Below are 129,848 nucleotides of genomic sequence, written 5' to 3' on the forward strand. Positions count from 1 at the left end.
AGGGGCAATTAGGGATGGGCAATAAATGCCGGCCTGGCCAGCGACGCCCACATCCTGTGAAATAATAAAAACAATTTTAAAACCAGCATACTTTAGTATAAGCACCAACAGAACATGGAAGACAATACACACACAATTGGAATGTCTGGAATGTGTCATTTGATCCACTCATTGAACATCAGAAATAGGAGCAGGAGTCTGCCATTCGGCCCCTCGAGCCTGCTCCGCCATTTAATACCATCATGGCTGATCCGATCATGGACTCAGCTCCACTTCCCCGCCCGCTCCCCATAACCCCTTATCCCCTTATCGGTTAAGAAACTGTCTATCTCTGTCTTAAATTTATTCAATGTCCCAGCCTCCACAGCTCTCTGGGGCAGAGAATTCCACAGATTTACAACCCTCTCAGAGAAGAAATTCCTCCTCATCTCAGTTTTAAATGGGCGGCCCCTTATTCTGAAACTATGTCCCCTAGTTCTAGTCTCCCCCATCAGTGGAAACATCCTCTCTGCATCCACCTTGTCGAGCCCCCCTCATAATCTTATACGTTTCGATAAGGTCACCTCTCATTCTTCTAAACTCCAATGAGTGGAGGCCCAACCTACTCAACCTTTCCTCATAAGTCAACCCCCTCATCCCCGGAATCAACCGAGTGAACCTTCTCTGAACTGTCTCCAATGCAAATATATCTTTCCTTAAATCTGGTGACCAAAATTGCACGCAGTACTCCAGGTGTGGTCTCACCAGTACCCTGTATAACTGTAGTGGGCAGGCTACAGAGTTGCGAGGCACAGCGTTAACACACTTTGGAGTTCAGAGAACACGGGCTCCAGACGCTCCCGTTTCACGCTGGTGTGCACAGACGTGGAAGCCCTCATTCCCGGTCAATATATACAGTGGCCAAGGCCTGCTGTTCTATGGGATGATGCCTTGTTCCAGGGAAATGTAGCAGTGTGGATCTTCTCCATCACCCTGCCAAATATGCCGAGTCGAAAGAGTGAATGCCAACTTATTCTGGAAACCATTTCGAATGCCCCTTCCATGGATCATCATCTTCCTCCCAGTTTGCTAAGCTCCCATCGCAGGAAAAGCACTGGACCTTATCCTTGATCCCTGTTGGAGGAGTTGGTAGGAATAAATCAGTCTGTGCTAGGTGTAGCATGTCACGATAGGTGCTCTGCTGGGCTGCACCTCTGCACCATCATCTCTGGAACTTCGAGCTTCAGCACTAAATCTCCACTGTGTGATCACTTGCACACATTCCACCTGGCCTGGGCCCTGGAGTGGGCGATACACTCGTCTCTGAGTCACAAGGTCGTGGGTCCAAGACCCACTCCAGGGACTTGCGTACAAAAAAATCCAGGCTGACATTCCCAGTGCAGTACTGAGGGAGTGCCGCACTGGCGGAGGGGCAGTGCTGAGGGAGTGCCGCACTGTCGGAGGGACAGTACTGAGGGAGCGCCGCACTGTCGGAGGGACAGTACTGAGGGAGTGTCAGAGGGGCAGTACTGAGGGAGAGTCGCACTGTTGGAGGGGCAGTACTGAGGGAGTGTCGGAGGGGCAGTACTGAGGGAGTATTGGAGGGGTAGTACTGAGGGAGCGTCGCACTGTCAGAGGGGCAGTACTGAGGAAGTACAGCACTGTCGGAGGGGCAGTACTGAGGGAGCGGTGCACTGTTGGAGGGGCAGTACTGAGGGAGTGCCGCACTGTCGGAGGGGCAGTGCTGAGGGAGCGCTGCACTGTCGGAGGGGCAGTACTGAGGGAGCGCCGCACTGTCGGAGGGGCAGTACTGAGGGAGTGCCGCACTGTCGGAGGGGCAGTACTGAGGCAGCGCCGCACTGTCGGAGGGGCAGTACTGAGGGAGTGCCGCACTGTCGGAGGGGCAGTACTGAGGGAGTGCCGCACTGTCGGAGGGACAGTACTGAGGGAATGCCGCACTGTCGGAGGGGCAGTACTGAGGGAGCGTTGCACTGTCGGAGGGGCAGTACTGAGGGAGCGCCGCACTGTCGGAGGGACAGTACTGAGGGAGTGCCGCACTGTCGGAGGTGCCGTCTTTCGGATGAGACAAACCGAGGTCCCGTCTGCTCTCTCAGGTGGATGTAAAAGATCCCATGGCACTATTTCGAAGAAGAGCAGGGGAATTATCCCCGATGTCCTGGAGCCTATATTTATCCCTCAATCAACATCATTAACAGATTATCCGCTCATTATCACATTGCTGTGTGTGGGAGCTTGCTGTGCGCAAGTTGGCTGCCGCATTTCCCACATTACAACAGTGACTACACTCCAAAAGTACTTCATTGGCTGTAAAGCGCTTTGAGACGTCCGGTGGCTGTGAAAGGCGCTATATAAATGCAAGTCTTTTCTTACTTTAGACTGTGTTGGGACAACCACAATATCATAACAACAACAACTTAGATTTATATAGTGCCTTTAACATAAGAAAACCTCTCAAGACAATTCCCAGGAGCGTTATCAAAAACATATAAGGACATGTTAGGGCAGATGACCAAAAGCTTGGTTTTAGGTTTAAGGAGCATCTTAAAGGAGGAGAGAGAGGTAGAGAGACGGAGAGGTTTCGGGAGGGAGTTCCAGAGCTTGGGGCCCAGGCAGCTGTGAAACACGCTGCCACAGGGAGGGGTTGAGGCGAATAGTATCGATGCATTTAAGGGGAGGCTGGACAAGTGTATGGGGGAGAAGGGAATAGAGGGTTATGCTGATAGATTTAGATGGGGAAAGACGGGAGGAGGCTTGAGTGGGGCATAAACACCGGCACGGACTTGTTGGGCCGAACGGCCTGTTTCTGGGCCGTATATCCCGTGTAACCTGATGCATTCATGGCGTCGGAAAAAAGGAGTGGTTTGGGTATGTTGACGTGTCAATGGGAATTTACTGGTAGAGTGTCCATTCTTCATAGGAACACAGAAATTCGAGACTGAGAAAGACAAAAGTCCATCTTGTCCCCTTTCCACCATCCTGGTAGTTGCAAGATTCAATGATAATGTAGTTGTTCACCAATCACGGCAATCAATTAGTCTACAACAGGCCCAGACAGCAGGTAAGGACGATCGTCAGTGGTGGAGAGCTCTGGGAACCACAGATCAAAGGGTTGTCTTATGAGGAAAGATTGAGCAGGATGGACCTGCACTCATTGGAGTTTAGAAGAATGAGAGGTGATATTATTGAAACATGTAAGATTCTGAGGGGGCTGGGCAGGGTCGATGCAGAGAGGATGTTTCCCCTCGTGGGGGAATCTAGAACTAGGGCGCATAGTCTCAGAATAAGAGGCCGTCCATTTAAAACTGAGATGAGGAGGAATTTCTTCTCTCAGAGGGTGGTGAATCTCTGGAATTCTCTGCCCCAGAGATCTGTGGAGGCTGGGACATTGAATGTATTTAAGGCGGAGATAGACAGATTTTTGAATGATAGGGCAGTCGAGGGTTATGGGGAGCGGGCGGGGAAGTGGAGCTGAGTCCATGATCGGATCAGCCCATGATCGTATTAGATGGCGGAGCAGGCTCGAGGGGCCAGGTGGCCTACTCCTGCTCCTATTTCTTATGTTTGTCCAAAGTCATCTGTCCCTCAAAACACGTCATGTCCCAAATTACTCAGACTGTATCCCAAAGTGTTATTTCCCGATCACCATTACCTGTAAAGAAGAATCCTGCTTGAACCAGCAGATTGGGCTCTATCTTCATGTAGAACGGCCATCCTTTAAAGGTCTCAAGTCTGGCTTGTGTCCCTTTCAGCTGCTGCGCTCGGTCAAGCGGTACGCTCTCGGTACCTGGACTCACACAGCATACTTTGGAAAGTTGCCGATGTCCAACATTCTCACAAAGCCACAGTCCGATCAAGCTTCCGATGTTCTGATCTGGCCGATTTTGTGATGCTGGTATTGCAGAAAACTCCACCGCAACAGAAGCACTGCACAATCATTGTCAACCCCATGTAATACAGACCTGCGCTCGCCATCTCCTCGGGGCTCCAGGAGGTAAAGAGATCGAACTTCTCAAAGGTCTTCAGTCTGTGCAGTTCACTCCTCATCTGAGGGTTGAAGACCCTCTTCCTTTGCCGGCAGATCACTTTGTTGTCTTTTTCGATCTGCTCTACGAATCAAGATATGTCAAAGTTGGTGGAGGACATAATCGCCTGCAACTCCTGGAGTCCATGTGACAATGGTGGGTAGCAGGCTCGGCTTCCTGTGTCTCGCCCGCTGGCTGAGACAACGCGTCAGACTGCTGTGTCGCCATGGTCTAGATATCAAAAAGAGCGGAGGTTAATCCATGATCTGAACACTGCGTGACACAGCCATGTGAGGAGATTGACCACAACGGTGCCAGGGATGAGGGACGGGAGTTAGGCAGAGAGACACAGAAACATAGAAACATAGAAAATAGGTGCAGGAGTAGGCCATTCGGCCCTTCGAGCCTGCACCGCCATTCAATAAGATCATGGCTGATCATTCCCTCAGTATCCCATTCCTGCTTTCTCTCCATACCCCTTGATCCCTTTAGCCGTAAGGGCCATATCTAACTCCCTCTTGAATATATCTAATGAACTGGCCTCAACAACTCTCTGTGGCAGGGAATTCCACAGGTTAACAACTCTCTGAGTGAAGAAGTTTCTCCTCATCTCGGTCCGAAATGGCCTGCCTCTTATCCTTAGACTGTGTCCCCTGGTTCTGGACTTCCCCAACATTGGGAACATTCTTCCTGCATCTAACCTGTCTAAACCCGTCAGAATTTTAAATGTTTCTATGAGATCCCCTCTCATCCTTCTAAACCCCAGTTGATCCAGTATCTCCTCATATGTCAGTCCTGCCATCCCGGGAATCAGTCTGGTGAACCTTCGCTGCACTCCCTCAATAGAGAATTGGTGTTGTTCTCCTTAAGAGGGTTCAGCTGAGATTTGATAGAGTTGTTCAAAGTCATGAAGCATTTTGATAGTGTCAACTGGGAGTAAACAAAGAAACCAAGTGCAGGAGTAGGCCATTCGGCCCCTCGAGCCTGCACCGCCATTCAATAAGATCATGGCTGGTCCTCGATCTCAACACCATATTCCCACTTTTTCCCCCAAAGCCCTTGATGTTGAGAAATCTATCTATCCTCGCTTAAATATATTCAGTGACTTGGCCTCAAGAAGAATAGTGATCCCGACATGATTTGAACACACAGCCTGTTGATCTGTTGTCAGACACACTACCACTGCACCACAAGGTCCACAGTGCACTGTGCCCATGTTTGTATACATGAAGGTTCCTGAAACACAGTTTCATTGACCCTGCATTGGTGCAATGAAAGGGTTTAAAATCCCTGGCCACTGCCAGCGTGGGTCAGACAGCATCAGAAGCAGTGTCCACCTGTCACTCACCCTCTCACGCCCGCTTTCATCTCCTGCTGCCCGCGGACTGCAGCAAATCCAGTTACACACCGTGTCACCGCACAATTCTCCGCTGTGATTGTAAGCTGACTATATTTAAAGCTATGGCAGAGGCTGCAAGCAGTGTTCCCGGGTAGTCTAGTGGTTAGGATTCAGAGCTCTCACTGCCGTGGCCTGGGTTCGATTCCCGGTCAGGGAAAGTGTTTTTACAGAGTAAGTTGACAAAAATAATTCAAGTCTGTGAGATGCTCAATCATTATTTCAATCATCATTAATCCACCCACAACATGTGTTGCTCACTGACGGAAATACAAATATGTTTGCCGAGCAACTATCCAATTTTAATAACTTTTTATAAAACTGTAGAATCAGCAGAAAAACAGGATATTCGGCCCATAGTACCGAATATATAGCCCATAGTGCGAGAGTAAGGAAGGCTTGCTACAATTGTACAGGGCTCTGGTGAGACCACACCTGGAGTACTGCGCACAGTCTGGTCTCCTTATCGAAGGAAGGATACACTTGCCTGGGAGGTGGTACAACGGAGGTTCACCAGATTGATTCCCGGGATAAGAGGGCTGTCCTATGGTGAGAGATTGTGTAGAATATGCCGATACTCTTTGGAGTTTAGAAGAATGAGAGATGATCTTATTGAAACGGACAATATTCTGAAGGGGATTGACAGGGTGGATGTTGAGAAGCCCGGCTAGCTCAGTCAGTAGAGCATGAGACTCTCAATCTCAAAGAGGCGGGAGTCCAGAGAGGCAGCGGCCTATAAAAGGCTCAGCAGTCCGGGGAGCGTCGAGAGAGGCGGGAGTCCAGAGAGGCAGCGGCCTATAAAAGGCTCAGCAGTCCGGGGAGCGTCGAGAGAGGCGGGAGTCCAGAGAGGCAGCGGCCTATAAAAGGCTCAGCAGTCCGGGGAGCGTCGAGAGAGGCGGGAGTCCAGAGAGGCAGCGGCCTATAAAAGGCTCAGCAGTCCGGGGAGCGTCGAGAGAGGCGGGAGTCCAGAGAGGCAGCGGCCTATAAAAGGCTCAGCAGTCCGGGGAGCGTCGAGAGAGGCGGGAGTCCAGAGAGGCGTAGCGGTGCAGCTCCAGCTGGGAGAGAAGGCAAAAAAGAAGTAGAAGGAAATCAAAAGGTGACGTCACAGCCAACGTGGTAAGTGATTGGCTGCTGATTGGTGAGTAGTTTTTCTTTTTCTTTATTAGTCAGTAACTTTTAACATTGTTGTCGGCAATTTAAGTGTATCTAAGGGTTAAGTCATGGCAGGACAGCTCGGTCACGTGATATGCTCCTCCTGTACCATGTGGGAACACGGGGACAACACCAGTGTCCCTGACGACTACATGTGCGGGAAGTGTGTCCACCTCCGGCTACTGACGGTCTGCGTTGCGGAGTTGGAGCTGAAGGTGGATTCACTCTGGAGCATCCACGATGCTGAGAATGACGTGAGTATCACGTGTAGCGAGTTGGTCTTACTGCAGGAGAAGGGTCCACAGCCAGCGAGGGAATGGAAGACCAGCAGGAAGAGTAGTGCAAGGAAGGTAGTGCAGGGGTCCCCTGTGGTCATCCCACTGCAAAACAGATACACCGCTTTGAGTACTGTTGAGGGGGATGACTCATCAGGGGAGGGCAGCAGCAGCCAAGTTCATGGCACCGTGGCTGGCTCTGTTGCACAGGAGGGCAGGAAAAAGAGTGGAAGAGCGATAGTGATAGGGGATTCAATTGTAAGGGGAATAGATAGGCGTTTCTGCGGCCGCAACCGAGACTCCAGGATGGTATGTTGCCTCCCTGGTGCAAGGGTCAAGGATGTCTCGGAGCGGGTGGAGGACATTCTAAAAAGGGAGGGAGAACAGCCAGTTGTCGTGGTGCACGTTGGTACCAATGACATAGGTAAAAAAAGGGATGAGTTCCTACGAAATGAATTTAAGGAGCTAGGAGCTAAATTAAAAAGTAGGACCTCAAAAGTAGTAATCTCGGGATTGCTACCAGTGCCACGTGCTAGTCAGAGTAGGAATCGCAGGATAGCTCAGATGAATACGTGGCTTGAGCAATGGTGCAGCAGGGAGGGATTCAAATTCCTGGGGCATTGGAACCGGTTCTGGGGGAGGTGGGACCAGTACAATCCGGACGGTCTGCACCTGGGCAGAATCGGAACCAATGTCCTCGGGGGAGTGTTTGCTAGTGCTGTTGGGGAGGAGTTAAACTAATATGGCAGGGGGATGGGAACCAATGCAGGGAGATAGAGGGAAACAAAAAGGAGGCAAAAACAAAAGACAGAAAGGAGATGAGGAAAAGTGGAGGGCAGAGAAACCCAAGGCAAAGAACAAAAAGGGCCATTGTACAGCAAAATTCTAAAAGGACAGAGGGTGTTAAAAAAACAAGCCTAAAGGCTTTGTGTCTTAATGCAAGGAGTATCCGCAATAAGGTGGATGAATTAACTGTGCAAATAGATGTTAACAAATATGATGTGATTGGGATTACGGAGACGTGGCTCCAGGATGAGCAGGGCTGGGAACTCAACATCCAGGGGTATTCAACATTCAGGAAGGATAGAATAAAAGGAAAAGGAGGTGGGGTAGCATTGCTGGTTAAGGAGGAGATTAAGGCAATAGTTAGGAAGGACATTAGCTTGGATGATGTGGAATCTATATGGGTAGAGCTGCAGAACACCAAAGGGCAAAAAACGTTAGTGGGAGTTGTGTACAGACCTCCAAACAGTAGTAGTGATGTTGGGGAGGGCATCAAACAGGAAATTAGGGGTGCGTGCAATAAAGGTGCAGCAGTTATAATGGGTGACTTTAATATGCACATAGATTGGGCTAACCAAACTGGAAGCAATACGGTGGAGGAGGATTTTCTGGAGTGCATAAGGGATGGTTTTTTAGACCAATATGTCGAGGAACCAACTAGGGGGGAGGCCATCTTAGACTGGGTGTTATGTAATGAGAAAGGATTAATTAGCAATCTCGTTGTGCGAGGCCCCTTGGGGAAGAGTGACCATAATATGGTGGAATTCTGCATTAGGATGGAGAATGAAACAGTTAATTCAGAGACCATGGTCCAGAACTTAAAGAAGGCTAACTTTGAAGGTATGAGGCGTGAATTGGCTGAGATGGATTGGCGAATGATACTTAAGGGGTTGACTGTGGATGGGCAATGGCAGACATTTAGAGACCGCATGGATGAACTACAACAATTGTACATTCCTGTCTGGCATAGAAATAAAAAAGGGAAGGTGGCTCAACCGTGGCTATCAAGGGAAATCAGGGATAGTATTAAAGCCAAGGAAGTGGCATACAAATTGGCCAGAAATAGCAGCGAACCTGGGGACTGGGAGAAATTTAGAACTCAGCAGAGGAGGACAAAGGGTTTGATTAGGGCAGGGAAAATGGAGTATGAGAAGAAGCTTGCAGGGAACATTAAGACGGATTGCAAAAGTTTCTATAGATATGTAAAGAGAAAAAGGTTAGTAAAGACAAATGTAGGTCCCCTGCAGTCAGGATCAGGGGAAGTCATAACGGGGAACAAAGAAATGGCGGACCAATTGAACAAGTACTTTGGTTCGGTATTCACGAAGGAGGACACGAACAACCTTCCGGTTATAAAAGGGGTCGGGGGGTCTAGTAAGGAGGAGGAACTGAGGGAAATCCTTATTAGCCGGGAAATTGTGTTGGGGAAATTGATGGGATTGAAGGCCGATAAATCCCCAGGGCCTGATGGACTGCATCCCAGAGTACTTAAGGAGGTGGCCTTGGGAATAGTGGATGCGTTGACAGTCATTTTCCAACATTCCATTGACTCTGGATCAGTTCCTATGGAGTGGAGGGTAGCCAATGTAACCCCACTTTTTAAAAAAGGAGGGAGAGAGAAAACAGGGAATTATAGACCGGTCAGCCTGACATCAGTAGTGGGTAAAATGATGGAATCAATTATTAAGGATGTCATAGCAGTGCATTTGGAAAGAGGTGACATGATAGGTCCAAGTCAGCATGGATTTGTGAAAGGGAAATCATGCTTGACAAATCTTCTGGAATTTTTTGAGGATGTTTCCAGTAGAGTGGATAAGGGAGAACCAGTTGATGTGGTATATTTGGACTTTCAGAAGGCGTTCGACAAGGTCCCACACAAGAGATTGATGTGCAAAGTTAGAGCACATGGGATTGGGGGTAGTGTACTGACATGGATTGAGAACTGGTTGTCAGACAGGAAGCAAAGAGTAGGAGTAAATGGGTACTTTTCAGAATGGCAGGCGGTGACTAGTGGGGTACCGCAAGGTTCTGTGCTGGGGCCCCAGCTGTTTACACTGTACATTAATGATTTAGATGAGGGGATTAAATGTAGTATCTCCAAATTTGCGGATGACACTAAGTTGGGTGGCAGTGTGAGCTGCGAGGAGGATGCTGTGAGGCTGCAGAGCGACTTGGATAGGTTAGGTGAGTGGGCAAATGCATGGCAGATGAAGTATAATGTGGATAAATGTGAGGTTATCCACTTTGGTGGTAAAAACAGAGAGACAGACTATTATCTGAATGGTGACAGATTAGGAAAAGGGGAGGTGCAAAGAGACCTGGGTGTCATGGTACATCAGTCATTGAAGGTTGGCATGCAGGTGCAGCAGGCGGTTAAGAAAGCAAATGGCATGTTGGCCTTCATAGCAAGGGGATTTGAGTACAGGGGCAGGGAGGTGTTGCTACAGTTGTACAGGGCCTTGGTGAGGCCACACCTGGAGTATTGTGTACAGTTTTGGTCTCCTAACCTGAGGAAGGACATTCTTGCTATTGAGGGAGTGCAGCGAAGGTTCACCAGACTGATTCCCGGGATGGCGGGACTGACCTATCAAGAAAGACTGGATCAACTGGGCTTGTATTCACTGGAGTTCAGAAGAATGAGAGGGGACCTCATAGAAACATATAAAATTCTGACGGGGTTAGACAGGTTAGATGCAGGAAGAATGTTCCCAATGTTGGGGAAGTCCAGAACCAGGGGTCACAGTCTAAGGATAAGGGGTAAGCCATTTAGGACCGAGATGCGGAGGAACTTCTTCACCCAGAGAGTGGTGAACCTGTGGAATTCTCTACCACAGAAAGTTGTTGAGGCCAATTCACTAAATATATTCAAAAAGGAGTTAGATGAGGTCCTTACTGCTAGGGGGATCAAGGGGTATGGCGAGAAAGCAGGAATGGGGTACTGAAGTTGAATGTTCAGCCATGAACTCATTGAATGGCGGTGCAGGCTAGAAGGGCCGAATGGCCTACTCCTGCACCTATTTTCTATGTTTCTATGTTTCTATCTCAGTTGAGAGCCTCACATTGGGTGATTTATTTTCATTAAATTTTTATGTTGCTTTCACGGGAAAACATCATTAATGAACCCATAATCTTCTTTTGCACAATGAAAGAAATGCAAACTGAGGGAGAGTTGATCATTTGATCATTTGTTCTGTATAAGAACACAAGAACCAGGAGCAGGAGTCAGCCATTTGGCCCTTCGAGCCTGCCTTCTTTTGCACTGAAACAAATTATAACCGTTTATTTAAATGAGCAGTGCGAGATATTTCGAGGGCACCTTTCAATGCTTCACAAAACCATTCCTTTCGCTACAGCCACCCGGGATTGATTCCTGGTTTGGGAAGTAACTTTGATATTACTGTTTGTAATTGAAGTGGGGTCATTTTATTAAGTTCGATGGATGTCCCAAAGCACTTCAGAGTGGTGTCCAAACAAATGAGTTTGTAATTAAAAACACTAAATGTCAGGAGTGGGATTTGAACCCACACCACCAGAAGAGACTGTGATCTGCACACAACACCTTAGACCACTCAGCCATCCTGACTATTGGATGTTCCAGTTACAAGTTATTACTCTGGAAAGTTTCAGACCGGGCACTTGTTCAGTGTTACTGGAAGGTCCAGTGACTGGGATATCCTCTCCCCCAGGGTTTTCCTGAGCCTGTGCTCGGTGTCCGGGGAGCTTTGGCCTGGGCCCGAGGTAGCTTGCATCCCAGGGATAGACAATAACCCTCTGAGCTCTGGAACTGGGAAGAGCGAATAACTAATGAGTTGATTCTGGGTCCGAAATGCGGTTTGGATAAGAACATAAGAAATAGGAGCAGGAGTCGGCCATTCGGCCCCTCGAGATCATGGCTGATCTGATCATGGACTCAGCTCCACTTCCCTGCCTGCTCCCAATAACCCTTCACTCCCTTATCGTTCAAATATCTGTCTATCTCCACCTTAAATACATTCAGTGACCCAGCCTCCACAGCTCTCTGGGGCAGAGAGATCCACAGATTCCTGATCCTCTGAGCGAAGATCTGCTGGTATTAACCGAGGGAGGGGCTGTGAGACCTTGCATTGTGTTGAGGTTTAATCACAGCAATATCTGCAGTCAGGAGCTGAAAAGGACGAAGAGCTGAAAAAACACAAGAAAAAAGCTCAGAAATGTCAGCAATTGTGGTAAACTCTTTAATGTGTTTCCTGCTCGTTTAGTGATGCGGTGCTCACAGAGGGAGCCCGGATTCAGAAAGTAACTCTTTCATTCAAAATCTTTAAAATAATGACATGCAATGAATTAAACTGTGTGTCGGGGGATGGGGGTGGGTGAAGATTATTTGTTTTATTCCCCATTCGTTAACCGACAGCGATGTTTTGTAGAATTGTTACTGAGGGACAGAGGAAACTTCAATAACTGAACTTTAATCATTTGCAAAACTTTAATCATTGAAGAAGTTTTCTCCCCTATCTGACTTTACACACTCTGTACTTTAGGAGACTGGTTTAAAATGTTCAGCGCCTATGCGACAAGGAATCTGGGACTGCTTTTGTTCAATTTATTTCACAGCAAAAATATTCTCAAAAATAATGTTTCTACCCGGGGACCTTTCACGTGTGAGGCAAACATGATAACCGCTACACTACGGAAACTGCTTAGCTCAGTGCCCAGAGAGAAGTGTTCAGCAACAAGCTGAAATACTCAATCCCTCTCTCTGCAAAAAGTTCCTTTCACAAACATTTCTCTGACCGGAACTGCACCAAACAACAATGTTCCTTTCAAAGTCATTAAACTCCCGAATTTCCGCGCCCCGTGAATCTCCTGAATCAGATGCCTTTAGTTTTGCCGACTCAATCCATGTCCCTTTGCAATGTTGTGCTTCCAGCCACACTATGAAATGTGCCACTAACTTATCGAATCATGGAATGGTTACAGCACGGAAGGCCATTCGGCCCTTCGAGCCCGTGCCGACTCTCAGCGAGTCCCACTCCCCCACCCTTTCCCCGGAGCCCTGCAATTGTTTTTCCTTCAGACACTTATCCAACTCCCGTCTGAAAGATAAGATTGAGTCTTCCTCCACCGTCCTTTCAAGCCGTGCATTCCAGATCCTAACCACTCGCTGTTAAATGGCCAGCTCCTGTTCCTATGTGTAAAGTCTGGGAAACACGAGATCAATTCCTGCCACACTCACAGCCTTCCGAAATATAGCACCGTCATTCTATTCTCGTAAAACCAGCTCCTGAAGTATCAGCCAGCTGTGTAGATTAAAGCTCTGGTTATATACCTAGCATCGTGTCAATAGCAGTGTTTCTGTAGTGTAGTGGTTATCACGTTCGCTTAACGCGCGAAAGGTCCCCGGTTCAAAACCGGGCGGAAACATTTTGAACATTGTTCAATTAAATATTAGAAAAAATGGAATAATTGATATTAATGGTTCAATATTAACAAAGTTGGTGTTTGTTTCTGCTGATGTTAATAACCCTTCAACTAGGCTGGAGTTTAATATGTTGATATTTCAAATAACAGTGTTGATATTTGATGTCCCCAAGATAAGAGAGACGAATTGATGTCCTGTTTCTGACTGCTCCATTTTTGATCGGGGCGGAGGAGCGGTGAGAGATCGGGGCCCAGGAGTGTTGTGATCGGGGCTCAGGAGAGGCGAGGGCCCAGGGACAGCACAGGCCAGCCCACACTGCGATCTATGGATAGTCGGCGCATGTGTACACACTAGGTCCATGCAGCAGAGCTTGGTCTACGGTCGTCTTGGGTAATCCTTGCCTCTGGACCAAGACCTCGCTCTGTCAAGCCCCGTGTGGTGGCTGGTGTGCAACGGTCACCCCACGTTAAAACAATCCACCCACAGTCATCTTCCACCCTTCAGGATGTAGTTCGGGACCTAGATTGTCAGGTCCCTCATCGAAACACCTGTGAACTCATCCCTTTTTGGTGTGGAAACAAGTCATCCTCGATCCGAGGGACTGCCTAATACTATACTATTAACAAAATGCAGTGTCTCACAGCCCTGTTACATTGGCTGGTTTCTCTGTACAGTTCTGTACACACTCAAACTCGACACAGTGTCTCTCACTCCCTCCCGTTTCCAGCCCTGACGGTGCAGAAAGCCCCTCTCAAAGCTGCACATTTCGGCTGCTTTCAGTTGAGTTGTGAGAGATTATTAAAGGATCCTGCAGCTCTGCCTCGCTTCACAACAGCAGATCAAAGCCACAAACAACCCATCGACTAATCGCTTGTCCCCAGCTCCAGAGTGAGTGAGGCCGGGACAAGCAGCAACATTCCGGGCCCACACTCTCCAATCAGCCGCTGCCGACGGAAAGTGGTGAATGCAGTCTCAATCATCGGGTTAATGCCCTTCCCTGGGATGTAAGGTACCCCGGCCCAGGCCAAAGCTCCCCATACACTGACCACAGTCTCAATCAGTGGGTGACTGCCCTTCCCTGGGATGTAGGGTACCACGGCCCGAGCCAAAGCTCCCCATACACTGACCACAGTCTCAATCAGTGGGTGACTGCCCTTCCCTGGGATGTAGGGTACCACGGCCTGGGGCAAAGCTCCCCATACACTGACCACAGTCTCAATCAGTGGGTGACTGCCCTTCCCTGGGATGTAGGGTACCACGGCCCGAGCCAAAGCTCCCCATACACTGACCACAGTCTCAATCAGTGGGTGACTGCCCTTCCCTGGGATCTAAGGTACCACGGCCCGGGGCAAATCTCCCCATACACCTCTGCAGGTAATTCCACAGGTTAACAACTCTCTGAGTGAAGAAGTTTCTCCTCATCTCCTTCCTAATTGGCCTACCCCTTATCCTAAGACTATGTCCCCTGGTTCTGGACTTCCCCAACATCGGGAACAATCTACCCACATCTAACCTGTCCAGTCCTGTCAGAATTTTATACGTTTCTATGAGATACCCTCTCATCCTTCTCAACTCCAATGTATAAAGGCCCAGTTGATCCAGTTTCTCCTCATATGTCAGACCAGCCATCCCGGGAATCAGTCTGGTGAACCTTCGCTGCACTCCCTCAACAGCAAGAATGTCCTTCCTCAGATTAGGAGACCAAAACTGAACACAATATTCCAGGTGAGGCCTCACCAAGGCCCTGTACAATTGCAGTAAGACCTCCCTGCTCCTATATTCAAATACCCGAGCTATGAAGGCCAACATACCATTTGCCTTCTTCACTGCCTGCTGCACCTGCATGGCCAACCTTCAATGACTGATGAACCATGACACCCAGGTCTCGTTGCACCTCCCCTTTTCCTAATCTGCCGCCATTCAGATAATATTCTGCCCCAGTGGTTTTGCCCCCAAAATGGATAACCTCACATTTATCTACATTATACTGCATCTGCCATGCATTTTCCCACTCACCTAACCTGTCCAAGTCACCCTGCAGCCTCTTAGCATCCTCCTCACAGCTCACACCGCCACCCAGTTTAGTGTCATCTGCAAACTTGGAGATCTTGCATTCAATTTCTTCAACCAAATCATTAATGTATATTGTAAATAGCTGGGGTCCCAGCACTGAGCCCTGCGGCACTCCACTAATCACTGCCTGCCATTCTGAAAAGGACGCGTTTATCCCGACTCTCTGTTTCCTGTCTGCCAAACAGTTTTCTATCCACTTCAGTACATTACCCCCAATACAATGTGCTTTGACTTTGCACACCAATCTCTTGTGTGGGACCTTGTCAAAAGCCTTTTGAAAGTCCAAATACACCACATCCACTGGTTGTCCCTTGTCCACTCTACTAGTTACATCCTCAAAAATTCCAGAAGATTTGTCAACCATGATTTCCCTTTCATAAATCCATGCTGACTTTCCAAATGCCCTGCTGTTTCATCCTTAATGATTGATTCCAACATTTTCCCCACTACTGATGTCAAGCTAACTGGTCTACAATTACCCGCTTTCTCTCTCCCTCCTTTTTAAAAAAGTGATGTTACATTAGCTACCCTCCAGTCCATAGGAACTGATCCCGAGTCGATAGAATGTTGGAAAATGACCACCAATGCATCCACTATTTCTCGGGCCACTTCCTTAAGTACTCTGGGATGCAGACTATCAGGCCCTGGGGATTTATCAGCCTTCAATCCCATCAATTTCCCTAACACAATTTCCCACCTAATAAGGATATCTTTCAGTTCCTCCTTCTCACTAGACCCTCGGTCCCCGAGTACATTCGGAAGGTTATTCGTGTCTTCCTTCGTGAAGACAGAACCGAAGTATTTGTTCTATTGGTCTGCCATTTCTTTGTTCCCCATTATAAATTCACCTGAATCCGACTACAAGGGACCTACGTTTGTCTTCACTAATCTTTTTCTCTTCACAAATTTACAGAAGCTTTTATGTTCCAAGCCAGCTTCCCCTCCTAATGAAACCTTTCGTCCTCCTCTGTTGAATTCTAAATTTCTCCCAGTCCTCAGGTTTGCTGCTTTTTCTGACCAATTTATCTGCCTCTTCCTTGGTTTTAACACTATCCTTAATTTCCCTTGTTAGCCACGTTCTCCGTTCTATTTTTACTCCAGACAGGGATGTACAATTGCTGAAGTTCACCCGTGTGATCTTTAAATGTTTACCATTGGTAATCCACTGTCAACTCTTTAATTATCCTTGGCCAGTCTATTCTAGCCAATTCACACCTCAGACCGTCAAAGTTCCCTTTCCTTAAGTTCAGGATCCTAGTTTCTGAATTAACTGTGTCACTCTCCATCTTAATGAAGAATTCTACCATATTATGTTACACTTCCCCAAGATTGCTAATTAGTCCCTTCTCATTACACATCACCCAGTCGAGGATGGCCAGCTCCCTTATTGGTTCCTCAACATATTGGTTGAGAAAACCATCCCAAACACACTCCAGGAAATCCTCCTCCACCACATTACTACCATGTGGTTAGCCCAATCAATATGTAGATTAAAGTCACCCATGATAACTGCTGTACCACCACTGCACACATCCCTTATTTCTTGTTTGATGCTGTCCCCAACCTTCCCACGACTAAACAGTGAAACAGACATTGCAGCAAGGGTTAGGTTATTGTGAAACAACAATTCGAGAAGAACAGTGACCCCGACATGATTTGAACAAGCAACCTTTTGATTTAGAATCAGACACACTACCGTTGAACCACGAGGTTTACACAGTAGTTAAGGGATGTTCGTCTATATGAAGGTTCTGCAATACAAGGGGCTTTAAAATTCCCGCCCATTAAAATACAGTGAGTGAAATGGGATATGGTTTAACAGTCACATGCAAAGTGTCATGTGTTGATGCTTGGGGTCACTAGACACCAGGGGGAGCCACTGTCGGAGGTCATCGGGCTGTACGCACGTGTGCGCGGGCCCTGGTATATAAGAGCGAGTACCATGTCATGTGGGCACTTTGGGAGTAAATAAAGTTGAACCAGGTTTAAAGCCGAGTGAGTTTACAGTAACAAGTCTGTCGAGTCATTCTATACATTACGCAAAACACAGGCCAAATGATTGAAGTATGTCGTGTCCCTGAGTTAGCATTTGTTTGATTGTGCAAAAGAAGGTGAGGGGTTAATGAATGATGGTTTGCCGTGAAAGCAAGAGAAAAGTTTTTGAACAAAGCATCCGGTGCCTGTCAGGTGAGCGCTGCTTGTGATACCTGGTGGGAATGGGCGGGGATTTGAAAGCCCCTTGTATTGCAGAACCTTCATATAGACGAACATCTCCAGCTCACTGTGTAGGCCGTGTGGTGCAACGGTAGTGTGTCTGACTTCAGATCAGAAGGTTGTGTGTTCAAATCATGTCGGGGTCACTGTTCTTCCAGAATTAATATTTCCTTTGCTGTTTGACAATAACCAGACCCTTGCCCCAAGGTCTATCTCACTGTTTCCCTGGTGTCAGGCAGAGATACACCTGCTGCACTCATTTATTTCATGTGACAGGACACAAAAGTTCAAAATCAACCTGCAGGTGGCCACACACAGCACTGAATAGTCAGGGTGGCTGAGCGGTCCAAGGTGCTGTGTTCAGGTCACTGTTTTCTCTGCACGTGTGTTCAGCCTCAATCCCCATTCTGACAATTATTATCATTAAGCGGAACGCATTTGTTTGACACCACGGCCAACTCCTTGAAAGTGGGATTCTGTTGCTCGCTTAACATTTCCGTCTGACCTGGTGCTGAAGTTTGTTAAAGAGAGTCAGTGCAGAAGATTCAACCTTTCACCTTCTTCCTGAGCACTGCCTTCTTACCTGAGGCCAGAAAGTCTCTAACAGTGCATTCCACATCGTAATACCTCGCTGAGTAAAAATACACCCCCACACCACACATCCCCCCCTGGATTTTCCTGTTAACCAATTATCTTATGTCTGTGTCCTCTGGTTCCTGACACTCCTGCCCGTGGAAACAGTTTCCCCATAATTCTGAAAACCTCGATTAAATCTCCCTTAGCTGTGATTACTGGGGTTCAATGTGGGGAAGGGTCAGTTCATCCACTTTGCCCCGAAGAATGATCGACCGGGGCATGGTCTAAAAACATTATGTTGGAGAATATGTTTTCTGTGAAATAGTCGGTCCTGTTAATTTTAACAAAACTTGCAGTGGACTCCTGGACTCATAAGCACTTCAAATTTTAAAGCATTCTCGTAAAATACAGTGTGTAAATGAGAATGTGATTACTGTTGATCACATGCAAAGAGAAAGTTAATGATTGAAGCCACCACTGTCCCCCAGTAACCATATTCTCTTTTCTTTCATTGTGTAAAAGAAAGTGATGGGTTAATTGATGGTGATGAAATGAATTCTTCTTTTTTGACATGAGCTCCATGTGGTCAATGTTATGGGGTTGTGAATTGAAAAAGCATGTTGTAAATATAAGCTCCCTGACCAAGACTGAAAGCTGTGTTGTGATGGTATAAGGAGTGGATTTAACGAATCACTTCAAGGCGATCTGAAAGTGGCGTTAATTTATGATCACGGTTCCAATTTGTTTCAGTGTGAAACAAATGGATTGAAAAGGCCAATAATGTCACCAACTATAACGATGCAGTGAGCCAGTAGTGCTGGGTTCCCTGATGGTCTAGTGGTTAGGATTTGGCCTCTCACCATTGCAGCCTGGGTTTGATGCCTGGTCAGGGAAATTGTACTTTTAATTCAAAACCTTATAAAAAAATAGTTCATCTATTTTACACATCTTTTGCATCTCCTGTGTAAAAAAACAGATGCATTGATTTAAACATCATTAATAATGGTGCAGATCCAGAGTGACCTAGACGTCACCATGTGCCTCGTGTAAGTCTGTACTGAAAAGGTCAGGATTTTACAGACAGAGGAAATGTTTCAGGCACACCCTCAAAGCCTCCCTGATAAAATGCAACATCCCCACCGGCACCTGGGAGTCCTTGTTCCTCGGGTTGAGTTGCCTGTGCTGCGTGATCCATGCTGGATCGATCATCCTCTGCCACGCGGTATGTCACAGCACGTTTGTACATTCACTGGAGGTACCCTATCATTGTGCAGTCTTTGCACACGTAGTGCTTGAATCGACATTGATGGGCCCGATGATTACCCCGCAGCACCAACACAGTGCTAATAGATTCACATTCACCCCCGATGGCGGACTCTGAGTCATCACAGGTCTTGCAGCCACAGACGTATAGACCCTGCCATATGCAGTTCGGCCTGCTAGCGACATCATTTTATGCACAGTACTTGCCGGTGAGCTTCGATGTTGAGAAGATATCTGTTTGGTGTTATCGCCCGTGGCCATGCATGCCTGGGCGATCGCGATGGCCCTGCTCAGGTCTAGGGTTTCGGCAGCCAGCAGCTTTCGAAGAATGACCTCGTGGCTGATGCCCAGCACGTAAATGTCCCACAGCATTTGCCCCAACGCAGCTCCAAAATCGCAAGGTCCCGCGAGGTGTCTCAGGTCGGTGACATAATCCGCCAGGTCCTGGTCCCGGAGCGATGGTGCGTGTAAAAACGATATCTGACCATGAGGATACTCTCCTTCGGCTTGAGGTAGTCCCAAAGCAGTGTGCACAACTCTGAATATTCTTTCTCCATTGGTTTTGTCGGTGTGAGCAGATACTTGATGAGGCTGTATATTTTAGGCCCACAGACGGTGAGGAGAACCGCCCTGTGCTTGGCCACATTAGTGTCTCCTTCCAGCTCGTTGGCCACAAAGTACTGGTCGAGCTGCTCGACGAAGGCTTCCCAATCATCACCCTCTACAGATCTCTCTAATATTCCAACAGCAGCCATGGTTGTGTGAAGGTTCGTATTCTGTTACTCGTCGCCAATTGTTGTGTATAGAAGAACTCCCCGAGGCTGAGTACTGTGAGCTAAACTTAGTGTGACCTTAGTCTTCCTTATTACAACTCCAGAGTGCCTGAACAACATGGCAGCCAACCTTTTATACTGGCCCTGCACGTGTGGGCAGGTGACCATTAGGACTCCAACAGTTGCGCCCTCTGGTGGCAAGTATTACATAGTTACATACATCACATAATTGTTATCATTAAGAAGTTATAATTCCAATGAATGCCTGAATCGTGCGAAAGGAGCCTGTTTGTAGGACAAGGCTACATATCAGGAAGGAGTGTCGTTAGATGACAAGGGAAGTGATACTCTGATTATAAGTTTGGAGAATAAAAAGAGTAAATGTTGGAAACACTGAGCAGGTCAGGCAGCATCTGTGGAGAGAGAAACAGAGTTAACGTTTCAGGTTAATGACCTTCCATCAGAAGTTGGGCAGTTGTGTTCGGTAATACTATTAAAAGTTTCAATGTCACGTAGCAGGGGTAAGGAAAGTTATAAAATGTGGCATTTGGAACAGATAGTTTAGAATCCGATTAATGTTTGATCAATTTGTACACCGAGCTGGGAACTGTAACGTGTTTGAGTTCTTCGGCTAACATTCGCAAGGTTTGGGTGTCAGTACTGTTGTTAAGTGTATGTTTAATTATTGTCGGGTTAATAACTCTGACATTTAATGTTGCGGACCCTATTACTGCACTGCGCGTGTTCCAGCTCTGTTTGGAGCACCGGTCCCTTCAATCCGTCGCTTACAGGGACAGTTGGATTCACCGTTTCTTTGTTTGGTGAAATTTCAAAGATTGAAAGCGGCGCACATCAACCTGGTCACCTACTCACTAACCGCTACACGCTGCTCCCGTGAGCTGGAAGCCCAGTTACTGTTTCAAGCTTGAACGCAGGTACAAGCAGAACTCATTCACAGAAAGTCCAAGTCCCTGAGGTACCTGATTCTTTGCACTGAACTCCTTCGCAAAGAGTTGTGGTTCGATTGGGGTGATTTGGGCACATCTTTCCCCACACGACAACACTTCAAACATAACTCAACGGCTGTAAAGCGCTTTGGGGCGTCATGAGTTCCTGAAAGGGGTTGTCGAAATGCAAGTCCTTCTTTGCAAAAGTTCGATGCAAATTCAAAATTCGTGGGTAAACTGAGGGCTCAACCGGGATTTGAACCCGTGACCTTTCACAACTTTCAAGCAACAACCCCAAAGCAAGAATCATACCCCCAGACCAACAAGCCAACTGCTTGACAAATGTGGAGATAAGGTGTAACAATTATTGAAGCATTTTTAGTCTGTTACTATTCTTGATCGGAGGAGCACATGAGACGGAATCAGTGACTTTGCTTTTTCGACCTGTCTTCTGAAGCACCGCACGGTCCCACTCCGATAGTCAATGAGCTGTTGGGACGTTAGTGTATCCAGGCTGTGGGTGGCCAACAGGCAATTGCATTTCTTACAATTTAATGTTGCTTTCATGGAAAATCATTAATTAACCCACAATCTTCTTTTGTACAATTAAAGAAATGCTAACTGAAGGAACTCCAGAATTGAATCATTTCTTCTGTGCTCTGCAAGTGAACTCTGAAACCATAAACCATTTTACACACTGTGCTTTCAGGGTCTGGGTCAAAATGTTCATTGCTGGTAACATCAACAGGAGACTGGGGAAACAGTAAGACTGACTTTACAGCAAGGGTCTGGTTATTGTGTAATACCAAAGAAAATAGCAATTCTGGAAGCATAACATCGAAACGAAATGTGACCTGACACCCAGAAAGAAGTGTTAAGGCAGAAGGTTAAATGCTGCATCCCTTTCTGCAAAAAATTTCTCTAATCTCCACCCACAATGATTCAACATTTTGTTCATTAGAGCCAATATCGTCTCTCACAGCTGCCCTGATATCATCCTTTATTAACCGAGCTATCCCACCTCCTTTCCCTTCTTGTCTATCTTTCCAAATCATCAGATACCCCTGTATGTTTAATTCCCAGTCTTGGCCACCCTGCAACCACATTTCTGTAATGGCCACCAAATCATACCCATTTGTAATGATTTGTGCCGTCAACTCATTTACTTTATTTTGAATGCTGCGTGCGTTTAGGTCGAGTGTTTTAATACTAGTTTTTAAACCATGATTTTTAGTTTTGACCCCTCCTGCAGCCCCTTTATATTCATACATATTGTCCCTTCCTATCACCTTGTGATTTACACTTACCCCAGTGCTACTCTGTTCTTTTGCGTCCTGCCTTTTGCATTCTTCCTTGGGGTCCTATTTATCTGCGCTCTCACCCACTCTAACTAGCTCAGAGCCCTCTGCTGCGTTCCGAATATTCCTCGCATTGAGGCACCGAGCTTTCAGGCTTGCCTTTTTATTACACTTTGATCCTTTAGAATTTTGCTGTACAGTGGCCCTTTTTGTTTTTTGCCTTGGGTTTCTCTGCCCTCCACTTTTACTCATCTCCTTTCTGTCTTTTGTTTCTGTCTCCATTTTGTTTCCCTCTGTCTCCCTGCATTGGTTCCCATCCCCCTGCCATATTAGTTTAACTCCTCTCCAACAGCACTAGCAAACACTCCCCCTAGGACATTGGTTCCGGACCTGCCCAGGTGCAGACCGTCCGGTTTGTACTGGTCCCACCTCCCCCAGAACCGGTTCCAATGCCCCAGGAATTTGAATCCCTCCCTGCTGCACCAATGCTGAAGCCACGTATTCATCTGAGCTATCCTGTGATTCCTACTCTGACTAGCACGTGGCACTGGTAGCAATCCCGAGATTACTACTTTTGAGGTCCTACATTTAAATTTAGCTCCGAGCTCCTTAAATTCATCTCGTTGGACCTCATCCCTTTTTTTACCTAAATCTTTGGTACCAATGTGCACCACGACAACTGGCTGTTCACCCTCCCTTTTCAGAATGTCCTGCACCCGCTCCGAGACATCCTTGACCCTTGCACCAGGGAGACAACATACCATCCTGGAGTCTCGGTTGCGGCCACAGAAACGCCTATCTATTCCCCTTACAATCTAATCCCCTATCACTATCGCTCTTTTTCCTGCCCTCCTGTGCAGCAGTGCCATGAACTTGGCTGCTGCTGCCCTCCCCTGATGAGTCATCCCCCTCAACAGTACTCAATGTGAGACCAACGTGATATCCGCTACACTGCAGCCCATCAAAGGGTGAGAAACCACTGAATATAAAGGATGAGCTGACAAATATCAGGGGCAGTGCAGTCTGGTCAATGTCAAACCCTCCTTTCTTATTCAGCAGTGGCATGATCGGGAGTCAGACGCCACAAAGTTTAATTAAAGACACAAATACAAGTAACACTTGCAAATCTTTTCAGTGTAAAATTCTTTCAGTTTATTTGAAATGCTACTGCGTTGAATCTGCAAATACGCACGCTGGGATTTTATCTTCACTACTGATTGTATTTTGTGTGCACGGTAGGAATAACGGGTGCTGTTAAATTTGATAAAAGTTGCCCCAGATTCGTGGTGTCATCGGCAATGAAGATTTTGAACCAGAAAGCTATAATACAGTGAGTAAAATGGGATATGGTTTTGGAGTTAAGATGCAAAGCACAGGCCAAATGATTGAAGTTTGTCGTGTCCCTGAGTTAGCATTTGTTTGATTGTGCAAAAGAAGGTGAGGGGTTAATGAATGATGGTTTCTCGTGAAAGCAAGAGAAAAGTTTTTGAACAAAGCATACGGTGCCTGTCAGGTGATCGCTGCTTGTGATACCTGGTGGGAATGGGCGGGGATTTGGAAGCCCCTTGTATTGCAGAACCTTCATATAGACGAACATCTCCAACTCACTGTGTAGAGCTCATGGTGTAACAGTAGTGTGTCTGACTCCAGATCAGAAGATTGTGTGTTCAAATCATGTTGAGGTTCCTGTTCTTCTGGATATTGTTCTTCCAGAATTAATATTTCCTTTGCTGTGTTGCAATAACCAGACCCTTGCTCCAAGGTCTGTCTCACTGTTTCCCTGCTGTCAGGCAGAGATTTTTTAAAAATTTAAATAAATACTTTATTCATATAAAAATTTGTACAGTACATTCAAAAGCAGTTCAGTCCATTTATCTGCGGCCAATAATCCCATACACTACATTTGGGTGCTGACGGCAGTTCCGTTTGATATATTCCCTTGCTTTCCAGTTCCAGTACAATTCGGTACAATATGGGATACCTTGTAGTACATTCAACAAATTACATCACACGTGTCACTACACAGTACACGGAATGGGTGACGGTACATTTACACTTTTTTCAACGTGCATCATGAAACAGACCTTACATTGTACACGGCACTACAGAGGTGTTTACAGATCATGGTGCTCCATGTACACAATGAAGAAGTTACAAGTACGGCCCGAGGGGAGTTTTATACTGATTCCTGCCCCTGGGTTTACCGTGTCAGAAGGGCTTTAAACTGTGGCCCTTCCCCACCCTGCCTTTGCGGCAACTGCACCAATTTTAAGTGGGTCTCTCACCACGTAATCCTGGATCTTGGATTGCGCCAGTCTGCAACACGCAGACGTGGACATCTCCTTGCTCTGGAAGACCAGCAAGTTTCGGCAAGACCAAAGAGCGTCTTTGACCGAGTTAATGGCCCTCCAGCAGCAGGTGATGTCTGTCTCGGTGTGTGTCCCTGGGAACAGCCTGGAGAGCACAGAGTCCCGTGTTACGGAGCTGCTCGATGTGAACCTCAACACAACCACTGCATCTCTTTCCAAACCAGGTTCCCTGATGGTCTAGTAGTTAGGATTTGGTCCTCTCACTGCCGTGGCCCGGGTTAGATTCCCGGTCAGTGAAATTGTACTTTTAATTCAAAACCTTATAAAAAAATAGTTCATCTATTTTACACATCTATATGCATCTCCTGTGTAAAAAAAAAAGAAGTATTGATTTAAACATCATTAATTAATTCATAACATTCTATTGTCATATGATATATTTTGCTCTGAGCATATGAGGAACTTTTCTCCCGATCCCATTGGGTTTAATTCTGGTAATCTGGTGCTGAAAGTGGAGATGTTTCCGCAGTGTAACGGTTAACACGTTGGCCTCACACGCAAATCATCGACACCATCAGAGGCAGTCCCTCGGGATCGAGGAGAACTTGCTTCCACTCCCAAAGTGAGTCCTTTGATGGCTGAACAGTCGGATACGAGAGCCACAGACCCTGTTACAGGTGGGACAGACATACGTCGAGGGAAGGGGTGGGTGGGACTGGTTTGCCGCGTGCTCCTTCCGCTGCCTGCGCTTGGCCTCTTCATGCTCCTTGCGTCGAGACTCAAAGAGCTCAACGCCCTCCCGGATGGACTTTCTCCACCTCGGGCGGTCTGTGGCCAGGGTCTCCCAGGTGTCAGTGGTGATGTCGCACTTTACCAGGGGGGCTTTGAGGGTGTCCTTGTAACGTTTCCTCTGTCCTCCTTTGGCTCGTTTACCATGAAGGAGCTCCGCATAAAGACGTAAACATAAACACGTAAGGATTAGGGGCCGGAGTAGGCCATTCGGCCCCTCGAGCCTGGTCCACCATTCAAGAAGACCCTGGAAGTTCTTCAACAGCAAGTTTAAACATCTGGGGCGGAGCCAACAGGCGCCTGGCTGCAATGAGCGATAAAAACCTGCATTGGACAGAAGCCTGGCTAGCTCAGTCGGTAGAGCATGAGACTCTTAATCTCAGGGTCGTGGGTTCGAGCCCCACGTTGGGCGATGACATTTCTTTTCATTGAATGTTGCTTTCATGGAAAACCTCTGACCGAAACGGCACAAAACAAAAATGTTCCTTTCAAAGTCATTAAACTCCCGAATTTCCGTGCCCCGCGATTCTCCTGAATCAGATGCCTCTAGTTTTGCCGACTCAATCCATGTACCTTTGCAATGTTGTGCTTCCAGCCACACTATGAAATGTGCCACTAACTTATCGAATCATGGAATGGTTACAGCACGGAAGGCCATTCGGCCCTTCGAGCCCGTGCCGACTCTCAGCGAGTCCCACTCCCCCGCCCTTTCCCCGGAGCCCTGCAATTGTTTTTCCTTCAGACACTTATCCAACTCCCGTCTGAAAGATAAGATTGGGTCTGTCTCCACCGCCCTTTCAAGCCGTGCATTCCAGATCCTAACCACTCGCTGCTAAATGGCCAGCTCCTGCTCCTATGTGTAAAGTCTGGGAAACACGAGATCAATTCCTGCCACACTCACAGCCTTCCGAAATATAGCACCGTCATTCTATTCTCGTCAAACCAGCTCCTGAAGTCTCAGCCAGCTGTGTGGGTTAAAGCTCTGGTTATATCCCTAAGATTACTTTAACCACAGTGTTTCTGTAGTGTAGCGGTTATCACGTTTGCCTCACACGCGAAAGGTCCCTGGTTCGAGCCCAGGCAGAAACATTATTTTGGAGACTATTTTTGCTGTGAAATAAATTGACCAAAAGTCGCCCCAGGTTCCTTGTCGCATGAGCACTGAACATTTTAAACCAGTCTCCTAAATACAGAGTGAGTAAAGTCAGAGAGGGGAGAAAACTTCATCAATGATTCAAAATCCTTCAATGATGAAAGTTCAGTTATTGAAGTTTCCTCTGTCCCTCAGTAACAATTCTACAAAACAACGCTGTAGGTTAATGAATGGGGAATAAAACAAATAATCTTCACCCACCCCCATCCCCCGACACACAGTTTAATTCGTTGCATGTCATTATTTTAAAGATTTTGAATGAAAGAGTTACTTTCTGAATCCGGGCTCCCTCTGTGAGCACCGCATCACTAAACGAGCAGGAAACACATTAAAGAGTTTACCACAATTGCTGACATTTCTGAGCTTTTTTCTTGTGTTTTTTCAGCTCTTCGTCCTTTTCAACTCCTGACTGCGGATATTGCTGTGATTAAACCTCAACATTATGCAAGGTCTCACTGTTTCCCCGGTGTCAGGCAGAGATACACCTGCTGCACTCATTTATTTCATGTGACAGGACACAAAAGTTCAAAATCAACCTGCAGGTGGCCACACACAGCACTGAATAGTCAGGGTGTGTTCAGGTCACTGTCTCCTCTGGAAATGTGGGTTTATGTCCCACTTCTGATATTATTTTTGAACCAAAAACTAATGTGCGATAAAATGGAACAAGAGCAGTCCGGGGTACATCGTCACATGATGCAAACGACCTCGGACCCGGACCAAAGCTCCCTGTACACCGAGCACAGGCTCAAGAAAACCCCGGGGGAGAGGATATCCCGGTCTCCCCCATCAGTGGAAACAACCTCTCTGCACCCACCTTGTCGAGCCCCCTCATAATCTGAAACGTTTCGATAAGATCACCTCTCTACGGAAACATCTCCACTTTCAGCACCAGATTACCAAAATTAAACCCTATGAGATCGGGATAAAAGTTCCTCACATTCTCAGGACAAAATATCTGATTGATGGTCTACAAAAGAATGAACAAACTTCAGCACCGGGTCAGACGGAAATGTTCAGCGAGCAGGTGGACTGCTGAATCCCACTTTTAAGGAGTTGGTGATGACAAAACAAATGGGTTCTGCCGAATGATTAAATGTAAGAAATGGGACATAAACCCACATCACCAGAGGAGACAGTGACCTGAACACAGCACCTTAGACCACTCGGCCATCCTGACTATTCAGTGCTGTGTGTGGCCATCTGCAGGTTGATTTTGAACTTTTGTGTCCTGTCATATGAAATAAATGAGTGCAGCAGGTGTATCTCTGCCTGACACCGGGGAAACAGTGAGACAGACCTTGGAGCAAGGGTCTGGTTATTGCCAAACAGCAAAGGAAATATTAATTCTGGAAGAAAAATATCCAAGAGAACAGTGACCCCGACGTGATTTGAACACACAACCTTCTGATCTGGAGTCAGACACACTACCGTTACACCATGAGCCCTACACAGTGAGCTGGAGATGTTCGTCAAAAGAAGGTTCTGCAATACAAGAGGCTTTCAAATCCCCGCCCATTCCCACCAGGTATCACAAGCAGCGCTCACCTGACAGGCACCGGAGGCTTTGTTCAAAAACGTTTCTCTTGCTTTCACGGGAAACCATCATTCATTAACCCCTCACCTTCTTTTGCACAATCAAACAAATGCTAACTCAGGGACACGACATACTTCAATCATTTGGCCTGTGCTTTGCATCTTAACTCCAAAACCATATCCCATTTTACTCACTGTATTTTAGCTTTCTGCTTCAAAATCTTCAGGGATCTGGGGCAACTTTTATCAAATTTAACAGCACCGGTTATTCCTACCGTGCACACAAAATACAATCAGTAGTGAAGATAAAATCCCACCGTGCGTATTTGCAGATTCAACGCAATAGGATTTCAAATAAACTGAAAAAATTTTACACTGAAAAGATTTGCAAGTGTTAGAAAGTGTTGCAAGTGTTACTTGTATTTGTGTCTTTAATTAAACTTTGTGGCGCCTGACTCCCGATCATGCCACTGCTGAATAAGAAAGGAGGGTTTGACGTTGACCAGACTGCACTGCCCCTGATATTTGTCAGCTCACCCTTTATATTCAGTGGTTTCTCACCCTTTGATGGGCTGCAGTGTAACGGATATCACGTTGGTCTCACACGCAAAAGGTCCCCGGTGGATCCGTTTTCTCTCACTCAAAGTTATCTATTTATTGGTGAAATAAAGAACAATTAAGGAATAAGGGAGCCCTTTTGCCAGGAGAATAAATAGCAAATAAAAACAGCAAATGCTGGAAATCTCAGCAGGTCAGACAGCATTTGCCGGGAGACGAAACTCACCTCCGATTGTTCATCCACAGCAAGTTTAAACATAATGTTTCTGCCCGGGATCGAACCAGGGACCTTTTGCGTGTAAAGTAAACGTGATAACCACTACACTACAGAAACCTCTGGTACAACAGGCCCAACAGAGGGGAGATGACCAGTGAGCTCCCTCTGTGCTGATCGGGAATGTGTTGGCTCACCTGAAACAACTTCTGTCCCACACTGAAAGTTCTCAATCCTTCTCCTCCGCTGCCCTTTACAGAAATGTCACGGATCACCCAGTCACCGTGTTCACTTCCACATCCTCACAGGGGGGCCACAGAGGCTCCTACCGTCTCCCCGCGATCAGTGAACTCACCCAGTTTACAAAATTAAACCCCGAACACGTGTCCGGCAAAGGGCAGGAGAAGCCAGATAGTCTGTAAGCTCGGTCTATCACAGAAAGTATTGGTGTTCATGGTGATTACAGCAATTATTAATCGTCTCACAGACCTCAATTATTTTTATGCGATGAATTGATCGAGGATTGAAACCAGGTTAGTGCGCCGGATCTTAACCCCTCGACCACCAGGGAACAGTTACGATACATGTCGATATATTTATATATATTTATATATGAACCTGAATATCAATGGCTACCTACCTAGACCTCATGGTGCCCACGGTCGTGTGTCTAACTTTGAGTGAGAGAAATTGTTCCACAGTGACACCCATTTCATCTTTTGTTCCCTTTTAAACACTAGAACCTGAGACAGGGGAATAAATAGAGAAACCAAAGCCCAGGGATATCGACAAGAGGAAGAGAGAAGGGGAAAGATACTGTCCCCACCCAGAACTGATGCAGAAATCCCTCTGCTGCGCTCGGGGTGACCACCCACAGCCTGGATACACTAACGTCCCAACAGCTCATTGACTGTCGGAGTGGGACCGTGCGGTGCTTCAGAAGACAGGTCGAAAAAGCAAAGTCACTGATTCCGTCCCATGTGCTCCTCCGATCAAGAATCCCACTGCAACCTATAAACCATTTACCCCCGGCGAGAGACAGCAGATAATGGCATCCCTGGGCAAATTACAGCCCCGGTGTGCGAATACCAAATTCTGGGCAGAGCTGGATACAGTTTGGGTGGGCCACCAACTATACTTTAGGTAATGCCCCGACTAATTGGAGTAAAATTACTACAAACAAACAACAAAAGGGGGAAGGAGCCTCCGAGTATTGGGAACGATTATTCCAGATATATCAAGAATGCTCTGGACAGGGAAACCCGGGCCGCGGTGACCGAGCATTTATCCAGGCATTGAAGGACGGACTATCCGCTACACACCAGACCATTATAAAAATGGGAGTAATTGTAACCCAGGGTTATGATGAACTGGTCGAGTGGGCTAGTGGCGTCCAGGGAGGGGGCGATGAAAAATCCCAAAGATAAAGCAAGAAAGGGTTTTTGCAGCAGGGACAGAGGGAGAACAGAGAAAGGGGACATGCCAGAACTGCGGGAAGGTGGGTCACTTTGCCAAAGAATGTAAGGGGAATCGCATGGAGAAACAATGCACATATTGCGGCAAAAAGGGACATTTAGACGCGACCTGCTATAGTAAAAATGGCTATCCTAATAAGGCAAGGACCCTGTCAGAAGAGGAATACCAGCAGTGGCAGGAGTACAAAGCCATCCTGTGATGCCCAGCGGCCCCTGTACAAAGTAAAAAGGAGGGAAGGATATATGTGTCTGCACTAGTAGGGGGCCGACAGTGTGAGATGCTAGTGGACACTGTAATGTCCTGTCCCCTCAGTACAGATTCACACGAGGCATGTCGTGAAGTCAAGGTCACTCTGGTCCTGCACCTTTATTTCACAGCTCTGGAATGCTGCACTTGCCTGAGACCTGTCCTTATATACCTGTCTCTTGCAAGTGCACCCCTGGTGGTAAGGTATGCTGGTGGTTACAGGTCATATCTTATTACAGTCATGTATAGCATGTTAGGATACAGTTATATGTAATAATGTAAGATACATGACATTGAACATCCTCCAGGACCAACAGGGGGAACTGTTGGACTGGATTTTCAGACATAGCAAAGCATGATGGGGTAAGCCACCACTAAATTAACTTTGTATCAAGAAGCCTATCTGCTGTCCCTGATATGAACTCTGCAGCAACAAGCGACTCATGGCCAGGTGCAGGCCACTGTTTCATCGAAAGCTTTGCAACAGAATAACTAACCACAAAAGAAGATACAGAGAAAGGGCCCCCAAACTCGCACCATGCTATCAGGTTTCACTAGGACTAAAAAGTTGTATGTAAATGAATTGCGTTGCCATATGGATCGATTGGTTGTATGTAAATGAATTTAAATGATTGTATTCCGCCCCCTGTAAACTGCTTATAACCCCGCGGCACAAGGCACTCGGGGAGATCGCGGGATCTCAACTCTTCTCCCAGAGCTCTGTTAGCAATAAAGTTGTCTCTCTTACCTGACCAGAGTCGATGTGAATTTATTTTCACTAACAGTGGATGCAAAGAGGTTGTTTCCACCGATGGGTGAGACTAGAACTGGAGGCATGATCTTAGAATAAGGGGTCGTCCATTTAAAACTGAAATGAGGAGGAATTTCTTCTCTCAGAGGGTTGTAAATCTGTGGAATTCACTGTCCCAGAGAGCTGTGGAGGCTGGGACATTGAATAAATTTAGGACAGAAATAGACAGTTTCTTAAACAATAAGGGGTTATGGGGAGCGGGCGGGGAAGTGGAACTGAGTCCATGATCGGATCAGCCATGAACGTATTAAATGTCGGAGCAGGCTCGAGGGGCCGAATGGCCGACTCCTGCTCCTATTTCTTATGTTCCGATGACACATACAATATTCGGAAGGGGATTGACAGGGTCAATGTTGAGAATCCTGGCTAGCTCAGTCAGTAGAACAGGAGACTCTCAATCTCACGGTTGTGGGTTTGAGCCCCATGTTGGGTGAGTTATTTTCCTTAAACTTTTATGTTGCTTTCATGGGAAAACATCATTAATGAGCCCATAATCTTATTTTGCCCAATGTAAGAAATGCAAACTGAGGGAGAGTTGATCATTTGATCATTTGTTCTGTGCTCTGTATAAGAACACAAGAACCAGGAGCAGGAGTCGGCCATTTGGCCCTTCGAGCCTGCCTTCTTTTGCACTGAAACAAATTATAACCGTGTTTTTAAATGAGCAGTGCGAGATATTTAGAGGGCACCTTTCAATGCTTCACAAAACCATCCCTTTCGCTACAGCCACCCGGGATCGATTCCCGGTTTGGGAAGTAACTTTGATATCACTGTTTGTAATTGAAGTGGGGTCATTTTATTCAGTTCGATGGATGTCCCAAAGCACTTCAGAGTGGTGTCCAAACAAATGAGTTTGTAATTAAAAACACTGAATATCAGGAGTGGGATTTGAACCCACACCTCCAGAGGAGACTGCGACCTAAACGCAGTCACCTTAGACCGCTCGGCCATCCTGACTGTTAGATACTCCAGTTACAAGTTATTACTCTGGAAAGTTTCAGACCGGGCACTTGTTCAGTGTTACTGGAAGGCCCAGTGACCGGGATATCTCTCCCCCGGGGATTTTAAAGCCCTTTCATTGCACCAATGCAGGGTCAATGAAACTGTGTTTCAGGAACCTTCATGTATACAAACATGGGCACTCTGCACTGTAGACCTTGTGGTACAATGGTAGTGTGTCTGACTCTAGATCAGAAAGCTGTGTGTTCAAATCATGTCGCGGTCACTGTTCTTCTTCCAGAATTGAGATTTGCTGTTTCACAATAACCAGACCCTTGCTCTCCAGTCTGTCTCACTCTTTCCCCAGTGACATGTTCATGTTACAATGAACATTCTGAATCAGACACCTCAAGTAAAGTATGGGCAATGGTTCAACAATTAACGTAAGTATGTAAGGAGCAGGATTCAGCCCCTCGAGCCTGCTCCACCATCCAATAATATTGTGGCTGTTCTGATCCTGCACCCCTCTTGAGTTTCTGCAGTGTCGAGTTCTCGCTATCTGTCCTAAGCTTCCCTTTTCCCTTTATCTTACCCTCTGTGTCCCTTGAGGAATTTTTATCCCCTATCTGACTTTACTCGCTCTGTGTTTTAGGAGACTGGTTTAAAATGTTAATTGCACATCATGGAATCAGAGAAATTTACAGCACGGAAGGAGGCCATTCGGCCCATCGTGTCCTCGCCGGCCGACAAGTGTTTAATTTTGGGCCTTTCTCCTCTCTCACTCTGTCCTTTTCCACACAATCAGTTTCCCAGACAAACTGAGAGAGTGTTGCTCCTGTTTACAGAACAGGAATCTGTAATGTTTGGCCCAAGGGCCCCTCCAACCCCCGAAAAGTATAAGATAATGAGGGGGCTTGACAAGGTGGGTGCAGAGAGGATGTTTCCACTGATGGGGGAGACTAGAACTAGGGCGCATAGTCTCACAATAAGAGGCCGTCCATTTAAAACTGAGATGAGGAGGAATTTCTTCTCTCAGAGGGTGGTGAATCTGTGGAATTCTCTGCCCCAGAGAGCTGTGGAGGCTGGGACATTGAATATATTTAAGGTGGAGATAGACAGATTTTTGAGCGATAAGGGAGTGAAGGGTTATGGGGAGCGGGCGGGGAAGTGGAGCTGAGTCCATGATCAGATCAGCCACGATCGTATTAAATGGCGGAGCAGGCTCAAGGGGCCGAATGGCCGACTCCTGCTCCTATTTCTGATGTTCTTAAAGCGCTTTGGGATGTGCTAAGCTGCTATATAAATGCAAGTTCTTTCTTTCTTTCGAGGTGCAAAGTGGGGTGACCACACTCACACTGACACTCCCACACACACACTCACTTCCACACATACACACCCACTCACTCTCACTCACACTGACACACTCACACTCAAACATACACACTCATACACACTCACTCACTCACTCTCACTCACACTGACACACACTCACTCACTCTCACACACTCACTCTCACTCACACTGACACACTCACACTCAAACACACTCATTCACACACACACTGACACTGACACTCCCACACACACACTCACTCCCACACATACACACCCACTCACTCTCACTCATACTGACACACTCACACTCAAACACACACACTCATTCACACACACACTCACACTGACACTCCCACACACACACTCACTCCCACACATACACACCCACTCACTCTCACTCACACTGACACACTCACACTCAAACACACACTCATTCACACTCACACACACACTCACTCTCACTCACACTGACACACACTCACTAACACTGACACACACACACACTCACTCACACTCACACTGACACACACTCACTCACTAACACTGACACACACACACATACTCACTCTCTCACACACACTCACTCCCACACATACACACCCACTCACTCTCACTCACACTGACACACTCACACTCAAACACACACACTCATTCACACACACACTCACACAGTCACTCACTCTCACACACTGACACACACACACATACTCTCTCACACATACACACTCTCACTCACGCACACTCACACACACTTGGCCATGTTACAATCGGGTTCAGAGGTCACAGTGCCAGCCACTGACTCTCTGCTGCTCCCTGCAGGGGAGCTGTGACAATTGGAGCTGAGGCCAAGGCGGGAAAGTGACTTCATCGCCCTGGCAACAGGCCCCGCCATTCCCCAGCCGCTCAGTCGGAGGTCGCCCACCGGCACAAACTAAAACACTGGCCGAGGAGGGGGACGGACCCTTGGGCCAAACATTACAGCTTCCTGTCCTGTAAACAGGAGCAACACCCTCTCAGTGTGTCTGAGAAACTGATTGTGTGGAAAAGGACAGAGTGAGAGAGGAGAAAGGCCCGACATTAAACACTTTAGCAGCTGAGTCACCTTCTGATCCCCCCCACAAACAATGGTTGCGCTCGGGTTAAAGCGCGGCCCCCGGCTCCCCGGCCCCGGGCGGGACTGAGTCTCGGACTTCGGGCTCTGGGGGAACGCGGCTTCTTGCTTCCACCTCCCTCGCCTCAAACCCCCGCAATGGGCCGTGGCCGCTCGGCACAGAGCGGCTCCTTCATTCATTAATGGCCGTGTGTCCAGCCCTGGGGACTGCGGCGGGGATCTGCTGCCGTCGGCCCGCAGCGTCATTGGGCAGGAGGCAAGAAAAGGCCAACACCATCTGGTCCCTGAGGGCGGCTGGAGCTTTCCGCAACTTTACACAAACTTTCCGCAACTTTACACAAACATTCCGCAACTTTACACAAACTTTCCATCTGGTCCCTGAGGGCGGCTGGAGCTTTCCGCAACTTTACACAAACTTTCCGCAAACTTTCCGCAACTTTACACAAACTTTCCGCAACTTTACACAAACTTTCCACAAACTTTCCGCAACTTGACACAAACTTTCCGCAACTTTCCACAAACTGTCCACAAACTTTCCGCAACTTTCCACAAACTTTCCGCAACTTTCCACAAACTTTACACAAGCTTTCCACAAACTTTACACAACTTTACACAACTTTCCGCAAACTTTCCGCAACTTTACACAAACTTTCCACAAACTTTCCGCAACTTGACACAAACTTTCCGCAACTTTCCACAAACTTTCCGCAACTTTCCACAAACTTTCCACAACTTTACACAAACTTTACACAAACTTTACACAACTTTCCACAAACTTTCCGCAACTTTACACAAACTTTCCACGACTTTCCGCAACTTTCCACAAACTTTCCGCAACTTTACACAAACTTTCCACAAACTTTCCGCAACTTGACACAAACTTTCCGAAACTTTCCACAAACTTTCCACAAACTTTCCACAAACTTTACACAAGCTTTCCACAAACTTTACACAACTTTACACAACTTTCTGCAAACTTTCCTCAAACTTTCCACAAACTTTCCGCAACTTTCCACAAACTTGCCGCAAACTTTCCGCAACTTTCCACAAACTTTCCACAACTTTCCACAAACTTTACACAACTTTCTACAAACTTTACACAACTTTACACAATTTTCCACAAACTTTACACAACTTTCCGCAACTGCACTTCATCCTTGACCAAAGTTCAATCCTTGGCCAAAGTTCAATCCTTGGCCAAAGTTCCATCATTGAGGGCGTTTTCGCCCCCATCTGACTTTACACACTCTGTGTTTGAGGAGATGGTTTTCAACGTTCATTGCATCATGTAACAATGTACCCCGGACTGCTCCTATTCCATTTTATCACACACAAGTTTTTGCTTCAAAGCTAATGTTCCCGCCCGGGTTCGAACCGGGGACCTTTTGTGTGTGAGGTGAACATAATAACCGCGACACGACAGAAACTGCTGCTGAGCTCGGTGTCCAGAGAGAAATGTTCAACAATAAGCTGAAATGTTCAATCCTCTTCTCTGCAAAAAGTTCCTTTCACAAACATTTCTCTGACCGGAACTGCACCAAACAACAATGTTCTCCTTTCAAAGTCATTAAACTCCCCAATTTCCGCATCTGCAATTTTAAGGACAAGGATTGAAGGCGCTTTGCGATCAGAAAATTGCCAGAACCCCTGTGGTTAATGACGGCTTTTGATGGTTGATTTCCGTACACACCTTGGAATTCAGGAGAACCGGTGTCGTGACGTGGTTTGAAGTTGGAGGTAAACCCGCGGGGCGGAGCCAACAGGCGCCTGGCAGCAATCAGCGACAGGAAGATGCAACTTAAGCAGGCCCGGCTATCAATGGCATTACCATCGCTGAATCCCCCACCATCAACATCCTGGGGGTCACCATTGACAAAGTAAATGAGGAGAAACCTGGCTAGCTCAGTCTGTAGAGCATGAGATTTTTAATTTTAAGGTCATGCGTTCGAGCCCCACCTTGCGTGAATTATTTTCCTTAAACTTTTATGTTGCTTTCACGGGAATTAACCCACACATTCAAAAAGGAGTTAGATATGTCCCTTATGGCTAAAAGGATCAAGGGGTATGGAGAGAAAGCAGGAAAGGGGTACTGAGGGAATGATCAGCCGTGATCATATTGAATGGCGGTGCAGGCTCGAAGGGCCGAATGGCCTGGTCCTGCACCTATTTTGAGGCTGTGCCCCCTAGTTCTAGTCTCCCCGACCAGTGGAAACAACCGCTCTGCCTCTATCTTGTCTATCCCTTTCATTATTTTAAATGTTTCTATAAGATCACCCCTCATCCTTCTGAACTCCAACGAGTAAAGACCCAGTCTACTCAATCTATCATCATAAGGTAACCCCCTCATCTCCGGAATCAGCCGAGTGAATCGTCTCAGTACCCCCTCCAAAGCTAGTATATCCTTCCTTAAGCAAGGTGACCAAAACTGCACGCAGTACTCCAGGTGCGGCCTCACCAATACCCTATACAGTTGCAGCAGGACCTCCCTGCTTTGTACTCCATCCCTCTCGCAATGAAGGCCAACATTCCATTCCACGAGATCTAGGTAGGTAGCCATTGATATTCAGGTTCATATATAAATATATATAAATATATCGACATGTATCGTAACTGTTCCCTGGTGGTCGAGGGGTTAAGACCCGGCGCACTAACCTGGTTTCAATCCTCGATCAATTCATCGCATAAAAATAATTGAGGTTTGTGAGACGATTAATAATTGCTGTAATCACCATGAATACCAATACTTTCTGCGATAGACCGAGCTTACAGACTATCTGGCTTCTCCTGCCCTTTGCCGGGCACGTGTTCGGGGTTTAATTTTGTAAACTGGGTGAGTTCGCTGATCGCGGGGAGACGGTAGGAGCCTCTGTGGCCCCACTGTGAGGATGTGGAAGTGAACACGGTGACTGGGTGATCCGTGACATTTCTGTAAAGGGCAGCGGAGGAGAAGGATTGAGAACATTCAGTGTGGGACAGAAGTTGTTTCAGGTGAGCCAACACATTCCCGATCAGCACAGAGAGAGCTCACTGGTCAGCTCCTCGCTGTTGGGGCTGTTGTACCAGAGGTTTCTGTAGTGCAGTGGTTATCACGTTTGCTTTGCACGCAAAAGATCCCGGGCAGAAACATTATGTTTAAACTTGCTGTGGATGAACAATCGGAGGCGAGTTTAGTCTGTGGCTCTCGTATCGGACTGTTCAGCCATCAAAGGACTCACTTTGGGAGTGGAAGCAAGTTCTCCTCGATCCCGAGGGACTGCCTCTGATGGTGTCGATGATTTGCGTGTGAGGCGAACGTGTTAACCGTTACACTGCGGAAACATCTCCACTTTCAGCACCAGATTACCAGAATTAAACCCAATGGGATCGGGAGAAAAGTTCCTCATATGCTCAGAGCAAAATATATCATATGACAATAGAATTTTATGAATTAGTTAATGATGTTTAAATCAATGCTTCTTTTTTTTTACACAGGAGATGCACATAGATGTGTAAAATAGATGAACTATTTTTTTTATAAGGTTTTGAATTAAAAGTACAATTTCCCTGACCGGGAATTAAACCCAGGCTATGGTGGTAAGAGCACCAAATCCTAACCACTAGACCATCAGGGAACCCAGCACTACTGGCTCACTGCATCGTTATAGTTGGTGACATTATTGGCCTTTTCAATCCATTTGTTTCACACTGAAACAAATTGGAACCGTGATCATAAATTAACGCCACTTTCAGATCGCCTTGAAGTGATTCGTTAAATCCACTCCTTATACCATCACAACACAGCTTTCAGTCTTGGTCAGATATCGTTTTCATAGAATGGTTTCGTGGCCATTGCCCAGTACAAAAAAGTCTCTGAGCATTTGCTCCAGGTAGCCATCAAACTCACATTGTCCTACAAGTCGCCTTAGCTCGGTGATGTAGCTCACCACTTCCTGATCTTCAGATCGCTGGCACGTGTAGAACCGATACCTCGCCATAGCATGCTCTCCCTCGGGTTAAGATGCTCCAGAACCAGTGTACACAGCTCCTCATATGACTTATCTGTGGGTTTCACCAGAGCCAGAGATTCTTCATGAGGCTGTAGGTCGGTGCCCCACAGACTGTGAGGAGGACCGCTCTCCTTTTTGCAGCGCTTCCTTCTCCATCCAGCTCGTTAGCTACAATGTACTGGTCTTGCCGTTCGACATAGGCTTCCCAGTCCTCACCCTCCGAGAACTTCTCCAGGATGCCCACAGTTTGTTGCATCTTTGTGTTGGATTCGTATACTCGTCGCCAGTTATTGTGTTCCTAACACAGATGATGCTGCATACAGGGAGGTTAAAGTAACAATGACCTCAGTCTTTCATAAGACACTCCAGAGTGAGGAACTGGCCTTAGGGGCCGGCTTAAATACACTGCTCCCAAGGGGTGCTGGGATCCCTTGGGACTTCAGGGGATGAGCGGAACATGGGAGTGCATGCTTTACAGATACACAACACATACGTTGCCTCAACTTTGATTTCTGCCAACATCCCTTGTGTTTAACCTTCGCCGCACCTCCGCCACGATCTCTCGCCATTCCTCCACCACAATCTCTCACCGTTCCTCCACCACGATCTCTCACCGTTCCTCCACCACAATCTCTCACCGTTCCTCCACCACAATCTCTCACCTTCCTCCACCACGATCTCTCACCATTCCTTCACCACGATCTCTCACCGTTCCTCCACCCCGATCACTCACCGTTCCTCCACCACGATCTCTCACCGTTCCTCCACCACGATCTCTCACCTTTCCTCCACCACGATCTCTCACCGTTCCTCCACCCCGATCTCTCACCGTTCCTCCACCCCGATCTCTCACCGTTCCTCCACCCCGATCTCTCACCGTTCCTCCACCCCGATCTCTCACCGTTCCTCCACCACGATCTCTCACCGTTCCTCCACCCCGATCTCTCACCGTTCCTCCACCACGATCTCTCACCGTTCCTCCACCCTGATCTCTCACCGTTCCTCCACCACGATCTCTCACCGTTCCTCCACCCCGATCTCTCACCGTTCCTCCACCACGATCTCTCACCGTTCCTCCACCACGATCTCTCACCGTTCCTCCACCACGATCTCTCACTGTTCCTCCACCACGATCTCTCACCGTTCCTCCACCCCGATCTCTCACCGTTCCTCCACCACGATCTCTCACCGTTCCTCCACCCCGATCTCTCACCGTTCCTCCACCACGATCTCTCACCGTTCCTCCACCACAATCTCTTACCGCTCCTCCGCCACGATGTCTCACCGTTCCTCCACCACGATCTCTCACCGCTCCTCCACCCCGATCTCTCACCGCTCCTCCACCACGATCTTTCACCGTTCCTCCACCACGATCTTTCACCATTCCTTCACCACGATCTCTCACCGCTCCTCCACCACGATCTCTCACCGTTCCTCCACCACGATCTCTCACCGCTCCTCCACCACGATCTCTCACCGCTCCTCGACCCCGATCTCTCACCGCTCCTCCACCACGATCTTTCACCGTTCCTCCACCACGATCTCTCACCGCTCCTCCACCATGATCTTTCACCGCTCCTCCACCACGACCTCTCACCGCTCCTCCACCACGATCTCTCGCCGCTCCTCCACCACGATCTTTCACCGCTCCTCCACCACGATCTCTCACCGTTCCTCCACCCCGATCTCTCACCGTTCCTCCACCACGATCTCTCACCGTTCCTCCACCACAATCTCTCACCGCTCCTCCGCCACGATGTCTCACCGCTCCTCCACCACGATCTTTCACCGTTCCTCCACCACGATCTCTCACCGCTCCTCCACCACGATCTTTCACCGCTCCTCCACCACGATCTCTCACTATTCCTCCACCACGACCTCTCACCGCTCCTCCACCACGATCTCTCGCCGCTCCTCCACCACGATCTTTCACCGCTCCTCCACCACGATCTCTCGCCGCTCCTCCGCCACGATCTCTCGCCGCTCCTCCACCACGATCTCTCGCCGCTCCTCCACCACGATCTCTCACTATTCCTCGGCCACGATCTCTCACCGTTCCTCCACCACGATCTCTCACCGTTCCTCCGCCACGATCTCTCACCGTTCCTCCGCCACGATCTCTCACCGTTCCTCCACCCCGATCTCTCACCGTTCCTCCACACTGACCTTCCCGCTCCTCCGCTGTACCTGGGCCCCGCCGATGTTCCTGCCCACGGACCAAACGGTGACCTGGGTTTTGATGATGTGCAGCAGAGCAGGTCTCCAGACGTCCTGGTTCACCCTTGCCACTGGACCAAGGCCTCGCTCTGTCAAGCCCGTGTGGTGGCTGGTGTACAACGGTCACCCCACGTTAAAACAATCCACCCACAGGCATCTTCCACCTTTGATTGGAGTTCAGGACTGGAACATCGGGTCCTTCATTGAAACACCTGTGAACCCATGTGGATGTCAGCCTTCCTCGTTCGAGGACCCGCCTATGATGATGATGTGTGGGACCTTACCAAATGCCTGCTGCAAACCATCAGATTAAATCGAGTAAGACCCGTCCCTTGATTCAGTTTTCACTGAATCTATATCTATATCTGAAAGGCTATATTGGCTTTGGAGGGAGCACTGTGTCGGTTTCCCAGAATGATACCTGGATTCCAAGGTTTAAATTAAGATATGAGATTACACCCACTGGAAATTAGAGGGTCGAGCAGTGATTTGATCAAAATTTTCAAGATAATAAGGGAACAGATAGAGTAGATAGAGAGAAATGATTCCCGCTGGTTGGGGAGTCCCAGACTAGGGGCCATAGTCTAAACATTAGAGCCAGACGTTTCAGTAGTGAAATTCGGAAACATTCCTACACACACAGGATGGGAGAGGTTTGGAACTTCCTTCTGCAAAGGGCAGTTGGTGCTGGGTCAGTTGTTCATTTAACATCGCATTTTGACCAAAGGTATTAAGGAATATGGGCCAAAGGCGGGTATATGGAGTTTGTTCACAGATCAGCCATGATCACATTGAATGGCGGAACCGGCTCGAGGGGCTGAATGGGCCTCCTCCTGTTCCTGTGTAACAGGCTCGAGGGGCTGAATGGCCTCCTCCTGTTCCTGTGTAACAGGCTCGAGGGGCTGAATGGGCCTCCTCCTGTTCCTGTGTAACAGACTCGAGGAGCTGAATGGGCCTCCTCCTGTTCCTGTGTAACAGACTCGAGGAGCTGAATGAGCCTCATCCTGTTCCTGTGTAACAGGCTCGAGGGGCGGAATGGGCCTCCTCCTGTTCCTGTGTAACAGGCTGAAGGGGCTGAATGGGCCTCCTCCTGTTCCTGTGTAACAGGCTCGAGGGGCTGAATGGGCCTCCTCATGTTCCTGTGTAACAGGCTCGAGGGGCTGAATGGCCACCTCCTGTACCTGTGTAACAGGCTCGAGGGGCTGAATGGGCCTCCTGTTCCTGTGTAACAGGCTCGAGGGGCTGAATGGGCCTCCTCCTGTACCTGTGTAACAGGCTCGAGGGGCTGAATGGGCCTCCTCCTGTACCTGTGTGTAAGGTCTGGGAAACAAAGGGAGGTGATATGAGAAAACATAAACTAAATGGTATTGTGTTAAAAGGGAAGCAGAAGGATTGAGTTATTTACAGAAATCTTTGAAGCTGGGTAGATAAGTTGCTAAGTTGTTTAAAAAGAATACAGGGTCCTTGGCTTTATATGTAGTGAAATAGAGGACACCAGCGAGGAAGTTATACCATACCTTTTCAACCCCGGTTTAGGCCTCAGTTGGAGAACTGTTTACAGTTCTGAGCACCACAATTTAGGAAGGATATCAAGGCATTGGAGAGAACGTAAGAAATATATAAGAAACATTTTCTGTTGTTGTTGAAGACACAAACACAGGCATTCATCGAGAATCAACCTGCAGGTGACCACACATAGATTAAAGAGAGCCAGAGAGACCGACAGAATCGGGAAACACCGGCAAATAGACAAGAGATATTGACAAGGACTGAAAACACTTTGCGATCAGAAAATTGCCGGAGCCCCTGTGGTTAATGACACGGCTTTTGATGATTGATCTCCGGACATGCCTTGAAATTCAGGAGAACCTGTTTCGATGTTTGAAGTTCGAGATAAACCCACGGGGCGATCCCAACAGGCGCCTGGCAGCAATCAGCAACAGGAAGATACAACTTAAGCAGGCCCGAGCTCAGTCGGTAGAGTATAAGACTCTTAATCTCAGGGTCGTGGGTTCGAGCCCCATGTTGGGTGAATTATTTTCCTTAAACTTTTATGTTGCTTTCACGGGAAAACATCATTAATGAACCATTAATCTTCTTTTGCACAATGAAAGAAATGCGAACTGAGGGAGAGTTGATCATTTGATCATTTGTGCTGTGCTCTGTATAAGAACACAAGAACCAGGAGCAGGAGTCGGCCATTTGGCCCTTCGAGCCTGCCTTCTTTTGCACTGAAACAAATTATAACCGTGTTTTTAAATGAGCAGTGCGAGATATTTAGAGGGCACCTTTCAATGCTTCACATTCCGAGGTCCGAGGTCGCTTGCATCATGTGACGATGTACCCCGGACTGCTCTTGTTCCATTTTATCGCACATTAGTTTTTGGTTCAAAAATAATATCAGAAGTGGGACATAAACCCACATTTCCAGAGGAGACAGTGACCTGAACACACCCTGACTATTCAGTGCTGTGTGTGGCCACCTGCAGGTTGATTTTGAACTTTTGTGTCCTGTCACATGAAATAAATGAGTGCAGCAGGTGTATCTCTGCCTGACGCCGGGGAAACAGTGAGACCTTGCATTGTGTTGAGGTTTAATCACAGCAATATCTGCAGTCAGGAGCTGAAAAGGACGAAGAGCTGAAAAAACACAAGAAAAAAGCTCAGAAATGTCAGCAATTGTGGTAAACTCTTTAATGTGTTTCCTGCTCGTTTAGTGATGCGGTGCTCACAGAGGGAGCCCGGATTCAGAAAGTAACTCTTTCATTCAAAATCTTTAAAATAATGACATGCAATGAATTAAACTGTGTGTCGGGGGATGGGGGTGGGTGAAGATTATTTGTTTTATTCCCCATTCATTAACCGACAGCGTTGTTTTGTAGAATTGTTACTGAGGGACAGAGGAAACTTCAATAACTGAACTTTCATCATTGAAGGATTTTGAATCATTGATGAAGTTTTCTCCCCTCTCTGACTTTACTCACTCTGTATTTAGGAGACTGGTTTAAAATGTTCAGTGCTCATGCGACAAGGAACCTGGGGCGACTTTTGGTCAATTTATTTCACAGCAAAAATAGTCTCCAAAATAATGTTTCTGCCTGGGCTCGAACCAGGGACCTTTCGCGTGTGAGGCAAACGTGATAACCGCTACACTACAGAAACACTGTGGTTAAAGTAATCTTAGGGATATAACCAGAGCTTTAACCCACACAGCTGGCTGAGACTTCAGGAGCTGGTTTGACGAGAATAGAATGACGGTGCTATATTTCGGAAGGCTGTGAGTGTGGCAGGAATTGATCTCGTGTTTCCCAGACTTTACACATAGGAACAGGAGCTGGCCATTTAGCAGCGAGTGGTTAGGATCTGGAATGCACGGCTTGAAAGGGCGGTGGAGACAGACCCAATCTTATCTTTCAGACGGGAGTTGGATAAGTGTCTGAAGGAAAAACAATTGCAGGGCTCCGGGGAAAGGGCGGGGGAGTGGGACTCGCTGAGAGTCGGCACGGGCTCGAAGGGCCGAATGGCCTTCCGTGCTGTAACCATTCCATGATTTGATAAGTTAGTGGCACATTTCATAGTGTGGCTGGAAGCACAACATTGCAAAGGGACATGGATTGAGTCGGCAAAACTAGAGGCATCTGATTCAGGAGAATCGCGGGGCACGGAAATTCGGGAGTTTAATGACTTTGAAAGGAACATTTTTGTTTTGTGCCGTTTCGGTCAGAGGTTTTCCATGAAAGCAACATTCAATGAAAAGAAATGTCATCGCCCAACGTGGGGCTCGAACCCACGACCCTGAGATTAAGAGTCTCATGCTCTACCGACTGAGCTAGCCGGGCTTCTGTCCAATGCAGGTTTTTATCGCTCATTGCAGCCAGGCGCCTGTTGGCTCCGCCCCAGATGTTTAAACTTGCTGTTGAAGAACTGCCAGGGTCTTCTTGAATGGTGGACCAGGCTCGAGGGGCCGAATGGCCTACTCCGGCCCCTAATCCTTACGTGTTTATGTTTACGTCTTTATGCGGAGCTCCTTCATGGTAAACGAGCCAAAGGAGGACAGTGGAAACGTTACAAGGACACCCTCAAAGCCCCCCTGGTAAAGTGCGACATCACCACTGACACCTGGGAGACCCTGGCCACAGACCGCCCGAGGTGGAGAAAGTCCATCGGGGAGGGCGTTGAGCTCTTTGAGTCTCGACGTAAGGAGCATGAAGAGACCAAGCGCAGGCAGCGGAAGGAGCACGCGGCAAACCAGTCCCACCCACCCCTTCCCTCGACGTATGTCTGTCCCACCTGTAACAGGGTCTGTGGCTCTCGTATCCGACTGTTCAGCCATCAAAGGACTCACTTTGGGAGTGGAAGCAAGCCCCTCCTCGATCCCGAGGGACTGCCTCTGATGGTGTCGATGATTTGCGTGTGAGGCCAACGTGTTAACCGTTACACTGCGGAAACATCTCCACTTTCAGCACCAGATTACCAGAATTAAACCCAATGGGATCGGGAGAAAAGTTCCTCATATGCTCAGAGCAAAATATATCATATGACAATAGAATGTTATGAATTAATTAATGATGTTTAAATCAATGCTTCTTTTTTTTTACACAGGAGATGCATATAGATGTGTAAAATAGATGAACTATTTTTTTATAAGGTTTTGAATTAAAAGTACAATTTCCCTGACCGGGAATTGAACCCAGGCCGTGGCAGTGAGAGGACCAAATCCTAACCACTAGACCATCAGGGAACCTGGTTTGGAAAGAGATGCAGTGGTTGTGTCGAGGTTCACATCGAGCAGCTCCATAACACAGGACTCTGTGCTCTCCGGGCTGTTCCCAGGGACACACACCGAGACAGACATCACCTGCTGCTGGAGGGCCATTAACTCGGTCAAAGACGCTCTTTGGTCTTGCCGAAACTTGCTGGTCTTCCAGAGCAAGGAGATGTCCACGTCTGCATGTTGCAGACTGGCGCAATCCAAGATCCAGGATTACGTGGTGAGGGACCCACTTAAAATTGGTGCAGTTGCCGCAAAGGCAGGGTGGGGAAGGGTCACAGTTTAAAGCCCTTCTGACACGGTAAACCCAGGGGCAGGAATCAGTATAAAACTCCCCTCGGGCCGTACTTGTAACTTCTTCATTGTGTGCATGGAGCACCATGATCTGTAAACACCTCTGTAGTGCCGTGTACAATGTAAGGTCTGTTTCATGATGCACGTTGAAAAAAAGTGTAAATGTACCGTCACCCATTCCATGTACTGTGTAGTGACACGTGTGATGTAATTTGTTGAATGTACTACAAGGTATCCCGTATTGTACCGAATTGTACTGGAACTGGAAAGCAAGGGAATATATCAAACGGAACTGCCGTCAGCACCCGAATGTAGTGTATGGGATTATTGGCCACAGATAAATGGACTGAACTGCTTTTGAATGTACTGTACAAATTTTTATATGAATAAAGTATTTTTTTAAATAAAAAAAAATCTCTGCCTGACACCGGGACAGACCTTGGAGCAAGGGTCTGGTTTTTGCAACACAGCAAAGGAAATATTAATTCTGGAAGAACAATATCCAGAAGAACAGGAACCTCAACATGATTTGAACACACAATCTTCTGATCTGGAGTCAGACACACTACCGTTGCACTACGAGGCCTACACAGTGAGTTGGAGATGTTCGTCTATATGAAGGTTCTGCAATACAAGGGACTTTCAAATCCCCGCCCATTCCCACCAGGTATCACAAGCAGCGCTCACCTGACAGGCACCGGTTGGTTTGTTCGAAAACTTTTCTCTTGCTTTCACGGGAAACCATCATTCATTAACCCCTCACCTTCTGTTGCACAATCAAACAAATGCTAACTCAGGGACACGACATACTTCAATCATTTGGCCTGTGCTTTGCATCTTAACTCCAAAACCATATCCCATTTTACTCACTGTATTTTAGCTTTCTGGTTCAAAATCTTCATTGCCGATGACACCACGAATCTGGGGCAACTTTTGGCAAATTTAACAGCACCCGTTATTCCTACCATGCACACAAAATACAATCAGTAGTGAAGATAAAATCCCACCGTGCGTATTTGCAGATTCAACGCAGTAGCATTTCAAATAAACTGAAAGAATTTTACACTGAGAAGATTTGCAAGTGTTACTTGTATTTGTGTCTTTAATTAAACTTTGTGGTGTCTGACTCCCGATCATGAGGTCCTTACTGCTAGGGGGATCAAGGGGTATGGCGAGAAAGCAGGAATGGGGTACTGAAGTTGAATGTTCAGCCATGAACTCATTGAATGGCGGTGCAGGCTAGAAGGGCCGAATGGCCTACTCCTGCACCTATTTTCTATGTTTCTATGTTTCTATGTTTCTATGCCACTGCTGAATAAGAAAGGAGGGTTTGACGTTGACCAGACTGCACTGCCCCTGATATTTGTCAGCTCACCCTTTATATTCAGTGGTTTCTCACCCTTTGATGGGCCGCAGTGTAGCGGATATCACGTTGGTCTCACATTGAGTGCAGGTTGATTTTGAACTTTTGTGTCCTGTCACATGAAATAAATGAGTGCAGCAGGTGTATCTCTGCCTGACACCGGGGAAACAGTGAGACCTTGCATTGTGTTGAGGTTTAATCACAGCAATATCTGCAGTCAGGAGCTGAAAAGGACGAAGAGCTGAAAAAACACAAGAAAAAAGCTCAGAAATGTCAGCAATTGTGGTAAACTCTTTAATGTGTTTCCTGCTCGTTTAGTGATGCGGTGCTCACAGAGGGAGCCCGGATTCAGAAAGTAACTCTTTCATTCAAAATCTTTAAAATAATGACATGCAACGAATTAAACCGTGTGTCGGGGGATGGGGGTGGGTGAAGATTATTTGTTTTATTCCCCATTCATTAACCTACAGCGATGTTTTGTAGAATTGTTACTGAGGGACAGAGGAAACTTCAATAACTGAACTTTCATCATTGAAGGATTTTGAATCATTGATGAAGTTTTCTCCCCTCTCTGACTTTACTCACTCTGTATTTAGGAGACTGGTTTAAAATGTTCAGTGCTCATGCAACAAGGAACCTGGGGCGACTTTTGGTCAATTTATTTCACAGCAAAAATAGTCTCCAAAATAATGTTTCTGCCTGGGCTCGAACCAGGGACCTTTCGCGTGTGAGGCGAACGTGATAACCGCTACACTACAGAAACACTGTGGTTAAGCTAATCTTAGGTACATAACCAGAGCTTTAACCCACACAGCTGGACTATACTTCAGGAGCTGGTTTGACGAGAATAGAATGTCGGTGCGATATTTCGGAAGGCTGTGAGTGTGGCAGGAATTGATCTCGTGTTTCCCAGACTTTACACATAGGAACAGGAGCTGGCCATTTAGCAGCGAGTGGTTAGGATCTGGAATGCACGGCTTGAAAGGGCGGTGGAGACAGACCCAATCTTATCTTTCAGACGGGAGTTGGATAAGTGTCTGAAGGAAAAACAATTGCAGGGCTCCGGGGAAAGGGCGGGGGAGTGGGACTCGCTGAGAGTCGGCACGGGCTCGAAGGGCCGAATGGCCTTCCGTGCTGTAACCATTCCATGATTCGATAAGTTAGTGGCACATTTCATAGTGTGGCTGGAAGCACAACATTGCAAAGGGACATGGATTGAGTCGGCAAAACTAGAGGCATCTGATTCAGGAGAATCGCGGGGCACGGAAATTCGGGAGTTTAATGACTTTGAAAGGAACATTTTTGTTTTGTGCCGTTTCGGTCAGAGGTTTTCCATGAAAGCAACATTCAATGAAAAGAAATGTCATCGCCCAACGTGGGGCTCGAACCCACGACCCTGAGATTAAGAGTCTCATGCTCTACCGACTGAGCTAGCCGGGCTTCTGTCCAATGCAGGTTTTTATCGCTCATTGCAGCCAGGCGCCTGTTGGCTCCGCCCCAGATGTTTCAACTTGCTGTTGAAGAACTGCCAGGGTCTTCTTGAATGGTGGACCAGGCTCGAGGGGCCGAATGGCCTACTCCGGCCCCTAATCCTTACGTGTTTATGTTTACGTCTTTATGCGGAGCTCCTTCATGGTAAACGAGCCAAAGGAGGACAGAGGAAACGTTACAAGGACACCCCTCAAAGCCCCCCTGGTAAAGTGCGACATCACCACTGACACCTGGGAGACCCTGGCCACAGACCGCCCGAGGTGGAGAAAGTCCATCGGGGAGGGCGTTGAGCTCTTTGAGTCTCGACGTAAGGAGCATGAAGAGACCAAGCGCAGGCAGCGGAAGGAGCACGCGGCAAACCAGTCCCACCCACCCCTTCCCTCGACTTATGTCTGTCCCACCTGTAACAGGGTCTGTGGCTCTCGTATCCGACTGTTCAGCCATCAAAGGACTCACTTTGGGAGTGGAAGCAAGTTCTCCTCGATCCCGAGGGACTGCCTCTGATGGTGTCGATGATTTGCGTGTGAGGCCAACGTGTTAACCGTTACACTGCGGAAACATCTCCACTTTCAGCACCAGATTACCAGAATTAAACCCAATGGGATCGGGAGAAAAGTTCCTCATATGCTCAGAGCAAAATATATCATATGACAATAGAATGTTATGAATTAATTAATGATGTTTAAATCAATGCTTCTTTTTTTTTACACAGGAGATGCATATAGATGTGTAAAATAGATGAACTATTTTTTTATAAGGTTTTGAATTAAAAGTACAATTTCCCTGACCGGGAATTGAACCCAGGCCATGGCAGTGAGAGGACCAAATCCTAACCACTAGACCATCAGGGAACCTGGTTTGGAAAGGGATGCAGTGGTTGTGTCGAGGTTCACATCGAGCAGCTCCGTAACACAGGACTCTGTGCTCTCCGGGCTGTTCCCAAGGACACACCGAGACAGACATCACCTGCTGCTGGAGGGCCATTAACTCGGTCAAAGACGCTCTTTGGTCTTGCCGAAACTTGCTGGTCTTCCAGAGCAAGGAGATGTCCACGTCTGCGTGTTGCAGACTGGCGCAATCCAAGATCCAGGATTACGTGGTGAGGGACCCACTTAAAATTGGTGCAGTTGCCGCAAAGGCAGGGTGGGGAAGGGTCACAGTTTAAAGCCCTTCTGACACGGTAAACCCAGGGGCAGGAATCAGTATAAAACTCCCCTCGGGCCGTACTTGTAACTTCTTCATTGTGTACATGGAGCACCATGATCTGTAAACACCTCTGCAGTGCCGTGTACAATGTGAGGTCTGTTTCATGATGCACGTTGAAAAAAAGTGTAAATGTACCGTCACCCATTCCATGTACTGTGTAGTGACACGTGTGATGTAATTTGTTGAATGTACTACAAGGTATCCCGTATTGTACCGAATTGTACTGGAACTGGAAAGCAAGGGAATATATCAAACGGAACTGCCGTCAGCACCCGAATGTAGTGTATGGGATTATTGGCCACAGATAAATGGACTGAACTGCTTTTGAATGTACTGTACAAATTTTTATATGAATAAAGTATTTTTTTAAATAAAAAAAAATCTCTGCCTGACACCGGGACAGACCTTGGAGCAAGGGTCTGGTTTTTGCAACACAGCAAAGGAAATATTAATTCTGGAAGAACAATATCCAGAAGAACAGGAACCTCAACATGATTTGAACACACAATCTTCTGATCTGGAGTCAGACACACTACCGTTGCACTACGAGGCCTACACAGTGAGTTGGAGATGTTCGTCTATATGAAGGTTCTGCAATACAAGGGGCTTTCAAATCCCCGCCCATTCCCACCAGGTATCACAAGCAGCGCTCACCTGACAGGCACCGGTTGGTTTGTTCGAAAACTTTTCTCTTGCTTTCACGGGAAACCATCATTCATTAACCCCTCACCTTCTGTTGCACAATCAAACAAATGCTAACTCAGGGACACGACATACTTCAATCATTTGGCCTGTGCTTTGCATCTTAACTCCAAAACCATATCCCATTTTACTCACTGTATTTTAGCTTTCTGGTTCAAAATCTTCATTGCCGATGACACCACGAATCTGGGGCAACTTTTGGCAAATTTAACAGCACCCGTTATTCCTACCATGCACACAAAATACAATCAGTAGTGAAGATAAAATCCCACCGTGCGTATTTGCAGATTCAACGCAGTAGCATTTCAAATAAACTGAAAGAATTTTACACTGAGAAGATTTGCAAGTGTTACTTGTATTTGTGTCTTTAATTAAACTTTGTGGTGTCTGACTCCCGATCATGAGGTCCTTACTGCTAGGGGGATCAAGGGGTATGGCGAGAAAGCAGGAATGGGGTACTGAAGTTGAATGTTCAGCCATGAACTCATTGAATGGCGGTGCAGGCTAGAAGGGCCGAATGGCCTACTCCTGCACCTATTTTCTATGTTTCTATGTTTCTATGTTTCTATGCCACTGCTGAATAAGAAAGGAGGGTTTGACGTTGACCAGACTGCACTGCCCCTGATATTTGTCAGCTCACCCTTTATATTCAGTGGTTTCTCACCCTTTGATGGGCCGCAGTGTAGCGGATATCACGTTGGTCTCACATTGAGTGCAGGTTGATTTTGAACTTTTGTGTCCTGTCACATGAAATAAATGAGTGCAGCAGGTGTATCTCTGCCTGACACCGGGGAAACAGTGAGACCTTGCATTGTGTTGAGGTTTAATCACAGCAATATCTGCAGTCAGGAGCTGAAAAGGACGAAGAGCTGAAAAAACACAAGAAAAAAGCTCAGAAATGTCAGCAATTGTGGTAAACTCTTTAATGTGTTTCCTGCTCGTTTAGTGATGCGGTGCTCACAGAGGGAGCCCGGATTCAGAAAGTAACTCTTTCATTCAAAATCTTTAAAATAATGACATGCAACGAATTAAACCGTGTGTCGGGGGATGGGGGTGGGTGAAGATTATTTGTTTTATTCCCCATTCATTAACCTACAGCGATGTTTTGTAGAATTGTTACTGAGGGACAGAGGAAACTTCAATAACTGAACTTTCATCATTGAAGGATTTTGAATCATTGATGAAGTTTTCTCCCCTCTCTGACTTTACTCACTCTGTATTTAGGAGACTGGTTTAAAATGTTCAGTGCTCATGCAACAAGGAACCTGGGGCGACTTTTGGTCAATTTATTTCACAGCAAAAATAGTCTCCAAAATAATGTTTCTGCCTGGGCTCGAACCAGGGACCTTTCGCGTGTGAGGCAAACGTGATAACCGCTACACTACAGAAACACTGTGGTTAAGCTAATCTTAGGGATATAACCAGAGCTTTAACCCACACAGCTGGACTATACTTCAGGAGCTGGTTTGACGAGAATAGAATGTCGGTGCTATATTTCGGAAGGCTGTGAGTGTGGCAGGAATTGATCTCGTGTTTCCCAGACTTTACACATAGGAACAGGAGCTGGCCATTTAGCAGCGAGTGGTTAGGATCTGGAATGCACGGCTTGAAAGGGCGGTGGAGACAGACCCAATCTTATCTTTCAGACGGGAGTTGGATAAGTGTCTGAAGGAAAAACAATTGCAGGGCTCCGGGGAAAGGGCGGGGGAGTGGGACTCGCTGAGAGTCGGCACGGGCTCGAAGGGCCGAATGGCCTTCCGTGCTGTAACCATTCCATGATTCGATAAGTTAGTGGCACATTTCATAGTGTGGCTGGAAGCACAACATTGCAAAGGGACATGGATTGAGTCGGCAAAACTAGAGGCATCTGATTCAGGAGAATCGCGGGGCACGGAAATTCGGGAGTTTAATGACTTTGAAAGGAACATTTTTGTTTTGTGCCGTTTCGGTCAGAGGTTTTCCATGAAAGCAACATTCAATGAAAAGAAATGTCATCGCCCAACGTGGGGCTCGAACCCACGACCCTGAGATTAAGAGTCTCATGCTCTACCGACTGAGCTAGCCGGGCTTCTGTCCAATGCAGGTTTTTATCGCTCATTGCAGCCAGGCGCCTGTTGGCTCCGCCCCAGATGTTTCAACTTGCTGTTGAAGAACTGCCAGGGTCTTCTTGAATGGTGGACCAGGCTCGAGGGGCCGAATGGCCTACTCCGGCCCCTAATCCTTACGTGTTTATGTTTACGTCTTTATGCGGAACTCCTTCATGGTAAACGAGCCAAAGGAGGACAGAGGAAACGTTACAAGGACACCCTCAAAGCCCCCCTGGTAAAGTGTGACATCACAACTGACACCTGGGAGACCCTGGCCACAGACCGCCCGAGGTGGAGAAAGTCCATCTGGGAGGGCGTTGAGCTCTTTGAGTCTCGACGTAAGGAGCATGAAGAGACCAAGCGCAGGCAGCGGAAGGAGCACGCGGCAAACCAGTCCCACCCACCCCTTCCCTCGACTTATGTCTGTCCCACCTGTAACAGGGTCTGTGGCTCTCGTATCCGACTGTTCAGCCATCAAAGGACTCACTTTGGGAGTGGAAGCAAGTTCTCCTCGATCCCGAGGGACTGCCTCTGATGGTGTCGATGATTTGCGTGTGAGGCCAACGTGTTAACCGTTACACTGCGGAAACATCTCCACTTTCAGCACCAGATTACCAGAATTAAACCCAATGGGATCGGGAGAAAAGTTCCTCATATGCTCAGAGCAAAATATATCATATGACAATAGAATGTTATGAATTAATTAATGATGTTTAAATCAATGCTTCTTTTTTTTTACACAGGAGATGCATATAGATGTGTAAAATAGATGAACTATTTTTTTATAAGGTTTTGAATTAAAAGTACAATTTCCCTGACCGGGAATTGAACCCAGGCCGTGGCAGTGAGAGGACCAAATCCTAACCACTAGACCATCAGGGAACCTGGTTTGGAAAGGGATGCAGTGGTTGTGTCGAGGTTCACATCGAGCAGCTCCGTAACACAGGACTCTGTGCTCTCCGGGCTGTTCCCAAGGACACACCGAGACAGACATCACCTGCTGCTGGAGGGCCATTAACTCGGTCAAAGACGCTCTTTGGTCTTGCCGAAACTTGCTGGTCTTCCAGAGCAAGGAGATGTCCACGTCTGCGTGTTGCAGACTGGCGCAATCCAAGATCCAGGATTACGTGGTGAGGGACCCACTTAAAATTGGTGCAGTTGCCGCAAAGGCAGGGTGGGGAAGGGTCACAGTTTAAAGCCCTTCTGACACGGTAAACCCAGGGGCAGGAATCAGTATAAAACTCCCCTCGGGCCGTACTTGTAACTTCTTCATTGTGTACATGGAGCACCATGATCTGTAAACACCTCTGCAGTGCCGTGTACAATGTGAGGTCTGTTTCATGATGCACGTTGAAAAAAAGTGTAAATGTACCGTCACCCATTCCATGTACTGTGTAGTGACACGTGTGATGTAATTTGTTGAATGTACTACAAGGTATCCCGTATTGTACCGAATTGTACTGGAACTGGAAAGCAAGGGAATATATCAAACGGAACTGCCGTCAGCACCCGAATGTAGTGTATGGGATTATTGGCCACAGATAAATGGACTGAACTGCTTTTGAATGTACTGTACAAATTTTTATATGAATAAAGTATTTTTTTAAATAAAAAAAAATCTCTGCCTGACACCGGGACAGACCTTGGAGCAAGGGTCTGGTTTTTGCAACACAGCAAAGGAAATATTAATTCTGGAAGAACAATATCCAGAAGAACAGGAACCTCAACATGATTTGAACACACAATCTTCTGATCTGGAGTCAGACACACTACCGTTGCACTACGAGGCCTACACAGTGAGTTGGAGATGTTCGTCTATATGAAGGTTCTGCAATACAAGGGGCTTTCAAATCCCCGCCCATTCCCACCAGGTATCACAAGCAGCGCTCACCTGACAGGCACCGGTTGGTTTGTTCGAAAACTTTTCTCTTGCTTTCACGGGAAACCATCATTCATTAACCCCTCACCTTCTGTTGCACAATCAAACAAATGCTAACTCAGGGACACGACATACTTCAATCATTTGGCCTGTGCTTTGCATCTTAACTCCAAAACCATATCCCATTTTACTCACTGTATTTTAGCTTTCTGGTTCAAAATCTTCATTGCCGATGACACCACGAATCTGGGGCAACTTTTGGCAAATTTAACAGCACCCGTTATTCCTACCATGCACACAAAATACAATCAGTAGTGAAGATAAAATCCCACCGTGCGTATTTGCAGATTCAACGCAGTAGCATTTCAAATAAACTGAAAGAATTTTACACTGAGAAGATTTGCAAGTGTTACTTGTATTTGTGTCTTTAATTAAACTTTGTGGTGTCTGACTCCCGATCATGAGGTCCTTACTGCTAGGGGGATCAAGGGGTATGGCGAGAAAGCAGGAATGGGGTACTGAAGTTGAATGTTCAGCCATGAACTCATTGAATGGCGGTGCAGGCTAGAAGGGCCGAATGGCCTACTCCTGCACCTATTTTCTATGTTTCTATGTTTCTATGTTTCTATGCCACTGCTGAATAAGAAAGGAGGGTTTGACGTTGACCAGACTGCACTGCCCCTGATATTTGTCAGCTCACCCTTTATATTCAGTGGTTTCTCACCCTTTGATGGGCCGCAGTGTAGCGGATATCACGTTGGTCTCACATTGAGTGCAGGTTGATTTTGAACTTTTGTGTCCTGTCACATGAAATAAATGAGTGCAGCAGGTGTATCTCTGCCTGACACCGGGGAAACAGTGAGACCTTGCATTGTGTTGAGGTTTAATCACAGCAATATCTGCAGTCAGGAGCTGAAAAGGACGAAGAGCTGAAAAAACACAAGAAAAAAGCTCAGAAATGTCAGCAATTGTGGTAAACTCTTTAATGTGTTTCCTGCTCGTTTAGTGATGCGGTGCTCACAGAGGGAGCCCGGATTCAGAAAGTAACTCTTTCATTCAAAATCTTTAAAATAATGACATGCAACGAATTAAACCGTGTGTCGGGGGATGGGGGTGGGTGAAGATTATTTGTTTTATTCCCCATTCATTAACCTACAGCGATGTTTTGTAGAATTGTTACTGAGGGACAGAGGAAACTTCAATAACTGAACTTTCATCATTGAAGGATTTTGAATCATTGATGAAGTTTTCTCCCCTCTCTGACTTTACTCACTCTGTATTTAGGAGACTGGTTTAAAATGTTCAGTGCTCATGCAACAAGGAACCTGGGGCGACTTTTGGTCAATTTATTTCACAGCAAAAATAGTCTCCAAAATAATGTTTCTGCCTGGGCTCGAACCAGGGACCTTTCGCGTGTGAGGCGAACGTGATAACCGCTACACTACAGAAACACTGTGGTTAAGCTAATCTTAGGTACATAACCAGAGCTTTAACCCACACAGCTGGACTATACTTCAGGAGCTGGTTTGACGAGAATAGAATGTCGGTGCTATATTTCGGAAGGCTGTGAGTGTGGCAGGAATTGATCTCGTGTTTCCCAGACTTTACACATAGGAACAGGAGCTGGCCATTTCGCAGCGAGTGGTTAGGATCTGGAATGCACGGCTTGAAAGGGCGGTGGAGACAGACCCAATCTTATCTTTCAGACGGGAGTTGGATAAGTGTCTGAAGGAAAAACAATTGCAGGGCTCCGGGGAAAGGGCGGGGGAGTGGGACTCGCTGAGAGTCGGCACGGGCTCGAAGGGCCGAATGGCCTTCCGTGCTGTAACCATTCCATGATTCGATAAGTTAGTGGCACATTTTATAGTGTGGCTGGAAGCACAACATTGCAAAGGGACATGGATTGAGTCGGCAAAACTAGAGGCATCTGATTCAGGAGAATCGCGGGGCACGGAAATTCGGGAGTTTAATGACTTTGAAAGGAACATTTTTGTTTAGTGCCGTTTCGGTCAGAGGTTTTCCATGAAAGCAACATTCAATGAAAAGAAATGTCATCGCCCAACGTGGGGCTCGAACCCACGACCCTGAGATTAAGAGTCTCATGCTCTACCGACTGAGCTAGCCAGGCTTCTGTCCAATGCAGGTTTTTATCGCTCATTGCAGCCAGGCGCCTGTTGGCTCCGCCCCAGATGTTTCAACTTGCTGTTGAAGAACTGCCAGGGTCTTCTTGAATGGTGGACCAGGCTCGAGGGGCCGAATGGCCTACTCCGGCCCCTAATCCTTACGTGTTTATGTTTACGTCTTTATGCGGAACTCCTTCATGGTAAACGAGCCAAAGGAGGACAGAGGAAACGTTACAAGGACACCCTCAAAGCCCCCCTGGTAAAGTGTGACATCACCACTGACACCTGGGAGACCCTGGCCACAGACCGCCCGAGGTGGAGAAAGTCCATCTGGGAGGGCGTTGAGCTCTTTGAGTCTCGACGCAAGGAGCATGAAGAGACCAAGCGCAGGCAGCGGAAGGAGCACGCGGCAAACCAGTCCCACCCACCCCTTCCCTCGACTTATGTCTGTCCCACCTGTAACATGGTCTGTGGCTCTCGTATCCGACTGTTCAGCCATCAAAGGACTCACTTTGGGAGTGGAAGCAAGTTCTCCTCGATCCCGAGGGACTGCCTCTGATGGTGTCGATGATTTGCGTGTGAGGCCAACGTGTTAACCGTTACACTGCGGAAACATCTCCACTTTCAGCACCAGATTACCAGAATTAAACCCAATGGGATCGGGAGAAAAGTTCCTCATATGCTCAGAGCAAAATATATCATATGACAATAGAATGTTATGAATTAATTAATGATGTTTAAATCAATGCTTCTTTTTTTTTACACAGGAGATGCATATAGATGTGTAAAATAGATGAACTATTTTTTTATAAGGTTTTGAATTAAAAGTACAATTTCCCTGACCGGGAATTGAACCCAGGCCGTGGCAGTGAGAGGACCAAATCCTAACCACTAGACCATCAGGGAACCTGGTTTGGAAAGAGATGCAGTGGTTGTGTCGAGGTTCACATCGAGCAGCTCCGTAACACAGGACTCTGTGCTCTCCGGGCTGTTCCCAAGGACACACCGAGACAGACATCACCTGCTGCTGGAGGGCCATTAACTCGGTCAAAGACGCTCTTTGGTCTTGCCGAAACTTGCTGGTCTTCCAGAGCAAGGAGATGTCCACGTCTGCGTGTTGCAGACTGGCGCAATCCAAGATCCAGGATTACGTGGTGAGGGACCCACTTAAAATTGGTGCAGTTGCCGCAAAGGCAGGGTGGGGAAGGGTCACAGTTTAAAGCCCTTCTGACACGGTAAACCCAGGGGCAGGAATCAGTATAAAACTCCCCTCGGGCCGTACTTGTAACTTCTTCATTGTGTACATGGAGCACCATGATCTGTAAACACCTCTGTAGTGCCGTGTACAATGTAAGGTCTGTTTCATGATGCACGTTGAAAAAAAGTGTAAATGTACCGTCACCCATTCCATGTACTGTGTAGTGACACGTGTGATGTAATTTGTTGAATGTACTACAAGGTATCCCGTATTGTACCGAATTGTACTGGAACTGGAAAGCAAGGGAATATATCAAACGGAACTGCCGTCAGCACCCGAATGTAGTGTATGGGATTATTGGCCACAGATAAATGGACTGAACTGCTTTTGAATGTACTGTACAAATTTTTATATGAATAAAGTATTTTTTTAAATAAAAAATAATCTCTGCCTGACACCGGGACAGACCTTGGAGCAAGGGTCTGGTTTTTGCAACACAGCAAAGGAAATATTAATTCTGGAAGAACAATATCCAGAAGAACAGGAACCTCAACATGATTTGAACACACAATCTTCTGATCTGGAGTCAGACACACTACCGTTGCACTACGAGGCCTACACAGTGAGTTGGAGATGTTCGTCTATATGAAGGTTCTGCAATACAAGGGGCTTTCAAATCCCCGCCCATTCCCACCAGGTATCACAAGCAGCGCTCACCTGACAGGCACCGGTTGGTTTGTTCGAAAACTTTTCTCTTGCTTTCACGGGAAACCATCATTCATTAACCCCTCACCTTCTGTTGCACAATCAAACAAATGCTAACTCAGGGACACGACATACTTCAATCATTTGGCCTGTGCTTTGCATCTTAACTCCAAAACCATATCCCATTTTACTCACTGTATTTTAGCTTTCTGGTTCAAAATCTTCATTGCCGATGACACCACGAATCTGGGGCAACTTTTGGCAAATTTAACAGCACCCGTTATTCCTACCATGCACACAAAATACAATCAGTAGTGAAGATAAAATCCCACCGTGCGTATTTGCAGATTCAACGCAGTAGCATTTCAAATAAACTGAAAGAATTTTACACTGAGAAGATTTGCAAGTGTTACTTGTATTTGTGTCTTTAATTAAACTTTGTGGTGTCTGACTCCCGATCATGAGGTCCTTACTGCTAGGGGGATCAAGGGGTATGGCGAGAAAGCAGGAATGGGGTACTGAAGTTGAATGTTCAGCCATGAACTCATTGAATGGCGGTGCAGGCTAGAAGGGCCGAATGGCCTACTCCTGCACCTATTTTCTATGTTTCTATGTTTCTATGTTTCTATGCCACTGCTGAATAAGAAAGGAGGGTTTGACGTTGACCAGACTGCACTGCCCCTGATATTTGTCAGCTCACCCTTTATATTCAGTGGTTTCTCACCCTTTGATGGGCCGCAGTGTAGCGGATATCACGTTGGTCTCACATTGAGTGCAGGTTGATTTTGAACTTTTGTGTCCTGTCACATGAAATAAATGAGTGCAGCAGGTGTATCTCTGCCTGACACCGGGGAAACAGTGAGACCTTGCATTGTGTTGAGGTTTAATCACAGCAATATCTGCAGTCAGGAGCTGAAAAGGACGAAGAGCTGAAAAAACACAAGAAAAAAGCTCAGAAATGTCAGCAATTGTGGTAAACTCTTTAATGTGTTTCCTGCTCGTTTAGTGATGCGGTGCTCACAGAGGGAGCCCGGATTCAGAAAGTAACTCTTTCATTCAAAATCTTTAAAATAATGACATGCAACGAATTAAACCGTGTGTCGGGGGATGGGGGTGGGTGAAGATTATTTGTTTTATTCCCCATTCATTAACCTACAGCGATGTTTTGTAGAATTGTTACTGAGGGACAGAGGAAACTTCAATAACTGAACTTTCATCATTGAAGGATTTTGAATCATTGATGAAGTTTTCTCCCCTCTCTGACTTTACTCACTCTGTATTTAGGAGACTGGTTTAAAATGTTCAGTGCTCATGCAACAAGGAACCTGGGGCGACTTTTGGTCAATTTATTTCACAGCAAAAATAGTCTCCAAAATAATGTTTCTGCCTGGGCTCGAACCAGGGACCTTTCGCGTGTGAGGCGAACGTGATAACCGCTACACTACAGAAACACTGTGGTTAAGCTAATCTTAGGTACATAACCAGAGCTTTAACCCACACAGCTGGACTATACTTCAGGAGCTGGTTTGACGAGAATAGAATGTCGGTGCTATATTTCGGAAGGCTGTGAGTGTGGCAGGAATTGATCTCGTGTTTCCCAGACTTTACACATAGGAACAGGAGCTGGCCATTTCGCAGCGAGTGGTTAGGATCTGGAATGCACGGCTTGAAAGGGCGGTGGAGACAGACCCAATCTTATCTTTCAGACGGGAGTTGGATAAGTGTCTGAAGGAAAAACAATTGCAGGGCTCCGGGGAAAGGGCGGGGGAGTGGGACTCGCTGAGAGTCGGCACGGGCTCGAAGGGCCGAATGGCCTTCCGTGCTGTAACCATTCCATGATTCGATAAGTTAGTGGCACATTTTATAGTGTGGCTGGAAGCACAACATTGCAAAGGGACATGGATTGAGTCGGCAAAACTAGAGGCATCTGATTCAGGAGAATCGCGGGGCACGGAAATTCGGGAGTTTAATGACTTTGAAAGGAACATTTTTGTTTAGTGCCGTTTCGGTCAGAGGTTTTCCATGAAAGCAACATTCAATGAAAAGAAATGTCATCGCCCAACGTGGGGCTCGAACCCACGACCCTGAGATTAAGAGTCTCATGCTCTACCGACTGAGCTAGCCAGGCTTCTGTCCAATGCAGGTTTTTATCGCTCATTGCAGCCAGGCGCCTGTTGGCTCCGCCCCAGATGTTTCAACTTGCTGTTGAAGAACTGCCAGGGTCTTCTTGAATGGTGGACCAGGCTCGAGGGGCCGAATGGCCTACTCCGGCCCCTAATCCTTACGTGTTTATGTTTACGTCTTTATGCGGAACTCCTTCATGGTAAACGAGCCAAAGGAGGACAGAGGAAACGTTACAAGGACACCCTCAAAGCCCCCCTGGTAAAGTGTGACATCACCACTGACACCTGGGAGACCCTGGCCACAGACCGCCCGAGGTGGAGAAAGTCCATCTGGGAGGGCGTTGAGCTCTTTGAGTCTCGACGCAAGGAGCATGAAGAGACCAAGCGCAGGCAGCGGAAGGAGCACGCGGCAAACCAGTCCCACCCACCCCTTCCCTCGACGTATGTCTGTCCCACCTGTAACAGGGTCTGTGGCTCTCGTATCCGACTGTTCAGCCATCAAAGGACTCACTTTGGGAGTGGAAGCAAGTTCTCCTCGATCCCGAGGGACTGCCTCTGATGGTGTCGATGATTTGCGTGTGAGGCCAACGTGTTAACCGTTACACTGCGGAAACATCTCCACTTTCAGCACCAGATTACCAGAATTAAACCCAATGGGATCGGGAGAAAAGTTCCTCATATGCTCAGAGCAAAATATATCATATGACAATAGAATGTTATGAATTAATTAATGATGTTTAAATCAATGCTTCTTTTTTTTTACACAGGAGATGCATATAGATGTGTAAAATAGATGAACTATTTTTTTATAAGGTTTTGAATTAAAAGTACAATTTCCCTGACCGGGAATTGAACCCAGGCCGTGGCAGTGAGAGGACCAAATCCTAACCACTAGACCATCAGGGAACCTGGTTTGGAAAGAGATGCAGTGGTTGTGTCGAGGTTCACATCGAGCAGCTCCGTAACACAGGACTCTGTGCTCTCCGGGCTGTTCCCAAGGACACACCGAGACAGACATCACCTGCTGCTGGAGGGCCATTAACTCGGTCAAAGACGCTCTTTGGTCTTGCCGAAACTTGCTGGTCTTCCAGAGCAAGGAGATGTCCACGTCTGCGTGTTGCAGACTGGCGCAATCCAAGATCCAGGATTACGTGGTGAGGGACCCACTTAAAATTGGTGCAGTTGCCGCAAAGGCAGGGTGGGGAAGGGTCACAGTTTAAAGCCCTTCTGACACGGTAAACCCAGGGGCAGGAATCAGTATAAAACTCCCCTCGGGCCGTACTTGTAACTTCTTCATTGTGTGCATGGAGCACCATGATCTGTAAACACCTCTGTAGTGCCGTGTACAATGTAAGGTCTGTTTCATGATGCACGTTGAAAAAAAGTGTAAATGTACCGTCACCCATTCCATGTACTGTGTAGTGACACGTGTGATGTAATTTGTTGAATGTACTACAAGGTATCCCGTATTGTACCGAATTGTACTGGAACTGGAAAGCAAGGGAATATATCAAACGGAACTGCCGTCAGCACCCGAATGTAGTGTATGGGATTATTGGCCACAGATAAATGGACTGAACTGCTTTTGAATGTACTGTACAAATTTTTATATGAATAAAGTATTTTTTTAAATAAAAAATAATCTCTGCCTGACACCGGGACAGACCTTGGAGCAAGGGTCTGGTTTTTGCAACACAGCAAAGGAAATATTAATTCTGGAAGAACAATATCCAGAAGAACAGGAACCTCAACATGATTTGAACACACAATCTTCTGATCTGGAGTCAGACACACTACCGTTGCACTACGAGGCCTACACAGTGAGTTGGAGATGTTCGTCTATATGAAGGTTCTGCAATACAAGGGGCTTTCAAATCCCCGCCCATTCCCACCAGGTATCACAAGCAGCGCTCACCTGACAGGCACCGGTTGGTTTGTTCGAAAACTTTTCTCTTGCTTTCACGGGAAACCATCATTAATTAACCCCTCACCTTCTGTTGCACAATCAAACAAATGCTAACTCAGGGACACGACATACTTCAATCATTTGGCCTGTGCTTTGCATCTTAACTCCAAAACCATATCCCATTTTACTCACTGTATTTTAGCTTTCTGGTTCAAAGTCTTCATTGCCGATGACACCACGAATCTGGGGCAACTTTTGGCAAATTTAACAGCACCCGTTATTCCTACCATGCACACAAAATACAATCAGTAGTGAAGATAAAATCCCACCGTGCGTATTTGCAGATTCAACGCAGTAGCATTTCAAATAAACTGAAAGAATTTTACACTGAGAAGATTTGCAAGTGTTACTTGTATTTGTGTCTTTAATTAAACTTTGTGGTGTCTGACTCCCGATCATGAGGTCCTTACTGCTAGGGGGATCAAGGGGTATGGCGAGAAAGCAGGAATGGGGTACTGAAGTTGAATGTTCAGCCATGAACTCATTGAATGGCGGTGCAGGCTAGAAGGGCCGAATGGCCTACTCCTGCACCTATTTTCTATGTTTCTATGTTTCTATGTTTCTATGCCACTGCTGAATAAGAAAGGAGGGTTTGACGTTGACCAGACTGCACTGCCCCTGATATTTGTCAGCTCACCCTTTATATTCAGTGGTTTCTCACCCTTTGATGGGCCGCAGTGTAGCGGATATCACGTTGGTCTCACATTGAGTGCAGGTTGATTTTGAACTTTTGTGTCCTGTCACATGAAATAAATGAGTGCAGCAGGTGTATCTCTGCCTGACACCGGGGAAACAGTGAGACCTTGCATTGTGTTGAGGTTTAATCACAGCAATATCTGCAGTCAGGAGCTGAAAAGGACGAAGAGCTGAAAAAACACAAGAAAAAAGCTCAGAAATGTCAGCAATTGTGGTAAACTCTTTAATGTGTTTCCTGCTCGTTTAGTGATGCGGTGCTCACAGAGGGAGCCCGGATTCAGAAAGTAACTCTTTCATTCAAAATCTTTAAAATAATGACATGCAACGAATTAAACCGTGTGTCGGGGGATGGGGGTGGGTGAAGATTATTTGTTTTATTCCCCATTCATTAACCTACAGCGATGTTTTGTAGAATTGTTACTGAGGGACAGAGGAAACTTCAATAACTGAACTTTCATCATTGAAGGATTTTGAATCATTGATGAAGTTTTCTCCCCTCTCTGACTTTACTCACTCTGTATTTAGGAGACTGGTTTAAAATGTTCAGTGCTCATGCAACAAGGAACCTGGGGCGACTTTTGGTCAATTTATTTCACAGCAAAAATAGTCTCCAAAATAATGTTTCTGCCTGGGCTCGAACCAGGGACCTTTCGCGTGTGAGGCGAACGTGATAACCGCTACACTACAGAAACACTGTGGTTAAGCTAATCTTAGGTACATAACCAGAGCTTTAACCCACACAGCTGGACTATACTTCAGGAGCTGGTTTGACGAGAATAGAATGTCGGTGCTATATTTCGGAAGGCTGTGAGTGTGGCAGGAATTGATCTCGTGTTTCCCAGACTTTACACATAGGAACAGGAGCTGGCCATTTAGCAGCGAGTGGTTAGGATCTGGAATGCACGGCTTGAAAGGGCGGTGGAGACAGACCCAATCTTATCTTTCAGACGGGAGTTGGATAAGTGTCTGAAGGAAAAACAATTGCAGGGCTCCGGGGAAAGGGCGGGGGAGTGGGACTCGCTGAGAGTCGGCACGGGCTCGAAGGGCCGAATGGCCTTCCGTGCTGTAACCATTCCATGATTCGATAAGTTAGTGGCACATTTTATAGTGTGGCTGGAAGCACAACATTGCAAAGGGACATGGATTGAGTCGGCAAAACTAGAGGCATCTGATTCAGGAGAATCGCGGGGCACGGAAATTCGGGAGTTTAATGACTTTGAAAGGAACATTTTTGTTTAGTGCCGTTTCGGTCAGAGGTTTTCCATGAAAGCAACATTCAATGAAAAGAAATGTCATCGCCCAACGTGGGGCTCGAACCCACGACCCTGAGATTAAGAGTCTCATGCTCTACCGACTGAGCTAGCCAGGCTTCTGTCCAATGCAGGTTTTTATCGCTCATTGCAGCCAGGCGCCTGTTGGCTCCGCCCCAGATGTTTCAACTTGCTGTTGAAGAACTGCCAGGGTCTTCTTGAATGGTGGACCAGGCTCGAGGGGCCGAATGGCCTACTCCGGCCCCTAATCCTTACGTGTTTATGTTTACGTCTTTATGCGGAACTCCTTCATGGTAAACGAGCCAAAGGAGGACAGAGGAAACGTTACAAGGACACCCTCAAAGCCCCCCTGGTAAAGTGTGACATCACCACTGACACCTGGGAGACCCTGGCCACAGACCGCCCGAGGTGGAGAAAGTCCATCTGGGAGGGCGTTGAGCTCTTTGAGTCTCGACGCAAGGAGCATGAAGAGACCAAGCGCAGGCAGCGGAAGGAGCACGCGGCAAACCAGTCCCACCCACCCCTTCCCTCGACTTATGTCTGTCCCACCTGTAACATGGTCTGTGGCTCTCGTATCCGACTGTTCAGCCATCAAAGGACTCACTTTGGGAGTGGAAGCAAGTTCTCCTCGATCCCGAGGGACTGCCTCTGATGGTGTCGATGATTTGCGTGTGAGGCCAACGTGTTAACCGTTACACTGCGGAAACATCTCCACTTTCAGCACCAGATTACCAGAATTAAACCCAATGGGATCGGGAGAAAAGTTCCTCATATGCTCAGAGCAAAATATATCATATGACAATAGAATGTTATGAATTAATTAATGATGTTTAAATCAATGCTTCTTTTTTTTTACACAGGAGATGCATATAGATGTGTAAAATAGATGAACTATTTTTTTATAAGGTTTTGAATTAAAAGTACAATTTCCCTGACCGGGAATTGAACCCAGGCCGTGGCAGTGAGAGGACCAAATCCTAACCACTAGACCATCAGGGAACCTGGTTTGGAAAGAGATGCAGTGGTTGTGTCGAGGTTCACATCGAGCAGCTCCGTAACACAGGACTCTGTGCTCTCCGGGCTGTTCCCAAGGACACACCGAGACAGACATCACCTGCTGCTGGAGGGCCATTAACTCGGTCAAAGACGCTCTTTGGTCTTGCCGAAACTTGCTGGTCTTCCAGAGCAAGGAGATGTCCACGTCTGCGTGTTGCAGACTGGCGCAATCCAAGATCCAGGATTACGTGGTGAGGGACCCACTTAAAATTGGTGCAGTTGCCGCAAAGGCAGGGTGGGGAAGGGTCACAGTTTAAAGCCCTTCTGACACGGTAAACCCAGGGGCAGGAATCAGTATAAAACTCCCCTCGGGCCGTACTTGTAACTTCTTCATTGTGTGCATGGAGCACCATGATCTGTAAACACCTCTGTAGTGCCGTGTACAATGTAAGGTCTGTTTCATGATGCACGTTGAAAAAAAGTGTAAATGTACCGTCACCCATTCCATGTACTGTGTAGTGACACGTGTGATGTAATTTGTTGAATGTACTACAAGGTATCCCGTATTGTACCGAATTGTACTGGAACTGGAAAGCAAGGGAATATATCAAACGGAACTGCCGTCAGCACCCGAATGTAGTGTATGGGATTATTGGCCACAGATAAATGGACTGAACTGCTTTTGAATGTACTGTACAAATTTTTATATGAATAAAGTATTTTTTTAAATAAAAAATAATCTCTGCCTGACACCGGGACAGACCTTGGAGCAAGGGTCTGGTTTTTGCAACACAGCAAAGGAAATATTAATTCTGGAAGAACAATATCCAGAAGAACAGGAACCTCAACATGATTTGAACACACAATCTTCTGATCTGGAGTCAGACACACTACCGTTGCACTACGAGGCCTACACAGTGAGTTGGAGATGTTCGTCTATATGAAGGTTCTGCAATACAAGGGGCTTTCAAATCCCCGCCCATTCCCACCAGGTATCACAAGCAGCGCTCACCTGACAGGCACCGGTTGGTTTGTTCGAAAACTTTTCTCTTGCTTTCACGGGAAACCATCATTCATTAACCCCTCACCTTCTGTTGCACAATCAAACAAATGCTAACTCAGGGACACGACATACTTCAATCATTTGGCCTGTGCTTTGCATCTTAACTCCAAAACCATATCCCATTTTACTCACTGTATTTTAGCTTTCTGGTTCAAAATCTTCATTGCCGATGACACCACGAATCTGGGGCAACTTTTGGCAAATTTAACAGCACCCGTTATTCCTACCATGCACACAAAATACAATCAGTAGTGAAGATAAAATCCCACCGTGCGTATTTGCAGATTCAACGCAGTAGCATTTCAAATAAACTGAAAGAATTTTACACTGAGAAGATTTGCAAGTGTTACTTGTATTTGTGTCTTTAATTAAACTTTGTGGTGTCTGACTCCCGATCATGAGGTCCTTACTGCTAGGGGGATCAAGGGGTATGGCGAGAAAGCAGGAATGGGGTACTGAAGTTGAATGTTCAGCCATGAACTCATTGAATGGCGGTGCAGGCTAGAAGGGCCGAATGGCCTACTCCTGCACCTATTTTCTATGTTTCTATGTTTCTATGTTTCTATGCCACTGCTGAATAAGAAAGGAGGGTTTGACGTTGACCAGACTGCACTGCCCCTGATATTTGTCAGCTCACCCTTTATATTCAGTGGTTTCTCACCCTTTGATGGGCCGCAGTGTAGCGGATATCACGTTGGTCTCACATTGAGTGCAGGTTGATTTTGAACTTTTGTGTCCTGTCACATGAAATAAATGAGTGCAGCAGGTGTATCTCTGCCTGACACCGGGGAAACAGTGAGACCTTGCATTGTGTTGAGGTTTAATCACAGCAATATCTGCAGTCAGGAGCTGAAAAGGACGAAGAGCTGAAAAAACACAAGAAAAAAGCTCAGAAATGTCAGCAATTGTGGTAAACTCTTTAATGTGTTTCCTGCTCGTTTAGTGATGCGGTGCTCACAGAGGGAGCCCGGATTCAGAAAGTAACTCTTTCATTCAAAATCTTTAAAATAATGACATGCAACGAATTAAACCGTGTGTCGGGGGATGGGGGTGGGTGAAGATTATTTGTTTTATTCCCCATTCATTAACCTACAGCGATGTTTTGTAGAATTGTTACTGAGGGACAGAGGAAACTTCAATAACTGAACTTTCATCATTGAAGGATTTTGAATCATTGATGAAGTTTTCTCCCCTCTCTGACTTTACTCACTCTGTATTTAGGAGACTGGTTTAAAATGTTCAGTGCTCATGCAACAAGGAACCTGGGGCGACTTTTGGTCAATTTATTTCACAGCAAAAATAGTCTCCAAAATAATGTTTCTGCCTGGGCTCGAACCAGGGACCTTTCGCGTGTGAGGCGAACGTGATAACCGCTACACTACAGAAACACTGTGGTTAAGCTAATCTTAGGTACATAACCAGAGCTTTAACCCACACAGCTGGACTATACTTCAGGAGCTGGTTTGACGAGAATAGAATGTCGGTGCTATATTTCGGAAGGCTGTGAGTGTGGCAGGAATTGATCTCGTGTTTCCCAGACTTTACACATAGGAACAGGAGCTGGCCATTTCGCAGCGAGTGGTTAGGATCTGGAATGCACGGCTTGAAAGGGCGGTGGAGACAGACCCAATCTTATCTTTCAGACGGGAGTTGGATAAGTGTCTGAAGGAAAAACAATTGCAGGGCTCCGGGGAAAGGGCGGGGGAGTGGGACTCGCTGAGAGTCGGCACGGGCTCGAAGGGCCGAATGGCCTTCCGTGCTGTAACCATTCCATGATTCGATAAGTTAGTGGCACATTTTATAGTGTGGCTGGAAGCACAACATTGCAAAGGGACATGGATTGAGTCGGCAAAACTAGAGGCATCTGATTCAGGAGAATCGCGGGGCACGGAAATTCGGGAGTTTAATGACTTTGAAAGGAACATTTTTGTTTAGTGCCGTTTCGGTCAGAGGTTTTCCATGAAAGCAACATTCAATGAAAAGAAATGTCATCGCCCAACGTGGGGCTCGAACCCACGACCCTGAGATTAAGAGTCTCATGCTCTACCGACTGAGCTAGCCAGGCTTCTGTCCAATGCAGGTTTTTATCGCTCATTGCAGCCAGGCGCCTGTTGGCTCCGCCCCAGATGTTTCAACTTGCTGTTGAAGAACTGCCAGGGTCTTCTTGAATGGTGGACCAGGCTCGAGGGGCCGAATGGCCTACTCCGGCCCCTAATCCTTACGTGTTTATGTTTACGTCTTTATGCGGAACTCCTTCATGGTAAACGAGCCAAAGGAGGACAGAGGAAACGTTACAAGGACACCCTCAAAGCCCCCCTGGTAAAGTGTGACATCACCACTGACACCTGGGAGACCCTGGCCACAGACCGCCCGAGGTGGAGAAAGTCCATCTGGGAGGGCGTTGAGCTCTTTGAGTCTCGACGCAAGGAGCATGAAGAGACCAAGCGCAGGCAGCGGAAGGAGCACGCGGCAAACCAGTCCCACCCACCCCTTCCCTCGACGTATGTCTGTCCCACCTGTAACAGGGTCTGTGGCTCTCGTATCCGACTGTTCAGCCATCAAAGGACTCACTTTGGGAGTGGAAGCAAGTTCTCCTCGATCCCGAGGGACTGCCTCTGATGGTGTCGATGATTTGCGTGTGAGGCCAACGTGTTAACCGTTACACTGCGGAAACATCTCCACTTTCAGCACCAGATTACCAGAATTAAACCCAATGGGATCGGGAGAAAAGTTCCTCATATGCTCAGAGCAAAATATATCATATGACAATAGAATGTTATGAATTAATTAATGATGTTTAAATCAATGCTTCTTTTTTTTTACACAGGAGATGCATATAGATGTGTAAAATAGATGAACTATTTTTTTATAAGGTTTTGAATTAAAAGTACAATTTCCCTGACCGGGAATTGAACCCAGGCCGTGGCAGTGAGAGGACCAAATCCTAACCACTAGACCATCAGGGAACCTGGTTTGGAAAGAGATGCAGTGGTTGTGTCGAGGTTCACATCGAGCAGCTCCGTAACACAGGACTCTGTGCTCTCCGGGCTGTTCCCAAGGACACACCGAGACAGACATCACCTGCTGCTGGAGGGCCATTAACTCGGTCAAAGACGCTCTTTGGTCTTGCCGAAACTTGCTGGTCTTCCAGAGCAAGGAGATGTCCACGTCTGCGTGTTGCAGACTGGCGCAATCCAAGATCCAGGATTACGTGGTGAGGGACCCACTTAAAATTGGTGCAGTTGCCGCAAAGGCAGGGTGGGGAAGGGTCACAGTTTAAAGCCCTTCTGACACGGTAAACCCAGGGGCAGGAATCAGTATAAAACTCCCCTCGGGCCGTACTTGTAACTTCTTCATTGTGTGCATGGAGCACCATGATCTGTAAACACCTCTGTAGTGCCGTGTACAATGTAAGGTCTGTTTCATGATGCACGTTGAAAAAAAGTGTAAATGTACCGTCACCCATTCCATGTACTGTGTAGTGACACGTGTGATGTAATTTGTTGAATGTACTACAAGGTATCCCGTATTGTACCGAATTGTACTGGAACTGGAAAGCAAGGGAATATATCAAACGGAACTGCCGTCAGCACCCGAATGTAGTGTATGGGATTATTGGCCACAGATAAATGGACTGAACTGCTTTTGAATGTACTGTACAAATTTTTATATGAATAAAGTATTTTTTTAAATAAAAAATAATCTCTGCCTGACACCGGGACAGACCTTGGAGCAAGGGTCTGGTTTTTGCAACACAGCAAAGGAAATATTAATTCTGGAAGAACAATATCCAGAAGAACAGGAACCTCAACATGATTTGAACACACAATCTTCTGATCTGGAGTCAGACACACTACCGTTGCACTACGAGGCCTACACAGTGAGTTGGAGATGTTCGTCTATATGAAGGTTCTGCAATACAAGGGGCTTTCAAATCCCCGCCCATTCCCACCAGGTATCACAAGCAGCGCTCACCTGACAGGCACCGGTTGGTTTGTTCGAAAACTTTTCTCTTGCTTTCACGGGAAACCATCATTCATTAACCCCTCACCTTCTGTTGCACAATCAAACAAATGCTAACTCAGGGACACGACATACTTCAATCATTTGGCCTGTGCTTTGCATCTTAACTCCAAAACCATATCCCATTTTACTCACTGTATTTTAGCTTTCTGGTTCAAAGTCTTCATTGCCGATGACACCACGAATCTGGGGCAACTTTTGGCAAATTTAACAGCACCCGTTATTCCTACCATGCACACAAAATACAATCAGTAGTGAAGATAAAATCCCACCGTGCGTATTTGCAGATTCAACGCAGTAGCATTTCAAATAAACTGAAAGAATTTTACACTGAGAAGATTTGCAAGTGTTACTTGTATTTGTGTCTTTAATTAAACTTTGTGGTGTCTGACTCCCGATCATGAGGTCCTTACTGCTAGGGGGATCAAGGGGTATGGCGAGAAAGCAGGAATGGGGTACTGAAGTTGAATGTTCAGCCATGAACTCATTGAATGGCGGTGCAGGCTAGAAGGGCCGAATGGCCTACTCCTGCACCTATTTTCTATGTTTCTATGTTTCTATGTTTCTATGCCACTGCTGAATAAGAAAGGAGGGTTTGACGTTGACCAGACTGCACTGCCCCTGATATTTGTCAGCTCACCCTTTATATTCAGTGGTTTCTCACCCTTTGATGGGCCGCAGTGTAGCGGATATCACGTTGGTCTCACATTGAGTGCAGGTTGATTTTGAACTTTTGTGTCCTGTCACATGAAATAAATGAGTGCAGCAGGTGTATCTCTGCCTGACACCGGGGAAACAGTGAGACCTTGCATTGTGTTGAGGTTTAATCACAGCAATATCTGCAGTCAGGAGCTGAAAAGGACGAAGAGCTGAAAAAACACAAGAAAAAAGCTCAGAAATGTCAGCAATTGTGGTAAACTCTTTAATGTGTTTCCTGCTCGTTTAGTGATGCGGTGCTCACAGAGGGAGCCCGGATTCAGAAAGTAACTCTTTCATTCAAAATCTTTAAAATAATGACATGCAACGAATTAAACCGTGTGTCGGGGGATGGGGGTGGGTGAAGATTATTTGTTTTATTCCCCATTCATTAACCTACAGCGATGTTTTGTAGAATTGTTACTGAGGGACAGAGGAAACTTCAATAACTGAACTTTCATCATTGAAGGATTTTGAATCATTGATGAAGTTTTCTCCCCTCTCTGACTTTACTCACTCTGTATTTAGGAGACTGGTTTAAAATGTTCAGTGCTCATGCAACAAGGAACCTGGGGCGACTTTTGGTCAATTTATTTCACAGCAAAAATAGTCTCCAAAATAATGTTTCTGCCTGGGCTCGAACCAGGGACCTTTCGCGTGTGAGGCGAACGTGATAACCGCTACACTACAGAAACACTGTGGTTAAGCTAATCTTAGGTACATAACCAGAGCTTTAACCCACACAGCTGGACTATACTTCAGGAGCTGGTTTGACGAGAATAGAATGTCGGTGCTATATTTCGGAAGGCTGTGAGTGTGGCAGGAATTGATCTCGTGTTTCCCAGACTTTACACATAGGAACAGGAGCTGGCCATTTAGCAGCGAGTGGTTAGGATCTGGAATGCACGGCTTGAAAGGGCGGTGGAGACAGACCCAATCTTATCTTTCAGACGGGAGTTGGATAAGTGTCTGAAGGAAAAACAATTGCAGGGCTCCGGGGAAAGGGCGGGGGAGTGGGACTCGCTGAGAGTCGGCACGGGCTCGAAGGGCCGAATGGCCTTCCGTGCTGTAACCATTCCATGATTCGATAAGTTAGTGGCACATTTTATAGTGTGGCTGGAAGCACAACATTGCAAAGGGACATGGATTGAGTCGGCAAAACTAGAGGCATCTGATTCAGGAGAATCGCGGGGCACGGAAATTCGGGAGTTTAATGACTTTGAAAGGAACATTTTTGTTTAGTGCCGTTTCGGTCAGAGGTTTTCCATGAAAGCAACATTCAATGAAAAGAAATGTCATCGCCCAACGTGGGGCTCGAACCCACGACCCTGAGATTAAGAGTCTCATGCTCTACCGACTGAGCTAGCCAGGCTTCTGTCCAATGCAGGTTTTTATCGCTCATTGCAGCCAGGCGCCTGTTGGCTCCGCCCCAGATGTTTCAACTTGCTGTTGAAGAACTGCCAGGGTCTTCTTGAATGGTGGACCAGGCTCGAGGGGCCGAATGGCCTACTCCGGCCCCTAATCCTTACGTGTTTATGTTTACGTCTTTATGCGGAACTCCTTCATGGTAAACGAGCCAAAGGAGGACAGAGGAAACGTTACAAGGACACCCTCAAAGCCCCCCTGGTAAAGTGTGACATCACCACTGACACCTGGGAGACCCTGGCCACAGACCGCCCGAGGTGGAGAAAGTCCATCTGGGAGGGCGTTGAGCTCTTTGAGTCTCGACGCAAGGAGCATGAAGAGACCAAGCGCAGGCAGCGGAAGGAGCACGCGGCAAACCAGTCCCACCCACCCCTTCCCTCGACTTATGTCTGTCCCACCTGTAACATGGTCTGTGGCTCTCGTATCCGACTGTTCAGCCATCAAAGGACTCACTTTGGGAGTGGAAGCAAGTTCTCCTCGATCCCGAGGGACTGCCTCTGATGGTGTCGATGATTTGCGTGTGAGGCCAACGTGTTAACCGTTACACTGCGGAAACATCTCCACTTTCAGCACCAGATTACCAGAATTAAACCCAATGGGATCGGGAGAAAAGTTCCTCATATGCTCAGAGCAAAATATATCATATGACAATAGAATGTTATGAATTAATTAATGATGTTTAAATCAATGCTTCTTTTTTTTTACACAGGAGATGCATATAGATGTGTAAAATAGATGAACTATTTTTTTATAAGGTTTTGAATTAAAAGTACAATTTCCCTGACCGGGAATTGAACCCAGGCCGTGGCAGTGAGAGGACCAAATCCTAACCACTAGACCATCAGGGAACCTGGTTTGGAAAGAGATGCAGTGGTTGTGTCGAGGTTCACATCGAGCAGCTCCGTAACACAGGACTCTGTGCTCTCCGGGCTGTTCCCAAGGACACACCGAGACAGACATCACCTGCTGCTGGAGGGCCATTAACTCGGTCAAAGACGCTCTTTGGTCTTGCCGAAACTTGCTGGTCTTCCAGAGCAAGGAGATGTCCACGTCTGCGTGTTGCAGACTGGCGCAATCCAAGATCCAGGATTACGTGGTGAGGGACCCACTTAAAATTGGTGCAGTTGCCGCAAAGGCAGGGTGGGGAAGGGTCACAGTTTAAAGCCCTTCTGACACGGTAAACCCAGGGGCAGGAATCAGTATAAAACTCCCCTCGGGCCGTACTTGTAACTTCTTCATTGTGTGCATGGAGCACCATGATCTGTAAACACCTCTGTAGTGCCGTGTACAATGTAAGGTCTGTTTCATGATGCACGTTGAAAAAAAGTGTAAATGTACCGTCACCCATTCCATGTACTGTGTAGTGACACGTGTGATGTAATTTGTTGAATGTACTACAAGGTATCCCGTATTGTACCGAATTGTACTGGAACTGGAAAGCAAGGGAATATATCAAACGGAACTGCCGTCAGCACCCGAATGTAGTGTATGGGATTATTGGCCACAGATAAATGGACTGAACTGCTTTTGAATGTACTGTACAAATTTTTATATGAATAAAGTATTTTTTTAAATAAAAAATAATCTCTGCCTGACACCGGGACAGACCTTGGAGCAAGGGTCTGGTTTTTGCAACACAGCAAAGGAAATATTAATTCTGGAAGAACAATATCCAGAAGAACAGGAACCTCAACATGATTTGAACACACAATCTTCTGATCTGGAGTCAGACACACTACCGTTGCACTACGAGGCCTACACAGTGAGTTGGAGATGTTCGTCTATATGAAGGTTCTGCAATACAAGGGGCTTTCAAATCCCCGCCCATTCCCACCAGGTATCACAAGCAGCGCTCACCTGACAGGCACCGGTTGGTTTGTTCGAAAACTTTTCTCTTGCTTTCACGGGAAACCATCATTCATTAACCCCTCACCTTCTGTTGCACAATCAAACAAATGCTAACTCAGGGACACGACATACTTCAATCATTTGGCCTGTGCTTTGCATCTTAACTCCAAAACCATATCCCATTTTACTCACTGTATTTTAGCTTTCTGGTTCAAAATCTTCATTGCCGATGACACCACGAATCTGGGGCAACTTTTGGCAAATTTAACAGCACCCGTTATTCCTACCATGCACACAAAATACAATCAGTAGTGAAGATAAAATCCCACCGTGCGTATTTGCAGATTCAACGCAGTAGCATTTCAAATAAACTGAAAGAATTTTACACTGAGAAGATTTGCAAGTGTTACTTGTATTTGTGTCTTTAATTAAACTTTGTGGTGTCTGACTCCCGATCATGAGGTCCTTACTGCTAGGGGGATCAAGGGGTATGGCGAGAAAGCAGGAATGGGGTACTGAAGTTGAATGTTCAGCCATGAACTCATTGAATGGCGGTGCAGGCTAGAAGGGCCGAATGGCCTACTCCTGCACCTATTTTCTATGTTTCTATGTTTCTATGTTTCTATGCCACTGCTGAATAAGAAAGGAGGGTTTGACGTTGACCAGACTGCACTGCCCCTGATATTTGTCAGCTCACCCTTTATATTCAGTGGTTTCTCACCCTTTGATGGGCCGCAGTGTAGCGGATATCACGTTGGTCTCACATTGAGTGCAGGTTGATTTTGAACTTTTGTGTCCTGTCACATGAAATAAATGAGTGCAGCAGGTGTATCTCTGCCTGACACCGGGGAAACAGTGAGACCTTGCATTGTGTTGAGGTTTAATCACAGCAATATCTGCAGTCAGGAGCTGAAAAGGACGAAGAGCTGAAAAAACACAAGAAAAAAGCTCAGAAATGTCAGCAATTGTGGTAAACTCTTTAATGTGTTTCCTGCTCGTTTAGTGATGCGGTGCTCACAGAGGGAGCCCGGATTCAGAAAGTAACTCTTTCATTCAAAATCTTTAAAATAATGACATGCAACGAATTAAACCGTGTGTCGGGGGATGGGGGTGGGTGAAGATTATTTGTTTTATTCCCCATTCATTAACCTACAGCGATGTTTTGTAGAATTGTTACTGAGGGACAGAGGAAACTTCAATAACTGAACTTTCATCATTGAAGGATTTTGAATCATTGATGAAGTTTTCTCCCCTCTCTGACTTTACTCACTCTGTATTTAGGAGACTGGTTTAAAATGTTCAGTGCTCATGCAACAAGGAACCTGGGGCGACTTTTGGTCAATTTATTTCACAGCAAAAATAGTCTCCAAAATAATGTTTCTGCCTGGGCTCGAACCAGGGACCTTTCGCGTGTGAGGCGAACGTGATAACCGCTACACTACAGAAACACTGTGGTTAAGCTAATCTTAGGTACATAACCAGAGCTTTAACCCACACAGCTGGACTATACTTCAGGAGCTGGTTTGACGAGAATAGAATGTCGGTGCTATATTTCGGAAGGCTGTGAGTGTGGCAGGAATTGATCTCGTGTTTCCCAGACTTTACACATAGGAACAGGAGCTGGCCATTTCGCAGCGAGTGGTTAGGATCTGGAATGCACGGCTTGAAAGGGCGGTGGAGACAGACCCAATCTTATCTTTCAGACGGGAGTTGGATAAGTGTCTGAAGGAAAAACAATTGCAGGGCTCCGGGGAAAGGGCGGGGGAGTGGGACTCGCTGAGAGTCGGCACGGGCTCGAAGGGCCGAATGGCCTTCCGTGCTGTAACCATTCCATGATTCGATAAGTTAGTGGCACATTTTATAGTGTGGCTGGAAGCACAACATTGCAAAGGGACATGGATTGAGTCGGCAAAACTAGAGGCATCTGATTCAGGAGAATCGCGGGGCACGGAAATTCGGGAGTTTAATGACTTTGAAAGGAACATTTTTGTTTAGTGCCGTTTCGGTCAGAGGTTTTCCATGAAAGCAACATTCAATGAAAAGAAATGTCATCGCCCAACGTGGGGCTCGAACCCACGACCCTGAGATTAAGAGTCTCATGCTCTACCGACTGAGCTAGCCAGGCTTCTGTCCAATGCAGGTTTTTATCGCTCATTGCAGCCAGGCGCCTGTTGGCTCCGCCCCAGATGTTTCAACTTGCTGTTGAAGAACTGCCAGGGTCTTCTTGAATGGTGGACCAGGCTCGAGGGGCCGAATGGCCTACTCCGGCCCCTAATCCTTACGTGTTTATGTTTACGTCTTTATGCGGAACTCCTTCATGGTAAACGAGCCAAAGGAGGACAGAGGAAACGTTACAAGGACACCCTCAAAGCCCCCCTGGTAAAGTGTGACATCACCACTGACACCTGGGAGACCCTGGCCACAGACCGCCCGAGGTGGAGAAAGTCCATCTGGGAGGGCGTTGAGCTCTTTGAGTCTCGACGCAAGGAGCATGAAGAGACCAAGCGCAGGCAGCGGAAGGAGCACGCGGCAAACCAGTCCCACCCACCCCTTCCCTCGACGTATGTCTGTCCCACCTGTAACAGGGTCTGTGGCTCTCGTATCCGACTGTTCAGCCATCAAAGGACTCACTTTGGGAGTGGAAGCAAGTTCTCCTCGATCCCGAGGGACTGCCTCTGATGGTGTCGATGATTTGCGTGTGAGGCCAACGTGTTAACCGTTACACTGCGGAAACATCTCCACTTTCAGCACCAGATTACCAGAATTAAACCCAATGGGATCGGGAGAAAAGTTCCTCATATGCTCAGAGCAAAATATATCATATGACAATAGAATGTTATGAATTAATTAATGATGTTTAAATCAATGCTTCTTTTTTTTTACACAGGAGATGCATATAGATGTGTAAAATAGATGAACTATTTTTTTATAAGGTTTTGAATTAAAAGTACAATTTCCCTGACCGGGAATTGAACCCAGGCCGTGGCAGTGAGAGGACCAAATCCTAACCACTAGACCATCAGGGAACCTGGTTTGGAAAGAGATGCAGTGGTTGTGTCGAGGTTCACATCGAGCAGCTCCGTAACACAGGACTCTGTGCTCTCCGGGCTGTTCCCAAGGACACACCGAGACAGACATCACCTGCTGCTGGAGGGCCATTAACTCGGTCAAAGACGCTCTTTGGTCTTGCCGAAACTTGCTGGTCTTCCAGAGCAAGGAGATGTCCACGTCTGCGTGTTGCAGACTGGCGCAATCCAAGATCCAGGATTACGTGGTGAGGGACCCACTTAAAATTGGTGCAGTTGCCGCAAAGGCAGGGTGGGGAAGGGTCACAGTTTAAAGCCCTTCTGACACGGTAAACCCAGGGGCAGGAATCAGTATAAAACTCCCCTCGGGCCGTACTTGTAACTTCTTCATTGTGTGCATGGAGCACCATGATCTGTAAACACCTCTGTAGTGCCGTGTACAATGTAAGGTCTGTTTCATGATGCACGTTGAAAAAAAGTGTAAATGTACCGTCACCCATTCCATGTACTGTGTAGTGACACGTGTGATGTAATTTGTTGAATGTACTACAAGGTATCCCGTATTGTACCGAATTGTACTGGAACTGGAAAGCAAGGGAATATATCAAACGGAACTGCCGTCAGCACCCGAATGTAGTGTATGGGATTATTGGCCACAGATAAATGGACTGAACTGCTTTTGAATGTACTGTACAAATTTTTATATGAATAAAGTATTTTTTTAAATAAAAAATAATCTCTGCCTGACACCGGGACAGACCTTGGAGCAAGGGTCTGGTTTTTGCAACACAGCAAAGGAAATATTAATTCTGGAAGAACAATATCCAGAAGAACAGGAACCTCAACATGATTTGAACACACAATCTTCTGATCTGGAGTCAGACACACTACCGTTGCACTACGAGGCCTACACAGTGAGTTGGAGATGTTCGTCTATATGAAGGTTCTGCAATACAAGGGGCTTTCAAATCCCCGCCCATTCCCACCAGGTATCACAAGCAGCGCTCACCTGACAGGCACCGGTTGGTTTGTTCGAAAACTTTTCTCTTGCTTTCACGGGAAACCATCATTCATTAACCCCTCACCTTCTGTTGCACAATCAAACAAATGCTAACTCAGGGACACGACATACTTCAATCATTTGGCCTGTGCTTTGCATCTTAACTCCAAAACCATATCCCATTTTACTCACTGTATTTTAGCTTTCTGGTTCAAAGTCTTCATTGCCGATGACACCACGAATCTGGGGCAACTTTTGGCAAATTTAACAGCACCCGTTATTCCTACCATGCACACAAAATACAATCAGTAGTGAAGATAAAATCCCACCGTGCGTATTTGCAGATTCAACGCAGTAGCATTTCAAATAAACTGAAAGAATTTTACACTGAGAAGATTTGCAAGTGTTACTTGTATTTGTGTCTTTAATTAAACTTTGTGGTGTCTGACTCCCGATCATGAGGTCCTTACTGCTAGGGGGATCAAGGGGTATGGCGAGAAAGCAGGAATGGGGTACTGAAGTTGAATGTTCAGCCATGAACTCATTGAATGGCGGTGCAGGCTAGAAGGGCCGAATGGCCTACTCCTGCACCTATTTTCTATGTTTCTATGTTTCTATGTTTCTATGCCACTGCTGAATAAGAAAGGAGGGTTTGACGTTGACCAGACTGCACTGCCCCTGATATTTGTCAGCTCACCCTTTATATTCAGTGGTTTCTCACCCTTTGATGGGCCGCAGTGTAGCGGATATCACGTTGGTCTCACATTGAGTGCAGGTTGATTTTGAACTTTTGTGTCCTGTCACATGAAATAAATGAGTGCAGCAGGTGTATCTCTGCCTGACACCGGGGAAACAGTGAGACCTTGCATTGTGTTGAGGTTTAATCACAGCAATATCTGCAGTCAGGAGCTGAAAAGGACGAAGAGCTGAAAAAACACAAGAAAAAAGCTCAGAAATGTCAGCAATTGTGGTAAACTCTTTAATGTGTTTCCTGCTCGTTTAGTGATGCGGTGCTCACAGAGGGAGCCCGGATTCAGAAAGTAACTCTTTCATTCAAAATCTTTAAAATAATGACATGCAACGAATTAAACCGTGTGTCGGGGGATGGGGGTGGGTGAAGATTATTTGTTTTATTCCCCATTCATTAACCTACAGCGATGTTTTGTAGAATTGTTACTGAGGGACAGAGGAAACTTCAATAACTGAACTTTCATCATTGAAGGATTTTGAATCATTGATGAAGTTTTCTCCCCTCTCTGACTTTACTCACTCTGTATTTAGGAGACTGGTTTAAAATGTTCAGTGCTCATGCAACAAGGAACCTGGGGCGACTTTTGGTCAATTTATTTCACAGCAAAAATAGTCTCCAAAATAATGTTTCTGCCTGGGCTCGAACCAGGGACCTTTCGCGTGTGAGGCGAACGTGATAACCGCTACACTACAGAAACACTGTGGTTAAGCTAATCTTAGGTACATAACCAGAGCTTTAACCCACACAGCTGGACTATACTTCAGGAGCTGGTTTGACGAGAATAGAATGTCGGTGCTATATTTCGGAAGGCTGTGAGTGTGGCAGGAATTGATCTCGTGTTTCCCAGACTTTACACATAGGAACAGGAGCTGGCCATTTCGCAGCGAGTGGTTAGGATCTGGAATGCACGGCTTGAAAGGGCGGTGGAGACAGACCCAATCTTATCTTTCAGACGGGAGTTGGATAAGTGTCTGAAGGAAAAACAATTGCAGGGCTCCGGGGAAAGGGCGGGGGAGTGGGACTCGCTGAGAGTCGGCACGGGCTCGAAGGGCCGAATGGCCTTCCGTGCTGTAACCATTCCATGATTCGATAAGTTAGTGGCACATTTTATAGTGTGGCTGGAAGCACAACATTGCAAAGGGACATGGATTGAGTCGGCAAAACTAGAGGCATCTGATTCAGGAGAATCGCGGGGCACGGAAATTCGGGAGTTTAATGACTTTGAAAGGAACATTTTTGTTTAGTGCCGTTTCGGTCAGAGGTTTTCCATGAAAGCAACATTCAATGAAAAGAAATGTCATCGCCCAACGTGGGGCTCGAACCCACGACCCTGAGATTAAGAGTCTCATGCTCTACCGACTGAGCTAGCCAGGCTTCTGTCCAATGCAGGTTTTTATCGCTCATTGCAGCCAGGCGCCTGTTGGCTCCGCCCCAGATGTTTCAACTTGCTGTTGAAGAACTGCCAGGGTCTTCTTGAATGGTGGACCAGGCTCGAGGGGCCGAATGGCCTACTCCGGCCCCTAATCCTTACGTGTTTATGTTTACGTCTTTATGCGGAACTCCTTCATGGTAAACGAGCCAAAGGAGGACAGAGGAAACGTTACAAGGACACCCTCAAAGCCCCCCTGGTAAAGTGTGACATCACCACTGACACCTGGGAGACCCTGGCCACAGACCGCCCGAGGTGGAGAAAGTCCATCTGGGAGGGCGTTGAGCTCTTTGAGTCTCGACGCAAGGAGCATGAAGAGACCAAGCGCAGGCAGCGGAAGGAGCACGCGGCAAACCAGTCCCACCCACCCCTTCCCTCGACGTATGTCTGTCCCACCTGTAACAGGGTCTGTGGCTCTCGTATCCGACTGTTCAGCCATCAAAGGACTCACTTTGGGAGTGGAAGCAAGTTCTCCTCGATCCCGAGGGACTGCCTCTGATGGTGTCGATGATTTGCGTGTGAGGCCAACGTGTTAACCGTTACACTGCGGAAACATCTCCACTTTCAGCACCAGATTACCAGAATTAAACCCAATGGGATCGGGAGAAAAGTTCCTCATATGCTCAGAGCAAAATATATCATATGACAATAGAATGTTATGAATTAATTAATGATGTTTAAATCAATGCTTCTTTTTTTTTACACAGGAGATGCATATAGATGTGTAAAATAGATGAACTATTTTTTTATAAGGTTTTGAATTAAAAGTACAATTTCCCTGACCGGGAATTGAACCCAGGCCGTGGCAGTGAGAGGACCAAATCCTAACCACTAGACCATCAGGGAACCTGGTTTGGAAAGAGATGCAGTGGTTGTGTCGAGGTTCACATCGAGCAGCTCTGTAACACAGGACTCTGTGCTCTCCGGGCTGTTCCCAAGGACACACCGAGACAGACATCACCTGCTGCTGGAGGGCCATTAACTCGGTCAAAGACGCTCTTTGGTCTTGCCGAAACTTGCTGGTCTTCCAGAGCAAGGAGATGTCCACGTCTGCGTGTTGCAGACTGGCGTAATCCAAGATCCAGGATTACGTGGTGAGGGACCCACTTAAAATTGGTGCAGTTGCCGCAAAGGCAGGGTGGGGAAGGGTCACAGTTTAAAGCCCTTCTGACACGGTAAACCCAGGGGCAGGAATCAGTATAAAACTCCCCTCGGGCCGTACTTGTAACTTCTTCATTGTGTACATGGAGCACCATGATCTGTAAACACCTCTGTAGTGCCGTGTACAATGTAAGGTCTGTTTCATGATGCACGTTGAAAAAAAGTGTAAATGTACCGTCACCCATTCCATGTACTGTGTAGTGACACGTGTGATGTAATTTGTTGAATGTACTACAAGGTATCCCATATTGTACCGAATTGTACTGGAACTGGAAAGCAAGGGAATATATCAAACGGAACTGCCGTCAGCACCCGAATGTAGTGTATGGGATTATTGGCCACAGATAAATGGACTGAACTGCTTTTGAATGTACTGTACAAATTTTTATATGAATAAAGTATTTTTTTAAATAAAAAAAAATCTCTGCCTGACACCGGGACAGACCTTGGAGCAAGGGTCTGGTTTTTGCAACACAGCAAAGGAAATATTAATTCTGGAAGAACAATATCCAGAAGAACAGGAACCTCAACATGATTTGAACACACAATCTTCTGATCTGGAGTCAGACACACTACCGTCGCACTACGAGGCCTACACAGTGAGTTGGAGATGTTCGTCTATATGAAGGTTCTGCAATACAAGGGGCTTTCAAATCCCCGCCCATTCCCACCAGGTATCACAAGCAGCGCTCACCTGACAGGCACCGGTTGGTTTGTTCGAAAACTTTTCTCTTGCTTTCACGGGAAACCATCATTCATTAACCCCTCACCTTCTGTTGCACAATCAAACAAATGCTAACTCAGGGACACGACATACTTCAATCATTTGGCCTGTGCTTTGCATCTTAACTCCAAAACCATATCCCATTTTACTCACTGTATTTTAGCTTTCTGGTTCAAAATCTTCATTGCCGATGACACCACGAATCTGGGGCAACTTTTGGCAAATTTAACAGCACCCGTTATTCCTACCATGCACACAAAATACAATCAGTAGTGAAGATAAAATCCCACCGTGCGTATTTGCAGATTCAACGCAGTAGCATTTCAAATAAACTGAAAGAATTTTACACTGAGAAGATTTGCAAGTGTTACTTGTATTTGTGTCTTTAATTAAACTTTGTGGTGTCTGACTCCCGATCATGAGGTCCTTACTGCTAGGGGGATCAAGGGGTATGGCGAGAAAGCAGGAATGGGGTACTGAAGTTGAATGTTCAGCCATGAACTCATTGAATGGCGGTGCAGGCTAGAAGGGCCGAATGGCCTACTCCTGCACCTATTTTCTATGTTTCTATGTTTCTATGTTTCTATGCCACTGCTGAATAAGAAAGGAGGGTTTGACGTTGACCAGACTGCACTGCCCCTGATATTTGTCAGCTCACCCTTTATATTCAGTGGTTTCTCACCCTTTGATGGGCCGCAGTGTAGCGGATATCACGTTGGTCTCACATTGAGTGCAGGTTGATTTTGAACTTTTGTGTCCTGTCACATGAAATAAATGAGTGCAGCAGGTGTATCTCTGCCTGACACCAGGGAAACAGTGAGACCTTGCATTGTGTTGAGGTTTAATCACAGCAATATCTGCAGTCAGGAGCTGAAAAGGACGAAGAGCTGAAAAAACACAAGAAAAAAGCTCAGAAATGTCAGCAATTGTGGTAAACTCTTTAATGTGTTTCCTGCTCGTTTAGTGATGCGGTGCTCACAGAGGGAGCCCGGATTCAGAAAGTAACTCTTTCATTCAAAATCTTTAAAATAATGACATGCAACGAATTAAACCGTGTGTCGGGGGATGGGGGTGGGTGAAGATTATTTGTTTTATTCCCCATTCATTAACCTACAGCGATGTTTTGTAGAATTGTTACTGAGGGACAGAGGAAACTTCAATAACTGAACTTTCATCATTGAAGGATTTTGAATCATTGATGAAGTTTTCTCCCCTCTCTGACTTTACTCACTCTGTATTTAGGAGACTGGTTTAAAATGTTCAGTGCTCATGCAACAAGGAACCTGGGGCGACTTTTGGTCAATTTATTTCACAGCAAAAATAGTCTCCAAAATAATGTTTCTGCCTGGGCTCGAACCAGGGACCTTTCGCGTGTGAGGCAAACGTGATAACCGCTACACTACAGAAACACTGTGGTTAAGCTAATCTTAGGGATATAACCAGAGTTTTAACCCACACAGCTGGCTGAGACTTCAGGAGCTGGTTTGACGAGAATAGAATGACGGTGCTATATTTCGGAAGGCTGTGAGTGTGGCAGGAATTGATCTCGTGTTTCCCAGACTTTACACATAGGAGCAGGAGCTGGCCATTTAGCAGCGAGTGGTTAGGATCTGGAATGCACGGCTTGAAAGGGCGGTGGAGACAGACCCAATCTTATCTTTCAGACGGGAGTTGGATAAGTGTCTGAAGGAAAAACAATTGCAGGGCTCCGGGGAAAGGGCGGGGGAGTGGGACTCGCTGAGAGTCGGCACGGGCTCGAAGGGCCGAATGGCCTTCCGTGCTGTAACCATTCCATGATTCGATAAGTTAGTGGCACATTTCATAGTGTGGCTGGAAGCACAACATTGCAAAGGGACATGGATTGAGTCGGCAAAACTAGAGGCATCTGATTCAGGAGAATCGCGGGGCACGGAAATTCGGGAGTTTAATGACTTTGAAAGGAACATTTTTGTTTTGTGCCATTTCGGTCAGAGGTTTTCCATGAAAGCAACATTCAATGAAAAGAAATGTCATCGCCCAACGTGGGGCTCGAACCCACGACCCTGAGATTAAGAGTCTCATGCTCTACCGACTGAGCTAGCCAGGCTTCTGTCCAATGCAGGTTTTTATCGCTCATTGCAGCCAGGCGCCTGTTGGCTCCGCCCCAGATGTTTAAACTTGCTGTTGAAGAACTGCCAGGGTCTTCTTGAATGGTGGACCAGGCTCGAGGGGCCGAATGGCCTACTCCGGCCCCTAATCCTTACGTGTTTATGTTTACGTCTTTATGCGGAACTCCTTCATGGTAAACGAGCCAAAGGAGGACAGTGGAAACGTTACAAGGACACCCCTCAAAGCCCCCCTGGTAAAGTGCGACATCACCACTGACACCTGGGAGACCCTGGCCACAGACCGCCCGAGGTGGAGAAAGTCCATCGGGGAGGGCGTTGAGCTCTTTGAGTCTCGACGCAAGGAGCATGAAGAGACCAAGCGCAGGCAGCGGAAGGAGCACGCGGCAAACCAGTCCCACCCACCCCTTCCCTCGACGTATGTCTGTCCCACCTGTAACATGGTCTGTGGCTCTCGTATCCGACTGTTCAGCCATCAAAGGACTCACTTTGGGAGTGGAAGCAAGCCCCTCCTCGATCCCGAGGGACTGCCTCTGATGGTGTCGATGATTTGCGTGTGAGGCCAACGTGTTAACCGTTACACTGCGGAAACATCTCCACTTTCAGCACCAGATTACCAGAATTAAACCCAATGGGATCGGGAGAAAAGTTCCTCATATGCTCAGAGCAAAATATATCATATGACAATAGAATGTTATGAATTAATTAATGATGTTTAAATCAATGCTTCTTTTTTTTTACACAGGAGATGCATATAGATGTGTAAAATAGATGAACTATTTTTTTATAAGGTTTTGAATTAAAAGTACAATTTCCCTGACCAGGAATTGAACCCAGGCCATGGCAGTGAGAGGACCAAATCCTAACCACTAGACCATCAGGGAACCTGGTTTGGAAAGAGATGCAGTGGTTGTGTCGAGGTTCACATCGAGCAGCTCCGTAACACAGGACTCTGTGCTCTCCGGGCTGTTCCCAGGGACACACACCGAGACAGACATCACCTGCTGCTGGAGGGCCATTAACTCGGTCAAAGACGCTCTTTGGTCTTGCCGAAACTTGCTGGTCTTCCAGAGCAAGGAGATGTCCACGTCTGCGTGTTGCAGACTGGCGCAATCCAAGATCCAGGATTACGTGGTGAGGGACCCACTTAAAATTGGTGCAGTTGCCGCAAAGGCAGGGTGGGGAAGGGTCACAGTTTAAAGCCCTTCTGACACGGTAAACCCAGGGGCAGGAATCAGTATAAAACTCCCCTCGGGCCGTACTTGTAACTTCTTCATTGTGTACATGGAGCACCATGATCTGTAAACACCTCTGTAGTGCCGTGTACAATGTAAGGTCTGTTTCATGATGCACGTTGAAAAAAAGTGTAAATGTACCGTCACCCATTCCATGTACTGTGTAGTGACACGTGTGATGTAATTTGTTGAATGTACTACAAGGTATCCCGTATTGTACCGAATTGTACTGGAACTGGAAAGCAAGGGAATATATCAAACGGAACTGCCGTCAGCACCCGAATGTAGTGTATGGGATTATTGGCCACAGATAAATGGACTGAACTGCTTTTGAATGTACTGTACAAATTTTTATATGAATAAAGTATTTTTTTAAATAAAAAAAAAATCTCTGCCTGACACCGGGACAGACCTTGGAGCAAGGGTCTGGTTTTTGCAACACAGCAAAGGAAATATTAATTCTGGAAGAACAATATCCAGAAGAACAGGAACCTCAACATGATTTGAACACACAATCTTCTGATCTGGAGTCAGACACACTACCGTTGCACTACGAGGCCTACACAGTGAGTTAGAGATGTTCGTCTATATGAAGGTTCTGCAATACAAGGGGCTTTCAAATCCCCGCCCATTCCCACCAGGTATCACAAGCAGCGCTGACCTGACAGGCACCGGATGCTTTGTTCGAAAACTTTTCTCTTGCTTTCACGGGAAACCATCATTCATTAACCCCTCACCTTCTGTTGCACAATCAAACAAATGCCATCTCAAGGACACGACATACTTCAATCATTTGGCCTGTGCTTTGCATCTTAACTCCAAAACCATATCCCATTTTACTCACTGTATTTTAGCTTTCTGGTTCAAAATCTTCATTGCCGATGACACCACGAATCTGGGGCAACTTTTGGCAAATTTAACAGCACCCGTTATTCCTACCATGCACACAAAATACAATCAGTAGTGAAGATAAAATCCCACCGTGCGTATTTGCAGATTCAACGCAGTAGCATTTCAAATAAACTGAAAGAATTTTACACTGAGAAGATTTGCAAGTGTTACTTGTATTTGTGTCTTTAATTAAACTTTGTGGTGTCTGACTCCCGATCATGAGGTCCTTACTGCTAGGGGGATCAAGGGGTATGGCGAGAAAGCAGGAATGGGGTACTGAAGTTGAATGTTCAGCCATGAACTCATTGAATGGCGGTGCAGGCTAGAAGGGCCGAATGGCCTACTCCTGCACCTATTTTCTATGTTTCTATGTTTCTATGTTTCTATGCCACTGCTGAATAAGAAAGGAGGGTTTGACGTTGACCAGACTGCACTGCCCCTGATATTTGTCAGCTCACCCTTTATATTCAGTGGTTTCTCACCCTTTGATGGGCCGCAGTGTAGCGGATATCACGTTGGTCTCACATTGAGTGCAGGTTGATTTTGAACTTTTGTGTCCTGTCACATGAAATAAATGAGTGCAGCAGGTGTATCTCTGCCTGACACCAGGGAAACAGTGAGACCTTGCATTGTGTTGAGGTTTAATCACAGCAATATCTGCAGTCAGGAGCTGAAAAGGACGAAGAGCTGAAAAAACACAAGAAAAAAGCTCAGAAATGTCAGCAATTGTGGTAAACTCTTTAATGTGTTTCCTGCTCGTTTAGTGATGCGGTGCTCACAGAGGGAGCCCGGATTCAGAAAGTAACTCTTTCATTCAAAATCTTTAAAATAATGACATGCAACGAATTAAACCGTGTGTCGGGGGATGGGGGTGGGTGAAGATTATTTGTTTTATTCCCCATTCATTAACCTACAGCGATGTTTTGTAGAATTGTTACTGAGGGACAGAGGAAACTTCAATAACTGAACTTTCATCATTGAAGGATTTTGAATCATTGATGAAGTTTTCTCCCCTCTCTGACTTTACTCACTCTGTATTTAGGAGACTGGTTTAAAATGTTCAGTGCTCATGCAACAAGGAACCTGGGGCGACTTTTGGTCAATTTATTTCACAGCAAAAATAGTCTCCAAAATAATGTTTCTGCCTGGGCTCGAACCAGGGACCTTTCGCGTGTGAGGCAAACGTGATAACCGCTACACTACAGAAACACTGTGGTTAAGCTAATCTTAGGGATATAACCAGAGTTTTAACCCACACAGCTGGCTGAGACTTCAGGAGCTGGTTTGACGAGAATAGAATGACGGTGCTATATTTCGGAAGGCTGTGAGTGTGGCAGGAATTGATCTCGTGTTTCCCAGACTTTACACATAGGAGCAGGAGCTGGCCATTTAGCAGCGAGTGGTTAGGATCTGGAATGCACGGCTTGAAAGGGCGGTGGAGACAGACCCAATCTTATCTTTCAGACGGGAGTTGGATAAGTGTCTGAAGGAAAAACAATTGCAGGGCTCCGGGGAAAGGGCGGGGGAGTGGGACTCGCTGAGAGTCGGCACGGGCTCGAAGGGCCGAATGGCCTTCCGTGCTGTAACCATTCCATGATTCGATAAGTTAGTGGCACATTTCATAGTGTGGCTGGAAGCACAACATTGCAAAGGGACATGGATTGAGTCGGCAAAACTAGAGGCATCTGATTCAGGAGAATCGCGGGGCACGGAAATTCGGGAGTTTAATGACTTTGAAAGGAACATTTTTGTTTTGTGCCATTTCGGTCAGAGGTTTTCCATGAAAGCAACATTCAATGAAAAGAAATGTCATCGCCCAACGTGGGGCTCGAACCCACGACCCTGAGATTAAGAGTCTCATGCTCTACCGACTGAGCTAGCCAGGCTTCTGTCCAATGCAGGTTTTTATCGCTCATTGCAGCCAGGCGCCTGTTGGCTCCGCCCCAGATGTTTAAACTTGCTGTTGAAGAACTGCCAGGGTCTTCTTGAATGGTGGACCAGGCTCGAGGGGCCGAATGGCCTACTCCGGCCCCTAATCCTTACGTGTTTATGTTTACGTCTTTATGCGGAACTCCTTCATGGTAAACGAGCCAAAGGAGGACAGTGGAAACGTTACAAGGACACCCCTCAAAGCCCCCCTGGTAAAGTGCGACATCACCACTGACACCTGGGAGACCCTGGCCACAGACCGCCCGAGGTGGAGAAAGTCCATCGGGGAGGGCGTTGAGCTCTTTGAGTCTCGACGCAAGGAGCATGAAGAGACCAAGCGCAGGCAGCGGAAGGAGCACGCGGCAAACCAGTCCCACCCACCCCTTCCCTCGACGTATGTCTGTCCCACCTGTAACATGGTCTGTGGCTCTCGTATCCGACTGTTCAGCCATCAAAGGACTCACTTTGGGAGTGGAAGCAAGCCCCTCCTCGATCCCGAGGGACTGCCTCTGATGGTGTCGATGATTTGCGTGTGAGGCCAACGTGTTAACCGTTACACTGCGGAAACATCTCCACTTTCAGCACCAGATTACCAGAATTAAACCCAATGGGATCGGGAGAAAAGTTCCTCATATGCTCAGAGCAAAATATATCATATGACAATAGAATGTTATGAATTAATTAATGATGTTTAAATCAATGCTTCTTTTTTTTTACACAGGAGATGCATATAGATGTGTAAAATAGATGAACTATTTTTTTATAAGGTTTTGAATTAAAAGTACAATTTCCCTGACCAGGAATTGAACCCAGGCCATGGCAGTGAGAGGACCAAATCCTAACCACTAGACCATCAGGGAACCTGGTTTGGAAAGAGATGCAGTGGTTGTGTCGAGGTTCACATCGAGCAGCTCCGTAACACAGGACTCTGTGCTCTCCGGGCTGTTCCCAGGGACACACACCGAGACAGACATCACCTGCTGCTGGAGGGCCATTAACTCGGTCAAAGACGCTCTTTGGTCTTGCCGAAACTTGCTGGTCTTCCAGAGCAAGGAGATGTCCACGTCTGCGTGTTGCAGACTGGCGCAATCCAAGATCCAGGATTACGTGGTGAGGGACCCACTTAAAATTGGTGCAGTTGCCGCAAAGGCAGGGTGGGGAAGGGTCACAGTTTAAAGCCCTTCTGACACGGTAAACCCAGGGGCAGGAATCAGTATAAAACTCCCCTCGGGCCGTACTTGTAACTTCTTCATTGTGTACATGGAGCACCATGATCTGTAAACACCTCTGTAGTGCCGTGTACAATGTAAGGTCTGTTTCATGATGCACGTTGAAAAAAAGTGTAAATGTACCGTCACCCATTCCATGTACTGTGTAGTGACACGTGTGATGTAATTTGTTGAATGTACTACAAGGTATCCCGTATTGTACCGAATTGTACTGGAACTGGAAAGCAAGGGAATATATCAAACGGAACTGCCGTCAGCACCCGAATGTAGTGTATGGGATTATTGGCCACAGATAAATGGACTGAACTGCTTTTGAATGTACTGTACAAATTTTTATATGAATAAAGTATTTTTTTAAATAAAAAAAAAATCTCTGCCTGACACCGGGACAGACCTTGGAGCAAGGGTCTGGTTTTTGCAACACAGCAAAGGAAATATTAATTCTGGAAGAACAATATCCAGAAGAACAGGAACCTCAACATGATTTGAACACACAATCTTCTGATCTGGAGTCAGACACACTACCGTTGCACTACGAGGCCTACACAGTGAGTTGGAGATGTTCGTCTATATGAAGGTTCTGCAATACAAGGGGCTTTCAAATCCCCGCCCATTCCCACCAGGTATCACAAGCAGCGCTCACCTGACAGGCACCGGTTGGTTTGTTCGAAAACTTTTCTCTTGCTTTCACGGGAAACCATCATTCATTAACCCCTCACCTTCTGTTGCACAATCAAACAAATGCCATCTCAAGGACACGACATACTTCAATCATTTGGCCTGTGCTTTGCATCTTAACTCCAAAACCATATCCCATTTTACTCACTGTATTTTAGCTTTCTGCTTCAAAATCTTCATTGCCGATGACACCACGAATCTGGGGCAACTTTTGGCAAATTTAACAGCACCCGTTATTCCTACCATGCACACAAAATACAATCAGTAGTGAAGATAAAATCCCACCGTGCGTATTTGCAGATTCAACGCAGTAGCATTTCAAATAAACTGAAAGAATTTTGCACTGAGAAGATTTGCAAGTGTTACTTGTATTTGTGTCTTTAATTAAACTTTGTGGTGTCTGACTCCCGATCATGCCACTGCTGAATAAGAAAGGAGGGTTTGACATTGACCAGACTGCACTGCCCCTGATATTTGTCAGCTCATCCTTTATATTCAGTGGTTTCTCACCCTTTGATGAGCTGCAGTGTAGCCGATATCACGTTGGTCTCACATTGAGTGCAGGTTGATTTTGAACTTTTGTGTCCTGTCACATGAAATAAATGAGTGCAGCAGGTGTATCTCTGCCTGACACCGGGGAAACAGTGAGACCTTGCATTGTGTTGAGGTTTAATCACAGCAATATCTGCAGTCAGGAGCTGAAAAAGACGAAGAGCTGAAAAAACACAAGAAAAAAGCTCAGAAATGTCAGCAATTGTGGTAAACTCTTTAATGTGTTTCCTGCTCGTTTAGTGATGCGGTGCTCACAGAGGGAGCCCGGATTCAGAAAGTAACTCTTTCATTCAAAATCTTTAAAATAATGACATGCAACGAATTAAACTGTGTGTCGGGGGATGGGAGTGGGTGAAGATTATTTGTTTTATTCCCCATTCATTAACCGACAGCGTTGTTTTGTAGAATTGTTACTGAGGGACAGAGGAAACTTCAATAACTGAACTTTCATCATTGAAGGATTTTGAATCATTGATGAAGTTTTCTCCCCTCTCTGACTTTACTCACTCTGTATTTAGGAGACTGGTTTAAAATGTTCAGTGCTCATGCGACAAGGAACCTGGGGCGACTTTTGGTCAATTTATTTCACAGCAAAAATAGTCTCCAAAATAATGTTTCTGCCTGGGCTCGAACCAGGGACCTTTCGCGTGTGAGGCAAACGTGATAACCGCTACACTACAGAAACACTGTGGTTAAAGTAATCTTAGGTATATAACCAGAGCTTTAACCCACACAGCTGGCTGATACTTCAGGAGCTGGTTTGACGAGAATAGAATGACGGTGCTATATTTCGGAAGGCTGTGAGTGTGGCAGGAATTGATCTCGTGTTTCCCAGACTTTACACATAGGAGCAGGAGCTGGCCATTTAGCAGCGAGTGGTTAGGATCTGGAATGCACGGCTTGAAAGGGCGGTGGAGACAGACCCAATCTTATCTTTCAGACGGGAGTTGGATAAGTGTCTGAAGGAAAAACAATTGCAGGGCTCCGGGGAAAGGGCGGGGGAGTGGGACTCGCTGAGAGTCGGCACGGGCTCGAAGGGCCGAATGGCCTTCCGTGCTGTAACCATTCCATGATTCGATAAGTTAGTGGCACATTTCATAGTGTGGCTGGAAGCACAACATTGCAAAGGTACATGGATTGAGTCGGCAAAACTAGAGGCATCTGATTCAGGAGAATCGCGGGGCACGGAAATTCGGGAGTTTAATGACTTTGAAAGGAACATTTTTGTTTTGTGCCATTTCGGTCAGAGGTTTTCCATGAAAGCAACATTCAATGAAAAGAAATGTCATCGCCCAACGTGGGGCTCGAACCCACGACCCTGAGATTAAGAGTCTTATGCTCTACCGACTGAGCTAGCCAGGCTTCTGTCCAATGCAGGTTTTTATCGCTCATTGCAGCCAGGCGCCTGTTGGCTCCGCCCCAGATGTTTAAACTTGCTGTTGAAGAACTGCCAGGGTCTTCTTGAATGGTGGACCAGGCTCGAGGGGCCGAATGGCCTACTCCGGCCCCTAATCCTTACGTGTTTATGTTTACGGCTTTATGCGGAGCTCCTTCATGGTAAACGAGCCAAAGGAGGACAGAGGAAACGTTACAAGGACACCCTCAAAGCCCCCCTGGTAAAGTGCGACATCACCACTGACACCTGGGAGACCCTGGCCACAGACCGCCCGAGGTGGAGAAAGTCCATCGGGGAGGGCGTTGAGCTCTTTGAGTCTCGACGCAAGGAGCATGAAGAGACCAAGCGCAGGCAGCGGAAGGAGCACGCGGCAAACCAGTCCCACCCACCCCTTCCCTCGACGTATGTCTGTCCCACCTGTAACATGGTCTGTGGCTCTCGTATCCGACTGTTCAGCCATCAAAGGACTCACTTTGGGAGTGGAAGCAAGCCCCTCCTCGATCCCGAGGGACTGCCTCTGATGGTGTCGATGATTTGCGTGTGAGGCCAACGTGTTAACCGTTACACTGCGGAAACATCTCCACTTTCAGCACCAGATTACCAGAATTAAACCCAATGGGATCGGGAGAAAAGTTCCTCATATGCTCAGAGCAAAATATATCATATGACAATAGAATGTTATGAATTAATTAATGATGTTTAAATCAATGCTTCTTTTTTTTTACACAGGAGATGCATATAGATGTGTAAAATAGATGAACTATTTTTTTATAAGGTTTTGAATTAAAAGTACAATTTCCCTGACCGGGAATTAAACCCAGGCTATGGTGGTAAGAGCACCAAATCCTAACCACTAGACCATCAGGGAACCCAGCACTACTGGCTCACTGCATCGTTATAGTTGGTGACATTATTGGCCTTTTCAATCCATTTGTTTCACACTGAAACAAATTGGAACTGTGATCATAAATTAACGCCACTTTCAGATCGCCTTGAAGTGATTCGTTAAATCCACTCCTTACACCATCACAACACAGCTTTCAGTCTTGGTCAGATATCGTTTTCATAGGATGGTCTCGTGGCCATTGCCCAGTACAAAAAAGTCTCTGAGCATTTGCTCCAGGTAGCCATCAAACTCACATTGTCCTACAAGTCGCCTTAGCTCGGTGATGTAGCTCACCACTTCCTGATCTTCAGATCGCTGGCACGTGTAGAACCGATACCTCGCCATAGCATGCTCTCCCTCGGGTTAAGATGCTCCAGAACCAGTGTACACAGCTCCTCATACGACTTATCTGTGGGTTTCACCAGAGCCAGAGATTCTTCATGAGGCTGTAGGTCGGTGCCCCACAGACTGTGAGGAGGACCGCTCTCCTTTTTGCAGCGCTTCCTTCTCCGTCCAGCTCGTTGGCTACAAAGTACTGGTCTAGCCGTTCGACATAGGCTTCCCAGTCCTCACCCTCCGAGAACTTCTCCAGGATGCCCACAGTTTGCTGCATCTTTGTGTTGGATTCGTATTCTCGTCGCCAGTTATTGTGGTCCTAACACAGATGATGCTGCACACAGGGAGGTTAAAGTAACAGTGACCTCAGTCTTTCATAAGACACTCCAGAGTGAGGAACTGGCCTTAGGGGCCGGCTTAAATACACTGCTCCCAAGGGATGCTGGGATCCCTTGGGACTTCAGGGGATGAGCTCCCTGGTGGCGGAATTGGGAGTGCATGCTTTACAGATACGCAACACACACGTTGCCTCAACTTTGATTTCTGCCAACATCCCTTGTGTTTAACCTTCGCCGCACCTCCGCCATGATCTCTCACCGTTCCTCCACCACGATCTCTCACCGTTCCTCCACCACGATCTCTCACCGTTCCTCCACCACGATCTCTCACCGTTCCTCCACCACGATCACTCACCGCTCCTCCACCCCGATCTCTCACCGTTCCTCCGCCACAATCTCTCACCGTTCCTCCACCCCGATCTCTCACCGTTCCTCCGCCACGATCTCTCACCGTTCCTCCACCACGATCTCTCACCGTTCCTCCACCCCGATCTCTCACCGTTCCTCCACCACGATCTCTCACCGTTCCTCCACCACGATCTCTCACCGTTCCTCCGCCACGATCTCTCACCGTTCCTCCGCCACGATCTCTCACCGTTCCTCCGCCACGATCTCTCACCGTTCCTCCGCCACGATCTCTCACCGTTCCTCCGCCACGATCTCTCACCGTTCCTCCGCCCCGATCTCTCACCGTCCCTCCGACACGACCTCTCGTCACTCCTCCGCCACGATCTCTCACCGTTCCTCCACCACGATCTCTCACCGTTCCTCCACCACGATCTCTCACCGTTTCTCCACCCCGATCTCTCACCGTTCCTCCACCACGATCTTTCACCGTTCCTCCACCACGATCACTCACCGCTCCTCCACCCCGATCTCTCACCGTTCCTCCGCCACGATCTCTCACCGTTCCTCCACCCCGATCTCTCACCGTTCCTCCACCACGATCTCTCACCGTTCCTCCACCACGATCTCTCACCGTTCCTCCACCCCGATCTCTCACCGTTCCTCCACCACGATCTCTCACCGTTCCTCCGCCACGATCTCTCACCGTTCCTCCGCCACGATCTCTCACCGTTCCTCCGCCACGATCTCTCACCGTTCCTCCGCCACGATCTCTCACCGTTCCTCCGCCACGATCTCTCACCGTTCCTCCGCCCCGATCTCTCACCGTCCCTCCAACACAATCTCTCACCGTTCCTCCACCACGATCTCTCACCGCTCCTCCACCCCGATCTCTCACCGCTCCTCCACCCCGATCTCTCACCGTTCCTCCGCCACGATCTCTCACCGTTCCTCCACCACGATCTCTCACCGCTCCTCCACCACGATCTCTCACTGCTCCTCCGCCACGATCTCTCACCGCTCCTCCACCACGATCTCTCACCGTTCCTCCACCCCGATCTCTCACCGTTCCTCCACCACGATCTCTCACCGTTCCTCCACCACGATCTCTCACCGCTCCTCCGCCACGATCTCTCACCGCTCCTCCACCACGATCTCTCACCGTTCCTCCACCACGATCTCTCACCGCTCCTCCACCACGATCTCTCACCGTTCCTCCACCCCGATCTCTCACCGTTCCTCCAACACGACCTCTCGTCACTCCTCCACCCCGATCTCTCACCGTTCCTCCACCACGATCTCTCACCGCTCCTCCACCCCGATCTCTCACCGTTCCTCCACCATGATCTCTCACCGTTCCTCCACCACGATCTCTCACCGTTCCTCCACCACGATCTCTCGTCACTCCTCCACCACGATCTCTCACCGTTCCTCCACCACGATCTCTCACCGTTCCTCCACCACGACCTCTCACCGTTCCTCCGCCACGATCTCTCGTCACTCCTCCACCACGATCTCTCACCGTTCCTCCACCACGATCTCTCACCGTTCCTCCACCCCGATCTCTCACCATTCCTCCACCCCGATCTCTCACCGTTCCTCGGCCACGATCTCTCACCGCTCCTCCACCACGATCTCTCACCGTTCCTCCACCCCGATCTCTCACCGTTCCTCCACCCCGATCTCTCACCATTCCTCCACCATGATCTCTCACCGTTCCTCCACCACGATCTCTCACCGTTCCTCCACCCCGATCTCTCACCGTTCCTCCACCACGATCTCTCACCGTTCCTCCACCCCGATCTCTCACCATTACTCCACCCCGATCTCTCACCGTTCCTCCACCACGATCTCTCACCGTTCCTCCACCACGATCTCTCACCGTTCCTCCACCACGATCTCTCACCGTTCCTCCACCCCGATCTCTCACCATTCCTCCACCACGATCTCTCACCGTTCCTCGGCCACGATCTCTCACCGCTCCTCCACCACGATCTCTCACCGTTCCTCCACCCCGATCTCTCACCGTTCCTCCACCCCGATCTCTCACCATTCCTCCACCACGATCTCTCACCGTTCCTCCACCCCGATCTCTCACCATTCCTCCACCACGATCTCTCGCCGTTCCTCCACCACGATCTCTCGCCGTTCCTCCACCCCGATCTCTCACTATTCCTCGGCCACGATCTCTCGCCGTTCCTCCACCACGATCTCTCACCGTTCCTCCACCACGACCTCTCACCGTTCCTCCGCCACGATCTCTCGTCACTCCTCCACCACGATCTCTCACCGTTCCTCCACCACGATCTCTCACCGTTCCTCCACCCCGATCTCTCACCATTCCTCCACCCCGATCTCTCACCGTTCCTCGGCCACGACCTCTCGTCACTCCTCCACCCCGATCTCTCACCGTTCCTCCACCACGATCTCTCACCGCTCCTCCACCCCGATCTCTCACCGTTCCTCCACCATGATCTCTCACCGTTCCTCCACCACGATCTCTCACCGTTCCTCCACCCCGATCTCTCACCGTTCCTCCACCACGATCTCTCACCGTTCCTCCACCCCGATCTCTCACCATTACTCCACCCCGATCTCTCACCGTTCCTCCACCACGATCTCTCACCGTTCCTCCACCACGATCTCTCACCGTTCCTCCACCACGATCTCTCACCGTTCCTCCACCCCGATCTCTCACCATTCCTCCACCACGATCTCTCACCGTTCCTCGGCCACGATCTCTCACCGCTCCTCCACCACGATCTCTCACCGTTCCTCCACCCCGATCTCTCACCGTTCCTCCACCCCGATCTCTCACCATTCCTCCACCACGATCTCTCACCGTTCCTCCACCCCGATCTCTCACCATTCCTCCACCACGATCTCTCGCCGTTCCTCCACCACGATCTCTCGCCGTTCCTCCACCCCGATCTCTCACTATTCCTCGGCCACGATCTCTCGCCGTTCCTCCACCACGATCTCTCACCGTTCCTCCACCACGATCTCTCGCCGTTCCTCCACCCCGATCTCTCACCGTTCCTCCGCCCCGATCTCTCACTATTCCTCGGCCACGATCTCTCGCCGTTCCTCCACCACGATCTCTCACCGTTCCTCCACCACGATCTCTCGCCGTTCCTCCACCCCGATCTCTCACCGTTCCTCGGCCACGATCTCTCACCGTTCCTCCACCACGATCTCTCATCGTTCCTCCGCCACGATCTCTCACCGTTCCTCCACCACGATCTCTCACCGTTCCTCCACCCCGATCTCTCGCCGTTCCTCCGCCAAGATCTCTCGCCGTTTCTCCACCACGATCTCTCACCATTCCTCCATCATGATCTCTCACCATTCCTCCACCACGACCTCTCGCCATTCCTCCACCACGATCTCTCACCGTTCCTCCACCCCGATCTCTCACCGTTCCTCCACACTGACCTTCCCGCTCCTCCGCTGTACCTGGGCCCCGCCGATGTTCCTGCCCACGCACCAAACGGTGACCTGGGTTTTGATGACGTGCAGCAGAGCAGGTCTCCAGCCGTCCTGGTTAACCCTTGCCACTGGACCAAGACCTCGCTCTGTCAACCCCGTGTGGTGGCTGGTGTGCAACGGTCACCCCACGTTAAAACAATCCACCCACAGGCATCTTCCACCCTTTGATTGGAGTTCAGGACTGGAACATCGGGTCCTTCATTGAAACACCTGTGAACCCATGTGGAAGTAAGCCTTCCTCGTTCGAGGACCCGCCTATGATGATGATGATGATGATGTGTGGGACCTTACCAAGTGCCTGCTGGAAACCATCAGATTAAATCGAGTAAGACCCGTCCCTTGATTCAGTTTTCACTGAATCTATATCTATATCTGAAAGGCTATATTGGCTTTGGAGGGAGCACTGTGTCGGTTTCCCAGAATGATACCTGGATTCCAAGGTTTAAATTAAGATATGAGATTACACCCACTGGAAATTAGAGGGTCGAGCAGTGATTTGATCAAAATTTTCAAGATAATAAGGGAACAGATAGAGTAGATAGAGAGAAATGATTCCCGCTGGTTGGGGAGTTCCAGACTAGGGGCCATAGTCTAAACATTAGAGCCAGACGTTTCAGTAGTGAAATTCGGAAACATTCCTGCACACACAAGATGGGAGAGGTTTGGAACTCCCTTCTGCAAAGGGCAGTTGGTGCTGGGTCAGTTGTTCATTTAACATCGCATTTTGACCAAAGGTATTAAGGAATATGGGCCAAAGGCGGGTATATGGAGTTTGTTCACAGATCAGCCATGATCACATTGAATGGCGGAACCGGCTCGAGGGGCTGAATGGGCCTCCTCCTGTTCCTGTGTAACAGGCTCGAGGGGCTGAATGGCCTCCTCCTGTTCCTGTGTAACAGGCTCGAGGGGCTGAATGGGCCTCCTCCTGTTCCTGTGTAACAGACTCGAGGAGCTGAATGGGCCTCCTCCTGTTCCTGTGTAACAGGCTCGAGGGGCTGAATGGGCCTCCTCCTGTTCCTGTGTAACAGGCTTGAGGGGCTGAATGGGCCTCCTCCTGTTCCTGTGTAACAGGCCTGAGGGGCTGAATGGGCCTCCTCCTGCTCCTGTGTAACAGGCTCGAGGGGCTGAATGGGCCTCCTCCTGTTCCTGTGTAACAGGCTGAAGGGGCTGAATGGGCCTCCTCCTGTTCCTGTGTAACAGGCTCGAGGGGCTGAATGGGCCTCCTCCTGTTCCTGTGTAACAGGCTGAAGGGGCTGAATGGGCCTCCTCCTGCTCCTGTGTAACAGGCTCGAGGGGCTGAATGGGCCTCCTCCTGTTCCTGTGTAACAGGCTGAAGGGGCTGAATGGGCCTCCTCCTGCTCCTGTGTAACAGGCTCGAGGGGCTGAATGGGCCTCCTCCTGTTCCTGTGTAACAGGCTGAAGGGGCTGAATGGGCCTCCTCCTGTTCCTGTGTAACAGGCTCGAGGGCCTGAATGGGCCTCCTCCTCTTCCTGTGTAACAGGCTCGAGGGGCTGAATGGGCCTCCTCCTGTTCCTGTGTAACAGGCTCGAGGGGCTGAATGGGCCTCCTCCTGTACCTGTGTAACAGACTCGAGGGGCTGAATGGGCCTCCTCATGTTCCTGTGTAACAGGCTCGAGGGGCTGAATGGCCACCTCCTATTCCTGTGTAACAGACTCGAGGGGCTGAATGGGGCTCCTCCTGTTCCTGTGTAACAGGCTTAAGGGGCTGAATGGGCCTCCTCCTGTTCCTGTGTAACAGACTCGAGGGGCTGAATGGGCCTCCTCCTGTACCTGTGTGTAAGGTCTGGGAAACAAAGGGAGGTGATATGAGAAAACATAAACTAAATGGTATTGTGTTAAAAGGGAAGCAGAAGGATTGAGTGATTTACACACAGAAATCTTTGAAGCTGGGTAGATAAGTTGCTAAGTTGTTTAAAAAGAATACAGGGCCCTTGGCTTTATATGTAGTGAAATAGAGGACACCAGCGAGGAAGTTATACCATACCTTTTCAACCCCGGTTTAGGCCTCAGTTGGAGAACTGTTTACAGTTCTGAGCACCACAATTTAGGAAGGATATCAAGGCATTGGAGAGAACGTAAGAAATATATAAGAGACATTTTCTGTTGTTGTTGAAGACACAAACACAGGCATTCATCGAGAATCAACCTGCAGGTGACCACACATAGATTAAAGAGAGCCAGAGAGACCGACAGAATCGGGAAACACCGGCAAATAGACAAGAGATATTGACAAGGACTGAAAACACTTTGCGATCAGAAAATTGCCGGAGCCCCTGTGGTTAATGACACGGCTTTTGATGATTAATCACCGGACATGCCTTGAAATTCAGGAGAACCTGTTTCGATGTTTGAAGTTCGAGATAAACCCACGGGGCGATCCCAACAGGCGCCTGGCAGCAATCAGCAACAGGAAGATACAACTTAAGCAGGCCCGAGCTCAGTCGGCAGAGGAAAAGACTCTTAATCTCCGGGTCGTGGGTTCGAGCCCCATGTTGGGTGGAATATTTTCCTTCAACTTTTATGTTGCTTTCACGGGAAAACATCATTAATGAACCCATAATCTTCTTTTGCCCAATGAAAGAAATGCGAACTGAGGGAGAGTTGATCATTTGATCATTTGTGCTGTGCTCTGTATAAGAACACAAGAACCAGGAGCAGGAGTCGGCCATTTGGCCCTTCGAGCCTGCCTTCTTTTGCACTGAAACAAATTATAACCGTGTTTTTAAATGAGCAGTGCGAGATATTTAGAGGGCACCTTTCAATGCTTCACATTCCGAGGTCCGAGGTCGCTTGCATCATGTGACGATGTACCCCGGACTGCTCTTGTTCCATTTTATCGCACATTAGTTTTTGGTTCAAAAATAATATCAGAAGTGGGACATAAACCCACATCTCCAGAGGAGACAGTGACCTGAACACACCCTGACTATTCAGTGCTGTGTGTGGCCACCTGCAGGTTGATTTTGAACTTTTGTGTCCTGTCACATGAAATAAATGAGTGCAGCAGGTGTATCTCTGCCTGACACCGGGGAAACAGTGAGACCTTGCATTGTGTTGAGGTTTAATCACAGCAATATCTGCAGTCAGGAGCTGAAAAGGACGAAGAGCTGAAAAAACACAAGAAAAAAGCTCAGAAATGTCAGCAATTGTGGTAAACTCTTTAATGTGTTTCCTGCTCGTTTAGTGATGCGGTGCTCACAGAGGGAGCCCGGATTCAGAAAGTAACTCTTTCATTCAAAATCTTTAAAATAATGACATGCAACGAATTAAACTGTGTGTCGGGGGATGGGGGTGGGTGAAGATTATTTGTTTTATTCCCCATTCATTAACCGACAGCGATGTTTTGTAGAATTGTTACTGAGGGACAGAGGAAACTTCAATAACTGAACTTTCATCATTGAAGGATTTTGAATCATTGATGAAGTTTTCTCCCCTCTCTGACTTTACTCACTCTGTATTTAGGAGACTGGTTTAAAATGTTCAGTGCTCATGCGACAAGGAACCTGGGGCGACTTTTGGTCAATTTATTTCACAGCAAAAATAGTCTCCAAAATAATGTTTCTGCCTGGGCTCGAACCGGGGACCTTTCGCGTGTGAGGCAAACATGATAACCGCTACACTACAGAACCACTGTGGTTAAAGTAATCTTAGGTATATAACCAGAGCTTTAACCCACACAGCTGGCTGATACTTCAGGAGCTGGTTTGACGAGAATAGAATGACGGTGCTATATTTCAGAAGGCTGTGAGTGTGGCAGGAATTGATCTCGTGTTTCCCAGACTTTACACATAGGAACAGGAGCTGGCCATTTAGCAGCGAGTGGTTAGGATCTGGAATGCACGGCTTGAAAGGGCGGTGGAGACAGACCCAATCTTATCTTTCAGACGGGAGTTGGATAAGTGTCTGAAGGAAAAACAATTGCAGGGCTCCGGGGAAAGGGCGGGGGAGTGGGACTCGCTGAGAGTCGGCACGGGCTCGAAGGGCCGAATGGCCTTCCGTGCTGTAACCATTCCATGATTCGATAAGTTAGTGGCACATTTCATAGTGTGGCTGGAAGCACAACATTGCAAAGGGACATGGATTGAGTCGGCAAAACTAGAGGCATCTGATTCAGGAGAATCGCGGGGCACGGAAATTGGGGAGTTTAATGACTTTGAAAGGAACATTTTTGTTTTGTGCTGTTTCGGTCAGAAGTTTTCCATGAAAGCAACATTCAATGAAAAGAAATGTCATCGCCCAACGTGGGGCTCGAACCCACGACCCTGAGATTAAGAGTCTCATGCTCTACCGACTGAGCTAGCCGGGCTCCTGTCCAACGCAGGTTTTTATCGCTCATTGCAGCCAGGCGCCTGTTGGCTCCGCCCCAGATGTTTAAACTTGCTGTTGAAGAACTGCCAGGGTCTTCTTGAATGGTGGACCAGGCTCGAGGGGCCGAATGGCCTACTCCGGCCCCTAATCCTTACGTCTTTATGTTTACGTCTTTATGTGGAGCTCCTTCATGGTAAACGAGCCAAAGGAGGACAGAGGAAACGTTACAAGGACACCCTCAAAGCCCCCCTGGTAAAGTGCGACATCACCACTGACACCTGGGAGACCCTGGCCACAGACCGCCCGAGGTGGAGAAAGTCCATCCGGGAGGGCGTTGAGCTCTTTGAGTCTCGACGCAAGGAGCATGAAGAGACCAAGCGCAGGCAGCGGAAGGAGCACGCGGCAAACCAGCCCCACTGACCCCTTCCCTCGACGTATGTCTGTCCCACCTGTAACATGGTCTGTGGCTCTCGTATCCCACTGTTCAGCCATCAAAGGACTCACTTTGGGAGTGGAAGCAAGCCCCTCCTCGATCCCGAGGGACTGCCTCTGATGGTGTCGATGATTTGCGTGTGAGGCGAACGTGTTAACCGTTACACTGCGGAATCATCTCCACTTTCAGCACCAGATTACCAGAATTAAACCCAATGGAATCGGGAGAAAAGTTCCTCATATGCTCAGAGCAAAATATATCATATGACAATAGAATGTTATGAATTAATTAATGATGTTTAAATCAATGCTTCTTTTTTTTTTTACACAGGAGATGCATATAGATGTGTAAAATAGATGAATAATTTTTTTATAAGGTTTTGAATTAAAAGTACAATTTCCCTGACCGGGAATCAAACCCGGGCCGCGGCAGTGAGAGCACCAAATCCTAACCACTAGACCATCAGGTAACCTGGTTTGGAAAGAGATGCAGTGGTTGTGTCGAGGTTCAGATCGAGCAGCTCCATAACACAGGACTCTGTGCTCTCCGGGCTGTTCCCAGGGACACACACCGAGACAGACATCACCTGCTTCTGGAGGGCCATTAACTCGGTCAAAGACGCTCTTTGGTCTTGCCGTAACTTGCTGGTCTTCCAGAGCAAGGAGATGTCCACGTCTGCGTGTTGCAGACTGGCGCAATCCAAGATCCAGGATTACGTGGTGAGGGACCCACTTAAAATTGGTGCAGTTGCCGCAAAGGCAGGGTGGGGAAGGGTCACAGTTTAAAGCCCTTCTGACACGGTAAACCCAGGGGCAGGAATCAGTATAAAACTCCCCTCGGGCCGTACTTGTAACTTCTTTATTGTGTACATGGAGCACCATGATCTGTAAACACCTCTGTAGTGCCGTGTACAATGTAAGGTCTGTTTCATGATGCACGTTGAAAAAAAGTGCAAATGTACCGTCACCCATTCCGTGTACTGTGTAGTGACACGTGTGATGTAATTTGTTGAATGTACTACAAGGTATCCCGTATTGTTCCGAATTGTACTGGAACTGGAAAGCAAGGAAATATATCAAACGGAACTGTCGTCAGCACCCGAATGTAGTGTATGGGATTATTGGCCACAGATAAATGGACTGAACTGCTTTTGAATGTACTGTACAAATTTTTATATGAATAAAGTATTTTTTTAAATAAAAAAAAATCTCTGCCTGACACCGGGACAGACCTTGGAGCAAGGGTCTGGTTTTTGCAACACAGCAAAGGAAATATTAATTCTGGAAGAACAATATCCAGAAGAACAGGAACCTCAACATGATTTGAACACACAATCTTCTGATCTGGAGTCAGACACACTACTGTTACACCATGAGCTCTACACAGTGAGTTGGAGATGTTCGTCTATATGAAGGTTCTGCAATACAAGGGGCTTTCAAATCCCCGCCCATTCCCACCAGGTATCACAAGCAGCGCTGACCTGACAGGCACCGGTTGGTTTGTTCGAAAACTTTTCTCTTGCTTTCACGGGAAACCATCATTCATTAACCCCTCACCTTCTGTTGCACAATCAAACAAATGCTAACTCAGGGACACGACATACTTCAATCATTTGGCCTGTGCTTTGCATCTTAACTCCAAAACCATATCCCATTTTACTCACTGTATTTTAGCTTTCTGGTTCAAAATCTTCATTGCCGATGACACCACGAATCTGGGGCAACTTTTGGCAAATTTAACAGCACCCGTTATTCCTACCATGCACACAAAATACAATCAGTAGTGAAGATAAAATCCCACCGTGCGTATTTGCAGATTCAACGCAGTAGGACTTCAAATAAAGTGAAAGAATTTTACACTGAAAAGATTTGCAAGTGTTACTTGTATTTGTGTCTTTAATTAAACTTTGTGACGTCTGACTCCCGATCATGCCACTGCTGAATAAGAAAGGAGGGTTTGACGTTGACCAGACTGCACTGCCCCTGATATTTGTCAGCTCATCCTTTATATTCAGTGGTTTCTCACCCTTTGATGGGCTGCAGTGTAGCGGATATCACGTTGGTCTCACATTGAGTGCAGGTTGATTTTGAACTTTTGTGTCCTGTCACATGAAATAAATGAGTGCAGCAGGTGTATCTCTGCCTGACACCGGGGAAACAGTGAGACCTTGCATTGTGTTGAGGTTTAATCACAGCAATATCTGCAGTCAGGAGCTGAAAAGGACGAAGAGCTGAAAAAACACAAGAAAAAAGCTCAGAAATGTCAGCAATTGTGGTAAACTCTTTAATGTGTTTCCTGCTCGTTTAGTGATGCGGTGCTCACAGAGGGAGCCCGGATTCAGAAAGTAACTCTTTCATTCAAAATCTTTAAAATAATGACATGCAACGAATTAAACTGTGTGTCGGGGGATGGGGGTGGGTGAAGATTATTTGTTTTATTCCCCATTCATTAACCTACAGCGTTGTTTTGTAGAATTGTTACTGAGGGACAGAGGAAACTTCAATAACTGAACTTTCATCATTGAAGGATTTTGAATCATTGATGAAGTTTTCTCCCCTCTCTGACTTTACTCACTCTGTATTTAGGAGACTGGTTTAAAATGTTCAGTGCTCATGCAACAAGGAACCTGGGGCGACTTTTGGTCAATTTATTTCACAGCAAAAATAGTCTCCAAAATAATGTTTCTGCCTGGGCTCGAACCAGGGACCTTTCGCGTGTGAGGCGAACGTGATAACCGCTACACTACAGAAACACTGTGGTTAAAGTAATCTTAGGTATATAACCAGAGCTTTAACCCACACAGCTGGCCGAGACTTCAGGAGCTGGTTTGACGAGAATAGAATGACGGTGCTATATTTCGGAAGGCTGTGAGTGTGGCAGGAATTGATCTCGTGTTTCCCAGACTTTACACATAGGAACAGGAGCTGGCCATTTAGCAGCGAGTGGTTAGGATCTGGAATGCACGGCTTGAAAGGGCGGTGGAGACAGACTCACTCTTATCTTTCAGACGGGAGTTGGATAAGTGTCTGAAGGAAAAACAATTGCAGGGCTCCGGGGAAAGGGCGGGGGAGTGGGACTCGCTGAGAGTCGGCACGGGCTCGAAGGGCCGAATGGCCTTCCGTGCTGTAACCATTCCATGATTCGATAAGTTAGTGGCACATTTCATAGTGTGGCTGGAAGCACAACATTGCAAAGGGACATGGATTGAGTCGGCAAAACTAGAGGCATCTGATTCAGGAGAATCGCGGGGCACGGAAATTCGGGAGTTTAATGACTTTGAAAGGAACATTTTTGTTTTGTGCCGTTTCGGTCAGAGGTTTTCCATGAAAGCAACATTCAATGAAAAGAAATGTCATCGCCCAACGTGGGGCTCGAACCCACGACCCTGAGATTAAGAGTCTCATGCTCTACCGACTGAGCTAGCCGGGCTCCTGTCCAATGCAGGTTTTTATCGCTCATTGCAGCCAGGCGCCTGTTGGCTCCGCCCCAGATGTTTAAACTTGCTGTTGAAGAACTGCCAGGGTCTTCTTGAATGGTGGACCAGGCTCGAGGGGCCGAATGGCCTACTCCGGCCCCTAATCCTTACGTGTTTATGTTTACGTCTTTATGCGGAGCTCCTTCATGGTAAACGAGCCAAAGGAGGACAGAGGAAACGTTACAAGGACACCCTCAAAGCCCCCCTGGTAAAGTGCGACATCACCACTGACACCTGGGAGACCCTGGCCACAGACCGCCCGAGGTGGAGAAAGTCCATCGGGGAGGGCGTTGAGCTCTTTGAGTCTCGACGCAAGGAGCATGAAGAGGCTAAGCGCAGGCAGCGGAAGGAGCACGCGGCAAACCAGTCCCACCCACCCCTTCCCTCGACGTATGTCTGTCCCACCTGTAACAGGGTCTGTGGCTCTCGTATCCGACTGTTCAGCCATCAAAGGACTCACTTTGGGAGTGGAAGCAAGCCCCTCCTCGATCCCGAGGGACTGCCTCTGATGGTGTCGATGATTTGCGTGTGAGGCCAACGTGTTAACCGTTACACTGCGGAAACATCTCCACTTTCAGCACCAGATTACCAGAATTAAACCCAATGGGATCGGGAGAAAAGTTCCTCATATGCTCAGAGCAAAATATATCATATGACAATAGAATGTTATGAATTAATTAATGATGTTTAAATCAATGCTTCTTTTTTTTTACACAGGAGATGCATATAGATGTGTAAAATAGATGAACTATTTTTTTATAAGGTTTTGAATTAAAAGTACAATTTCCCTGACTGGGAATTGAACCCAGGCCGTGGCAGTGAGAGGACCAAATCCTAACCACTAGACCATCAGGGAACCTGGTTTGGAAAGAGATGCAGTGGTTGTGTCGAGGTTCACATCGAGCAGCTCCGTAACACAGGACTCTGTGCTCTCCGGGCTGTTCCCAAGGACACACCGAGACAGACATCACCTGCTGCTGGAGGGCCATTAACTCGGTCAAAGACGCTCTTTGGTCTTGCCGAAACTTGCTGGTCTTCCAGAGCAAGGAGATGTCCACGTCTGCGTGTTGCAGACTGGCGCAATCCAAGATCCAGGATTACGTGGTGAGGGACCCACTTAAAATTGGTGCAGTTGCCGCAAAGGCAGGGTGGGGAAGGGTCACAGTTTAAAGCCCTTCTGACACGGTAAACCCAGGGGCAGGAATCAGTATAAAACTCCCCTCGGGCCGTACTTGTAACTTCTTCATTGTGTACATGGAGCACCATGATCTGTAAACACCTCTGTAGTGCCGTGTACAATGTAAGGTCTGTTTCATGATGCACGTTGAAAAAAAGTGTAAATGTACCGTCACCCATTCCATGTACTGTGTAGTGACACGTGTGATGTAATTTGTTGAATGTACTACAAGGTATCCCGTATTGTACCGAATTGTACTGGAACTGGAAAGCAAGGGAATATATCAAACGGAACTGCCGTCAGCACCCGAATGTAGTGTATGGGATTATTGGCCACAGATAAATGGACTGAACTGCTTTTGAATGTACTGTACAAATTTTTATATGAATAAAGTATTTTTTAAATTAAAAAAAATCTCTGCCTGACACCGGGACAGACCTTGGAGCAAGGGTCTGGTTTTTGCAACACAGCAAAGGAAATATTAATTCTGGAAGAACAATATCCAGAAGAACAGGAACCTCAACATGATTTGAACACACAATCTTCTGATCTGGAGTCAGACACACTACCGTTGCACTACGAGGCCTACACAGTGAGTTGGAGATGTTCGTCTATATGAAGGTTCTGCAATACAAGGGGCTTTCAAATCCCCGCCCATTCCCACCAGGTATCACAAGCAGCGCTCACCTGACAGGCACCGGTTGGTTTGTTCGAAAACTTTTCTCTTGCTTTCACGGGAAACCATCATTCATTAACCCCTCACCTTCTGTTGCACAATCAAACAAATGCTAACTCAGGGACACGACATACTTCAATCATTTGGCCTGTGCTTTGCATCTTAACTCCAAAACCATATCCCATTTTACTCACTGTATTTTAGCTTTCTGGTTCAAAATCTTCATTGCCGATGACACCACGAATCTGGGGCAACTTTTGGCAAATTTAACAGCACCCGTTATTCCTACCATGCACACAAAATACAATCAGTAGTGAAGATAAAATCCCACCGTGCGTATTTGCAGATTCAACGCAGTAGCATTTCAAATAAACTGAAAGAATTTTACACTGAGAAGATTTGCAAGTGTTACTTGTATTTGTGTCTTTAATTAAACTTTGTGGTGTCTGACTCCCGATCATGCCACTGCTGAATAAGAAAGGAGGGTTTGACGTTGACCAGACTGCACTGCCCCTGATATTTGTCAGCTCACCCTTTATATTCAGTGGTTTCTCACCCTTTGATGGGCCGCAGTGTAGCGGATATCACGTTGGTCTCACATTGAGTGCAGGTTGATTTTGAACTTTTGTGTCCTGTCACATGAAATAAATGAGTGCAGCAGGTGTATCTCTGCCTGACACCGGGGAAACAGTGAGACCTTGCATAATGTTGAGGTTTAATCACAGCAATATCTGCAGTCAGGAGCTGAAAAGGACGAAGAGCTGAAAAAACACAAGAAAAAAGCTCAGAAATGTCAGCAATTGTGGTAAACTAATGTGTTTCCTGCTCGTTTAGTGATGCGGTGCTCACAGAGGGAGCCCGGATTCAGAAAGTAACTCTTTCATTCAAAATCTTTAAAATAATGACATGCAACGAATTAAACTGTGTGTCGGGGGATGGTGGTGGGTGAAGATTATTTGTTTTATTCCCCATTCATTAACCGACAGCGATGTTTTGTAGAATTGTTACTGAGGGACAGAGGAAACTTCAATAACTGAACTTTCATCATTGAAGGATTTTGAATCATTGATGAAGTTTTCTCCCCTATCTGACTTTACACACTCTGTATTTAGGAGACTGGTTTAAAATGTTCAGTGCTCATGCGACAAGGAACCTGGGGCGACTTTTGGTCAATTTATTTCACAGCAAAAATAGTCTCCAAAATAATGTTTCTGCCTGGGCTCGAACCAGGGACCTTTCGCGTGTGAGGCGAACGTGATAACCGCTACACTACAGAAACACTGTGGTTAAAGTAATCTTAGGGATATAACCAGAGTTTTAACCCACACAGCTGGCTGAGACTTCAGGAGCTGGTTTGACGAGAATAGAATGACGGTGCTATATTTCGGAAGGCTGTGAGTGTGGCAGGAATTGATCTCGTGTTTCCCAGACTTTACACATAGGAACAGGAGCTGGCCATTTAGCAGCGAGTGGTTAGGATCTGGAATGCACGGCTTGAAAGGGCGGTGGAGACAGACCCAATCTTATCTTTCAGATGGGAGTTGGATAAGTGTCTGAAGGAAAAACAATTGCAGGGCTCCGGGGAAAGGGCGGGGGAGTGGGACTCGCTGAGAGTCGGCACGGGCTCGAAGGGCCGAATGGCCTTCCGTGCTGTAACCATTCCATGATTCGATAAGTTAGTGGCACATTTCATAGTGTGGCTGGAAGCACAACATTGCAAAGGGACATGGATTGAGTCGGCAAAACTAGAGGCATCTGATTCAGGAGAATCGCGGGGCACGGAAATTCGGGAGTTTAATGACTTTGAAAGGAACATTTTTGTTTTGTGCCGTTTCGGTCAGAAGTTTTCCATGAAAGCAACATTCAATGAAAAGAAATGTCATCGCCCAACGTGGGGCTCGAACCCACGACCCTGAGATTAAGAGTCTCATGCTCTACCGACTGAGCTAGCCGGGCTTCTGTCCAATGCAGGTTTTTATCGCTCATTGCAGCCAGGCGCCTGTTGGCTCCGCCCCAGATGTTTAAACTTGCTGTTGAAGAACTGCCAGGGTCTTCTTGAATGGTGGACCAGGCTCGAGGGGCCGAATGGCCTACTCCGGCCCCTAATCCTTACGTGTTTATGTTTACGTCTTTATGTGGAACTCCTTCATGGTAAACGAGCCAAAGGAGGACAGAGGAAACGTTACAAGGACACCCTCAAAGCCCCCCTGGTAAAGTGTGACATCACCACTGACACCTGGGAGACCCTGGCCACAGACCGCCTGAGGTGGAGAAAGTCCATCGGGGAGGGCGTTGAGCTCTTTGAGTCTCGACGTAAGGAGCATGAAGAGACCAAGCGCAGGCAGCGGAAGGAGCACGCGGCAAACCAGTCCCACCCACCCCTTCCCTCGACGTATGTCTGTCCCACCTGTAACAGGGTCTGTGGCTCTCGTATCCGACTGTTCAGCCATCAAAGGACTCACTTTGGGAGTGGAAGCAAGTTCTCCTCGATCCCGAGGGACTGCCTCTGATGGTGTCGATGATTTGCGTGTGAGGCCAACGTGTTAACCGTTACACTGCGGAAACATCTCCACTTTCAGCACCAGATTACCAGAATGAAACCCAATGGGATCGGGAGAAAAGTTCCTCATATGCTCAGAGCAAAATATATCATATGACAATAGAATGTTATGAATTAATTAATGATGTTTAAATCAATGCTTCTTTTTTTTTACACACAGGAGATGCATATCGATGTGTAAAATAGATGAATAATTTTTTTATAAGGTTTTGAATTAAAAGCACAATTTCCCTGATCGGGAATCGAACCCGGGCCACGGCAGTGAGAGGACCAAATCCTAACCACTAGACCATCAGGGAACCTGGTTTGGAAAGAGATGCAGTGGTTGTGTCGAGGTTCACATCGAGCAGCTCCGTAACACAGGACTCTGTGCTCTCCAGGCTGTTCCCAGGGACACACACCGAGACAGACATTACCTGCTGCTGGAGGGCCATTAACTCGGTCAAAGACGCTCTTTGGTCTTGCCGAAACTTGCTGGTCTTCCAGAGCAAGTAGATGTCCACGTCTGCGTGTTGCAGACTGGCGCAATCCAAGATCCAGGATTACATGGTGAGGGACCCACTTAAAATTGGTGCAGTTGCCGCAAAGGCAGGGTGGGGAAGGGTCACAGTTTAAAGCCCTTCTGACACGGTAAACCCAGGGGCAGGAATCAGTATAAAACCCCCCTCGGGCCGTACTTGTAACTTCTTCATTGTGTACATGGAGCAGAATGATCTGTAAACACCTCTGTAGTGCCGTGTACAATGTAAGGTCTGTTTCATGATGCACGTTGAAAAAAAGTGTATATGTACCGTCACCCATTCCATGTACTGTATAGTGACACGTGTGATGTAATTTGTTGAATGTACTACAAGGTATCCCGTATTGTTCCGAATTGTACTGGAACTGGAAAGCAAGGGAATATATCAAACGGAACTGCCGTCAGCACCCGAATGTAGTGTATGGGATTATTGGCCACAGATAAATGGACTGAACTGCTTTTGGATGTACTGTACAAATTTTTATATGAATAAAGTATTTATTTAAATTTAAAAAAAATCTCTGCCTGACACCGGGGAAATAGTGAAACAAACCTTGGAGCAAGGGTCTGGTTATTGCAAAACAGCAAAGGAAATATTAATTCTGGAAGAACAATAACCCCAACCTTCTGATCTGGAGTCAGACACACTACCGTTGCACCATGAGACCTACACAGTGAGCTGGAGATGTTCGTCTATATGAAGGTTCTGCAACACAAAGGGCTTTCAAATCCCCGCCCATTCCCACCAGGTATCACAAGCAGCGCTGACCTGACAGGCACCGGATGGTTTGTTCGAAAACTTTTCTCTTGCTTTCACGGGAAACCATCATTCATTAACCCCTCACCTTCTGTTGCACAATCAAACAAATGCTAACTCAGGGACACGACATACTTCAATCATTTGTCCTGTGCTTTGCATCTTAACTCCAAAACCATATCCCATTTTACTCACTGTATTTTAGCTTTCTGGTTCAAAATCTTCATTGCCGATGACACCACGAATCTGGGGCAACTTTTATCAAATTTAACAGCACCCGTTATTCCAACCGTGCACACAAAATACAATCAGTAGTGAAGATAAAATCCCACCGTGCGTATTTTCAGATTCAACGCAGTAGCATTTCAAATAAACTGAAAGAATTTTACACTGAAAAGATTTGCAAGTGTTACTTGTATTTGTGTCTTTAATTGAACTTTGTGGTGTCTGACTCCCGATCATGCCACTGCTGAATAAGAAAGGAGGGTTTGACGTTGACCAGACTGCACTGCCCCTGATATTTGTCAGCTCATCCTTTATATTCAGTGGTTTCTCACCCTTTGATGGGCTGCAGTGTAGCCGATATCACATTGGCCTCACATTGAGTACTGTTGAGGGGGATGACTCATCAGGGGAGGGCAGCAGCAGCCAAGTTCATGGCACTGCTGCACAGGAGGGCAGGAAATAGTGCGATAGTGATAGGGGATTCGATTGTAAGGGGAATAGATAGGCGTTTCTGTGGCCGCAACCGAGACTCCAGGATGGTATGTTGCCTCCCTGGTGCAAGGGTCAAGGATGTCTCGGAGCGGGTGCAGGACATTCTGAAAAGAGAGGGTGAACAGCCAGTTGTCGTGGTGCACATTGGTACCAAAGATTTAGGTAAAAAAAGGGATGAGGTCCTACGAGATGAATTTAAGGAGCTCGGAGCTAAATTTAAAAGTAGGACCTCAAAAGTAGTAATCTCGGGATTGCTACCAGTGCCACCTGCTAGTCAGAGTAGGAATCGCAGGATAGATCAGATGAATACGTGGCTTGAGCAGTGGTGCAGCAGGGAGGGATTCAAATTCCTGGGGCATTGGAACCGGTTCTGGGGGAGTTGGGACCAGTACAAACCGGACGGTCTGCACCTGGGCAGGTCCGGAACCAATGTCCTAGGGGGAGTGTTTGCTAGTGCTGTTGGGGAGGAGTTAAACTAATATGGCAGGGGGATGGGAACCAATGCAGGGAGACAGAGGGAAACAAAATGGAGACAGAAACAAAAAACAGAAAGGAGATGAGTAAAAGTGGAGGGCAGAGAAACCCAAGGCAAAAAACAAAAAGGGCCACTGTACAGCAAAATTCTAAAGGGTCAAAGTGTAATAAAAAGGCAAGCCTGAAAGCTCGGTGCCTCAATGCGAGGAGTATTCGGAACCCAGGAGAGGGCTCTGAGCTAGTTAGAGTGGGTGAGAGCTCAGATAAACAGGACTCCAAGAAAGAATGCAAAAGGCAGGAGGCAACAGAGCAGAGTAGCACTGGGGTAAGTGTAAACCACAAGGTGATAGGAAGGGACAATATGTATGAATACAAAGGGGCTGCAGGAGGGGTCAAAACTAAAAATCATGGTTCAAAAACTAGTATTAAAACACTCGACCTAAACGCACGCAGCATTCGAAATAAAGTCAATGAGTTGACGGCACAAATCATTACAAATGGGTATGATTTGGTGGCCATTACAGAAACGTGGTTGCAGGGTGGCCAAGATTGGGAATTAAACATACAGGGGTATCTGACAATTCGGAAAGATAGACAAGAAGGGAAAGGAGGTGGGGTAGCTCTGTTAATAAAGGATGATATCAGGGCAGTTGTGAGAGATGATATTGGCTCGAGTGAAAAAATGTTGAATCATTGTGGGTGGAGATTAGAGATAGTAAGGGGGAAAAGTCACTGGTGGGCGTAGTTTATAGGCCCCCAAATAATAACTTCACGGTGGGGCGGGCAATAATCAAGGGAATAATAGAGGCATGTGAAAAAGGAACGGCAGTAATCATGGGGGATTTTAACCTACATATCGATTGGTCAAATCAAATCGCACGGGGTAGCCTGGAGGAGGAATTCATAAAATGCATACGGGATTGTTTCTTCGAACAATATGTGACAGAACCTACAAGAGAGCAAGCTATCTTAGATCTGGTCCTGTGTAATGAGACAGGAATAATAAACGATCTCCTAGTAAAAGATCCTCTCGGAATGAGTGATCACAGTATGGTGAATTTGTAATACAGATTGAGGGTGAGGAAGTTGTGTCAGAAACGAGCGTACTATGCTTAAACAAAGGGGACTACAGTGGGATGAGGGCAGAGTTGGCTAAAGGAGACTGGAAACACAGACTAAACAGTGGCACAATTGAGGAACAGTGGAGGACTTTGAAGGAGCTCTTTCATAGTGCGCAACAAAAATATATTCCAGTGAAAAAGAAGGGCGGTAAGAGAAGGGATAACCAGCCGTGAATAACCAAGGAAATAAAGGAGAGTATCAAATTAAAAACCAATGCGTATAAGTTGGCCAAGGTTAGTGGGAAACTTGAAGATTGGGAAAATTTTAAACGACAGCAAAGAATGACTTAGAAAGCAATAAAGAAAGGAAAGATAGATTGCGAAATTAAACTTGCGCAAAACATAAAAACAGATAGTAAAAGCTTTTCCCGATATATAAAACGGAAAAGAGTGACTAAAGTAAATGTTGGTCCCTCAGAAGATGAGAAGGGGGATTTAATAATGGGAAATGTGGAAATGGCTGAGACCTTAAACAATTATTTTGCTTCGGTCTTCACAGTGGAAGACACAAAAACCATGCCAGAAATTGCTGGTCACAGGAATGTGGGAAGGGAGGACCTTGAGACAATCACTGTCACTAGGGGGGTAGTGCTGGACAGGCTAATGGGACTCAAGGTAGACAAGTCCCCTGGTCCTGATGAAATGCATCCCAGGGAATTAAAAGAGATTGCGGAAGTTATACCAGATGCATTCGTTATAATCGACCAAAATTCTCTGGACTCTGGGGAGGTACCAGCGGATTGGAAAGCAGCTAATGTAACGCCTCTGTTTAAAAAAGGGGGCAGACAAAAGGCAGGTAATTATAGGCCGGTTAGTTTAACATCTGTAGTGGGGAAAATGCTTGAAACTATCATTAAGGAAGAAATAGCGGGACAGCTAGATAGGAATAGTGCAATCAAGCAGATGCAACATGGATTCATAAAGGGGAAATCATGTTTAACTAATTTACTGGAATTCTTTGAGGATATAACGAGCATGATGGATAGAGGTGTACTGATGGATGTGATGTATTTAGATTTCCAAAAGGCATTCGATAAGGCACCACACAAAAGGTTACTGCAGAAGATAGAGGTACGCGGAGTCAGAGGAAATGTATTAGCATGGATAGAGAATTGGCTGGCGAACAGAAAGCAGAGAGTCGGGATAAATGGGTCCTTTTCGGGTTGGAAATCGGTGGTTAGTGGTGTGCCACAGGGATCGGTGCTGGGACCACAACTGTTTACAATATACATAGATGACCTGGAAGAGGGGACAGAGTGTAGTGTAACAAAATTTGCAGATGACACAAAGATTAGTGGGAAAGCGGGTTGTGTAGAGGACACAGAGAGGCTGCAAAGAGATTTAGATAGGTTAAGCGAATGGGCTAAGATTTGGCAGATGGAATACAATGTCGGAAAGTGTGAGGTCATCCACCTTGGGAAAAAAAACAGTAAAAGGGAATATTATTTGAATGGGGAGAAATTACAACATGCTGCGGTGCAGAGGGTCCTGGGGGTCCTTGTGCATCAATCCCAAAAAGTTAGTTTGCAGTGCAGCAGGTAATCAGGAAGGCGAATGGAATGTTGGCCTTCATTGCGAGAGGGATGGAGTACAAAAGCAGGGAGGTCCTGCTGCAACTGTATAGGGTATTGATGAGGCCACACCTGGAGTACTGCATGCAGTTTTGGTCACCTTACTTAAGGAAGGATATACTAGCTTTGGAAGGGGTACAGAGACGATTCAGTCGGCTGATTCCGCAGATGAGGGGGTTACCTTATGATGATAGATTGAGTAGACTGGGTCTTTACTCGTTGGAGTTCAGAAGGATGAGGGGTGATCTTATAGAAATATTTAAAATAATGAAAGGGATAGACAAGATAGAGGCAGAGAGGTTGTTTCCACTGGTCGGGGAGACTAGAACTAGGGGGCACAGCCTCAAAATACGGGGGACCCAATTTAAATCCGAGTTGAGAAGGAATTTCTTCTCTCAGAGGGTTGTGAATCTGTGGAATTCTCTGCCCAAGGAAGCAGTTGAGGCTAGCTCATTGAATGTATTCAAGTCACAGATAGATAGATTTTTAACCAATAAGGGAATTAAGGGTTATGGAGAGCGGGCGGGTAAGTGGAGCTGAGTCCACGGCCAGATCAGCCATGATCTTGTTGAATGGCGGAGCAGGCTCGAGGGGCTAGATGGCCTACTCCTGTTCCTAATTCTTATGTTCTTATATTCTTATGGGCCATGGTACCTTACATCCCAGGGAAGGGCATTAACCCGATGATTGAGACTGTGGTCAGTGTATGGGGAACTTTGGCCTGGGCCGTGGTACCTTACATCCCAGGGAAGGGCAGTCACCCACTGATTGAGACTGTGGTCAGTGTATGGGGAACTTTGGCCTGGGCCGGGGTACCTTACATCCCAGGGAACGGCATTAACCCGATGATTGAGACTGCATTCACCACTTTCCGCCGGCAGCGGCTGATTGGAGAGTGTGGGCCCGGAATGTTGCTGCTTGTCCCGGCCTCACTCACTCTGGAGCTGGGGACAAGCGATTAGTCGATGGGTTGTTTGTGGCTTTGATCTGCTGTTGTGAAGCGAGGCGGAGCTGCAGGATCCTTTAATAATCTCTCACAACTCAACTGAAAGCAGCCGGAATGTGCAGCTTTTAACTTTAGGCATTCAAAAAGGAGTCTGCCATAGGCTGTCACTCAGTTATTTGTGGCATTAGAGAATGTGTTAATTATGGATTGGAAAGGACTAAGGCTATCGATGCACTGCAGTGTTCTCCACTCATGTGACAGAGAAACATTGCAGCAAGTCTTATACAAAAGTATGACAGGAAGATAAATATATATGTTTTAATATATTACTAGCAGATCTCCCATAGCGTTGCTCAAGACGGTTGGAAGGCACATTGTTTAAATCAGAAGTATGTTATCAGCAGTGTGAGTGAAAAGTTTGAAGATTATGTGATATATGATCCTGACACAAGGACAGTGATTTTGAACTTTCACCAGAAATGGCCATGAAATGGGTCGGGCGGGGCATCCATTGCACCTGCTGGATGTCTGCATTCAGAGGCCTGACCAATTTTAACTATCGGACCTTATTTCCAGACCATTGGTGGGCTGCTCGGACATTTTGCGCAGCTGTCCAAATGGAGAGGGGCGAAAATCCGGCAGCTCCATCGTGGAACCCAGTTGATGCAGGTCGGTAAAAATGGGGGGCGGTGGGGGGAAGATGATCCAAAGGATGGGTGTGGAAGGTTGGACATCATGGGGGTCAATCTTTGAGGAGCCAGGAGCTGCATTAATGCTCATGGACCCTCAACAAAACACTTTTATACTTGAAACGTGCCTGTTTTTGAGTGAAACAGGAACAGCAATAGGTCAATCAGTACCTCAAGCCTTTTACATAGAAACATAGAAAATAGGTGCAGGAGTAGGCCATTCGGCCCTTCGAGCCTGCACCACCATTCAGTTAGATCATGGCTGATCTGTATCGCAACTCCATTTATCTGCCTTGGTTCCTTATCCATTTATACCCTTACCTAAAAAAAAAATTATCAATCTCAGAGTGACCAGTTTAAGGTTTTTGTCCTCGGGGCCCGGTGACTTATTCACCGCAATTTTCTGCTATTTCTGCTTAGAAACAATTCCTTTTGTAACTCTCCTAACTCTCTCACTAAGGCTCAGTATTTGTGAATCACCTTGGGGCTTCTTTTTATGTTAAAGGTACAGGTTGTGGGTTTTTTTTCAACTGTTAATTTGTTTTAAATTCTTTGTGGTCTGCTGAAAGTGAAAATCAGAACTTGAGTTAATATCCTGGAAAGAATGATCCAATCAGGTGTGATAGAATAAATTGATGCACTAAATTTGTGTAGGTGAGAATAAATTTGCTTATGATCAGCGGTGACACAAAAGTGTTAAAGGAAATATTAAACAGAAGCATTATAGGAAATGTGTAATGACACATACTGTATACAGACTTAATAACACCAGTTGATCTATAGCACTGCTCACGGGAAATTGGAGGATACGGATTTTTTTATAAAGAAGGGGACTGTAATGTATTTGCTTCATGGGTTATTTGCTTAAGAATTCATAGCAACACATTGCTATTAAGAACTAGTTGGTTTATTAACTAAGGTTTAACAATCACACTACACATTACCACTAAGCTCACAACTGCATATCTTATGGATGACCTCGACCAAACTGACTGGGGTTTTATTGAGTCTTGTGAACATCACGTGACTGGCTAAGCCACTCACAATGCAACAGCTCGAGTCGCAGGTACATACATTACACAGACATTGTGTGTCTTTGCTACGGTGAGTTAGAGGATACAGTTGTTTGTGGTAAAAACAGAGAGACAGACTATTATCTGAATGGTGACAGATTAGGAAAAGGGGAGGTGCAAAGAGACCTGGGTGTCATGGTACATCAGTCATTGAAGGTTGGCATGCAGGTGCAGCAGGCGGTTAAGAAAGCAAATGGCATGTTGGCCTTCATAGCGAGGGGATTTGAGTACAGGGGCAGGGAGGTGTTGCTACAGTTGTACAGGGCCTTGGTGAGGCCACACCTGGAGTATTGTGTACAGTTTTGGTCTCCTAACCTGAGGAAGGACATTCTTGCTATTGAGGGAGTGCAGCGAAGGTTCACCAGACTGATTCCCGGGATGGCGGGACTGACCTATCAAGAAAGACTGGATCAACTGGGCTTGTATTCACTGGAGTTCAGAAGAATGAGAGGGGACCTCATAGAAACATTTAAAATTCTGGCGGGGTTAGACAGGTTAGATGCAGGAAGAATGTTCCCAATGTTGGGGAAGTCCAGAACCAGAGGTCACAGTCTAAGGATAAGGGGTAAGCCATTTAGGACCGAGATGCGGAGGAACTTCTTCACCCAGAGAGTGGTGAACCTGTGGAATTCTCTACCACAGAAAGTTGTTGAGGCCAATTCACTAAATATATTCAAAAAGGAGTTAGATGAGGTCCTTACTACTAGGGGGATCAAGGGGTATGGCGAGAAAGCAGGAATGGAGTACTGAAGTTGAATGTTCAGCCATGAACTCATTGAATGGCGGTGCAGGCTAGAAGGGCCGAATGGCCTACTCCTGCACCTATTTTCTATGTTTCTATGTTTCTATGTAACTTAAGGCAGAATACATTTTTAGTTACACCACTGATTTACAGTGATTGGAAAAAGTGAAACTGCATATTGCTTGTACAATACTATGGTAAGCCATCCCTGATCACTTCCTTGTATCCCTCTCCGCTCACATACCCCTTCCCCTTCCCAACCCCACTTCCTACTGAATCCATCCCTGGAAAAATCTCTTTCCCCAAAGTTACTTACAATGGCACTTTCAAATTGCATACTGCCTAGCCTTTGACCCTCCATTCACCGTGACATTTCTGTAACTGGGATCTGCTCAATCACACCCTCAGCTTCATTTTGATGCTCTTGTCCCATTAAAAATTATTATTCTTTCCCTGGTCATTCCCCCGGTACAGCCCTCATCTCTGCTCCCTTAAGTCCAAGGGAGCAGACTTTTAACGTTTTATGGCGGATAACTGGTTTAGCCATTTATCATCAGATCTGGCTGGATCACATTAAGCACTGTCGGGTCCTGCTCTTCTCTGCCAAAACTATTTCAGGAGCATCCTGGAATGCAAAGATAACCCCCAGCATCCCCTCTCTACTACAAACTTTCTTCTTAAATCCCTCTCCCCTGCCTCCTCCACCCTCACCTCCATCAACAACTGCGAGGAGCTCTTGGACTTTGTCACTAAGTTTGAGACCATCCGTTCAGCTGCCTCTGCTGAATCCTTATATTCCCCGAGCTCACCGGGCCAAACATCCCCAAAGTTACCCCTTGCCCTCGCCCTGAATTTGCATCTTTCTCCAGTTTCCCTCCGATCTCCCCTCATGCCCTCTCCGAGCTCATCTTGTCTGTGAGACTCACCTGCACCAACAACTCTATTCCCACTAAACTGTTGACCATCTGACTTCCCTTCCTGGCTCCCTTGTTCGCTGATATTGCTAATGGTTCTATCTCCTCAGATAGTGTCCACCTCCCATTCAAATCTGTTGTCATCATCCCACTCCTCAACAGCAAAACCTCGACCCCCTTTGTCCCTGCAAACTACCTCCCTTACCTCCCTTTCCTCGCCAAAGTCCTTGAACGTGCTGTCACCTTCCAAATCTGTGCCCTTTCCAGCAGCTCCATGTTTGAATCTGTCCAATCAGGTCTCCACTCCTGCCACAGCACTGAAACGCCCCTCATCAAAGTCACAAGTGACATCCTATGAGACTGTGACCATGGTAAACTACCCTTCTCATCCCCGCCCTGTCTCCAGCCTTTGACCACACCAGCCTTCTCTAAAATCTCTGTTCCGCTGTACAGCTCGCTGGACCACCCTCGCCTGCTTCCATTCTTATCTATCAAGTCGTAACCAGAGAATCATCTGCAATGTCTTCCCTTCCCACTCCTGCACCATTACCTCTGGAGTTCCTCAAGGATCTATCCTTGGTCCCCTCCTTCTCATCTACATGCTGTACCTCAGCGACATCATTCGAAAACGCATCAGGATCCACTGGTGCAACTCTGGCCTCTTACGGTTCCCCAATTGTAATCACACCATCATTGGTGGCCGTGCTTTCAGCTGTCGAGGTCCGAATTCCCTCCCTAAACCTCTGTGCCTCTCTATTGAATCAGTGTATTTTATTTTCCCTTGCTTCAATTACATGGCCTTTTAAATGTCAGAGATCCTCACTGCCCACAATACATTGTAAGCTTCACAGCCTCGCACTCAAATGCTAGGGGAAGCAGCAACACTGTACCAGCACAACAAATTGTTCCCTGATCCCTCGTGCAACGCCACCAGGGCAATGTTGCACCTAACAGTGTTGCACCATCTACCATCATCCCCCCCCCCCCAACACCAATTTATCTGGTTTAGAGCGGTGGCCATTTCAGGCGGCCATTAACAGCAGGTGGTGAGGACACCCAACTGCTTTCCAGGCGAGAACGAACTTTCCCTCCAGCATATTTAAATATGATGTAAATAGAATGACAGAAATAAGTAGTACATTTGGAGGAAATGCATTGACGATTTGAAGGCTCTGCTGTTTTATAACAATAGGAATGTTATGTCATGTAGGGCATAACATGACAGCTAGTGAGTTATTGAAAAAGTCCAATTACTTTTTATTCAGTACTATTCTGAGATTTTTATCAAAGCTTTGAAGATTGAATTCCATAACTCTCCATTATTTTGCGAAAAATTGAAATGAATGGTCTTTACCGATATATTCCTTTATCTTTGCATTTAATTTTTGTTGCTTACCAGTTTTAAAGCTGAGACCACACAGGAAAATGGTATTTAAAATTATACCAGTTGGAGTTAGCTATCAGGAATTTAGCATGACTGGGTAAGGGGAGCAGGATCGGGGCAGTGCAATTACTTTTTGATTGCTCTAGCAAATAGCTGGCGTAGACACAATAGCCAAATGGCTTACATCTGTGCTCTAGCTTTCTGTGGTTCTGATCCACAACAATAATGTGTATTTATATAGCGCATTTAATGTAAAAGTGCTTCACAACAGTATTATGAATCAAAAAAATTGACACTGAGCCACATAAGGAGAAATTGGGGCAGGTGACCAAAAGCTTGGTCAAAGAGGTAGGTTTTGGGGAGCATCTTAAAGGAGGAGAGAGAGAGATGGGGAGGTGGAGAGGTCTGGGCAGGGAATTCCGGGGCTTGGTGCCTGGGTAACAGAGGGCACGGACACCGGTGGTTGGGCGATTGTGATCGGGGATGCTCGGGAGGGCGGGGTTGGAGGAGCGCGGACGTCTCTGGGGGTTGTGGGGCTGAAAGAGACTGCGGAACTGGGGAGGGGCGAGGTGCGAGGCCATGGAGGGATTTGAAGGCAAGGATGATCATTTTGGAATCGAGGCTTTGCTTAACTGGGAGCCAATGTAGGTCAGCGAGCACAGGGGGTGATGGGTGAGTGGGACTGGGTGCGAGTTAGGACACGGGGCAGTGAGCACAGGGGGTGATGGGTGAGTGGGGCTTGGTGCGAGTTAGGACACAGGTCAGTGAGCAGAGGGGGTGATGGGTGAGTGGGGCTTGGTGCGAGTTAGGACACAGGTCAGTGAGCACGGGGGGTGATGGGTGAGCGGGACTCGGTGTGAGTTAGGACATGACGCAGTGAGCAGAGGGGGTGATGGGTGAGTGGGGCTTGGTGCGAGTTAGGACACGGGTCAGTGAGCACGGGGGGTGATGGGTGAGTGGGGCTTGGTGCGAGTTAGGACACGGGTCAGTGAGCACAGGGGGTGATGGGTGAGTGGGGCTTGGTGCGAGTGAGGACACGGGTCAGTGAGCACGGGGGGGTGATGGGTGAGTGGGACTGGTGCGAGTTAGGACACGGGGCAGCGAGCACAGGGGGTGATGGGTGAGTGGGGCTTGGTGCGAGTTAGGACACGGGGTCAGCGAGCACAGGGGGTGATGGGTGAGTGGGGCTTGGTGCGAGTTAGGACACGGGGCAGCGAGCACAGAGGGTGATGGGTGAGCGGGACTGGGTGTGAGTTAGGACACGGGGCAGTGAGCACAGGTGGTGATGGGTAAGTGGGACTGGGTGTGAGTTAGGACACGGGGCAGTGAGCACAGCAGGTGATGGGTGAGTGGGGCTTGGTGCGAGTTAGGACACGGGGCAGTGAGCACGGGGGCTGATGGGTGAGTGGGGCTTGGTGCGAGTTAGGACACGGGGCAGTGAGCACAGGGGGTGATGGGTGAGCGGGACTGGGTGCGAGTTAGGACATGGGGCAGTGAGCACAGGGGGTGATGGGTGAGTGGGACTCGGTGCGAGTTAGGACATGGGGCAGTGAGCACAGGGGGTGATGGGTGAGTGGGGCTTGGTGCGAGTTAGGACACGGGTCAGTGAGCACGGGGGCTGATGGGTGAGTGGGACTGGGTGCGAGTTAGGACACGGGGCAGTGAGCACAGCAGGTGATGGGTGAGTGGGGCTTGGTGCGAGTTAGGACACGGGGCAGTGAGCACGGGGGCTGATGGGTGAGTGGGGCTTGGTGCGAGTTAGGACACGGGGCAGCGAGCACAGGGTGTGATGGGTGAGTGGGGCTTGGTGCGAGTTAGGACACGGGGTCAGTGAGCACAGAGGGTGATGGGTGAGTGGGGCTTGGTGCGAGTTAGGACACGGGGCAGCGAGCACAGGGGGCGATGGGTGAGTGGGACTTGGTGCGAGTTAGGACACGGGGCAGCGAGCACAGAGGGTGATGGGTGAGCGGGACTGGGTGTGAGTTAGGACATGGGGCAGTGAGCACAGGGGGTGATGGATGAGTGGGACTCGGTGCGAGTTAGGACACGGGGCAGTGAGCACGGGGGCTGATGGGTGAGTGGGACTGGGTGCGAGTTAGGACACGGGGCAGCGAGCACAGGGGGTGATGGGTGAGTGGGGCTTGGTGCGAGTTAGGACACGGGGTCAGTGAGCACAGAGCGTGATGGGTGAGTGGGGCTTGGTGCGAGTTAGGACACGGGGCAGCGAGCACAGGGGGCGATGGGTGAGTGGGACTTGGTGCGAGTTAGGACACGGGGCAGCGAGCACAGAGGGTGATGGGTGAGTGGGACTGGGTGCGAGTTAGGACACGGGGCAGCGAGCACAGGGGGTGATGGGTGAGTGGGGCTTGGTGCGAGTTAGGACACGGGGTCTGTGAGCACAGAGGGTGATGGGTGAGTGGGGCTTGGTGCGAGTTAGGACACGGGGCAGCGAGCACAGGGGGCGATGGGTGAGTGGGACTTGGTGCGAGTTAGGACACGGGGCAGCGAGCACAGAGGGTGATGGGTGAGCGGGACTGGGTGTGAGTTAGGACACGGGGCAGTGAGCACAGGGGGTGATGGGTGAGTGGGACTCGGTGCGAGTTAGGACATGGGGCAGTGAGCACAGGGGGTGATGGGTGAGTGGGACTGGGTGTGAGTTAGGACACGGGGCAGTGAGCACAGGGGGTGATGGGTGAATGGGACTGGGTGTGAGTTAGGACATGGGGCAGTGAGCACTGGGGGTGATGGGTGAGTGGGACTAGGTGTGAGTTAGGACACGGGGCAGTGAGCACAGAGGGTGATGGGTGAGTGGGACTAGGTGTGAGTTAGGACACGGGGCAGTGAGCACAGGGGGTGATGGGTGAGTGGGACTAGATGTGAGTTCGGACACGGGGCAGTGAGCACAGGGGGTGATGGGTGAGTGGGACTGGGTGTGAGTTAGGACACGGGTCAGTGAGCACAGGGGGTGATGGGTGAGTGGGGCTTGGTGCGAGTTAGGACACGGGGCAGTGAGCACTGGGGGTGATAGATGAGTGGGACTTGGTGTGAGTTAGGACACGGCGCAGTGAGCACAGGGGGTGATGGGTGAGTGGGACTCGGTGCGAGTTAGGACACGGGGCAGCGAGCACAGGGGGTGATGGGTGAGTGGGAATTGTTGCGAGTTAGGACACGGGTCAGCGAGCACAGGGGTGATGGGTGAGTGGGACTTGGTGCGAGTTAGGACACGAAGTCAGCGAGCACAGGGGGTGATGGGTGAGTGGGGCTTGGTGCGAGTTGGGACACGGGGCAGCGAGCACAGGGGTGATGGGTGAGTGGGACTGGGTGTGAGTTAGGACACGGGGCAGCGAGCACAGGGGGTGATGGGTGAGTGGGACTGGGTGCGAGTTAGGACACGGGGCAGTGAGCACAGGGGGTGATGGGTGAGTGGGGCTTGGTGCGAGTTAGGACACGGGGCAGTGAGCACTGGGGGTGATAGATGAGTGGGACTTGGTGTGAGTTAGGACACGGCGCAGTGAGCACAGGGGGTGATGGGTGAGTGGGACTCGGTGCGAGTTAGGACACGGGGCAGCGAGCACAGGGGGTGATGGGTGAGTGGGAATTGTTGCGAGTTAGGACACGGGTCAGCGAGCACAGGGGTGATGGGTGAGTGGGACTTGGTGCGAGTTAGGACACGAAGTCAGGGAGCACAGGGGGTGATGGGTGAGTGGGGCTTGGTGCGAGTTGGGACACGGGGCAGCGAGCACAGGGTTGATGGGTGAGTGGGACTGGGTGTGAGTTAGGACACGGGGCAGCGAGCACAGGGGGTGATGGGTGAGTGGGACTGGGTGCGAGTTAGGACACGGGGCAGTGAGCACAGGGGGTGATGGGTGAGTGGGACTCGGTGTGAGTTAGGACATGGGGCAGTGAGCACAGGGGGTGATGGGTGAGTGGGACTGGTTGTGAGTTAGGACACGGTGCAGTGAGCACAGGGGGTGATGGGTGAGTGGGGCTTGGCGCGAGTTAGGACACAGGGCAGTGAGCACGGGGGGTGATGGATGAGTGGGACTGGGTGTGAGTTAGGACACGGGTCAGTGAGCACAGTGGGTGATGGGTGAGTGGGACTTGGTGCGAGTTAGGACACGGGGCAGCGAGCACAGGGGGTGATGGGTGAGTGGGACTTGGTGCGAGTTCGGACACGGGGCAGCGAGCACAGGGGGTGATGGGTGAGTGGGACTCGGTGCGAGTTAGGACACGGGGCAGTGAGCACAGGGGGTGATGGGTGAGTGGGGCTTGGTGCGAGTTAGGACACGGGGCAGTGAGCACAGGGGGCGATGAGTGAGCGGGACTCGGTGTGAGTTAGGACACGGGGCAGCGAGCACAGGGGGTGATGGGTGAGTGGGACTCGTGGCAGTTAGGACACGGGGTCAGCGAGCACAGGGGGTGATGGGTGAGTGGGACTCAGTGCCAGTTAGGACACGAGGTCAGCGAACACAGGGGGTGATGGGTGAGTGGGGCTTGGTGCGAGTTGGGACACGGGTCAGCGAGCACAGTGGGTGATGGGTGAGTGGGGCTTGGTGTGAGTTAGGACACGGGGTCAGCGAGCACATGGGGTGATGGGTGAGTGGGACTCGGTGCCAGTTAGGACACGGGGTCAGCGAGCACAGGGGGTGATGGGTGAGTGGGGCTTGGTGCCAGTTAGGACACGGGGTCAGCGAGCACAGGGGGTGATGGGTGAGTGGGGCTTGGTGCGAGTTGGGACACGGGTCAGCGAGCACAGGGGGTGATGGGTGAGTGTGGCTTGGTGTGAGTTAGGACACGGGGTCAGCGAGCACAGGGGGTGATGGGTGAGTGGGGCTTGGTGCGAGTTGGGACACGGGTCAGCGAGCCCAGGGATGATGGGTGAGTGGGGCTTGGTGCGAGTTGGGACACGGGGCAGCTGAGCTTTGGATCACCTCTCGTTTACGTCCGGTAGAATGTGGGAGGCAAGCCACGAGTGCGTTGGAATAGTCAAGTCGAGAGGTAACAAAGGCATGGATGAGGGCTTCAGCAGCGGATGAGCTGAAACAAGGGCGGAGACGGGCGATGTTCCGGAGGTGGAAATAGGCAGTCTTAGTTCGCATATTCCAACGCAAGGGGACAGAGGGGACAGAGTGTAGTGTAACAAAATTTGCAGATGACACTAAGATTAGTGGGAAAGCGGGTTGTGTAGAGGACTCAGAGAGGCTGTAAAGAGATTTGGATAGGTTAAGCGAATGGGCGAAGGTTTGGCAGATGGAATACAATGTCGGAAAGTGTGAGGTCATCCACCTTGGGAAAAAACAGTAAAAGGGAATATTATTTGAATGGGGAGAAATTACAACATGCTGCGGTGCAGAGGGACCAGGGAGTCCTTGTGCATGAATCCCAAAAAGTTAGTTTGCAGGTGCAGCAGGTAATCAGGAAGGCGAATGGAATGTTGGCCTTCATTGCGAAAGGGATGGAGTACAAAAGCAGGGAGGTCCTGCTGCAACAGTATAGGGTATTGGTGAGGCCGCACCTGGAGTACTGTGTGCAGTTTTGGTCACCTTACTTAAGGAAGGATATACTGGCTTTGGAGGGGGTACAGAGACGATTCACGAGGCTGATTCCGGAGATGAGGGGGTTACCTTATGATGATAGATTGAGTAGACTGGGTCTTTACTCGTTGGAATTCAGAAGGATGAGGGGTGATCTTATAGAAACATTTAAAAGCATGAAAGGGCTAGACAAGATAGAGACAGAGAGGTTGTTTCCACTGGTATGGGAGACTAGAACAAGGGGGCACAGCCTCAAAATACGGGGGACCCAATTTAAAACCGAGTTGAGAAGGAATTTCTTCTCCCAGAGGGTTGTGAATCTGTGGAATTCTCTGCCCAAGGAAGCAGTTGAGGCTGGCTCATTGAATGTATTCAAATCACAGATAGATAGATTTTTAACCAATAAGGGAATTAAGGGTTACGGGGTGCGGGTGGGTAAGTGGAGCTGAGTCCACGGCCAGATCAGCCATGATCTTGTTGAATGGGGGAGCAGGCTCGAGGGGCGAGATGGCCTACTCCTGTTCCTAATTCTTATGTTCTTCTGTTTATGTTCTACGTGGACTTGGGGTGAATCAGGGCTCGGCTGCCCGTGTCCAGGCTCGCACCAAGTCCCACTCACAGAGACATGGCTCCAGAGTGACCAAGGCTGGGAACTCAACATCCAAGGGTATTCAACATTTAGGAAGGCTAGGCAGAGAGGAAAAGGAGGCGGGGTGACGTTGCTGGTTAAAGAGGAAATTAATGCAATAGTAAGGAGGGACATTAGCCTGGATGATGTGGAATCGGTATGGGTGGAGCTGCGGAATACCAAAGGACAGAAAACGCTAGTGGGAGTTGTGCACAGACCACCAAACAGTAGTCGTGAGGTTGGGGACAGCATCAAACGAGAAATAAGGGATGTGTGCAATAAAGGTACAGCAGTTATCATGGGTGACTTTAATCTACATATTGACTGGGCTAACCACATGGTAGTAATGTGGTGGAGGAGGATTTCCTGGAGTGTATTAGGGATGGTTTCCTAGACCAATAGGTCGAGGAACCAATTAGAGAGCTGGCCATCCTAGACTGGGTGATGTGTAATGAGAAGGGACTAATTAGCAATCTTGTTGCGCAAGGCCCCTTGGGGAAGAGTGACCATAATATGGTAGAATTCTTTATTAAGCTGGAGAGTGACACAGTTAATTCGGAAACTAGGGTCCTGAACTTGAGGAAAGGTAACTTCGACGGTATGAGGCGTGAATTGGCTAGAATAGACTGGCGAATGATACTTAAAGGTTTGATGGTTGAGAAGCAATGACAAACATTTAAAGATCACATGGATGAACTTCAGCAATTGTACATCCCTGTCTGGAATAAAAATAAAACAGGGAAGGTGGCTCAACCGTGGCTAACAAGGGAAATTAAGGATAGTGTTAAATCCAAGGAAGAGGCATATAAATTGGCCAGAAAAAGCAACAAAACCCTGAGGACTGGGAGAAATTTAGAATTCAACAGAGGAGGACTAAGGGTTTAATTAAGAGGGGGAAAATAGAATACGAGAGGAAGCTTGTAGGGAACATAAAAACTGACTGCAAAAGCTTCAATTAATATGTGAAGAGAAAAAGATTAGTGAAGACAAACGTAGGTCCCTTGCAGTCGGATTCAGGTGAATTTATAATGGGGAACAAAGAAATGGTGGACCAGTTGAACAAATACTTCGGTCCTGTCTTCACGAAGGAAGACACAAATAACCTGCCGAATGTACTTCGGGGACAGTGGGTCAAGTGAGAATATTCTTATTAGGGAAACTGATGGGATTGAAGGCCGATAAATCCCCGGGGCCTGATAATCTGCATCCCAGAGTACTTAAGGAAGTGGCCGTAGAAATAGTGGATGCATTGGTGATCATTTTCCAACAGTCTATCGACTCGGGATCAGTTCCTGTGGAATGGAGGGTAGCTAATGTAACCCCACTTTTTTTAAAAAGGAGGGAGAGAGAAAACGGGTAATTATCCACCGGTTAGCCTGACATCAGTAGTGGGGAAAATGTTGGAATCAATCATTAAGGATGAAATAGCAGCGCATTTGGAAAGCAGTGACAGGATCGGTCCAAGTCAGCATGGATTTATGAAAGGGAAATCATGGTTGATGAATCTTCTGGAATTTTTTGAGGATGTAACTAACAGAGTGGACAAGGGAGAACCAGTGGATGTGATGTATTTGGACTTTCAAAAGACTTTTGACAAGGTCCCGCACAAGAGATTGGTGTGCAAAATCAAAGCACATGGTATTGGGGGTAATATACTGACATGGATAGAGAACTTGTTGGCAGACAGGAAGCAGAGAGTCGGGATAAACGGGTCCTTTTCAGAATGGCAGGCAGTGACTAGTGGAGTGCTGCAGGGCTCAGTGCTGGGACCCCAGCTATTTACAATATACATTAATGGTTTGGATGAAGGAATTGAGTGTAATATCTCCAAGTTTGCGGATGACACTAAACTGG

At 47.5% G+C, this 129,848-nt stretch overlaps 53 non-coding genes across 53 annotated transcripts; 3 read left to right on the plus strand and 50 right to left on the minus strand.

The window, feature by feature from the left end:
- The first annotated feature begins 12,955 nt into the window (after window positions 1-12,955).
- trnav-aac (transfer RNA valine (anticodon AAC)) lies at window positions 12,956-13,028 on the plus strand. The gene has a single exon. It is a non-coding gene; the product is annotated as a tRNA-Val (tRNA).
- Window positions 13,029-25,607: 12,579 nt separating this feature from the next.
- trnak-cuu (transfer RNA lysine (anticodon CUU)) lies at window positions 25,608-25,680 on the plus strand. Its single transcript has one exon. It is a non-coding gene; the product is annotated as a tRNA-Lys (tRNA).
- A 604-nt stretch (window positions 25,681-26,284) lies between these two features.
- Window positions 26,285-26,357, plus strand: trnav-cac (transfer RNA valine (anticodon CAC)). The gene has a single exon. It is a non-coding gene; the product is annotated as a tRNA-Val (tRNA).
- A 2,419-nt stretch (window positions 26,358-28,776) lies between these two features.
- On the minus strand, window positions 28,777-28,849 carry trnav-uac (transfer RNA valine (anticodon UAC)). Its single transcript has one exon. It is a non-coding gene; the product is annotated as a tRNA-Val (tRNA).
- A 3,286-nt stretch (window positions 28,850-32,135) lies between these two features.
- On the minus strand, window positions 32,136-32,219 carry trnal-uag (transfer RNA leucine (anticodon UAG)). Its single transcript has one exon. It is a non-coding gene; the product is annotated as a tRNA-Leu (tRNA).
- Window positions 32,220-38,185: 5,966 nt separating this feature from the next.
- trnak-cuu (transfer RNA lysine (anticodon CUU)) lies at window positions 38,186-38,257 on the minus strand. The gene has a single exon. It is a non-coding gene; the product is annotated as a tRNA-Lys (tRNA).
- Window positions 38,258-43,938: 5,681 nt separating this feature from the next.
- On the minus strand, window positions 43,939-44,011 carry trnav-cac (transfer RNA valine (anticodon CAC)). The gene has a single exon. It is a non-coding gene; the product is annotated as a tRNA-Val (tRNA).
- Window positions 44,012-44,615: 604 nt separating this feature from the next.
- Window positions 44,616-44,688, minus strand: trnak-cuu (transfer RNA lysine (anticodon CUU)). The gene has a single exon. It is a non-coding gene; the product is annotated as a tRNA-Lys (tRNA).
- An 830-nt stretch (window positions 44,689-45,518) lies between these two features.
- Window positions 45,519-45,590, minus strand: trnae-cuc (transfer RNA glutamic acid (anticodon CUC)). The gene has a single exon. It is a non-coding gene; the product is annotated as a tRNA-Glu (tRNA).
- Window positions 45,591-47,967: 2,377 nt separating this feature from the next.
- trnav-cac (transfer RNA valine (anticodon CAC)) lies at window positions 47,968-48,040 on the minus strand. The gene has a single exon. It is a non-coding gene; the product is annotated as a tRNA-Val (tRNA).
- Window positions 48,041-48,644: 604 nt separating this feature from the next.
- Window positions 48,645-48,717, minus strand: trnak-cuu (transfer RNA lysine (anticodon CUU)). Its single transcript has one exon. It is a non-coding gene; the product is annotated as a tRNA-Lys (tRNA).
- Window positions 48,718-49,547: 830 nt separating this feature from the next.
- Window positions 49,548-49,619, minus strand: trnae-cuc (transfer RNA glutamic acid (anticodon CUC)). The gene has a single exon. It is a non-coding gene; the product is annotated as a tRNA-Glu (tRNA).
- Window positions 49,620-51,994: 2,375 nt separating this feature from the next.
- Window positions 51,995-52,067, minus strand: trnav-cac (transfer RNA valine (anticodon CAC)). The gene has a single exon. It is a non-coding gene; the product is annotated as a tRNA-Val (tRNA).
- A 604-nt stretch (window positions 52,068-52,671) lies between these two features.
- On the minus strand, window positions 52,672-52,744 carry trnak-cuu (transfer RNA lysine (anticodon CUU)). The gene has a single exon. It is a non-coding gene; the product is annotated as a tRNA-Lys (tRNA).
- Window positions 52,745-53,573: 829 nt separating this feature from the next.
- Window positions 53,574-53,645, minus strand: trnae-cuc (transfer RNA glutamic acid (anticodon CUC)). The gene has a single exon. It is a non-coding gene; the product is annotated as a tRNA-Glu (tRNA).
- A 2,375-nt stretch (window positions 53,646-56,020) lies between these two features.
- trnav-cac (transfer RNA valine (anticodon CAC)) lies at window positions 56,021-56,093 on the minus strand. The gene has a single exon. It is a non-coding gene; the product is annotated as a tRNA-Val (tRNA).
- Window positions 56,094-56,697: 604 nt separating this feature from the next.
- trnak-cuu (transfer RNA lysine (anticodon CUU)) lies at window positions 56,698-56,770 on the minus strand. Its single transcript has one exon. It is a non-coding gene; the product is annotated as a tRNA-Lys (tRNA).
- An 829-nt stretch (window positions 56,771-57,599) lies between these two features.
- On the minus strand, window positions 57,600-57,671 carry trnae-cuc (transfer RNA glutamic acid (anticodon CUC)). The gene has a single exon. It is a non-coding gene; the product is annotated as a tRNA-Glu (tRNA).
- Window positions 57,672-60,046: 2,375 nt separating this feature from the next.
- On the minus strand, window positions 60,047-60,119 carry trnav-cac (transfer RNA valine (anticodon CAC)). Its single transcript has one exon. It is a non-coding gene; the product is annotated as a tRNA-Val (tRNA).
- A 604-nt stretch (window positions 60,120-60,723) lies between these two features.
- On the minus strand, window positions 60,724-60,796 carry trnak-cuu (transfer RNA lysine (anticodon CUU)). Its single transcript has one exon. It is a non-coding gene; the product is annotated as a tRNA-Lys (tRNA).
- An 829-nt stretch (window positions 60,797-61,625) lies between these two features.
- trnae-cuc (transfer RNA glutamic acid (anticodon CUC)) lies at window positions 61,626-61,697 on the minus strand. The gene has a single exon. It is a non-coding gene; the product is annotated as a tRNA-Glu (tRNA).
- A 2,375-nt stretch (window positions 61,698-64,072) lies between these two features.
- On the minus strand, window positions 64,073-64,145 carry trnav-cac (transfer RNA valine (anticodon CAC)). The gene has a single exon. It is a non-coding gene; the product is annotated as a tRNA-Val (tRNA).
- Window positions 64,146-64,749: 604 nt separating this feature from the next.
- Window positions 64,750-64,822, minus strand: trnak-cuu (transfer RNA lysine (anticodon CUU)). The gene has a single exon. It is a non-coding gene; the product is annotated as a tRNA-Lys (tRNA).
- Window positions 64,823-65,651: 829 nt separating this feature from the next.
- Window positions 65,652-65,723, minus strand: trnae-cuc (transfer RNA glutamic acid (anticodon CUC)). The gene has a single exon. It is a non-coding gene; the product is annotated as a tRNA-Glu (tRNA).
- A 2,375-nt stretch (window positions 65,724-68,098) lies between these two features.
- On the minus strand, window positions 68,099-68,171 carry trnav-cac (transfer RNA valine (anticodon CAC)). Its single transcript has one exon. It is a non-coding gene; the product is annotated as a tRNA-Val (tRNA).
- A 604-nt stretch (window positions 68,172-68,775) lies between these two features.
- Window positions 68,776-68,848, minus strand: trnak-cuu (transfer RNA lysine (anticodon CUU)). The gene has a single exon. It is a non-coding gene; the product is annotated as a tRNA-Lys (tRNA).
- An 829-nt stretch (window positions 68,849-69,677) lies between these two features.
- On the minus strand, window positions 69,678-69,749 carry trnae-cuc (transfer RNA glutamic acid (anticodon CUC)). Its single transcript has one exon. It is a non-coding gene; the product is annotated as a tRNA-Glu (tRNA).
- A 2,375-nt stretch (window positions 69,750-72,124) lies between these two features.
- trnav-cac (transfer RNA valine (anticodon CAC)) lies at window positions 72,125-72,197 on the minus strand. The gene has a single exon. It is a non-coding gene; the product is annotated as a tRNA-Val (tRNA).
- Window positions 72,198-72,801: 604 nt separating this feature from the next.
- On the minus strand, window positions 72,802-72,874 carry trnak-cuu (transfer RNA lysine (anticodon CUU)). The gene has a single exon. It is a non-coding gene; the product is annotated as a tRNA-Lys (tRNA).
- Window positions 72,875-73,703: 829 nt separating this feature from the next.
- Window positions 73,704-73,775, minus strand: trnae-cuc (transfer RNA glutamic acid (anticodon CUC)). The gene has a single exon. It is a non-coding gene; the product is annotated as a tRNA-Glu (tRNA).
- Window positions 73,776-76,150: 2,375 nt separating this feature from the next.
- On the minus strand, window positions 76,151-76,223 carry trnav-cac (transfer RNA valine (anticodon CAC)). The gene has a single exon. It is a non-coding gene; the product is annotated as a tRNA-Val (tRNA).
- A 604-nt stretch (window positions 76,224-76,827) lies between these two features.
- trnak-cuu (transfer RNA lysine (anticodon CUU)) lies at window positions 76,828-76,900 on the minus strand. Its single transcript has one exon. It is a non-coding gene; the product is annotated as a tRNA-Lys (tRNA).
- An 829-nt stretch (window positions 76,901-77,729) lies between these two features.
- trnae-cuc (transfer RNA glutamic acid (anticodon CUC)) lies at window positions 77,730-77,801 on the minus strand. Its single transcript has one exon. It is a non-coding gene; the product is annotated as a tRNA-Glu (tRNA).
- Window positions 77,802-80,176: 2,375 nt separating this feature from the next.
- Window positions 80,177-80,249, minus strand: trnav-cac (transfer RNA valine (anticodon CAC)). The gene has a single exon. It is a non-coding gene; the product is annotated as a tRNA-Val (tRNA).
- A 604-nt stretch (window positions 80,250-80,853) lies between these two features.
- Window positions 80,854-80,926, minus strand: trnak-cuu (transfer RNA lysine (anticodon CUU)). Its single transcript has one exon. It is a non-coding gene; the product is annotated as a tRNA-Lys (tRNA).
- Window positions 80,927-81,755: 829 nt separating this feature from the next.
- On the minus strand, window positions 81,756-81,827 carry trnae-cuc (transfer RNA glutamic acid (anticodon CUC)). The gene has a single exon. It is a non-coding gene; the product is annotated as a tRNA-Glu (tRNA).
- Window positions 81,828-84,202: 2,375 nt separating this feature from the next.
- Window positions 84,203-84,275, minus strand: trnav-cac (transfer RNA valine (anticodon CAC)). Its single transcript has one exon. It is a non-coding gene; the product is annotated as a tRNA-Val (tRNA).
- Window positions 84,276-84,879: 604 nt separating this feature from the next.
- trnak-cuu (transfer RNA lysine (anticodon CUU)) lies at window positions 84,880-84,952 on the minus strand. Its single transcript has one exon. It is a non-coding gene; the product is annotated as a tRNA-Lys (tRNA).
- An 831-nt stretch (window positions 84,953-85,783) lies between these two features.
- Window positions 85,784-85,855, minus strand: trnae-cuc (transfer RNA glutamic acid (anticodon CUC)). Its single transcript has one exon. It is a non-coding gene; the product is annotated as a tRNA-Glu (tRNA).
- Window positions 85,856-88,233: 2,378 nt separating this feature from the next.
- Window positions 88,234-88,306, minus strand: trnav-cac (transfer RNA valine (anticodon CAC)). The gene has a single exon. It is a non-coding gene; the product is annotated as a tRNA-Val (tRNA).
- A 604-nt stretch (window positions 88,307-88,910) lies between these two features.
- Window positions 88,911-88,983, minus strand: trnak-cuu (transfer RNA lysine (anticodon CUU)). Its single transcript has one exon. It is a non-coding gene; the product is annotated as a tRNA-Lys (tRNA).
- An 831-nt stretch (window positions 88,984-89,814) lies between these two features.
- trnae-cuc (transfer RNA glutamic acid (anticodon CUC)) lies at window positions 89,815-89,886 on the minus strand. Its single transcript has one exon. It is a non-coding gene; the product is annotated as a tRNA-Glu (tRNA).
- Window positions 89,887-92,097: 2,211 nt separating this feature from the next.
- On the minus strand, window positions 92,098-92,170 carry trnav-cac (transfer RNA valine (anticodon CAC)). The gene has a single exon. It is a non-coding gene; the product is annotated as a tRNA-Val (tRNA).
- A 604-nt stretch (window positions 92,171-92,774) lies between these two features.
- Window positions 92,775-92,847, minus strand: trnak-cuu (transfer RNA lysine (anticodon CUU)). The gene has a single exon. It is a non-coding gene; the product is annotated as a tRNA-Lys (tRNA).
- An 830-nt stretch (window positions 92,848-93,677) lies between these two features.
- On the minus strand, window positions 93,678-93,749 carry trnak-cuu (transfer RNA lysine (anticodon CUU)). The gene has a single exon. It is a non-coding gene; the product is annotated as a tRNA-Lys (tRNA).
- Window positions 93,750-101,851: 8,102 nt separating this feature from the next.
- On the minus strand, window positions 101,852-101,924 carry trnav-cac (transfer RNA valine (anticodon CAC)). The gene has a single exon. It is a non-coding gene; the product is annotated as a tRNA-Val (tRNA).
- A 604-nt stretch (window positions 101,925-102,528) lies between these two features.
- On the minus strand, window positions 102,529-102,601 carry trnak-cuu (transfer RNA lysine (anticodon CUU)). Its single transcript has one exon. It is a non-coding gene; the product is annotated as a tRNA-Lys (tRNA).
- A 3,114-nt stretch (window positions 102,602-105,715) lies between these two features.
- trnav-cac (transfer RNA valine (anticodon CAC)) lies at window positions 105,716-105,788 on the minus strand. The gene has a single exon. It is a non-coding gene; the product is annotated as a tRNA-Val (tRNA).
- Window positions 105,789-106,392: 604 nt separating this feature from the next.
- On the minus strand, window positions 106,393-106,465 carry trnak-cuu (transfer RNA lysine (anticodon CUU)). Its single transcript has one exon. It is a non-coding gene; the product is annotated as a tRNA-Lys (tRNA).
- An 830-nt stretch (window positions 106,466-107,295) lies between these two features.
- On the minus strand, window positions 107,296-107,367 carry trnae-cuc (transfer RNA glutamic acid (anticodon CUC)). The gene has a single exon. It is a non-coding gene; the product is annotated as a tRNA-Glu (tRNA).
- A 2,203-nt stretch (window positions 107,368-109,570) lies between these two features.
- trnav-cac (transfer RNA valine (anticodon CAC)) lies at window positions 109,571-109,643 on the minus strand. Its single transcript has one exon. It is a non-coding gene; the product is annotated as a tRNA-Val (tRNA).
- A 604-nt stretch (window positions 109,644-110,247) lies between these two features.
- Window positions 110,248-110,320, minus strand: trnak-cuu (transfer RNA lysine (anticodon CUU)). The gene has a single exon. It is a non-coding gene; the product is annotated as a tRNA-Lys (tRNA).
- An 831-nt stretch (window positions 110,321-111,151) lies between these two features.
- trnae-cuc (transfer RNA glutamic acid (anticodon CUC)) lies at window positions 111,152-111,223 on the minus strand. Its single transcript has one exon. It is a non-coding gene; the product is annotated as a tRNA-Glu (tRNA).
- Between the last annotated feature and the right edge of the window lie 18,625 nt (window positions 111,224-129,848).

The sequence above is a fragment of the Pristiophorus japonicus genome, chromosome 20, assembly GCF_044704955.1.
Source record: "Pristiophorus japonicus isolate sPriJap1 chromosome 20, sPriJap1.hap1, whole genome shotgun sequence".
Lineage (NCBI taxonomy): Eukaryota > Metazoa > Chordata > Chondrichthyes > Pristiophoridae > Pristiophorus > Pristiophorus japonicus.